Source organism: Aulonocara sp. 'chitande type north' Nkhata Bay, linkage group LG10 (genome assembly GCF_057382095.1).
Source record: "Aulonocara sp. 'chitande type north' Nkhata Bay isolate Kocher_YH1m ecotype deep benthic linkage group LG10, A_spYH_male_GT1.1, whole genome shotgun sequence".
Lineage (NCBI taxonomy): Eukaryota > Metazoa > Chordata > Actinopteri > Cichliformes > Cichlidae > Aulonocara > Aulonocara sp. 'chitande type north' Nkhata Bay.
The window spans coordinates 24509220-24653398 of record NC_141353.1 but is presented as its reverse complement, the minus strand read 5'-3'; the positions used below and the strand labels follow the sequence as shown (position 1 = coordinate 24653398).

At 40.4% G+C, this 144179-nt stretch overlaps 3 protein-coding genes across 5 annotated transcripts in view; 2 read left to right on the top strand and 1 right to left on the bottom strand.

Moving 5' to 3' along the window:
• The window catches only part of jakmip2 (janus kinase and microtubule interacting protein 2), a 25425-nt gene extending 12487 nt beyond the window's left edge, over nucleotides 1–12938 (top strand). Inside the window, exons 3-24 of the mRNA XM_086309238.1 lie at nucleotides 759–1013; nucleotides 1161–1403; nucleotides 2646–2855; nucleotides 3267–3365; nucleotides 3516–3662; nucleotides 3770–3910; nucleotides 5484–5540; nucleotides 5840–5962; nucleotides 6198–6326; nucleotides 6969–7052; nucleotides 7174–7236; nucleotides 7328–7426; nucleotides 8450–8551; nucleotides 8681–8734; nucleotides 8818–8883; nucleotides 8972–9040; nucleotides 9561–9638; nucleotides 9848–9898; nucleotides 10322–10474; nucleotides 10601–10666; nucleotides 10982–11058; nucleotides 12801–12938. Of these exons, the coding sequence (XP_086165364.1) occupies nucleotides 759–1013; nucleotides 1161–1403; nucleotides 2646–2855; nucleotides 3267–3365; nucleotides 3516–3662; nucleotides 3770–3910; nucleotides 5484–5540; nucleotides 5840–5962; nucleotides 6198–6326; nucleotides 6969–7052; nucleotides 7174–7236; nucleotides 7328–7426; nucleotides 8450–8551; nucleotides 8681–8734; nucleotides 8818–8883; nucleotides 8972–9040; nucleotides 9561–9638; nucleotides 9848–9898; nucleotides 10322–10474; nucleotides 10601–10666; nucleotides 10982–11032 (2340 nt within the window). The 3' untranslated portion in view covers nucleotides 11033–11058; nucleotides 12801–12938. The remainder of the gene's footprint in view (nucleotides 1–758; nucleotides 1014–1160; nucleotides 1404–2645; nucleotides 2856–3266; nucleotides 3366–3515; nucleotides 3663–3769; nucleotides 3911–5483; nucleotides 5541–5839; nucleotides 5963–6197; nucleotides 6327–6968; nucleotides 7053–7173; nucleotides 7237–7327; nucleotides 7427–8449; nucleotides 8552–8680; nucleotides 8735–8817; nucleotides 8884–8971; nucleotides 9041–9560; nucleotides 9639–9847; nucleotides 9899–10321; nucleotides 10475–10600; nucleotides 10667–10981; nucleotides 11059–12800) is intronic.
• Nucleotides 12939–20334: 7396 nt separating this feature from the next.
• On the top strand, nucleotides 20335–68537 carry dpysl3 (dihydropyrimidinase like 3). Of its 3 annotated transcripts, none has more exons than XM_086309236.1 (14): nucleotides 20335–20718; nucleotides 48304–48392; nucleotides 49570–49754; nucleotides 51116–51280; nucleotides 51433–51494; nucleotides 52456–52536; nucleotides 54671–54739; nucleotides 55826–55946; nucleotides 56716–56872; nucleotides 57287–57428; nucleotides 58234–58404; nucleotides 61362–61541; nucleotides 63147–63300; nucleotides 66735–68537. In XM_086309236.1, exons 1-14 carry the CDS (start codon nucleotides 20353–20355, stop codon nucleotides 66827–66829), a joined length of 2037 nt encoding a protein of 678 aa, XP_086165362.1. In that variant the 5' UTR covers nucleotides 20335–20352; the 3' UTR covers nucleotides 66830–68537. The 3 variants fall into 3 exon arrangements, with proteins under 3 accessions (XP_086165362.1, XP_086165361.1, XP_086165363.1); XM_086309235.1 differs by having other exon boundaries at nucleotides 63147–63318; XM_086309237.1 differs by lacking the exon at nucleotides 20335–20718 and adding an exon at nucleotides 32909–33128 and having other exon boundaries at nucleotides 63147–63318.
• Nucleotides 68538–74604: 6067 nt separating this feature from the next.
• stk32a (serine/threonine kinase 32A) lies at nucleotides 74605–143805 on the bottom strand. The gene is made up of 13 exons (XM_086309234.1): nucleotides 143483–143805; nucleotides 142018–142525; nucleotides 135632–135687; nucleotides 132309–132460; nucleotides 119303–119476; nucleotides 102283–102320; nucleotides 95756–95845; nucleotides 92883–92986; nucleotides 90429–90545; nucleotides 89247–89372; nucleotides 87760–87888; nucleotides 79898–79962; nucleotides 74605–77210 (listed from the first exon to the last, which is right to left on the bottom strand). Exons 2-13 carry the CDS (start codon nucleotides 142067–142069, stop codon nucleotides 77093–77095), a joined length of 1221 nt encoding a protein of 406 aa, XP_086165360.1. The 5' UTR covers nucleotides 142070–142525; nucleotides 143483–143805; the 3' UTR covers nucleotides 74605–77092.
• Nucleotides 143806–144179: the final 374 nt, after the last annotated feature.

The window sequence follows — 144179 nt, the reverse complement described above, 5'->3', positions numbered from 1 at the left end:
TTGGTTGTGCAAACCAATTGTTCCAGCAGCTGTCTGGGTGGCTGGTCTCAGACGATCTTGGAGGTGAACCTGCTGGATGTGGAGGTCCTGGGCTGGTGTGGTTACACGAGGTCTGCGGTTGTGAGGCCGGTTGGATGTGCTGCCATATTCTCTGAAACGCCTGTGGAGACGGCTTATGGTTGAGAAATGAACATTCAATGCACGGGCGACAGATCTGGTTGACATTCCTGCTGTCAGCATGCCAATTGCACGCTCCCTCATTGCTTGTGGCATCTGTGGCATTTTGCTGTGAGACAAAACTGCACATTCCAGGGTGGCCTTTTGTTGTGGGCAGTCTGAGGTACACCTGTGCACTACTCATGATGTCAGATCAGAATCCTGATGTGGCACACCTGTGAGGTGGGATGGATTATCTCAATATAGCAGATGTGCCCACTACCACACATTTGGACTGATTTGTGACCACTGTTTGGGAGGGATGGTTATATTGTGTATCTGGAATGAATTTTAGGTCTCTACGTCCATCCCATGGGGAATGGGAGCAGTAACAAAGGTGTTGCATTTATATTTTTGTTGAGTGTATATATATATATGGACTATTATCTCTTGGACCACTTTCTGTGTAAATACAGTATTTTTAAAACCTTAATAAAGTTTAAATGTTAAAATGTTCAGAACCATCACTGACAGCTTGAGAAATTTTTATAGTATGTATTTATGAAAAATAACCAAACCCTTCCTTCCGTGTTCCTCTAAAGGTGAGCAAACTAGAGCGAGACAAGGTGCAAGAGGTGAAGCGGGTGCGAGAGCAGGAGCAGCACCGTCATACTGCCATGCTAACAGAGCAGCGGGCAAAGTGGCATGAGGAAAAGCAAAAGGAGCTCCAGGCTCTCAGGGAAAACCTGACACGGCAGCACGAGCAAGAACTGGCCCGCCATGCTAAAATCAAAGACCAGGAAAACCAGAGGCTGAAAGCAGCACTGAATGCCATGCGTGATGGCAGTGGAGAGAAGGTGAGTTTAAAGATGTCCGTTAAACAGATTTTAAGATTTTCATTCCACCCTACACTTACTTGTGTTTCAGAAAAATGTAAAAAGAATAAATAAATAAAACTCTTATCAACCTAGTCAACCTTTTTCTTTCTGCCTTCACTTTTTCAGGTACGCACAGCACTGACTCTTGAAGCCAAGGAGGACGCACGTCGTTTCTTTGACCAGGAGAGAGTTAAACTCCTGCAAGAGATAGCAGAGCTGAAGTCTACTAAAAAGCAGACTGACGAGGCTCTCAGCAACATGATCCAGGCTGACAAGATGAAGGCTGGGGACCTGCGGGTGGAGCACCAGCAGCACCAGGAGCAGATCTCTAAGATCAAATGGGACTGTGAGAAAGACATCCGCAGACTGGTATGAACAGTCACTGCAAATAAACACCATAAAACTAGAAACAGGTTTCACATGTATCTTCAACATATGAATAATGAGCATGTCACAATTTCTGCGTCCATGAATCTGTGACCTTAGGACTCATAAATAACTACACATAAAAAATGTTAGGGAAATCTATTTATGTTTTATGTGTTTGAAAGAAAAAAAACTGATTTTTAAATCACCAAAAATCAGTGTTGGTATACTCTTTAAAATCTTTTATTGTTTGAGCTTTAGTAGACACAACTCTATAATGGATTCACTCTCTCACGAGACTTCGAGAAGTATTCAAAGAATTTTAACAGGAATCATTACTTGAATAGTTTCTCTAGCTAGCCTGTGTCTACAACAGAGTATACAGTAGTCCGCACTTTAGTGCGAGTTGCATAGAGAAGAATGGGGTAGATTTCTATCTATTTAAATGAGCTACATTTGTGTTTAATGCAACCTATGTAAGAACAAAAGAGCAGCAGGGAAAACATTTTCATTTGTAACCTGCATAACGTAGAAACCTGGTGCTGAGAGAGTTTAATTATGGACACATCTAATGCTGCAAATTTCCTTCCAAATTGCTATCAAGGCAGTCTTTGTAATTTATCTGTCAGTCGAAATGCCTAAAATTAGCTTTTATTTAGCCAATAAAAAAAACAACAACAACATGATATTAAAATATCTGCATAAAATCTTTTCACACCTTTAAAACAAGCTTTAAAAATACTGATCAAGCCCTGAAAATAACAAAATAATTGCAAAATAATTTGTGGAATACATCCTTTAAGTGATAGGTTGCACGACAATGCCAGATGTAGCAAACATAATACAAATTAAACGTCATATATTCAATTTTATATTACATTTATGTCATTTTAAAATTTAATCAGAAGGCTCAATAAACACTGCACTTTCAAAAAAATTTCTCATAATTGCTTCATGGTTCAAGCATAACATGGTTAGGGTCAACTATTTATGGGTCTGTTGTTCCTCTCTACTTGTGTAAGTCGGTCTGGTTTCTTTACAGTTGTTTGTTAGTTTTTTAGAAATACATTAAAAGAAAATACAAACAAAAATCATATTAAACTTTCTGTTCTAACATTTAAAACCCTAATTCTGATCATAATGTCATAAAGAGTGATGGGAACAATTCGGATAGCATCGGAAATAAAACGCCTTCCTTTCAGCCATTACTTAATGATTTTTCCATTTCCTTCTCCCACACCACAGGTGGACGAAATCAAAGGTAAGGACCGCACCATTTTCGCTCTGGAAAAAGAACTGGAATCGACATCGGGTTACTTACAGAAGCTGCAGCTTCAGAAGGATGCCCTGGATGAACAGTTATTCCTTGTTAAGGAGGCTGAGTGTGGCCTGGGAAGCCCGAAAAGAGAAATCCCAGGCAGAGCTGGAGATGGTGCGGAGCACTGTGGCAGCCCAGTAAGTAGAGAAACCATCGAGAAGCAGCTCAGGGAATTAAAACAAATAATATTAAACTGCTAATTTAAAAGAAACTGTCTTACTTCTTGAATTCACTTCAATACTTTTGCTGAAGCACTTGAGTGCACTTGGTTTAGATTGTTTTAAAAGTCTAATAGTCAAAATGGAAACCATGTCATGTACACACTCAGGCATTTCTGTAAGTGCCAAACTATAAAAGACTATAAGAGAGGGGCGGTCCGCACATGAATCAGCTCCAAGCTATAATTTAATTTTAATCAGTGCAAAACAAAACCACTACAAGACAGGATGGACTGTTCTGTTTTGCAGTCCATTACATCACGTATTCTTCACACTTCCCTTGTGACTTGATTGGTCAAATGATAAAGGATTGCATTTTGTTTGTTTCAGGACATGAGGAGAAACCAGAGGCGTATGGCTGAACTCAATGCGACTATACGCAAGCTGGAGGACCGCAACTCGCTGCTGGGGGATGAGAGGAATGAACTGGTACAATGAAATTCAAGAAACTTAATTCATTTTTAATGTTTCTGCTTTTCCTTGAAAGTTCCCAGCTGCTGCTTCGTTGTCATCTCTTTTCTTACGGGTCTTCCTTAATCACCATTTAAATTAAATTTATGATTTTTTTCCCCTCACTAGCTGAAACGTGTTCGAGAGTCAGAGAAGCAGTGTAAGCCCCTGCTGGACAAGAACAAGCTGCTGAGTAAGAGGAATGACGATTTGACCCAGACGATCCAGAAGCTGGAGGAGAAGCTGAAGAGCCTGATGAAAGAAAACCTTGAGATGGTCTGCACAAAGTATCAGTAGCCTCATTCTGTATATACGCACGCTGACTTACACTTGAATAGTGTGATCTCAGTGGACACTTCTCTGTGTTTTTTGTGGATCTGCAGAAGGAGAGGATAAACTCTCATCCTCCACTGAAGAAGCTAAAGTCTCTCAATGACCTGGACCAAGCCCATGATGACCAGGAAATAGCCTTTCTCAAGCTTCAAGTCTTGGAGCAGCAAAGCATGATTGATGAACTGACAAGAGTATGTTTCTTATAGTGTTTCAGTAATTTATCAAGTAAGCCATGTTGTTGCCGTGATGCTCTGACATTTTGACACAGTCCTGATACAACACTGAATCTTTCTGCTTAGGTCAGATAGATTCAGATGAAAAGGAAGTAATTTCAGAGGATAATGAGCTATTATGACATCATGGTCAAGATGACCCACAGTAGGGACCTGCTCCAAACAGGACATAGTTTGCTGAAAATTGGTGTAATGCTTGTTAATCTTGTGAAAATGTATTGCCATGACTATCCTTACTAGAAAACTAGAAAATCAAGCACAGTATAGAGCATATCCCAGTTTATATGTTTGGGTTTGATAAATATGACCCATAGCAGGAATTTCAGATGAGTTTTTTGTCTACAATCATCCATTTTGATGGTATTTCAATCACACATATTCTAAAACCACATATGTGTTGTTTACATCTGTAGTACACTACTTTGCAAAAGTCTCGAGCCACCCATCATTTTGTCTTCAGGAATAGTTCTCCAGGCTTTTTGAAGGACACCCCAAATCTCTTATGGATTTGGCTGCCTTTTGTTGCTTCACCTGTTAAAATGATGCCACACTGCTGGAGTAATGTTGAGGTCCGGACTCTGGGGAAGCCAACATTTCTATCTAAATGTGCTTTTACTGCACTGGTAGTGTGTTTGGGATCGTCATCATGCTGAAAATAAAATGAAGCTCTTGCCAGTCTGAGCCTTTCCAGGTGGTATTGTGTGGTAAATAAAAATATGGATGATACTTTTCAAGTTATATAATTCCACCAATTTTTAATCAAAATTGATGGAATTTCTCTTTCCCTTCCTTAAGAAGGAAACAGCTGCTACTCCACTGAGACCGTCTCTGATGAGGCTTGATGGATCAACTGAAGGACTAGCTGGATCTCAGATCCGGTGTCAGGTCTTTGATGGATCTGTTTCTCAAAGGTCATGACTTTCACATATTGTTGCAGGAACCTTTTTAGCCCTGCCACTTCTTCTTTTGTCCTTCACTTGTTCAGCTGCCTAATTTCTTTCAAGGATACACGGTCGGTACACCATGCGAGATATGTTAGGTTTTTTGCTAATAGCTCTTTGAGAATCACCTTGAAACATATCAAACTGTGTTATCGTCATCATTTTTTATTATATCCAACTAAAGAAATGCACCACTGGTTTGTCTATTGAGTTAGGTGCCTTTTTTATGCTTGGATGATTCTTAGGTCAGTGTTACGTGTTTAAACAAACAAACAAAATGTTTCTCTGAAAATAATTAGTACTGGACTGAAATTAAGTTAAAAACCAGTGTGTAAACATTCACAGATATTCAGAAAGCCTGGAGAACTATTGCTCTAGACCACTTTTTGTTTCCTTGGAAACAAATATAAAGAATTGAGGGGTGGCTCATGACTTTTGCACACCTATAGCATTTTTGCTATGGGGTAGCTCTTGTAATTTTGCTGCTTCTATAAATTTGATCATGTAACCTAAAGAAAGAAAATCAAAGAAAGTAACTGTGTCTTTAGTCGTATTGTTAAAGTGTGTTGTTCATCTGTCTGATTTTCCAGGACCGAGAAAAACTCCTAAGAAAGAAACGGCATAAAAGAAGTTCAAGGCCAATAAAGGTAGGATAAATTCAATTTGTTAATGGCTGCTTAATTTAAAGTGTGTGTAGAAAGTGTGCATTAAAAAACAGTATGGAAGTCAGTCCTGTTTGAGCGGATTGTTTCAATAAGAGTGTAAACTGTAGTTAAACAAATGAGTGCAAGGAGAAACTCGACCTGTTAATAATGCAAGAAACAAAACTAAAAATTGACAGTATTTAACACAAAACATGGCTTTTTGTTAAATGTGAAGCACCAAAAGGAAAAAAAAGTGTATTGATTGCTCTATCGTGAAAGATTTTGGTATTTATTTTCTGCAGAGGCATATCGTGGTTGATACTTTCTTTGGGTATGATGAAGAGTCTATGGACTCAGAGACATCCTCAGTGGCTTCATTTCGAATGGACAGAACTCCTGCTACTCCTGAGGAAGACCTGGATGATGTATGAGCTTATATTTATCATATCCAAAAGATAGTCTAGCATTAATCTCAGTAATCTCATTTATATTCACATCAGGGCCTTCAATTGTGTTTTTACTTTTTAAACTTCTGCTATCAACATCAAATTTGTTCAGTCATACCAGCTGGGTAATGTTAGCTCATCAGATGTATCAGTATAATGATGCTGTCTCCTAGAATCATAACCTTTGATCTTTTTCCTGTGTGTATCAATCAAGAGTCTAGCCAACGAGGAGTCAGAGCTACGTTTCCGTCAGCTCACCAGGGAATACCAGGCCTTACAGCGAGCTTACGCCCTGCTGCAGGAACAGAAAGGAGGCCTACTGGATGCTGAAATCGAAGCTAAGGTACATGTATAAAGATTAATTAACTAGTTACTGCTCAGTCTGGAAACCTCTGATCTGGTCTGAAACTGTAAAGTTACAATCCCCCAAAAATTCTAATGTCCCCCCGAGGATTATTTAAGTTGGAGGTACAACACGGTTCATTCAAGGTTACGTCTGTCTGCCTTAGCAGTGAGAAATTCAGTTATTGAGAATTTTATTACCACTAGTCTGAAGTATTCATCTAAACACACGATTTATAAAATCATTTTTTGACATTTATTCTATCGTATGAGGCTGTAAAAGAGTCATTTTGAGCGTGGCCACATCATGTGGATGTCAGACGTACTTTTTAATTAGTTCAGCTGCCGTCATTGATTGGGTAATGTCCCATGCTTGACCAGGACACAAAACATTCTTTTAGACTTTTCAGTCGTTCTCTTTTAATGTCTGCATATAGCGACATTATGTACGTTGTATGTTGGGTTGAAATGCTGCAAAAAACCCTCAAAAAACCAAAACAACATTTGTGAGAGTTTTAGGTGTGGCTTAAACAGATCCCATTATAGAGCCTGAGTGCAGTCAGAAGTGAATGTCAGACAAAAATTAAAATCTTGCAAGATTTGTAAAAAATTCTAATGAATATCTGTTTTGCTCCTGGTTCAGGCTCACGAACAGCTCCAAGCAGAGGTTCTCAGGTATAAAGCCAAGATAGAGGACTTGGAGAAGGAACTAACCCTGAAGGGACAGGTAGGATGCGTAAACACACGTATGAATGAAGGTGTTTGCATGTGTGCATGAAGGGATTGGAAAAAATAACCATATTTGTTTAATAAATATATGAAATGATGTGTACCTTTCCACTAATCAGGACTCCAAATGGGTTGAAGAGAAGCAGCTGTTCCTAAGAAGGAATCAGGAGTTGTTAGAAAAGGTTGGACTCACATTTTTTTCGATAATCAGTGAACAATGAAATAGTGGAAATGAAAACAGACACATTCATTCTGATCCTTTGTGGCACCCAGGTGGAAAAGTTGGAGTCAGACTGTAATCGGCTGCAGCAGGAGCTTCAAGACTCCAAAGATCAAAATGAACTGTTAGAGTTTAGGATACTGGAGCTAGAGGTACGTCACAAAGGGTTTTCTACCAAGTAAGATAAGGGTTGTCTGTGCGCCTAATAATCAGGTGAGCCTAAATAACTTGTGTGTTTTTTACTGAGTTAAAAACGTTTTGCTTTCCCAAGAGCTGAGAAAAAGTGATTTTAGTGTAATTATTACACAAACAACACTCTGGTGATTAAAGCAGCCACATTGGTTTTACATTTCATAGATTTTATTAAAGTGAATTAAACCACAGTGAAATATTTCATGGCAAATCAGGAGAGACTGTAGCCACTTTACAGGGGAAAAGAAGTGGTGTCCGAAATTATCAAATTTTTTCTGAAGGCTGGGGATTATATCGTTTCGTAAAAGTACAAGGTAAACTTTGAGTTGAACACAGTGAGGTTTTAAAAGAACAACACAACACAATCCCTGCTTTAACTCGAGGACTGTGGAGAAGAGCAGAATCGTTGTTTAACAGGGTGCATGCCTCGTGTCTTGGAATGGCTCCAAGAGTCTCTGATTTCCAAGCTCGATAACCAGCTGACAGCAGTTTCTGTGTTCTGGCTTTGCTCTGGTGCAGTGACTGACAGCACCTTACCAAGGCTTTAACTGCCACCTAGTGAACACAGAGGAAAAGTTCTTGCTCGGACGTGCCGTGCACATTCACCTGATTTCACCTCTGGCAACATCAAAGTGATTCAGCCTCGGTTTAAACTAAAAACCTCCAGCGCTGCTGTCAGGTTTGGCATGTCACTAGTCAGATGACAGCGTTTGCAATGAACTTGTGAACCAAGTTAGAAACTTTGTAGCTGAACAAAGACAGTGCTGCGTACTAAAACTCAAGCATGCAAAGAGAAACTGATAGGGACTGATATAATCCATCATTAGAACTCCGGGTACTCGTCCTGTTTTTTTCTCTCCTGATTTAAATATTAATTTTAGGCTCCTATGATAGAGATTATGTTATAATGCTGTTATAATTCATAGGAGGCTTGCAGAAGACTTTTTGCATAATAAAAAGTGGGTTTCTTTTTGCTGTTTTAGGAGCGCGAGAGGAGGTCTCCTCCATTCAACCATTTGAGAATGCATCCTTTCTCTGAGGGAGTCAGTGCACTGCAGATCTACTGTATGAAGGAAGGAGTTAAGGTGCGCAGTGAGACGGGCTGATGCTTTATCATAGTTTATCGTTAAGTAGCTAAAAACAGCAAAGATTAAATATTAAAGGAATTTATATGTATTTACACCCTAATCAGTTTTATTGTCTTCTTTCCACAGGATGTATGCATACCAGATCTCATCAAACTGCTGGATATCCTCGGAGACAACGGGGTAAATTCATACGGAACTTAACATTTCATTTTCCGTCGCTAAAACATTTACATTATTAAGGTTTAAATGTCTTTTTTGTGCAGAACTTAAGGAATGAGGAGCAAGTGGCTATTATTCAGGCTAGCACTGTTTTGTCACTTGCGGAAAAGGTAAGGCTGGAAGCTACATTGTGTTTAAATTAACATCAGATTGTTCTGTTGTTTAATAAATCATATTTTGTTGCTTGTTATTTTCCAGTGGATTCAACAGATTGAGGGGACAGAGGCAGCACTGCACCAGAAGATGATGGACCTGGAGATAGAGATGGTGGGACACAACAAGGGGCAGACTTTGTTTCATGATTATCATTTGTGATATGACTGATTCTTCTGCTTAACCTTCTGCCTTTAAGACATTTAATTAACATTCCTTGGATAAAGTCACATCATACCCAAAGAGTCTCCATAACCAGTATTTGAAGCACCATGTGCCTGCTGCACATTAAGTTCTAGACTTGCACCGTGACACTTTAACAGGGAGGCGTTAAATGTTACTTAGTGGCACTGGGCTCAGTTAAAAAAAAAAAAAAAAAGAATAGATAGGAAAGGAAAAAAGAGAAATAATGACGATGGTTTATTGAATATTCCACGTTGTACCCAGATCCTTCCTGTAAGTTATGACTAGTAAACCGAACAAACAAAAAATCTGTCATTGATGTTGGGTTTTCTTCACAGATCCATATCCTATAGTTTCAAACAGTTAAACCACATGTTAGGAAGTGGTTTAAGTTTATGTTATCACTTCTTTCTCTGCTAAACACTGGTCCTAATATGCTCCATGTGTACAGGAGATGTTTTGCAAACAGAAAGGATATCTGGAAGAGGAGCTGGACTACAGAAAACAGGCCCTGGATCAGGCATACATGGTGGGTGTGTTTTTTGTCTCTTGTACATCTGGGGCTGAGAAAACAGTGCCTCGTTTTATTTGGGGTCTAAATTTCAGTTCCCAAGGTGACACATAATCTTATGATTAGAATCATGACAATATTGTTAGGCGTGTAGCCGTTTGAAGAAAAGTGAATAAGTTCTTACAAACTTAACTAACAACACTTTTCTACATTGCTTCTCTTCACAGCAAATCCAGGAGTTGGAAGCAACCTTATACAACGCCCTGCAGCAAGACAAGGTCTTTGATTTGCCATCATGCATTTATGCATTGCCGTACAGCCATACATTTTTACCAAAAAAAGGCTAAAGAAAACAAAAACAGTTGTAGCTTTGTTGAGTCTCACCCATCTTTTGAAATGTCACCACAGTCATCTGATACAGTGGGTGAGGTTTATCTAATTAAGATAAGAAATGCCAAATTCCTCCCAAATAATTTGGATCATCGAAGCTGTTGGCACAGCTAGTTCTTGGTAAACGAATGACTGGTGTGAGATTATTAACAGAGATAAAGAAACAGAAAAGGCTTCTACAAGCCCTCAAGGATTCTTATGATTTGATAAAGCCTCAGCTGATAAAGAGCAGTAACACTGGAGGTGTAAGGAGTCTTTCAGATCAATCACAATCCAGTATTTGTGCTTCACGCCTGTCTTCTTTTCACCAGGTGATAAAGTACGGCGAGCCTCTGGATGAGCTTCAGAGGGACGAGCTGCGGACGGCGGTGGAGAAGCTGAGGAGGCAGATGCTGAGGAAGAGTCGAGAGTACGACTGCCAGATCCTCCAGGAGAGGATGGAACTTCTGCACCAGGCCCATCAGGTCTGTTGCTGTCTGTAAATGTGGCTGCTGATGATACAGTAGAGCTTTGCGTGGAAGTAGGTTTGTAGGTCACATGCTTTATACTGGTATTGTTATTATTTTTTTCCCCTCTCTAAATAATTGCAGAGAATTCGTGATCTTGAAGATAAGACAGAAATCCAGAGGAGGCAGATTAAAGACCTGGAGGAAAAGGTAGGATGTGTTTGATGGCCTAATGTGAAAACAATTGGATGCAGAAATATCTCATTTCTCATGATCAGCAGCTTGGCTTTACACTCATAAAGGAACGCTAATTGAATTTTGATAGTTTAGAAGAAAAGATAAAAAGGGAATCAGTCTCAAATCATGTGATAGTCATAAATATGATTTCATAATTCACAATGAGCCACGCCCGCTGCACAGTGAACCTCTGTTCCTGTCCCTTCTGTGACTAACATGTCTCAAGTGTTCCTCTAATTCTCTTCTTCTCTTCCTTTGTCCCTCCTTCATCTTTCTTTCTTCCTATAGTTTCTGTTTCTGTTCTTGTTCTTTTCTCTTGCCTTTATCCTTTGGCCTTGAAGTCTTTGGCGTGTCCTGTAGCAGAGGTGAGTCCTGTTGGGCTTTCGGTAGAAAATTCAAATCACTGCCATCCCTCTTTTTGACCTTGGTTAAATATTTTACTGAGGAAAGCCATAAACCTCAAACAGTTTTACAAATTGACCACTGGGTGGCTCTGTGTCTTTCAGAATCAAGAAAAGATTTGACCCTGGTCTGCACACTCTCCCACCTTCCTTCATCTGTCATTACTTTTTCTTTGTACTCTCATCATCTTTCCACCTATGCAGTTTTGTTACAGTTTCGTGATATTTTTTTCCATGTTTTCTGTGTTTCGCTCCATGTTTACATTCTATTTTTACCGTCTTGGTAGCAGATACCATGAGCACCTTTCTATCCATTATATATTTCTTCATTGTCAACTCTTTGGTTATTACCATTGTTTATACCTGCATTGCAGAAACCCTTTGAGGTTTGTGAAATTGTTCTAGATGATTGTTTTTCACCCAGCAATTCGTGTTTTTATAGACTAAAACTAAAGTTACCAAATAATTTATTATGGCTGATGTAAAAACAATATATGGAGAAAAAAATTCATGTTCCCATCTAGCTGAAGATAACAAGTCCAGTGTTCACTAACCTTTTTGCTCTGGTTTGTTCTCTGCTGCTCAGCTGTTTGTGCGTGGAAGGTTAGAAATTTTACAGGTGGTTTACAAGAGGTGTAAAAGCAAGCAAAAGCACTTTGACTGGAAAGAATACTGGGAAGAACACTCAATGGCCGCTTTATTAGGCACACCTCTTCAATCACTCATTAACACAAGTGACTTATCTTAAACCCGATTCTTTGATCCCCATGATAGAACAGAGAAAACCCGACTCAGGAGTGGTCAAAACATTTATAATTCTTTATTCAATCATCTTCTGGAAGAGAGAGCCCTGCACAGCCCAAAACCAGCTGCAGAATCTCTAACATTAGAAGCTAAAAATGTGTCTCATATAGGTGTTATTTTGGTACTTTACACGTCACACATAGTTTAGATACAAACAACTCCTTATATGTTACTAGTTCCAATCCCATGGCAGCAACTTATTGCATTTAGGTTTGTAGACATGTTCAAGACGGCACGCTGACGATCAAATCAAGCATCAGCATGCTGAAAAAAGGTGATTTAAGGGACTTCGAAGCAACAGAAGACCACACTAGATGCCACTATTGTCAGCTAAGAACAGGAAACTGAGGCTACATCTTGCACGTTCTCAGCAAACGTAGACAGTAGAAGATTGCCTGATCTGATGAGACTCGATTTCTGCTGCAACATTTGGATGTCCGGGTCAAAATTTGGCGTAAACAACTTGAAACCATACCATGCTGCGTTATATCAACAGTACAGGCTGCTGCTGTTTGATGTAATGATGAGGGGGATATTTTCTTGACACTCTTTCTGATTTGTAGTACGAACTGAGGATTGTTTCAACACAACAGTCTCCCTAAATATCGCTGCTTACCATATCCATCCTTTTATGACCACAGTGCAGCTCTAGAAACGCATACCTAATAAAGTGGCCAGTGAGTTTAGTCGTAGACTGTAAAGCAAAAACAAATAGTAGTAAAATTCTAATATTCTCATGAGTGACAGCTGAGTACAGAGATTATAATCTTTTGACATAGGGGCTACTCTACTGCTACTGACTGAGCATACCGATATCTAAAGATGATAAAAATGTGCCACATGCTGCACGTTTTGTGTGTTCTAATCTAATCTTTCATGACTTCTCTCTCTCTTTCTCTCAGGTGGTATGTCAGCTTGGGGATCTTGTTTGTGACTGCAGTGTTATTTATTTTCTGGACAAGTGTGAAACGGTGTGTGTAGCAGTGGCTGCTCGTGTCATAACATCAGTGACTGCTGTCGGTATAGCTGGATGTATTGTGTGCTGGTCGGATCACACTTCAGATTTATTATTATTATTATTATTATTATTATTAATATTGTTTTTTAACCGGGTGAGGTTGGTTCTCATCCTGCTGCCCAGGATGATATTTTTAGGACATTAAATATCTCTCCAAGCAGCTGAGAATACAGACTGCAAGGAATGGCAGGCAATTGGGAAAACAGATATAGTGCATTCAGACATGTACACACACACACACACACACACACACACACACACACACACACACACATAAATAGTTTTCAGACACACATGCATTTACAGACATATGCAGTTGCAAACACATGCTTTGACAATTTAAAAACCAAAGCCTGGGATATGTTCTCTCTGCCATGCAGGGTAATAATATATCACTGACCAACATTTAGCCCCAGTGGGAATATAAACAGACAGAGAGCTCATAAACAACAAGGAAAACAAACCACAGGCCGCTCTTCTTTTCCCCCCTCTGTTTTTTTGGCGTTCAAACCTGAAAAGAAGTTCTTGAATGCAACCACCCGGTGAACTGAAGCGAGCCAACTCAGGGCCCACGCAGAGGCCATTTAAACAGTGCTGGTCTCAGGTCAGATTATAACAAGGAACTTTCGGGACCTGGTTTCTTCAACCAACTGCCCTGACATTGCTGTTCAGAGAATGGTGCTTACACACTGCTTGCACTCTCCAGAGGTCACGTCTGCAAAAGGACACAGCTACACTGCAGAAGCTGGTGTGTACAGACACTAATGGGAGATACGGGACACTCAGGTTGACATGTCTTCACTGGACACACATAACAGACTCGAGTGAAGGAAGGTGAAAATAGATTTTGGGAGAAATGCCACACTTGGATCCACTCAGCTCCACTCAGCCTGGATCTGTACAGGAGAACATACGGATTGTCAAACTGCATCTTCATTTTTTCTCAAAAGCCAGCAGACTGTAAAAGCTTTACCCCCTGGTTGTCTTTTTTTCCCCTCCTTTCTGTTTTTCTTTTACAGCTCCTACCACTGACAGCCCAAGAGAAAACATCCCCATTCTGTATTGTAATATATACATTGTTAATATGTACATGTGTCTGAATAATTTCATGTAGTCTCCCCTTTTTTCTGTGAATAGTGGAAACTTTTGTTTATTCTCTGATGCAGCTTGAACAGTTGATGTACTTGGCAGTTTAGAAATGACTTGACAAGGGTGTAAATTGCTCTGTTTTATTGTGGTGATGGCTGCAAAGATGAACATTGTTTCCTTGAAAATTATAAATGAAAAAAATAATTTTAATATGAATGTGGAATAATATAAATATTTGCCACCCCTCTCCTCCCCCCCCCCCCATCCTTTATCACATACCATGTATTGGATTTGTTGTTCTACTGTCTATATCGTGTTGCTCCAGCTGGCCAGCAGGGGGTGCTGCTGTCGACCTGTGCAACTTTCCCAATTTGCCCTTTAAAGAAACATGACCTTTTACCAAACTTGTAAATATTTCAGACTGGTTTCCGATGAGCTCTGGTCACAAAACAACATGTAACAGTCATGTTGTCCGTATTTGTTGGGCAAAATTTCACTCCATACTCTGAATTTTGTAAGGATGAAAGGAAAAAATTATAAAACAACACTACAACATCAGACCTTCCTTTATCCCAAGAAAACTGCAGGTCTCTTCTTTTTCTACTAACCAAAACATCTTTGATACTAATGGCCCTGTTTTGCTAAACTCTGCTGGCCACTTAGGTGTCCACTTCCCCCAAAAGGAAACAGAAGAAAGTGGATGCAACACAACACCTGCTTCACTTCTCTCCCGCTAAGCTGACTCTGCCCAGTCCCTAAAATATTTACTACTAATACTCTGCCTGCTCCCCTTTTTACCCGAGCTACTGTATCTGCCACTGAATCACCTATTGTAAGGCCGAGGGTACCTTCTCATTGGATCTCATTACACATCGGACAGTAACTACAGCCCAGTACATTCACTTTAACTTATCGAGGGGGGCGACTGAAAATATTGTGCAAACTCAACAGCAGTTGCCTTAAATGCACTTTCCCCCCTTTTTCTGCCTGTATTTCCATGTTTAATCTATTTTTTCTTTTTCGGGTCATTTATGTATCTCACAAATATACATTACGAGAATGTAATGTGTGACATTACATGTAATGTGTATTCATTTTTATTTTTATTTTACAGAGATTTTCTTTTCTCCTTCTTCTGTCTGTCTTCCAAGGAGAATATATAATCCCTCCTAATTTCATTTAGATTATTTGATAAACAGAAAAACGTAATGCTGTAAAAAACAAAAAAAGATTAAATAAAAAAATATGGCCTATGACCTTGAAGACTAATTTGTCTTCTTTCTGCAAAACAGTTGCTTTTTTTTAAACTCCTTTTTTAATGACACGTAATCTGCTTTTGTCACGCTCAATTAGTTGTTGTTTTATTATGTATTTCAAATATTTAAGTGTTTAGCAAAAGATGTTTTTTTACATACTATTTCCAAAGTCAGTAATTTCTATATCTCCCCGTATCATCGTGTCAAACATCTTTTTCTCACACTGGTTTTGTTTGTAACAAGATTTCCTTCCCCTTCATAAAAAGAGAGCATAGGCTTTGAGCTGTAGCTGGTGGGTGGCTTACTCACATCTTTGTTCTCCGAGCATGTACCGCTCAAAAACGGACAGAAATCCTTGACAGAAATATCGTGTTTACTGGCGCTTCTCTAAGTTGCTTAATATTAAAGGGTAAAAAGTCTGGTTGAGCATTGCTGAGTCATTTGCTTACTTTAAAGAAGATGACACTGAAGGCTTCAGCTTTCCAGTTTCCTCATTAGTTTACTAAATAGTAGGCTTTTCATACTCTAAGCTTATTCTAAGCTGTATGGTACAAAGAGAAGAGTCAGTCCAGGTTAGGAGTCTGCTTTAAAAAAGAAAAATTGGAGTCATGGCTGTTCTTGACAATCCTGATGAGAACAGAGGTTGAGCCAGGCTTTGTTCTGCCAAAGTACATCTGTCATGAAAGCACTTTTATCTGTCCTCCTTTCACCGCTTACACAGAGGTCACTTTTATATTTAGTGTATCGTCTGACTGAACAACTGTCTCCTATAACTGAATAAAAGAGGGGGAAAACACTACTAAATAAGTTAAATGAAACTCCCCTTTGTGCTTGTATGCCTCTGCTAATCACTCAAATTGCAGTTGAAATCAGATCTGTTCAGGTTCATGTGATTTATGTGGTAAATCATATGAACCTGTTATAGGTGTCCCCAGATGTTAGTGTTACTAACTATGAATCCTACCAACTGTATGGTCACAGTCTGTGGCTACTTTAAAAAAGCTATAAGATATCATAGTCAAATAGTGACATAGTATAACCTATCATCACTGCATCAGTTCATGTGACTAAACTTTTAAAAGTGAAATATTGCCATTAATAGTTATTGCCAAAAGTATGTTTTGTCACAATGTCACTTTTGCCATCAAAGAGATACTGTGTTGAGGAAGTTTGGATGGATGGACGGATAATTATCCTTCTAGCGTAATCCTTGATGACACGTTTGCTGGGTGCAGATGAAAACTGCTTCTTCTGCACAATAAATGCTTTACCAGCACAAACCTTTTTAGCACATTTGACACAAGTCGGAAGAGTGGGTTGTTTAAAAGTCAAACTACAGATAGCACGAACACTTCAGTGTTGTTCATGTGCTAAGAAGCCGGCCTGACTGTTAGGGATACAAGATTGAAAAGTCTGACACATCCATCCTGGGAGGCTCTTTAACCTTATTTCAGCCGCAGCTGGTCAGCAGCCAAACCATTCCAGGCGGATGCAGCTGCCTGGCCTGGTGTCCCCAGCTGCTTAGCAGTCCTGACTTCATAGTCAGGACTGCTAAGGGACAATCGGGGCGATCGTGGCTCAAAGAGTTGGCAGTTCGTCTTGTAATCGGAAGGTTGCCGGTTCGAGCCCCGGCTCGGGCAGTCTCGGCCGTTGTGTCCTTGGGCAAGACACTTCACCTACCACCTACTGGTGTTGACCAGAGGGGCCGATGGCACAATATGGCAGCCTCGCCTCTGTCAGTTTGCCCCAGGGCAGCTGTGGCTACAACTGTAGCTTGCCATCACCAGTGTATGAATGTGAGAGTGAATGAATAGTGGTATTGTTAAGCACTTTGAGGGGTCAAGAAAAGCGCTATATAAAAATGCAATCTGTTGTTGTTATTATTATTATAGTTCATACTTCTGTGAGATTGCCACCTCAAGCTTTTGCTTTCACTTTTTGAAACTATAGATTTAGATTTGCACAATTCAGCAATTTTTGGGTAAATTCACAAGCAAAGTGAAAACAAGAAAAACAGCCGAGATGTGAGCTTCTGCAGTACCCTGGGCTGCCATTCCTTTTTATTTGGCTACATCAGGCCAGTAGGCATTTATATAAGTTGATGTATAATGCTGATGGTTTACTGCTGCTTCTGATTTTAGGCTGCTGTTCTAATAATGCCGTAGGAATGACATTTTGTGGCAGGAAAAAAAAATCCCATGATTTAACAGACGTGCATGGCTGCTACATAACCAAGACAACTTGACAGTGAATATTTGATCTTTTTTAAATCAAACTCAAACCAGAAACCTACCTGTGGTGGAATGTGAGATTTTATGTGTTTTTGTGTACCATTTGAATTGAGCCCTGTCGACTTATCTGTGGAACTGTGGCCCACTTACCTACTTCTTCAAAGGTCTAAGTCGCCGTAAGGCCTCTTGTGCCAAATCCATGAAGACCACTGGGCGTGAATTTGCCAAACTCTGTCCTACCTGCCATGCTTCAATCATGCCCGAATGAGCATGCACTTAACCCACTAGCAGAATAAAGGCCATTGTTGTATGGTGCTGGCTTACCTTCCACGTTTACTATCATGACTGAGTGAGTCTCCTGCTCTGCTCCAGTGATGCAGTCATTACTTTAAAAGCCACATTAATTCAGAATGATGTTAGTTTGTGAACTTATTGACTTAGTGCCAAATATGGGTTTGTGCAGGAAATTCAGAATGTGTGGAAGTAACACAATGTCTTTCATTGGGATCGTGATCACGGGGAATTTTCTTTGACAGTGACAGTAAAGTAAACAACCGACTGAATGTTTTGTTTTTATGGTTTGCAGCTATGACAACATCAGTGACACACTGAAAGCCAGACACTGCGTGCTGACGGCTCTGTTGCCTCCCAGTCAGTCTGCTGATGCCCCACACCACAGGGAACACTTAAAGACAAACACACTCTGCGCTGGCGTCAGAGCGTTGTCCTTGTTCTCTCACATTATGTTTAATTCTCAAAGCGGTCGGTGTCAGCTTATGAATGTGTGGCCGGCCAAAACACAAATTTGTTACAAGGTTGAAACTCCAAGGAACGCTGTTAGTCATTTGTCTCTCTTCCATCAGCATTATTCACCGTCTAAACCGAGTAAGATACTGGAGGAAACACAAGACTTGGAACACACTGTCATAGAGTTACAGAGACAGGGAATTTTAGCAGGCTCTTGGCATCTCTGCAAACCTTGACGCTTTAATCACATTCATGTGAGGGGAAATTTCTTCTGCCTTGTCAAGTTACTGCATTAGATGCCAAAAGAGCCACGGAAACTGCCACAGTGGAACTCAGCAGAGAATAGTGCTACTTGTGTTTAATTTTGCTTCAGTACACTGGAAAAAAAAATACACTCTGCTATCTTTTAAAAGCATCGTGCTTGATCATTATTTTCCTCTTTCTCCTGTGCATTCTATGATCATGCAGTGTGTTAGATATGCTTTTGTATTTGTAGGATTGTGTTTCTTCATGTTTCCATGCAAAAAAAGAAAAGATGGTCATGTCTGCACATCCCTGCAGGCAGACTTTTCCCTGTTGTAAATTATCCAATGTGAAACCTTTTGACTAGTCTGTTATCTGTTTATACAGATAAAATCTTCTCCTGTGGTTTTAATCCACACACAAAAATAGAGGCTGCCTTGGTAACAACTCAAACAAATAAACACACAATTACATTTTCTCATTTTCATTTTTCAGGCTTGGTCACTTGAGTCATTTGAGTTTGATTTTAGTCGGTTTCTTTATCAGGAGCTCCTGGAAATTTCAGATGCTGCCCCAGTGAAGTGGCCCTTTGGCTGAAAACAGCCACGGCTTTAATTCACTGATGACAACCTGTTAGATGAGACCTGAGGACGTGGCTTGTTGGACTTCACTGTAGCCCACAGTGTGACTGACCTTGAAAGTCTTTTTCAGATTTGTGGAGTCTAAGAGCTCTTTTCTTCACCTCTCTCTTTTACACACACACACACACACACACACACACACACACACACACACACACACAGGTTAGGCAGGTCGGTGTTATTTCTAATCCACTTGATGAAAGTTTTCACCAGTCCTTTCACCTCTCTGTGAAGCCAAAGTCACCCCCATGCTGTACCAGGATAAAATAAAATACCAAACTGTCATTATTCTGTCCACTTTTTATTAGAAGGCTGTTTTACTCTGACATATGTTATTCATGAGACTTACACGAGGCACAGTTATCAATATACTACAAAGTCCTAACGGAACCAGTGTCCTAAATTTGACCCCATGGAGATTTGTGGAACATGTAGATATTTGGCCGTTACATAATTACGTTCCTGTTTACTGACTTCGTTGACTCCTGCTTCCCTCGTTCGCCCTCTCGACTCAGCAGACCTGCCGCCTGAAAGCTGCGCGTCTGCCGCGCTGCTGACACGATCTTGTCTCGTTTGTGCTGGCCTAAGTATTCTAAGCACCCTGAGGTGTCGCCGGTGAGGGGGCCAGACAAGCACTTGAAGAAACATCAGCATGATCTCGCTGGGAGTTGTTTAAGCGCGCAAGTGCTGAACGGTGGACGTCTTTCAGGACACCTGTAATACCTGCTAGGCGCACACCTGTGTCCGCTCAAGTTAATCTAAGTATCAGTGCATCAGCTAGAAGGAATTATATTTTGATTATTAGGTTAATTCTTACCTTTACAGACATAATACGTATGTGTGCATAAATATGGCGAGTGTTCTCTTTAACCAAATGTGTCCCGATCTCTTTCGTTCTCTTTTCAGTGTTATACTATAAACTCAGAGAAACAAAGCCTTCCATTAGTCTTAAGCCACAACCATGAGTGTGCTTGATTTCATTGTAAAATTTAAGATGAATCAAATACACATATATTACCTATGCATCAGGAGCCACTGCAGTACCACCTTTGGCTTTAATTCAACTCCTTCCTGCCTGACTGTCTGCTCAACACACACACACACACACACACACACACACACACACACACACACACACACACACACACACACACACACACAAAAAGAGATACACAGCACTTCAGTACTACTTTCCCCGTCTTTCTCGGCCACTTGTGCAGGGCTCCACTATGGCAGAGCGCAGGAGAAACTGGGAGAAATCAGGGGACGACCTGCCGGTTTATCTCGCCCGGCCCGGCACGGCCGACCAGGTGCCCAGGCAGAAACACGGAGGCTTGTTTTGCAGCATTGAGGACGCGTTCGAGAGTAAAACGATAGACTTTGATGCCCTTAGCGTCGGGCAAAGGGGATCCCGCACCCCGCGGAGCACCAAACGGCTAACCGGTCTGGAAGCGAAGAGCCCGGCGAGTGACAGTAAGAGCTCCCCTGCTGTGGAAAGTCCCACAGCAGACAAGCAAGAACGCAAAGGCTCCCCTCAGATGAAGATCGGAACCAGCGGCGGAAAAGCAATATTGCAGCACCTGGAAGATGAGAAGGTAAAGAGACTAACTTTTTTTTTTTTTTTTTTTGCAACAAACTGTTTCAGCATAAATGACAGAGGTGGCTTCCACTGTGTGTCACTGTTTTTCCTACAAGTTCTCTGCAGCTACCCTGAATTTTTTTTTTTTAATTATGCTTAAATGAAAATGATAAAATTGTTTCCATTATAAGAGTCCATATTATAGAACTCGCTGTGTCCTTTAGTTGAGTTTTCAAGTTTGTCACTGAATAATCACAATGACATGCCATGAGAGCAAAAACTGAAATAGGAAGTCAAAAACTGTCCAGTCCTTACAATCTACAAAGAGTATAAGAAGCTGAGTTATCCATAATTCTGTTGACTGAATGTGCCATTATGCCACATCACTATGTAATTAAAGACACTATTTTGTTTGGAGAAATAACCTTGGTGTTGAAGTGCATAGAACAAGCCACAGAACGTAAAACAATCATGAAATAAATGGCATTAGGATTTTATGACTTAGCATTATTTCTTAGTAAAAAATATTCATTTGTAAGATTTTACCAAGAAACAATCAGCTGTGTCTGGGAAACAGCCCACTATCCATCCAACATTCATTAACTTTTGTTTTAACTGAGAAATTGTGCAATACAAACTACTTACCACTGTGTAGCATCCCCTCTACTTTTAACAAAAGTCCATAAATGTATGGGTACTGAGGAGACCAGCTGCTGGACTTTCATGAGAGGAGTGTTATCCCATTTTAGCTGCTCAACAGTCTTATCTCTGTCTTATATTTGCTCCAAATGTTTAAATTGGTCTGGACTGCATGCAGGCCAATTCATTACCTAGACTCCTCGAGTATTAAAGTTATGCCATTTCCATAGCTGTAGGATGCAGTTCAGCATTGTTTAGCTGTAATATACAGGACCTTCCCTGGAAAAGAAACCATCTGTATATACCTTTCAGCACTGATGGTGCCTTTTCAGATGTACCACCTACCAGTTCCACATGCACTGACACATCCATCATACCATCAGAACAGCAGGGTTTTTAATTCAGTGCTGATAACAAGCCTCTTCTGTAGTATGTAGCATCCATGTTTCACAAAAATAATATCCATTTGGCTGGCCACAGAACAGTTTTCCACTTTGCATCAGCCCATTGTATCATCATCCAGAGATGATGATGGTGTTTCTAGAGCATCTTCACATATGGCTTCTTCTTTGCATGACAGAGCTTTAACCTGCATTTGTGGATGGCACAGTGAACTTTTTTCACAGATAGGGATATTCCTCAGCCCGTGCAGTGATTTCCATGTCAGAATCACACCTGCCAAGGCCGAAGATCACAGTGATCCAATATAATTTTTTTTACCTTGTCTCTTGCATACAGAGATTTCTCTGGATCCTTTTACTGTGATTATGATATTAGATGATGTGAAAATCAAAGTCTGTTTGTGTGTTGAGGAGCATTATTCTGAAATCATTTCACAACTCGTAGAGGCAATATTTTTAGAAGATTTGTGAACCTCTGTGAACCTCCCCTGTTTACTTCTGCCCATGTTTACTTTGAAACCTAGTGGAAACCAACAAACAGTTGGTCTGTTCTCCTAATCAGCTTGGTACACCTAGCATACACCACCAAAGTACGGACAGGGCAAATTGAGCCTGGCACTGAGCCGTCAACTGCTCCAAGCCGTCACTGAGAGCTGTTCATAGCTCAACCGACTGTGATGGGTAGGATTGGGTCAATGCCTTTGGCAAGAATGCAGGGATGGGCAAGAGGACCACCCCTTTCCAGTCCGGCAACCACCCACAGCAATCCCTATGGCCCAACAGAGCATGGAGCTCACAGACCCTTCTAGACCTACATGGTGGTTCAAAATGAGGACGCTAAAAGGTGCCAAGGAACTGGGTGGAACTGGGTACCCAGGCCTGCAAACTGTAAGCCGCTGGGCTCCCCTCAAGAACTGGGAAACTAAAGAGGAGTCGGCATCGCTAAGTTCTGAGTGACCAACGCAAACGGGCCTGATCGCTGCCACCATGCCAGCAATCAGGGAGTCAGTGAGTGGGGTGAGCCTACCGCTATAGCCTGGTAGCTGCAGAGGATACCGTGATACCCAGTTGAGGCCGAAACTACTGTAATGCCAAGGACAACAACCTGCAACTCCAGTACATTTATGTGCTGGGACACCCAAAAGCCAGTCCAGTGGCTGTTGACCCCACAGTCCTCGTCGACTGCACAAGGCATCTGTGAAGACTAACTAGACTAACTGTGAAGTAGATCTACCGCTTGGCCCTACTCCATGTTGGACAAGTCTCTCCACAAACAGAGAGCTTGGTGGAGCCCTCAAGAGACTACCAGTGTTGTCTTGTGGGACTGCTGCGAGCAGACCCAGGCTCAGCAGGTGCCGTTGGAGAGGTCTCATGTTTAGGAGCACTAACAGAACCACCTACACCATGGGAGCCATGTGGCCCATCAGGTGGAGATAGCCCCCAGCTAACCTGTGAGTGTAACCTGAATTGGTTTAGGAACACCCTGAAGGCCTGCTCTCGCTCCACAGTGAGGGACATGGAGTCCCTGATGGAGTCCAGGGATATGCCCAGAAATGTTGTGACTATTAAAGGCTGCTGCCTGCTCCTTTTCAGATTCAGGCACAACCCCATAGCCAGAACATGCTACACAGAGCTACATGGCTGCGGTATTGTTCTACTGATGTGGCACAGACCAGCCAGTTGTCTGAATAGTTCAGGACCCTGCGGCCCCTGAGCCTAATAGGAGCCAGGACAGCGTCCATGCACTGCATGAAGGTTTGGGATGCAAGAGAGATGCTGAAGGGGAGGATTCAGAATTCGAACACCTTGTCCTCGAATCTGAACTTCAGGAACCGACCGTGCTTCTGCCAGATAGGAATCTGGAAGTAGGTGTCCTTCAGGTCAGTGGTTGCAAACCAGTCCCTGACATTGATGGCCTACCTCACCTTGGGGACCATCAGCATCTTGCACCACTTGCCTTGGCTGTACATCCTTCAGCTTTCCCCTGCATGTGTGCGCTATGTCTGTGGCTTCAGCTGAGGCCTGAGGTCACCAGGACCCCATGCTGGAAGAGATAGTCTCTCACTCCACTCCACTCACCAAGGTTACAAAGTAACCGTAAGATATGTTTTTTGTGTACTATTCTGAATAAATCGTGAGTGTACGACATTAGCAGATCATTGCATTCTGTTTTTACTTACATTTTACGCATCATATTCAGAACTAGGTTTGTATGATAAAGTAGAAGACAGAGAGAAAAAAAAAGGAGAATGACTGGAAAGCCTCAAAGCTGGAGAAATTACAATTTTTATCATATCATATCACTACAGGCTTGTGCCACTAAAGACATAAGTCCTGTTTTAAAAAAAAAAAACCCACAGAACTGCTTACTATGATGATGATGGGGCGATCATGGCTCAAGAGTTGGGAGTTCGCCTTGTAATCGGGAGGTTTCTGGTTCAAGCCCTGGCTTGGACAGTCTCGGTCGTTGTGTCCTTGGGCAAGACACTTCACCCGTTGCCTACTGGTGGTGGTCAGAGGGCCCGGTGGCGGCAGTGTCCGGCAGCCTCGCCTCTGTCAGTGCGCCCCAGGGCAGCTGTGGCTACAAAGTAGCTTGCCATCACCAGTGTGTGAATGGGTGGATGACTGGATGTGTAAAGCGCTTTGGGGTCCTTAGGGACTAGAAAAGCGCTATATAAATACAGGCCATTTATGATAGTGATGATGATATTGATATTTTACCAAATGTAGGAGTGTTACTGGGAACAACTGTATGGTTTACTAACAGGTGTAACTGCAGAGAAAGCAATTAAGAGCCTTGTTTAGATTAAATATGCTTTATATTCCCAAAATTATATATATATATATATATATATATTATATAAGCAGCTTATATATTATATAAGCAGCTGGATAGCGTAGTGGTTAGACTACACGCCTTTGGAACAGAGGATCGCAAGTTCGATTCCTGCCTGGGGCGTCTGTATCCAGTAAGGGTCCTAAGGCTAGACCCCCTATGCTAAGCGAGCCTACCGCAGACATGAGCGAGACAGATAAATATGAAGGCATGCCGGCTCGGACGTCGCCCGGATCAACAAGGTCCGCGTCAGGTGTTGAGGAACCAGGGCACCCTGACGAAAAGTGGGCTACTGGAACAAGAAGGCATCGGTGGGCAAGAGACGAAAACAGGGCGTTGTTGGAATGCTACTATGCAAGTAACCCCGGCGGAAGGGGCTACATGAATAGGATGAGGGACCTATGGATTCTTCGATACCCAACATCCACAATGAGCTCAGTGTTCCAACATTCGAAAGAAGGGACTGCTCTCACAGCTAGAGATTGACGAGGTACAACACAAATGCTACGGCAAGGAGGAGTCAGGACGCCAGGTCAGGGGGGAGATATCATCACCCCCACCCGAGATTGGGTACATAGCCCCAAGTGCGATAGGAGAAGGATCGTTGAGTGCGAGAGGAACTGACCTGAAAAATAGGATAACGGCCAAGCTTGAAACCTGGATCCCCCGTAGCCGGTTACCAAGATTACGTGAAGTACCCTCAGACGGTCTGCTAGATGATGTTAATGCAGCACTACGGGCAATACCTACAACCACGATTACCGACACTAACAAGCTGATCTACAATACGGCAGCAGTGATCAGTGAGATGCTTGGCTACAAGTTGAACAGCCACAAGGGGCAGTACCCTCCATGGAGAAGGAGGCTAGAGGGCAAGATCAAAGTAGCACGGAGGGAGGTTAGCCAACTAACGGAGTTGCAGAAAGGTGCGACAAATAAGGTGCCTAAGAAATACAGCAAGCTGTCCATACCTGAGGCCTTGGAAACTGCCAAGCAAAGGCTCACAGCCTTGGCCAGCCGCTTGAGGAGGTACACCAGAGAGATAGAAGGCAGGAGAATAAACCAGCTGTTCTCCACAGAACCAGCAAAGGTGTACTCTCAGTGGCAAGGGAACAATAAGAGAACAGCACCACCAAGGCTGGAGACGGAGCAATACTGGAAGAGCATATGGGAGAAGGATGCAACCCATAACGGCAATGCTCAGTGGCTAGAGGATCTGAGGGCTGACCACAGCGACCTCCCTGAACAGGGTCCAGTAACCATCACAGTGGCAGATATCCAAGAAAGGGTCTCCAGTATGAAGAGTTGGACAGCACCAGGGCCCGACATGGTTCACGCCTACTGGCTGAAGAAGCTGACTGCACTCCACGAGCGTCTGGCAGCACAAATGAACCAGCTGCTAGTTAACGAGAGACACCTGGAATGGCTAACTGAAGGCCGGACGGTCCTGATCCCCAAGGACCCCAAGAAGGGACCGGTCCCCTCCAACTACCGACTAATAACCTGCCTCAGTACTACATGGAAGCTCCTGTCAGGCATCATATCGGCTAAGATGAACAGGCACATGGGTCAATACATGAGCGGGACACAGAAAGGAATTGGCAAGAATACCAGAGGCGCAAAACACCAGCTACTGGTAGACAGAACAGTCAGCCGAGACTGCAAGACCAGACTGACCAACCTGTGCACTGCCTGGATTGATTACAAGAAGGCCTATGACTCAATGCCCCACAGCTGGATACTGGAATGCCTAGAATTGTACAAGATCAATGGGACCCTAAGAGCCTTCATCAGGAACTCAATGGGGATGTGGCGTACAACACTAGAGGCCAACTCCAAGCCCATAGCACAAGTCACCATCAAGTGCGGGATCTACCAAGGAGATGCTCTGTCCCCACTGCTGTTCTGCATAGGCCTGAACCCCCTCAGTGAGATCATTAACAAGACTGGCTACGGATACCGACTACAGAACGGAGCAGTTGTCAGCCACCTCCTGTACATGGATGACATCAAGCTGTATGCCAAGAGTGAACGAGACATCGATTCACTGATCCACACTACCAGGCTATACAGCAATGACATTGGAATGTCGTTCGGACTGGAGAAGTGTAGTCGGATGGTAACAAAGAGAGGGAAGGTAGTCAGAACTGAGGGGATTGAACTACCAGAAGGCAACATTGCAGACATAGAGGACAGTTACAAGTACTTGGGGATCCCACAGGCGAATGGGAACCATGAAGAGGCCGCTAGAAAGGCTGCAACCACCAAGTACCTGCAGAGGGTCAGGCAAGTCCTGAGGAGTCAGCTGAATGGTAAGAACAAGATCCGGGCCATCAACACGTACGCCCTGCCCGTGATCAGGTACCCTGCTGGGGTAATAGGCTGGCCAAAGGAGGAGATAGAAGCCACTGACATAAAGACAAGAAAGCTCCTTACCATGCATGGAGGGTTTCACCCCAAATCCAGCACCCTGAGGCTGTACGCTAAGCGGAAGGAAGGGGGCCGGGGACTGGTGAGTGTCAGCACCACAGTCCAGGATGAGACAACAAACATCCAAGAATACATTAGGAAGATGGCCCCAACTGACCGAGTGCTCAGTGAATACCTCAGGCAGCAGAAACCCAAGAAAGAGGAGGGAGACGAGGAACCATCATGGAAGGACAGGCCCCTGCACGGTATGTACCACCGGCAGATAGAGGAGGTGGCTGATATCCAGAAATCCTACCAGTGGCTGGACAAAGCTGGACTGAAAGACAGCACAGAGGCACTAATCATGGCAGCACAAGAACAAGCTCTGAGCACAAGATCCATAGAGGCTGGGGTCTATCACACCAGGCAAGACCCCAGGTGCAGGCTGTGTAAAGATGCCCCAGAGACAATCCAGCACATAACAGCAGGGTGCAAGATGCTAGCAGGCAAGGCATACATGGAACGCCATAACCAAGTGGCCGGCATAGTGTACAGGAACATCTGTGCCGAGTATAACCTGGAAGTCCCGAGGTCAAAATGGGAGATGCCCCCAAGGGTGGTGGAGAATGACCGAGCTAAGATCCTGTGGGACTTCCAGATACAGACGGACAAAATGGTGGTGGCTAACCAACCGGACATAGTGGTGGTAGACAAACAGAAGAAGATGGCCGTAGTGATCGATGTAGCGGTTCCGAATGACAGCAATATCAGGAAGAAGGAACACGAGAAGCTGGAGAAATACCAAGGGCTCAGAGAAGAGCTCCAGAGGATGTGGAGGGTGAAGGTAACGGTGGTCCCCGTGGTAATCGGAGCACTAGGTGCGGTGACTCCCAAGCTAGGCGAGTGGCTCCAGCAGATCCCAGGAACAACATCGGAGATCTCTGTCCAGAAGAGCGCAGTCCTGGGAACAGCTAAGATACTGCGCAGGACCCTCAAGCTCCCAGGCCTCTGGTAGAGGACCCGAGCTTGAAGGATAAACCGCCCGCAGGGGCGTGCTGGGTGTTTTTGTTGTTGTGTATATATATATATATATATATATATATATATATATATATATTATAAAGGTAGTGTGTGCTAGCAATAAGCATCCATATTCTATTGGATCGCCACAAAAGAACCAGTATCTAAATGAATAATGTTTTCTGTGTCTTAGTCTGGTGAAATACTCCTTTAATACTTAACGCTTCTTATATTTATACTTAATAATACTTATACTTATGTTACACTTGAACATCTTTGATACCTTTTCCATTATGCTTAAAGTCCTTACAAATTATTTGGGAAACTCTATACCGTTTAAATATTTGCATTTTAATTTTTGATATTGAGAAAAGGTACGTTTGTGTCTGTTATGTGTGATTAAAAATGACACAAGTCTTTCAGCACCATGGAGAGAGAGACACAAACAAAAGCACCACGGAAAGAATCCAGTGCTAAGTAAAGGTAATAATTACTTTATATTAGTGGTTCACAACCCATTTATCTGAATCAACCCAGTAGACCAGACAACACAACAGCACAGATGGAATTTTCTAAACTCATTTTATATAGTTATACTTTACGCTTAACTACCCAAAAGTGGAAATAAATTTTTCAGCAATTAGTTTATTTTTTTTTATTACTTAACCTCTTAACAAATTAATTCAAGTTATTTTACTAATTTCTGTACTACTTTCAGCTTACCATTGACTCTTAGCTATTACTTCCTACTTATTAGTTTTCTTCACGTAAGCTATTTATTGTCTATTTGAACTCTTTATCTGTGCTACTAAATAAAAAAAATCAGCTGTTGTAATTTAAGCTGGCTCTTTTATTGCTTTTTTTATATTTGTAATTATTCCTTTTTTGTTTAACATTTCTGCTTTGGTCGCACTCAATTAATAAATTTGAATTTTGTCTTTGGCAGATTACTTGAGATAAGCTTTTCACATACTTCATGAACTCCTTGTACCCCTAATTGGAATTTAATTAGAGTTACTCTCTAACTGTGCTATTAGAGAGTACAATTTATTTATTTTTTTTAAAAAGGTTGTTTCTGAAGTGTTTCCATATTCTACATTCAAGGAAAGAAAATGATACTTGTAATGCTACTTTTTTGTAAAAAAAATACATTGGATAAAGTCAATCCATCGGGGCTCTAAATGTATGAGTACTGCTTTTTGCCATAACATAAGTGTGGGACAAGAACTGATGATAATATTTGTATGTGTGACCTAGCAACTATTCTAAAAATTCACTTCATCCACTCTTAATTGACACTGGCTTAGAGCAGTACACTCTAGGCACCAAAAGATGATGATTCATGTCTCGCTCTCTGGCTCTTGTTCAATACACACACACACAATTTTGGCTGAGAGCAGTAGAATCACTGGACTAGACAAAGTGGTGTGATTACCATTTTGCCATTTCATCACCAGAATGTGGTCATTTATTGGCACACAAGAGTACTTCTTTGAAGCACGGACGGAGAAAACAGATTTTAAAAAGACCAGGAAAGAGTTAAGCAGATTACACAATAAGTTAATATAGAGCAAGATGTCATAGATTACAGACAAATGGAATCTAATAAAAGTCATTATGGTGATGTCAACTCTAGAATGAAATTAGTAGCACACCTTGGTAAACATTTTAAAATGATCCCCGCATAGTATGTTTGAGCTGAATTTCAGCTTTAAGGTTTGCTGTTATGTGCTACACAGCATTTAAGAGAATGTGGGGAAGTTCTGGCTGCTAATATTTCCTACAAAGATTGGAAAACAATGGGATTGTCAGTTTACACTTTAAAAACTTTAAAACTACAAAACTCTCTGACACAGATTGCCTTTCTTGATGATGCAAGTCCTTCATCTTCAGATTGGTCACTAATTAAAATATGACTGCCTGCTGTTGTTTCTGCTGCACAGGCAGATCTGCACTCTTATCCAACTTTCATTTAACAGAGACTCAGCAACAAAGCAGTAGACTGACAGACCTTTGTGTGAGTAATGCAAGTAAACTGACTGAAGCTGTGGAGCTGTATCTCTTTGAGTACAGGTTTTCTACATGCTTTTTCCCCCCACCGTTGCAGTTAAATGGTGTTCCCTTTTTTGTTTACACCTCTGTGGTTCTAGTGCTGTTATTCATTCAGTCTCAGACAGTTTGAGACTAAGCTGCTGCACTCTACATTTATCTGCATTTAAATCTTCACATTATCCTTATGATATATTTGATTCCCGCCTTCTGAATCATTCCCGCCTTTAATTGTCTTAAAATACTGTAAAAAAAATAAACATAGATTTCTTCAGCGTGGCAGGTGGCCTTTTTCCCTCATGTGGCCTGATACTGAACTGCAATATTGCTGCTTTCAGGGGACCAGATGATTCAGCAGAAACCAGCAGACAATAGAGTAAGGTTGTGTTTTTGTTTCCCCCCCCTGGTTTGGAAATTGTTAGAGGACACAGGGAAGGCAGGATGTGTTTATCCCTTTGTTATTAACTGGTACATTTAGCGTGCCAGTAAAACTTAACAGCATCTTTGTCTGGCAAACAAATGACGAGTGGAAAAGCTGCCCGTTTGTATTTTTATGACAAATGTTGTTACCCCTCCTTCCTATCTGATTACACCTGGTTCACTTTGATTTGAACTACAGTAAGTCATGATATTATTGACATTGTCATGCAAACTCTCAATATCATTCGTTGTTTTGTGGCTATGGTGAACTGAACTGCTCACTATGTGTTCCTGTGTTGTTCCCTGTTCGCTGTAGTAATACTGAACAATAACAATCATAATTATAGATTTTACTGGTTTTCCTCCTGTCTGGTGGGCTAATTAGTCCTGTGAGCTGCTGCAGTGGAGTGAATAATGGAGACTGGCTAACCAGATGTCCAGAGAGAGAGGAAATGGCCCCAACCCCATCTTCTTCTTTTTTTTTTGTGATGTCCTGCAGGGTGGAAGTCACATTGACACATGTATTCAGAAAGCATAAAACTATACATATACACTGACATGTAGACTTGTCTAAATTAAAACATGCACACACATGCTTCTTTAAGCTGTCACAGAGATACTCTAGGAGCAAATGAAATAAGCACTCTACTAATGTTGCATATAACACTCAGTTTAGTCTTTATAATCAGCAGATAGAAACAGAGGATGTCTGTGCCTCCCTCTGGTTAAGTCTGAAAAATAACTCTAATTATATTGGGTGCAGTAAAGAGATGCTTTTGTATCATAAATATATTCAGTGTTTTGGGAGAATGAATCATAAAAGGGACCAAAAATAAACACTAAGAAGAATGCTGCTTCATATGTCTTCATATCGGTCAAGACTGAGCATTGATAGAGCCTTAAATGTTTAGAGTTAAGCAAAATTTTAGGAGGTTTAATTCTGCGTTCTGCGTAGCCTATTTGCTTTATCCTCCCCCCGCATTTTCAGAATTGTCCCACTACCACAAAACAACTCCAGATCATTTAGTCTTCTTCAATTCGCCAATGTCGTCTATATGAAGAGATCACATAGTGGCTGAGGTGGTCAGCATGATTGTGCTTGTGTGTAAACTGATAATATAATTTTATATGATTGTTGGGTAGTGAACTGGAAGCTTCTCACTCCATTCACTGTGGTGTGAAATGTGCTCCAACAGGCTTGATGACCTGACAGAGACTTTTCTGCATCCCTGATCTGTCTGCACCCTGTCTGTCTGTCAGTGTCAGCCGGTTAATGTGGTCTGCAGAGGTAGCAATCCTGCAAACTTGAGTGTGTAGCGCTGATGCATTCTCCAAGTCCTGGAAATGCTGAGGTAATGCCTTTCTGCCTCACTGCCATGAAAGGACATGCCAGGATGAAGGCCCTGTGTCTGCTTGTAGCAAAAAAAAAAAAAAAAGAAAGATTTAAACCCTTATTTTTGTACAACAATTGGGTAGAACTGTGCTGTAAAACCTTCCTACATTACTCTGTAAAGCAATATTTAAAAAAAAAAGACAAAATGAAGCAAATGAAAGTATGATATATATATATACATATTTTAAGTTGCTAGTGTAATATAGACACACAAATAGGCACACCCTTTGTCACGCACCTGCTTCTACATGCATGTCACTCTCAGGATCTCATTATGGCTGCATTAGAGCTGAGGAGGGGAGTGGCAGAGCGAAGAGGGACCCACTTTAGGTTCAAACAATGGAGACACATGGCTGGGTGGGAACATGCAGAGAGAGAGAGAAAGAGTGTGTGTGTGTGTGCAATGTTACGGGCAAGCTCTGTGACAGCTGCCACACCATTTTGCTCTTCTGTGTCCCGCAAAACAAAACACACAACCTCCTGGTTATGACTGATATAAATCTACAATTTCAAAGGGAATATTTTTTTTTCTTGCCAATAAATCTATTTAGCAGACTGGCAAAATTTTAAACATCCAATATGTATGATTAACACACGGCAGTGAAGTCAGTGGACATGTTTAAAATGAGTAAATCTTTCCATTACATATTGTTTATAATAACGATGGTGATTTCTATCCCATGTTCCTTTGTTTCCTCTTAGTTCTGCCAATTTTCCCCTAATCAATCAGACCTCAGTGACTTCAGCCGTAAACACACAGGCGCAGACTACACCACAAACTAGTGCGCCTCAAAACCAGCTGCTTCAAGGACTTTGCTATTTCTCTCGGATAGGTCAGTGATGACAGATATTGGATACGCAGCACACTTTATGTAAAAAAACAAAAAACAAAAAAACAACGTGTGACAGCAGTGTAACGCAAAGAAGAGGATGCCTGCTGGAGGCTGTTCACCAGCTTCTCCACTGCGCCCTCCGGTGGAAAGATTGTGACATCACGCTTTCCAAACTGAACATACTGAGGGAGGGGCCGTGTGCCTGGACCACAGACGCTCCTATAGCACTCTGCGAGCCACTCCACATCGCACTGACAAGAGGGGCGACTATTCCTTGAAGCTCCCATCCAGGCGAGGGCCGCTGCAGCATCCATAAACGGAGGAATATCGCTTTTAAAAGCTCGGTATTTTTAAAAAAAGAAAAGAAAAGGTGGAATCGAACAGAAGATGTCTTATCAAGGAAAAAAGAACATCCCAAAGATCACAGTGAGTAAAGAGTTATTTCTCCTTCACTGGCTGCAGGAACTTTGATGGCTGCTGCTTCAAATCACTGCAGAAGGTTTCAGCGTTTTTTTTGCGCCGCTGCGATGGATCTTTGTCACATACACCGATGCAAGCTCAGAGCAACATGAAAATGCTCTTTCTATTGTCAGAGCCGACTGCAGGAAGCCGCTGGAACAATGCGCGCAATGATATGGCATGTCTGGCTACCATAGTGACAGTCAGGCAGGGAGATAAGGCGTTTTCTTAAAGGTGTCCTGCATCCTCTTTGTTGAAGCGATCCATGCCGTTGTGCAGAACGGATACCGGCTCGCCCATTAAAAAAAATCACCGTGCATAACGGAGACTTTATGGTGATTTAAAATATGTAACTCATTCTTATATATTTAGAATAATGCAGTTAATTAGATTTATTCCCCTACACTCCACCTAGATTTACAGCGTAAAGATATTAGAAGAACGTGTCCAACCCTTGTGGGGCTTTTTAAGGCCCAGCCGGTCTTGTTCATGGGAGGATTTTGAACAGTAATGTTGATCTCATTTTTCGAATACCCTTCTTGCCATTTTGGTGCACAGTGATTTCATGACATACATAAAAGTATCAATGCACATTCTGGTCACAATGCCCTGGACGCTTGCAAATGACTGAAAAAGGAGGGGGGAGGGGGTCCTAAAAATAATGGTCACTTATTATACATGAACTCATTGTTTCGCCTGAAGCCCTTAATTGTTTTATTGCAGGGAAAAAAGCCCTCTCTGTGATTTCATAGGGGGGCCTCGGAAATCATAGACAGGGTTTGTCTTTCAGGCTGGTGCAGCAGCAGAGAGTGAGAGGGACAGGGGGAGAAGAGAGGTGGGGTAAATACACGCCCATCTGTGATAAGCTGGCCTTGTGAAGGGGTGCTTGTATTTCTGCATCACCACAAGGAGAAAGATTCAGGGTCGGCTCAGAGCATTCAGGGTGGAGCGGGGTGGGGGGTTGAATTCAGGGCAGACTGGTGTTACACAGCCAGCCAGCTGGGTGTTGGTGTGTGTTACAACTGCAGAGGAACCTCTCCCTCTCCTTTTTTTTCTTTCTGTGTGTGAGCATCTGAAACGCCTGTTTTCCAGCACTCATTGTTGAAGCTCAGGCTGCAGTTCGGGGTGTGTTGCTCAGATGTGGGAGACTTTGCTTTTTTCTTATCTCCTCAGCTAATTGTACACAATTACATTATTACTGTAAAATTAGGAGATGTCGATAATATATGAAAATCTATGAAAATAGTGAAGGCATGTTTAACAGTCACTAGAAGTGCTGCCAATTTGAATGACAATAACCGCTAAGGTAAAGGATGTTTTGTAGGTTTGGGGGTTTTAAAAATACAAAGGGAATGCTAATTGTGTCAAAAATACACACACATGCAGCAATAAAGTAACAGAAAGCATTTAGCAGATCACCAGCCAAAGTAACATGAGTAAGCTATGCTGGTTGATTGCCTCAAGATATATCATATTTGGTTACTGAGCTTGCTTTTTTGTGGATTTAGAAGAGCTCCAGCTGTAAGCGGCACATTAACACAGACTGACAGAAAGTACCACAATACAAGTTTTTCATGGACGTCCTAAAGCTGCTTCATGCAGTTTCAGTTGAAGGGGAGTAATTTATGATGTAAGCAACCACACTTTTCACTGTTTTATGAATTTAATTATAGTTTGATCTCAACATATGGGTGACTATTCCAACAATATTTAAGTGCTTTTGAAAAGTGATTTGAAACAATGTCTGGGTCAACCACTGAGTGGATTGCTCCCAAATCTGTTTGCGTCCAGTTGACAAGGTAGGGTGTACTACGTTCTTTCCTACATCCAAGTTATAACCATAGCCTCTAAGGATGTAGGGGAAAAACAGTTTGGCATATTGGAATATTTTGTGTGGCGATATTGTATAAAAATATTGATAATATTGATATTAATAAATTAATAAATAACAAATACTTGAAAATATATTAGACTAACAACAAGCGATGACCCTGGGCCAAGAGGGCTCGTCTTCTGCACCGTCATCCCGAGACAAGGTTAGTCGAGCAAACTTACCATAAATTGGCTGAAACGACCCTGGACACACTTAGCTTGACAGAGTATAAAATTTCCACTTGATCTTATTCAATTGCAGACTGATATCAGATTCATGGCAGACTGATTCCATCTTATGGCAACATTTATTGAAGCTTTTAGTGACAGTGTTGCCTGATAGTGTCATTTTGGAGCAAAAAAAACCCTCCCCCCAAAAACGACGTCGATAACTTTATGTTATTGGATAAAACCGATATTGACAAATTTTTATTTTGAGGACATCATTTGCAGTTGAAAAAAGGTGATAAATTGCAGTAGATGTTATTGCAATACTATTGCAATACTGAGCTTATCACCAAATGTCAAAAACTGCAATAATATTGTATCGTGAGTGAAATATTGTGATAGTATCATATCGTCGGGGGTCTGGTGAGTCCCACCTCCAATAACTTTATGAGAAATGTATTTTATGTTCAACAATGTATGGACTAACAACACATGTTGTTGTTTGATTTGGAGTTTATGGTAGTAGTAGTTCCCCTCCAACCATTTGATCAGCTTCTTAGAAATGCAAACACACAATACTTGCATTATTGGTTTATTCAAACGCAGACAAGCCAGGAGAATTGAAAGTGTCACGTTGTTTCAGTAAAGCAGACTAAAGCAAGAACCTCTTGTTACAAGTAATGGATGTTTTTCAAATAAATAACAGAAGCACTGTTGTCTTTGTCTTTTCTGTATCTAAACCATAAACATGTATATAAAAGATGGCCATAGCCTTCTTGTCTGAGAGCTAAAGCCAGTATAGAGGAACTTGAATTCTTTGTTATAGCCAGCAAGGGACGAACTCTTGAGTTACAAAATGAGGTCATACTGTATAGAAGTTTATGAGGAAATGAGCCCATTGCTCACATGAGCCACTGGCCTTTCCTAATGAGTTTATGTTCTTAAACTAGTTTCAAGTCTTATTAAAATCGCATCATGTTAATAGACATTAAGTGGCTCCGCAGTGTAGTGGTTTACATATTTCCCAACAAGTGAAAGAGTCCACTTCAAATCCTTTTGGGGTTGCATCTGGTTTAAAAATCTACCAAATCAACCATGCAGACCTATCTGCTTTGTGACTCCTTGTGAGTAAGAGAGCAGCTGAAACTAAATTTCTTTGATGATAAAGCAGGTTATGCATCAAGGCATGGCTACCTTGTAATTGACAAATTGCTACTGTATGACCAGTCAGTTTCCATCTGGTTTCAAAAAAACAAGATGGCCACAGCCGAAATGTTCAGGCTGCAGCTTCAACACAGAACTTCCCCAACAAAAGGAGCCATGACCGTGGAGTACATCCACGTTTTATACAGAGTGTACGATCGAAATGCAGTTATGGCCCCAAACAACAGGAAACAACAGGCTTTGCTAATTACATGGAAGATCTACTATATACACAAGCAATAAAAAATGGAAATATAATGAATAGCAATTTATTATGCTTGGCGTAGTTAGCTTTTGGTTAGTTGGTTGGTTAATTAGTAATGGGGGCTACACAGACACCAGAGAACTACTTTTGTGCATATCATATCACTATGTTTAGATTTAAAAGGTGATTCTGCCCCATTGCTGCCCCAGAGGTTGGCATCTGTTGCATTAAAATAACCTTTTTTTTCACTGTAAGCCAGGAGTGTCCAACTCCAGGCCTCAAGGGCCGGTGTCCTGCAGGTTTTAGATATCACCCTGGGTCAACACACCTGAATCAGATGATTAGGTTGTTTGTCCAGTTACAGGCCTTTAACTCTGTAACTGGACAAACAACTCTTCATAGAGTTTTGATGCCATGGAATCATTGCGTTTGTAAGCTGTTTTCACATCTGTACTTCAACAGAGGTCCATTTGATGTTGTCGATGCTGGAGTATGCTGGTGTGTGAATATTGTATTGTCTGGTACATTCTTTAGTGGTGAGTGGATGTAGTGTGTGCTGCCTCTTAACCTGATTCCCTAGAAACTGTCTGAAGTTCGTGTGTGAAAGCCGCTATTAATTCTTACACAGGAGGACCTTAAACGCTCTACCTATTTCTAAGCCTCCTTCCTGACACCGACTCCTTATTTCCAAGCCTGTCCATTCTATTACAGCATTTTCATTTCGTTTGGGTTTTAGATCTGCCCTGTCACTTTTCTAGGTGTGGTCCCTTTTATTCCTTATACCCAGTCACAGCAGCCACAGTGTTGTTCCAGGCGGTTACATGTCATCCGTAATCCCCTCCAGCTGGAGTGAGCATCTGTGGGTGAAACCCGTTCACCCTGTCGACGCTCCACAAATCAGCTCCCTGCCACACCAGACTGTACCGTCACCATGCAGACTGCAGCAAAGTGGGCTTCAGTGCAAACAAAATACCCCACGGCCACCCAGACATTGCCGCGCAACTCACCATGGAAACAAACATACAGTTGTGATGGCAGGAAAATACAGCCCTTCTTCGGTTTGTCATTGCGGGGATGTGTTTTGACACACATGCGCACAAACAGGCATTTCTCAAACTTCTTGACTGAGAGAGTTAAAAATTCAACCTGTCTGACCCAATCAGATCCAGATTGCTGCACGGTTACACTACTCCAGCCTATCACAAGATCAACATTCCAGACCTTAACTGGCAGGGGCCCCTGCGATTAATTTAGATGGATAAGTCTCATTGTTTTCACTTTTCCAGAATGTGAAAAAAAATCCTGCACACTTTTTGCTGAACAGTAAATATTTTTGACTGCTAGGCAACAGGGCTGCAGCAGAGGCACTGGTGCAGATTCAAGATGACTTCCCTCTTCCACTGGTCCCCGCCTGCCTCCCCATGCCCCCCTCCTTACAGACACGAGGATCTCTGCCACAGCTAATGGAGGTCTCCTCTAATGTCCTCCTCCTCCTCACCCCCTTTGACCTATTTTGTCGCACTCGAGTTTTCCAGGACCGTTCCCTTTCATTAAGCACCATGAAGGAGATATTAGTACTTTGCATCCCACTTTATGAGCGCTTCTCCCTCCAGTCCGGTGAAAGTGGAAAAAACGTGTGTGTCGATGTCAGCATAGTAGTAAGAACAACATCCTGCCGTCTATTTTTTATTACTGCCGGCTTGTGTAACAGAAAATGACAGCTTCCCGTGCAGTAATAGGCGTTTTATTTTTGGCACTTTGTTCTTTGTTAAGAGCTGAATGACAAGTTTGTTTGGATTTCTTTCCATCTGAACTTCACAGTGTTTTGCTTCCAGAAATATAACAGATCAGCACTTGTAAGAAGTTGTATCTGTAGCAGACAAAAGATCTCACTACTGACTGTATCAAAAGAAAAAAAGCAGGTGGAAGGAACACATTTCCTTATAATTCAGATTTCTAGCATAATTTCATCAGCTTAGTTTAAAGAAAGGCATTAACAGCCTCTACATTTGTTTGAGCTGAGAATACTACTTGTGAGAGCGACTTTAGATAGTTGCAATGTTTGCATGATTCTTGTGTTAACGCTAATCCACCAGCTGGCCTAAATTAGTGATTAAGACAGCAGTTTAATCAGTGCCAAAGCTTTGAGAATAGGTCATGCGCACTTCATAGAGTGGGCATAAGTTTCTGGTAAAAATTGTGCTTAGATTGTCACCCGCAGGGAAACACAGTGTATTAATTATAAATTTTATCATATCCAGAAAATCTTCCAATAAAACTATATGTATAAAATATTATTTCTTCATTTCAAGCTGTTTCAATGTAGGGCTGCCACGATTTGTCGACTAGTCACGATTACGTCGACTATCAAAATCGTCGACGACTGATTTAATAGTCGACGTGTCGTTTGAAGCTTTGTAAGATCGCAAAAGACGCAGGAATAATAGCAGGATTTAAGAGTGTAATAACGGACTGAAACAGAAGATGGCAGCACAGCATGTACAAGGATGCCAGCTGCCGTTAAACCCCGAAGAAGAAGAAGCAGCTGTGTCCCAGAATTCATAGCGCGGCCCAGCTTAGTTTCCAACAATGGCGGTAGCTAGTTAGTTTTAATATTACTCTTATTATTCTTTCTGGGTCACAAAATAAACGTTTAACATATTTTCAGGCGAGAATGTAGCTGTGTAAACCTCAAATATCGGCTCAGTTTATCAGGACACCACATATTTTCAAAAGCGCTCCGACGTTTTCGGAGACGTCTGTTACCCACTAGCTCGATAGCTAGCCGGGGGCTAGGTCACTAGCGCCGTGAGAACACCGGACTCCCGGCAAATTGTTTTCAAACCCACCGCCGTCTTTCGCGACTCAGGTTAAATATATATGAGTCACTTAGATAAATTAAAAATGTTGTTGTTTGGCTTTTTTTTTATTTATTTTTTTTTAGTATTTTATTTGTTCCTGAGTAAATCGGTTTGGCTGAGATTAAAGTTATAGCTTTTACACAGCTGAATAAACGTCAAGCAGACAGCTGATCATCAGAAGCGTGAGATGCTGGAGAATATACTCCGGTGTCCTGTTATATTTTAGATAGCAAGGAGTTTATTAAACTTTACCGAAACAATCTGCAAATTTCATTAAAATTGAATAAACTATCATCTTGTCTTTATTTTTAGTTAGCACCTAAATGGGAGAAGGACGCAACCCATAACGGCAATGCTCAGTGGCTAGTGGATCTGAGGGCAGACCACAGCGACCTCCCTGAACAGGGTCCAGTAACCATCACAGTGGCAGATATCCAAGAAAGGGTCTCCAGTATGAAGAGTTGGACAGCACCAGGGCCCGACATGGTTCACGCCTACTGGCTAAAGAAGCTGACTGCACTCCACGAGCGTCTGGCAGCACAAATGAACCAGCTGCTAGTTAACGAGAGACACCCGGAATGGCTAACCGAAGGTCGGACGGTCCTGATCCCCAAGGACCCCAAGAAGGGACCGGTCCCCTCCAACTACCGACCAATAACCTGCCTCAGTACTACATGGAAGCTCCTGTCAGGCATCATATCGGCTAAGATGAACAGGCACATGGGTCAATACATGAGTGGGACACAGAAAGGAATTGGCAAGAATACCAGAGGCGCAAAACACCAGCTACTGGTAGACAGAACAGTCAGCCGAGACTGCAAGACCAGACTGACCAACCTGTGCACTGCCTGGATTGATTACAAGAAGGCCTATGACTCAATGCCCCACAGCTGGATACTGGAATGCCTAGAATTGTACAAGATCAATGGGACCCTAAGAGCCTTCATCAGGAACTCAATGGGGATGTGGCGTACAACACTAGAGGCCAACTCCAAGCCCATAGCACAAGTCAACATCAAGTGCGGGATCTACCAAGGAGATGCTCTGTCCCCACTGCTGTTCTGCATAGGCCTGAACCCCCTCAGTGAGATCATTAACAAGACTGGCTACGGATACCGACTACGGAACGGAGCAGTTGTCAGCCACCTCCTGTACATGGATGACATCAAGCTGTATGCCAAGAGTGAACAAGACATCGATTCACTGATCCACACTACCAGGCTATACAGCAATGACATTGGAATGTCGTTCGGACTGGAGAAGTGTAGTCGGATGGTAACAAAGAGAGGGAAGGTAGTCAGAACTGAGGGGATTGAACTACCAGAAGGCAACATTGCAGACATAGAGGACAGTTACAAGTACCTGGGGATCCCGCAGGCAAATGGGAACCATGAAGAGGCCGCTAGAAAGGCTGCAACCACCAAGTACCTGCAGAGGGTCAGGCAAGTCCTGAGGAGTCAGCTGAATGGTAAGAACAAGATCCGGGCCATCAACACCTACGCCCTGCCCGTGATCAGGTACCCTGCTGGGGTAATAGGCTGGCCAAAGGAGGAGATAGAAGCCACTGACATAAAGACAAGAAAGCTCCTTACCATGCATGGAGGGTTTCACCCCAAGTCCAGCACCCTGAGGCTGTACGCTAAGCGGAAGGAAGGGGGCCGGGGACTGGTGAGTGTCAGCACCACAGTCCAGGATGAGACAACGAACATCCAAGAATACATTGGGAAGATGGCCCCAACTGACCGAGTGCTCAGTGAATACCTCAGGCAGCAGAAACCCAAGAAAGAGGAGGGAGACGAGGAACCATCATGGAAGGACAGGCCCCTGCACGGTATGTACCACCGGCAGATAGAGGAGGTGGCTGATATCCAGAAATCCTACCAGTGGCTGGACAAAGCTGGACTGAAAGACAGCACAGAGGCACTAATCATGGCAGCACAAGAACAAGCTCTGAGTACAAGATCCATAGAGGCTGGGGTCTATCACACCAGGGAAGACCCCAGGTGCAGGCTGTGTAAAGATGCCCCAGAGACAATCCAGCACATAACAGCAGGGTGCAAGATGCTAGCAGGCAAGGCATACATGGAACGCCATAACCAAGTGGCCGGCATAGTGTACAGGAACATCTGTGCCGAGTATAACCTGGAAGTCCTGAGGTCAAAATGGGAGATGCCCCCAAGGGTGGTGGAGAATGACCGAGCTAAGATCCTGTGGGACTTCCAGATACAGACGGACAAAATGGTGGTGGCTAACCAACCGGACATAGTGGTGGTAGACAAACAGAAGAAGACGGCCGTAGTGATCGATGTAGCGGTTCCGAATGACAGCAATATCAGGAAGAAGGAACACGAGAAGCTGGAGAAATACCAAGGGCTCAGAGAAGAGCTCGAGAGGATGTGGAGGGTGAAGGTAACGGTGGTCCCCGTGGTAATCGGAGCACTAGGTGCGGTGACTCCCAAGCTAGGCGAGTGGCTCCAGCAGATCCCGGGAATAACATCGGAGATCTCTGTCCAGAAGAGCGCAGTCCTGGGAACAGCTAAGATACTGCGCAGGACCCTCAAGCTCCCAGGCCTCTGGTAGAGGACCCGAGCTTGAAGGATAAACCGCCCGTAGGGGCGTGCTGGGTGTTTTTATATATATATATATATATATATATATATATATATATATATATATATATATATATATATAAAACAATGCAAGTACAGTGCAGTATATACTTATACTGGTGTACTGACTTTCATAAATAGTAACTGTAAAAAAAAACTGGAAGGAAAACAACTGGTACACTTTGAGTACTGAATCGGCTGCATGGAGTAGTCCTTGCAAATGTGTAATTTCTAATAGTGGCTACTATTTACTGCCAACCCAGGGAGACCTTTCCATTTCAAAGAGTCTGTGCTGCAATAGTTATGCGATTGACAAATGTGGACATAGTTAGTGACCCTGGGAAGAGCAAGTCAAGATCAAGATCAACATCGTTCATGTCTCTTGTGCATATTCTGAAGAGCCAAATCCCACAACCCCCCCCCCAAAAAAAATCCTCCAAAAAAACCAGAATAGCATTTATCACCCTTCTAAGGTAAAATAAACATTTTCTTCTTATGTCATTAGATTTTTAGAAGTCTAAGGAGCTTGGAAAGAAAAGCGTCTGGACTTCTTTAAGTGGCTTGAAGACGTGGTTTTGTCTCAGTATGACCATTGACTCAGTCAGGAAACAGCTTAGTGACTAAATTATTTATTTTAGCACTGATATGGATAAAATGCTCTGTTTCCCAGTTTTCTGTAAACTCCAGTATGGTACATATTGAGAAATTAAGTTTATGCAAACAAAAAATATATTTTTATTATGACATTTTTATTTTCATAATAAAAGAAATGACAATGAAACTTTACAAAAGAGGAATGAAGTACAAATAATTAACTAAAAAATAGTTTCTATAGCTGGCATATTTTGCCTTACCAGATAAAAGAAGGTTTAACAGATTTATATAACAAAACAAATACCAATTACTTACATTTTCCATTATGTTTATAACTTCAGCAGACAACAGGGCCCTTTTCTCTTTTTCACACACCTTAGTTTTCCTCGTAATTGCTCTCAACCTTTGTCTGCTCATACTGAAGCTCTTTCCGAAGCTGTTTGCTTCTACCTGGCTCTGAGCTTTAGCTAGCTTCAGTGTTAGCCATTTTGCCTTTGTTAGCTTCTTTAAAAATATCCGTGTAGGCATTTTAAGTGTCTTATTATGCTTGTTCTCAGAAACATTTACTTGTACTGAATAGCTTCCTAATGATAGCCTACGTTGGCATGTGGCTGTAAATGATGTGTAGATGACTGTTTGCTTCCAACCCTGTGCGTGCGTTGCGCATGTATGAAAGGGACCAGCTCATAATTGGACACATGGGAGGCTAACCCACCAGTAACCAGTCTGGGTCAAGAATGTTGTCAACCTGGAAATTCTGGTCCCTCACCAGTCGAATGATCCCGTAAGAGAAGAAGTTAATTCAAAACAGTAGCCAGACATTGTATTTTCGAAACTTAAATCAATGGCTATTATAGAAAATCCACAATGACTAGTCTACAGCACCTTTCTTCAGCTATGTGTGAGCACAGGCAACTTTGCTCAACAAAGTTAGAGAAAAAAGTAAAATTATGAGGTCTTCTTTGTCTTAGGACCTCATTAAGCTGTCTTTACTCTCCTTTTTGCATCAAGACTGTCAAAGCATGTTATTAGCCGTGCACTGAATCCACCATCTTAAGCCCGCTGTGGTTATGCAGTCCAATCTTAGACTCAGGACTCGTGAATACCACATTAGCCACTGAATGATATTTAATAGTTCTTGTCGAAGCTGCAGCAAAAAGTAACAGCTGTGGCATGAGTTCATTATGTGGACAGTACTGTCTCGTTAAAGATGTAACAAATGTTTTGGTTTATTCCCGTAACCACAGGATAGCACAGAGGGTTGGAATCCACCAGTGTCACTATTACAAAACCACATTTGTCTTGTGGTATAGACAGACTAACAGACAAAAGTTGGACTAAGAATTTCAGAAATGAGGTGATGAGCTATCTCCCTTCACTCACTACTTACAATTTTCTTTCTTGTATGTTGTTTTGATAATCATGAATGTGATGTAGAAAACACATTTTGAAATATTCCATATCTATTCTTTAACAATCTCACCCGCCATGATGTCACATGACATATATTTGTTATAATAATATGAGCAACATTGCTGTTTGTGGTCAGATGAAATGGTTACTGTCACAGTTTGTGGCTGTTTGTCACAGAATTGATGTAAAAGCCACAGTAAATGTTGAGTCTGAGTTTCTGTTAATGAAGTGTGATGAAGAAATGTCAGTGGAAAACGCGTTGTTTTTATTATGTGTCTTTAAAAAGGCTTGACAGTTTGGCCACGCATTCTGCATCTAGTTCATGGTTTGTATTATTATTGAAACAATTTTTTGGGCATGCTTTTTGCTTTTTAAAAATATCTGTCTTGTTAGATATTGCACCGATGACATGAGCTGCTGGCATGAAGCGTTTCAGCATCTTAGTTTCCGCTGAGTGTAAAAAGAATCTAATGTGAAATGCAGTCCTGAGCAATTCAGCAATGGCCAGTTACTGGGTTGTAACGGAAATGGAAAGCTATTGATTGTTAAGTGATTGCGGTCTCCTGCATGTTGTCATCAGCCAGTGGCCAGAAATTGAAAAGGGTAAAATGAGTGTGTGTGTTTGTGTGCGTGCCAGAGAGAGAGGACGGGGGAGGGGGTGTAAGCACTTCAGTAAGTCACCCATGCATGATGGCACACCCATCGCTGCAGTATTATAAATCAGGTAAAACCTCTTCTTGTCTGATGCTGCTGATGTAAGCAGGTCTCTATCTGACTATTAATTCAATAATATTTATATTAGTGATTCTTATTCATGTTAATGAAACAGCAGTGACTCTTAACCATATGTTCCGAGTGATTAAAAAAGAAAAACAAAAAAACTTCCAATTTTAGAGATCCGAGGTAGTCCAGTAGCTTTTGAATCCTTGAGGGATTTTCTTTGAGTCTGGCATGGGACTCAAGGATGAACTGATTAGAACTGAGTGGGCGAATGTCAAAGCTACTGAGACCACAAAATAATTTTTTTAATCTACAAAAATCAGAGGTCAACTTCATTGATACATCACAACATTTTACAAAAACGAATGTCTCATATTTAACACCATAAGTCATGACCAGGAGACAAGATCAGATTTCAGATTTTGCAGAATCAGATTTGGTGGCATTAATTTTTTGTGGGCAGCTGCAACTAATGTATTTTTCCTTTGACTCATTACAAGCTGCTTTTCACCACCATTTAAACTGACAGCTGTAGAGCCGCAACAATTGATCATTAACTTGGTTAACATCAAATTCATCAGGAGCTGTCATTATAACAATAACTGAAAAATCTTTTCTGGGTTATGGTCATCTTAGGTTGTTGATCTGTCAAAGAATGTCAAAAAACGATGAGGAAAATACCATTTAGTCACATGCAAAGGCTGATTTTGTTACAATAGTTTTACAACATTGGGCATCTTTTGTACCTTTTTTTGATTAACTGACAAATTTATCGTCTGTTTCCTTTACTGGAATGCTATGAAAGTTGTCTGTGTGCACTCCCTATTCACATTCAGTAATGTTGTCATGTTAAATTATTATGACAGAGCACTCTTTGGAAGGCGTTCTCTCTAAGCTAATGAAGGCATTGAGCTTTGCAGCATGATCTATGCTAGTGTGGTGTTCCAGGAGTTGATGACTGTGTGTTGTAATGTGTTGCTTCAGGGTGTGGTTGCTTGGGAAGACTCTGGGTTCTGGTTCGCACTAGTCCATCACTACCACCACCACCACCTAATATGTGCAATCACTACCACACAACTCATGAATAGCCACATTGTGTGTCTTTTAGCTCAGCAGATATTCGAGCTATGTACACGATAATACTTTTATTTTTCCTGTTGTTATGTTCAAAGGAATTGCTGCAGTTTATTATAATGATGAAACTCTGGGTCCACGGCCAGGGGCTGTAAATTGTTGCACACATCTGCTGATGGGAAAATATGGTGTGTTCCTCTTAGCAGACCAAGGAAAGACCAAGTCTTGCCGTTTTAGAGACTGGGTATATAAATAAGGCTATATTTTTTGGTTTTCAGTGTAATGTCGATGCTTTTTTAAAAGAACTAATTCGATTACTAATCCATTTTAGTAAAAAATTAATAAATATAAAAAATAAAATAACTAATTATCTCGTGAAGGTTACACGGAAGTTAAATACTGCAGGTCGCAACAAATTTTTCAGTATTGATTATTTTATTTGTCATCTATTCGAAAAAATGTCACAAGTCTCACATCACAAGCTCCAACACCTGAGGATGACATGTGCAGAAGCCTTGTTTTGTCCTAAAAACAGTTCTAAACAGAAAAGAATTAAACCTATATCCTGATAATTAAAGCAGTTTTTTAAAATTTGTGAAGCAGATAAGTGCAAATATTTGTTGATTGTGCCTGAAATTCACTGGGTAATTTAACTCAGACATACTTTAAGAAACTGACCATTTATAGCAGCAATGAGGAAGCGGACAGGAGAATGGATTCTCCCAAATAAATATACCTTTGAACCCTATTGTTAAATCATAAGTGTAGAGCTCCACATATAAGGAGAAGATTGGGGTGGTGGAATGAAGTGAAGGGAAAAAAGCTTTGTCATGAAGTCATTGTGATAAGGTTATCCAAGGCTAAATTTCCTAAGGCATTAATATGTTCAATTACTTACATCATATTTGTTTTATTGAGCAAGTCCTGTATGAAGAAGATATCTTGCCCTTGCTCACAAAATGAGCAAGGGCACGTCTGTAAACCCTTAACCCTGTTGTACAGTCAATTGTACATTCAACCAGTCAGCAAAGCCAGCATATCAGCGAAACCAGGCGCACCCTGTCTCTCCTCTCTTGCTTCTCTCCCTCTCGTCAACCTGTTGCCATGGCAATGGCCTGCTAGAGTCGGCCCATGGTGCAGCAGCAAATTGTTCTTGTCTGACTGTGTGGCGTCATGACAACACCCAAATCAGGCCACAAAACATCAAAAGGTGTTGGCAAAAGGCTCCTCAGACTTAGTGTTGCTTTTTTAGTTTTACTTTGGAACATGTTCGTTAACACTGTAGGGATTATATAATATTTGCATTATTTTGTAACACAGATCAGAAATTGTCTGCTTTATGAAATGATTGAGTGATCAGTTGGTGATCGCATTCGGTCTATTGGATAAAATGATTACGCTGAGAAAAAAAACATTGACGGTTAAAATTATTGCGTAACAGAATCTGGATAAATGTGGTTACGATGTTAATCCATGACCTTAAAAGCGGCTTGAGCTTCAACGACATCAGCCTCCCAGATGACATCCCTGTCTGGAGAAATTTTCATTTTAAAAGAAGGGAAAGGTCTGCAAATTATGGTGATTTACTGGACCCCCTTTCAAGTAAAGGAGCAAAAGACTGAAGGATGCTGTTTAACCTCCTGACACCAGAGCTGCTGTTTGGGGAGCCTTTTTACTTTTTTCTAGCTATGTGTGAATTCTTTTTACATACTTTGTTACATGCATGTCCCCTTGTGAGAACATGCTCACAAGGGGACATTAGGTTTATTTTACAGCACAACACAATTAGAATGAAGTGTGTGATGCAAACAAAGCCAGGATGTAATGTCCCCATGTGTGGATGCAGGAGGTTATAATACTCTGTACACAGAGCTCTTCACATATATATGGGTCCATAGTCAGTTTATGTATCAGTGCAACCAGTATTTTGTCACAGATCTGACATGATCCAGATATTGAATGTCATGTAATCATCTGCCATCTGAAAAGTGGGTAATGAGTTGACACTAGTTGATGTTCATCAAATAAATGAAGACATTTCCTCCCAAATCTTGCTTGTTTTTCTGGGCACGCAGACTTACTGGGTGGTCCATATAGTTATGCTATGTGAGATGTGTTTGCTTGTGACACGGCCACCACATGTACCCCTCTCTAGCAGCCATGAATGAAACATTGTTCATATCCTGTGGGTGGAAAGAAATAAGGAGATAATCTCACTACAGACAAACAGAGTACAGTTCTAATTCTTGTACAGTAATATTGTGACTTAGGCAAGTAAATTTCCAGTAGAGGATGATTTACTATGTCTAAACAAATTTTCTTGGCACAACGTTGCATAGAATCATAATTGTTATCGTATTTCATCCCCTCCAACCCCACCCTCCCTCCTTTTCCCTCCACTCTGCCCATCTCTTTCTCTACAGAGCGACAGGCTTCTGATCAAAGGCGGAAGGATTGTTAATGATGATCAGTCCTTCCATGCCGATATCTACATGGAGGATGGCCTCATTAAGTAAGTATTCCACTGTCCTCTTTTCTGCTCTGCTCACACCTCTTCCCATTTGGTTTCGTCCCTCCACTTATAGTTCACCTCATCAACTATTTTCTATCTGGGCTATGTGGTATCTTACTTGTCCCCTTTATATTTAAATCCTTCTCTCCCCTGAAGGTGCATAGTGCTGCTGTAGAAATTCAAATATTTTACTTTTCTAAAACTCTGAAACACAGATAATTCTAAAGTTCTTGAAGAAATTCAAAATCAAAGGGCTTCTTTTGAAATAATTATCTATACCAGGGTAAAACAGTATTAAAAAATGTGAAAAGAGCACCTTGGGCCTTAAAGATTATCTTCAAGAGTTTAATCATGATTAGATTGTTAGTTTTTGAATGCTATTTGATCCTAAGACAGTAGTGGTTAAAAACTGGTTGCTCCACTTGCAATGATAGTTTTAAAGTTTAAGTGAAGAGCAGATATTACAGTCTAAGTGAACACCAGCTACATAATGAATAGCAGTCTTATAAACACTTCCTCCAAAACACTGATGAGGAAATCTGAAACAATTTAAGAATTACAACATGAATGCAGACTGAATGAATGAAGCTAACAATCTGAACTTGTTGCGGTAACAGTTAAACTGATAACAGCTGTTCTTGACCGGGCTGGGGTAGGACAGTGGAACTGTCTCACTCGCTTTCCCCGTTGTTCTGTTGCCACTTGAATTCCCAGTTGTCCCTGTTGCCCCTAAGTGAGGCAGCTCAGAGAGAGGAGCCCACAGAAAGACTGGTGTTGCATGATAAACACCCACATGCCGGCAGCACTATTGGACTGTTGGCAAACTCACAGAGACTCTGGCTTCTGCCTGCCTGTCTAACTTGTGTCTTCTATAAAAATACTTTTTAGCAGAAGCGAAATGTTAATGTGTTGGGATGGTGACATTGTCCCGCTTCAGGCTAGGTTGACTTTGTTTCAGTTAGTTTTTTTTCTGCTTTAGATTTATACGCATTAAACGTTTTTTTGCCTTTTACTATGTTGTCTTCCTTTCTGGAATAATTTGGTTCCCTGAATTTGAATAATTGGCATCTCAGCTTTGATAAATAATCAAAAAGGGGAAGTAATACTTATATTATGTTTGTGTACATTTATGGACAGGTTTTAATATAGTTACGATAACATCATCTTCACTTGACAGGCAGATTGGTGACAATCTGATTGTGCCTGGTGGTGTGAAAACCATTGAGGCCAACGGGAAGATGGTGATCCCTGGTGGTATCGACATCCACACCCACTTCCAGATGCCGTACCGTGGAACCACAACTGTGGATGACTTTGCCCAGGGATCAAAGGCCGCTCTTGCTGGTGGGACAACCATGATCGGTAAGAGCTGCAGGAAAGGTCACCCACGCAGTGAAGCTGATAATAGTAAAGCTTTTTCAGAAAAAAAGCTAAAAAGAAAATGCAGTGAGGGGAGGGATGGCTGAACGCCAGACAGAGGAAAAGAGAAAGGGAGGCATGGGAAAAGGTTTTGGTCCCACTACGAAAGAGGACCATACAAAAGACTGAGCGTAGGGGGCGATGACTGGTGGGGGTTATAGAGTGAAACACTACTCCCAAAGAAATAGGGCATCAGTGTCGTACTCCCATGTCTGGTTTGACTACAGCCTTTTCTTTTGTGGATTTGTGAACTTCATGTAGGTTAGGGATGAGATGCTGTCACAGTTGGTAGATGCTGCAGTTTCATTAAAACTTCTTTTGGGCTGACTGCTCCTCTGCTGCCTGTTGGCCCTGTTTTCAAACAGACAAAGCCACTAACAGGCGTGCTACTGTAGTAAGCTCTATTCATGAGCTCCATTCATAGAGGGATTATATTCCAAGTGGAAATGTGTACTCTGCTGTCTGCTTGTGTGTTTTTTATTTTTTTATATCGTACATGTCTGTCTTAACTAGCAAATGAGGTTGTGTTGAGAGATGGTGAACAAAAAAAGTGTGGACACTGAGCGTTTGCCATTGTTTTGTGTGTGTGTGTGTCTGTGTGTATGTATGCGACTGCTGTTTTCAGCTATATCCTATTAACATAAGCAGATTGGGTTTTCTTTAATAAGATAAAGAAGGCAGTCAGGTGGCAAGGCAGCAGGAGGCCTTATTTTATTAGAGCTGAGTTAGATGTAGCAGGATATTTTGTGCACTGTGATCCTGTTGTGTCCACAAACAGAAACACAAACTCGTACTGTGTGCTTTTCAATCTGCACAGAAAACCATGCAAATATACACATTATGTATGTGATTATATGTGCTTGTGCTTATGCAAGCAGCATCCATGCAAAGCATTCATGATGCATTTAAGAACTTGCATCGAAATGTGCACCATTCCTATTAATAAAAAATGTGATCGTGGCTACACAGAAAATATAAAAGTAGGTAAAGTCGCTCAATTTTTGTGCAAGGACACCTGTACCCAGATAGAGATGTACAAAATGCAATGTGACATCTGACAAGGTTATTTCCCACTGGCTGAGCACTGCAGGAATTCAGACAGACAGCTGATTATGCAAGATAAACAATTCAGGGAGAAAGTAAAAGCACCAGCAGACAGATCCTGACGCTGCCCTCTCTTTGTCTCCTTACGTGTGACTATGCCCACCCCACTTGTGTCAACTCTTTGCCACTTCATCTGTCATTTCGCTTTTTGCATTCATCTTCTTTCTGTCTGATAATACTTGTCTTCCTTTATTCTTCAGTGGACCATGTGATGTCAGAACCTGGTACCAGTCTGATAGAGGCCCATGACCAGTGGAGGCAGTGGGCTGATGAGAAAGCCTGCTGCGACTACTCTCTCCATGTGGACATCACCCACTGGAATGACAGCGTAAAGCAGGAGGTGGATAATCTCATCAAGGAAAAGGGTGGGTCTTGATGGCGTGCTATAAGAGCTTCGTGGGTGAGGGGGGGTGGAGTGCTTTGGGAGATTTTGTTTAAAAGTAGTTAAAGAAATTAAACTTTACATAAAACGTTTCACATTTTATCTTTCTCTCATGTTGACTTACTGTTTTTGCAGGAGTGAACTCATTCCAGGTGTACATGGCGTACAAGGACTACTACCAGATGAGCAACAGTGAGGTAGAGCGCCTTAAATGTAGCACACACTTTAAAGACCAGGTTTTGCTGTTTTAATATCTGTGTTAAAACTCTTTTTGTTCTCAGCAGTCATCTTTCCCCGCATGTTTGATGTGCAGGGATGGGAGAAAAATCAACAGTTTTGAAAAATGCCAGGCTCAGTGCAAAATTTGCTTTGGTGTTGCTATCTTTCCAACTCGGCTCAGCGACGAGATGGTGCCTTTGAAGAGACACAGCTGCAACTTTTTAATTCTGAAAGCTATTTTAAGTTACCGAAGGCCTAATATTAGTTTTGCACTGAATTGTTGAGGACTGTTGCTTTTGTCCTCAATTCATCATACATTAGAAAAGGGCTCACTTCATGGCCTTTATTATTATTTCACCGTGTCACAAACTCCCAGTTGCAGTCAATGTAAAATGAGTCATTGCCAACTTCCTGTAACTTCACAATCAACATGCAAAAAAGAAATGGCCGTGACTTGGCTCCAATGGTGACAAAGTGTCTAAAAAAGGACTACGTAATTATTGTTCACAGCCTTTGATTTATGCGTACTGCGATTTTATAAGGACTCAAAAAACAGTGGAAAGCCAGAGGGTGTGAGGCAGGACTCTGTTTCTCATACAGCCGTACCTAATTTGGTTGGTCAAAGGAGCACATGTTTCAACTGAAATAGTCCAGCCTGAAAAACTGATGTCATGCAGCTCGCTAAGGAACTGTGGCACAGCAACATAACAACAACTGCAGTTCATCCACATGACTCTCACCATTTCTGGAGACCACACACAATAATTGCAGCGTGTCGGAGTAGACATCATGTAAATTGTGGGCTTCTTTTAAATTGTGGCTTATGGGTGACCTCTGAGTTAAAAAGGAGTGCCCTTTCTTTGAGTAAACAGCGAGGCAGGATTTGAAATATAAAAGAAGTGCCACTGTAATTTCAATCTTTCTATCTTTCTCATCCAGCTCTATGAGGTCTTTACCTTCTTGGCAGAGCGGGGAGGCATCGCTCAGGTCCACGCTGAAAATGGCGAGATCATCGCTGAGGTAACAATGGAAACGAGTGCACTAACAGACACCTTTCTTCTCCATTGCTTCCTCACTGCCTCATTTTTCTTTTTTTCTGAACTTTTGTGCCCGGTCCAACTCTGTGATATGTTTTTGTTTAGTATGATTTATTTCAGTTTAGTTCACTTCAGTTCACTTTTCTAGTCTTATCACAGTGCATCTCCACTACTTAGAGACTAAACGCACTGTCACTGATGAGAGGGAGACTGTTTCCTGTAGGACTGTAATGTGTGGGTGTAGTTTATACAGGGCTGTGCCGTTTTGTGGACAAATGAAAGTGAATCAACCGTAATAGGTGATGGATCGAGAGGGCTGGTATTAGTCAGAGCTCCAGACCATGCCTGGATTCTGTCACTGTGTGTGTATGCGGGTGCGTGTTGGATCTGATTCATCGCAATTCCCAGCTCTCCTATCCAGTTTGCAACTTTAACTTGGAAGTCTGATTTCCATCTGTAAGACCAACATGTCTGAACACTTGATTATGTCATGTACTGTACTTTAGACCACCTAAGATAGAGGTGTCTTGTTTAGATTTGCTGCCAGAGCCGCCCCTGATTATGTTCAAGCTTTTATTACTCAAAGTTCTAGATGCACCCAAGGGGTGGGTCACATCTTTGCTTTTGCAGATGATGTGGTTCTACTGGCTTCAACCTTAAGCATACACTGGAGATGTTTGTGGCCAAGTGCAAAGCTGCAGGGGGAGAAGTAGCAACTCTGAACCTGAGGATATGCTTTACAACCTGATTCACTAGTCCAGGTTGGGGCAGGGTCTTCTTCATATTTGGCAATGAGTTGTGAACAATGGCCAAAAGAATATTAATATAATATTGCTGTTACAAGTGGCAGAAATTAGCTTTCTCCCATGGGTGTCTGGACACATCCTTAGAAGAGTTCAGTCTTTCTTCTTACTCTGCATTAAAAAATCTCTGTTAAGGTGGATTAGGTATCTGACTAGTGTCCCTCCTAGGTGAGTGTTTTGGTCTTTTGGCTGGACCCCACCCACTTCTCAGCTAGCTTGGGAAGCTCTCTGTTATAACAACAGCCATGGAAAAGCATAGAAACAAATGCCAAAGGACAGCTTCTCATCTTCAAATGGCCAATAAATGCCGGTTTGAGATAAACTCCCCTCTCAAAGCTCATGTACTGAAAGTTCAGTTACTTTTTTCCTGAAAGGGTTTGCAACTTCCATAATTCCCATATCCTATAACTTTTTCCTGACTCTATGTTTCCTTGGAGCGAGATCAGCAATGCTAGATTTCTAAACTTTTCCAAACATATTTAGCCATAGGGCCATTTATTGTAACAACTTCATGAGCATCTCCTGAAGGCAGCATAAGTATTAGAAATGCACCTTGAAAAACTTAGGTTGTAACTGCTTTTGCTTGCCCAATGTAGGCAGCCAGGCAGCCTCTTCTGTGTGAGTTTGGGGAAGGGGAACAGTCTCAGCGCAGCAATGTTGATCAGAGCCACAAATTTGTTTCGTGTAGTAACACAGCTGGGATTCCTCTCATTTGTAGACATGTCTAGATTTTCCGTGTCTGTCATCAACAGGTCCTGCTCCTTGCAACAAAGTTTTTCTCCTCAGATAGCTGAGGGGAGCACTGACCACAGGAATGCCACTAGTTTCTTCAGTTACAGTACAAGTTGTCTTGCCTTTGGCTGATATAGTCTCAGTCTTTAATTTTAGCTGCCTGACCAATCGTAGGCTTCTAAGACAGAGTATTACTGATTTTCCACTGGTATGAGATGCTCGCTTAAAGCCTTATTTGCAGAAGCATGTCACCGTAATACATTTTCAACTCACAGACAGTCGCTCTAAATGACACTATGCAAGGAAAGGTACAAACTAATGCCTAAGAAAACTAACCTGAAAGCAGAGTTTTTGCTTTTAGGTGATGTTCTGAAAGTGAAATTTTCCTTGCTCTGAGCCGTGCACAGACCCACATGTTAAAACTGCTGTTCGTGTACTTAACACACGCAGAACTAATCAGAAACGGTTTATCATTCTGAAGTTTGTAGACTGATGAAGACCTCCCAGAAAGTTCTACATACTGTACATTATGTCTATAAACTGAGCAGCTAACAGTTGACTTTTTGCATGTGTGTTGAACAGGAGCAGGCCCGGATGCTGCAGATGGGTATCACTGGACCAGAGGGGCATGTGCTGAGCAGGCCAGAAGAGGTCTAACATTCACACATCATACACTATATTAAATATTAGCTACTATGCATCATTTGCATGTGCAAGCATTTTGAAAGGGACTGTCCTAAAAAAGTATTCAAATAAATTAGCCATGTTATAATTTATCATTTTTTTGTGCAAACAGTACAAACATGGTTGTACATGTAAAGAATCACATTCTGCACAGTGACATTTTTGGACTGGTCCTCAGACACACACGTTGTTCCTGTTACACACATGTGGTTTCAGATACATTTGAGACACTGGGTGAAAAAAAAGTATCTTGTTCCATCCAGTTTTTGCTGTGAATGTTTCTTCAGCAAACAACAAAAATCAAAGCCACACTTTCAGCTCAACGACTTGTCTGGGATTTTCCATTCTGTGCTGCTGCAGAGGGTTCCTGTCCCACCAGTATCATAATGTCAAGTAGCTGAGTGGAGTCTTAAGAATCTAGAAATTGGTAACATGATTTTCTTAAGCAGGCAAAGTCAGACAAGTATTTCTCTATTAGTGTACACTATCTTATTCAGTACTAATCCAGTGGTCATTGAAGCCAGACTGAACCTCTGGACTCAAAGAAAACAGTGTTTCCATCATATGGAGGCAGTGACGTTTCTACTTGAAACCTTTGTAGAATTTTGTATTTAAAGTCATTTTTAGTTCTCGTTAGCCAGCATTTACAAATATGGAGATGAAGATTTCAGACACAATAAAACACCAGGTGCTTTTCGTTGTGGACATGTGTCTAAAATGTGTCCAATATGTTTGCTTTTAAAGCCTCCCACCTTAGAAAATCTGCAAGTACTGGGTGTTAGTCTGACCTCACTTAAGTTTCTTTTAAACATTTGTTTGCTGATCGCATTAAATTTAACTACTCAAACACAATATAACTGAAACAATCCTTGACTTTCCCAGTTTTAAAATTATAAGCTTCTCCTTGTCGTTCGGGTTCAAAACAAATTATTCAAATGATACAGCTCCAAAAATGTATAATTTGCTGTGGTCGTGATATTTGAAGTTTGTTTGACAAAATCTTAATGGGAAAAACATTCCCGAGTCAACCGCATTGTGCTCTTTCGTCTGTAGCTGGAGGCAGAGGCGGTATTTCGTGCCATCACCATCGCCAGCCAAACCAACTGTCCGCTCTACGTGACACGGGTCATGAGCAAGAGTGCTGCTGACATCATCTCACAGGCCCGGAAAAAAGGTAAAAAGCAGAATTTGTCCTGGGCCTTTATATGTTTTTTTTTCTTTTTCTGTGTTTTCCAAGACTAGAAATGTGCACGCTGAGTTGTCTCTGTTTGGTATAATGAAAAAAATATCCCACTCTTAGAGTAACATTCAGCTTTGTTGTTCAGGTCTTTTCTGTGGTTGAGCTGTCACACACACTTTTCCTTAGAGGATAGAACAGATGTGAACCAAGAGCCTGCCTGGCGTAGATGGATTGTGAAATTAACAATTTTTGAGAATGTAATGAAAACAAGAAGAGAAGAACAATATGTGTTTGAATGTCTTTGGTGGAAAGCCAAATGAGGTTTTAACACACCAGATTGCTGACCTCAGATAGCCTTCTCTGCACTCAGGTGAATCCATTAGGAGCATTTATGAGCTTGACACATTTGTTTGGCTCCATTCCCGAGCTGTTATATGAAAACCAGGAAATAATAATGTATGTTAGTGCAAGGGACTATGAAGAAGCATAAGAGCACACGTGTTAGTGACAGGACTCAAACCGTGCATGAAAGAGAACAACCTCAGCTGCAACTGAGCAAGTGGAATTTGTGCATTGCCAATGCTGGCATGGTTCCCCTGCTGGAAACTTTCACATGAATTGCCAAAGCTTTTAGCGAGACTAAACTGCTGACAAAATAAAAATAAAGGTGCACTAACGCAATTGATGATTATGCAAATGGATACCCTCACACTTGGCACTTTGTTGACGTCTAACAAAGTTTTGACTGATTTTCTTTTCCCAGGAAATGTTGTGTTTGGGGAGCCAATCACAGCCAGTCTGGGCACTGATGGGACACATTACTGGAGCAAGAATTGGGCCAAAGCAGCTTCTTTTGTAACATCACCTCCTCTTAGCCCCGATCCTACCACTCCAGACTATCTGAACACACTCCTGTCCAGGTACACATCCCCTTTGCAACTTCATTTTGCATGTGCAGAAACGTTGTTGTTTGTAAGTGCCATGAACACCACTGTGTTGTAAAATTATAGCTATTAAAGTTTAGATTTTAGATTTAGATACATCCAAAGTTTGTGTTTCTTATGAAGAATCAGCAATTGTTGTGCAAGAAATGGACTTCATCTGGTAAGTGAGTTACTGCTTCATGTGGAAACAGGAAACATTAGTAATGGTTTACACTGGAAGGACAAACTCTGGCACGCTGCATACTTCTTTACTTTCAGTCCCCCTTCTGTTTTGTTTTGCTTCTCCTGCTGAAGTAGAAGCATATTTACTTATGTTTACAGAACTTTAATGCTGTACACAGACTTTACTGTCCTGGTGTAATACCTTCAGTATGCCTCTTCTCCTCCCAGTGGAGACCTGAGTGTGACTGGCAGCGCTCACTGCACCTTCAGCGTGGCCCAGAAGGCCATTGGCAAGGATGACTTCACCCAGATCCCAGAAGGTGTCAATGGAGTGGAGGAGAGGATGGCTCTCATTTGGGACAAAGCTGTGGTGAGGACAATCACATACTGATAGAGGCGCATGGTGACGTTTATTTTTAATTTTTATCTTGATTCATTTTATTTTTACGATTTTCCCAGAGGAACATCAGCAACTTTATGTCCCTTAGCTTTGTTTTAGCAGTCACCTGTTGTGTTTCACTCAGCAGCTCCACTATGTCACTCTCTGTGCCTCTTTTACATGTCCATCCATGTCTGTTTTTCCCCTTTAAACAGCACTCTAGCCTTATTTTTTTCTCTATATCACTGTGTCCGTATAATTAACATGCAGCCTTGTTTAGCTTTGCCGTAAAGTGCATTGCTGGCTCTGAAATTTGGGTAGGCTTTTAAACATAAAACTCAATACATTTCCTCAGCACAAGTACTTAGAATCCTGGCTCACACCAAACTTGGACCGACTGTCAGTAGGCCTATTTTTAAAAGGTTGACAAAGGTTAGCTGTTTTCCCTGCTTCCACTCATCTTCTAAGAAATCCCCCATTAATGACAGCTTCATAGTTTAATGCTAAAATATTGAACCTTCACTTACACATAGTATCTTATGTTGAGAGATTTAAATGTAAGAAAAATGCATCATCTGAAACTGTTTTTATGGATATTTTCTCAAAGTTTAAAAACGTCCTCCATGCATTTACATTAATACTACAAATACACCATTCAGCTAATTGAATAATGTGTCTTCAGTAGTAGGACTACATGCTGTAGGGTGTGCTCCATAATGCTAATATATGGATAATGGATACAGTCTCAACATTTCCAGTAATATTTGCTCGTGCATTGTGCTTGTTTTGCTCTCAGACTACAGGTAAGATGGATGAGAACATGTTTGTGGGCGTCACCAGCACTAACGCAGCCAAGATCCTGAACCTGTACCCTCGTAAGGGTCGGATTGCTGTGGGCTCTGATGCCGATCTGGTCATCTGGGACACAGACGCCATTCGCACCATCACTGCCAAGACACACAACTCAGTATGTACTCAGACCAAAGTATCAGTTAAATTTAATTCGCAGGTCCTGGCTCTTTTTTTTTTTTTTTTTTACTTTTTTTGCTTCCCTTTCTACTTGTTTTACATTTATGCTGTAAAACCATAGGCACTGTAATGCTTCACAAGTTCTCACAAAAACCTTATTTGATTTAGTTGGTTAAATATAACAGCTGTGTTACAAAAAACCCCCCCAAAACATCTGGTATTTTTTAAAATAAGAAAAAAAGAAAAATTGTGCTTTAAAGGGTGAGATGTATTTTTGGGCGGGGGGACAGACAAGTAGAATGTACGATCGGAGGTAAGTGTCTGCATCTGTGTGCAAGAGGCAAAGAAAAAGAGAGACTGAGGAAGAGAGAGGGAGAAAGGGAGACTGGGAGTAAGTTAGGGAGGGGAAAAAAAAGCACATTTTTGAGCAGCTTCCAGAGAGGTCTGAGTACCTCGGAACGGAAATGAATTCTCAGTGGATCTTCACTAATTCCACTCCACACTGGGCTCACCACAAGACCAGGTCTCAATGCTGAGACTCAATACATTCAAAACTCCTTAATAATGATGAAGCAGTTATTTATTAAAAAAAAAAAAAGATTTATGCCGTGCTTATTCAACAAAATCAGACAAACAGCAAACAAACAATGATGCAAATGCTGCCAAAATGTCTAGTTCAGCAGAACTGAAGTTAATCCACAGAGAATGTATGTGCTGTATAATCAAGAGGTATTTCCTTCCTCTATATCACTTTCACTTGCACAGATCCTCCAAAATACATGAATAATTGGAAAAGTGGGTTTAAAGAATGGCTCTCATTGTATGAGATTCTGTTACTGTAAACACTAATATTTCAGCTGGTTTCATAAAACCTTGGAGATTTTGGACATCTGTATACACTGCTTGTTGGCGAGCTGCACGTCTCATAAGTAGAAAGCAACTTTGGTTGAAATGTATTTTTGATTTCATGGGAAACATCTCACACAATATGCAGCCTGGACCAGAGGTGATAGTGCACACCATTTCCTCCTGCTTCCCAATGCACTGACTTATGTATAATATTATAGGTTAGCACTTGGGTTTTTTTTTTCACATTAAAGAAATGTTTTGTCACATTTTCCTAAGAGAGCGGGTGGAAACGAGTGTAAAAAGGTCAGCAGAATGTAAATGAATAACCCTTTTAAACTGCACTTAAGGCCATTCGAAATCTGAGCGTCTTTGTGTGTAGTTATGAGTTCAGAGTTCGATACTGAAAGTGAAATTACATTAGAAATGTGAAACTGCATCCTGTTGTACACTCTTACAGTTTAAGCCGAGGGCCTCGCACACATTGTGCTCCGCACATACACACTATGTGTACAGTACGCACGGTATATATGAGTAATGAGGTTTCTGCCATTACACAGATGTTAAAGATTCCTCTCGGGCCGCTCAGCAGCAGAGGAAGTGTCCGCACAGGAAATTACGGCTTCAGCAGCCTAGGACAAATCCTGCTTTTGCATAAACACTGTCCACGAGCAGGGAGAGTATGCATTAGCTGAAAAGCTAGTAATATCTAAATTGATCGCAGGAATGATGAATTGAAACGTGTAGATTTCAGTTTGTCTTGCTTAAAGGCTCGATGACATTTGTTTTTGTTGGAAGACGAGACTATGGCGCTGTCTCCAGATGGAGGAACAAGACGTGAAACAGAGAGAAGTGGACTAATAATATGCCTTCTCTAAATGTGGAGTACATCCACCGAGGATCCATGGGTTCTTGCATAATGATGTCACCCCTTTCCTTTCCTCCTAGTCGTCCTTCCAGCTGTAAAACCACAGAGAGAAGCAGATGACCAGAATCACAGCAGCTCCCACTTCAAATAAATCTCTCTTAAGGAGAACCATTGCAGGCAAAACAATTGTTTTTTCGTGCCCTGATCAATTTTTAAATGTGGGGCCTGTTTTTCTTCAGCGACATGCTTTCTTTCAGACTACAGAGAAAAAAAGTTTCCAAAACACACGTTCAAGTGCTTATTCAAAGACAACTAGTCTACTGGACATTAATATACATAAGCACACATTTCATTAGATTGTCTAAATGTAAGCTAAGTAGTCTACATTGTATCCTATTGTCTTCAAGTGTCTTGCCTTAATGGGCAGCAAAATCAAACGGGAGCTGACCTGCTTACCAGCGTACTGTGTTGGGGAATGCTTTCCCTGAACTGTGTTATATCTCAGTGTGTTATCAGTAAACCCACATCTGGTTTTGATTGCTTGTTGTTGTCAACATAAAATACATAGATGTGCATAAGGGTATTTGGATACATAGAGAAGAACAGGCAGCATTACTGTTGGACACTGAGAGCCCGCTCAGATTAGTCATGACATCATGTTTGGCATGCAGCGAGTCTTAGTTATGTCCTGTTCTGGCCTGAATTTGGATGGCAGTAGAAAACAGGGCCGTGTGCAGAGGAAATAAGCAACAATGGAATGAGGGGAGGGGACCATCAGAGATTACACATACATACAAAAAAAAAGGAAGTTGGCACAAGGAAAAATGGAGGAGGATGAACAGCACAACATGGTTAAAAAATGCAAAGGATTACAGAAATCAAGCAAGAGAAGGCAAGGGAGTGAAAACATTAAGAAGTGGACAACTGGAAAGAGCATTAGAAAGAAAAGTGAAAGAGCATACGGAGCCAGAAGAAGGGAAGGGCGGTGATACTACAAAGTACTATGAAGGCATCTGAGCCCAGCTGGATGAGGGCAGCTGTTTGTACATGCCAAACAGACAAGTGTAAAGAACTAGGTGATGAATGATAACGAATTCGAGAAAGAGAGTTAAGTTTTAACCTCTTCTCCTCAGTCATTGAAGAGTACATTTAGCATATAACTAATAGGAAACTTTATCTAATAAACACTAGTTTCTTTGCTGCTGCAACAATCTTTGACAATATCATATGTGTGCTTTTAGGCTGCTGAATACAATATCTTTGAGGGCATGGAGCTGCGTGGCGCCCCACTAGTGGTGATTTGCCAGGGTAAGATCGTTTTGGAAGATGGAAACCTTCACGCCACCTCCGGAGTGGGCCGCTTCATTCCCTGCTCTCCCTTCCCTGACTTTGCCTATAAGCGTATTAAAGCCAGGAAGCAGGTAAGTGCAGTTATTCTTCTTTTAAAGCCTACATTTTACATGTGGTAATATAGTTAGTGTATAAAACTTGAACTGAACAACATGAACTCCGTTACAGCACTGTTAGATTGCCAGAATAACAATAACATAACTAGAAAACCATAGAATACAAAGGAAATGGGGAAAACAACTCAGTGAAGGACTTTAAGGCCTTCTAGGATGTACCTAAAGAAAAGGAGAGTCTAGGGTGAAATGGAAGTAAGGATGGCGGGGAGAAAAGAGGGCAGCCATGGAGGAGGCAATGAAGTGGGATGTGGGGGAGATATAATAACTCTGACATCACCCTCTAAGGTTCAGCCACAGGGCACTGACTGACTTAAGGTCCATACACTGAGGGTGGTCATGGCTTTGTCATCTCGGATTAATAAAGATACATTGACTTTGGATTTGGATAACACTTTTAGAGAGACCTACCGCACACGCTAAGAGGATTACTCATACTATTAAACTTGAATTTTAACTTTAGACTCTCGATTTTAAAAGACATTTAGGAAGGTGGCTTTGATTACAGCAAGAGCCACTGAGTAGCTGAGGTTGGAGAGAACTTGATGCTTTCTTGATACATAGGGAGTTTGTTTTTATGCTAAGCTATACATGCTTGATGCTTCATACTCAGCATACAGACATGGGAGTGGTATCAGTTGGCAGTAAGGTGTAAAACATATTGTCCATATTTATTTCCTGAATAGGTGGGAAATCAAGGAGAACTTGTGAAAATATCCGAATAGAAAAATATATACATGTAGAAACTTAGAGAACCCAAACTAAAGGTAAATTAAATGTTAATGTGCAGTCAGGGCCAAACCCAGAAAGCTACTGTAGTCAAGTAGCACTATTTCATTAGACACCCACCCTAAAGTATTACTCATCTGTTCAAAGTGTGAGAAATGGGCCCATTTAACCATGTGATGTATAGCAGCTTATACTTAAAGCAGCCCCTGCTTACTGCTCTCTTGCCATCTTTCTTACGGCCCGAGAAATCTCATAGCCCAACAGTTTCTTAATTCACAGCTGGCTGCTGATGAAAAAATGGAGCTGTAGTAACAGTGTGCTGTTTGTCTTGGTAGCAGTTACTGTTATGCTTTTCTTCATTCACAGATGTCTCTTTTTAAGTGTTGACCGAGCTTCCAAGATTCCACTGAGTCACGCCACTGACAGACATACAGACAATGGCTTTTCACAGTCAGCTAATAGTTTCAACTTGATTTGAAAGCTTATGAATACATAACTGTATTTTGGTGACTCTTCTGTTCTATAACCTCGAGAAGGGCTTGATTGTGTGTGTTCGTGTTTCAGTTTGCGTGTTTCTGTGTATGTTTGTGTGGATTTGTAAATCTGGAGCTGACTCTTGGCAGGAAAAGATGCATATATAATTTAGACACACAAACAGTTATACAGACAGCCATGTAATGCTAAACATGTGTGAAGCTAGTTGCGTTTAACCTTTTGTTGCACAGCAAAATGCCATAATGTTTCTCCTAGTACCTGCATGTTGGTTCTGTTTCTACATGCTGCCATACTTTATGTTTCTTTTCACCATCTCTGCTCTTTCTGTTTGTCCTGTAGTTGGCTGTTCTGAGGGCAGTGCCCAGGGGAATGTACGATGGGCCAGTTTCTGAATTCTCCATGTCCCGTGGCGGTACCCCCTCGGCCTCGGCCCGTACTTCCCCAACCAAACAGCCTGTCAGAAACCTGCACCAGTCTGGATTTAGTCTAGCAGGTAACCCTGCACCATGCGGTGAGACCACTTTTTTAATAGAACAACAATCCCTGTGTTACCCAGTCATTTCTTCCACGTATCTGTCCACATACTGTACGTACAAACATTAGAGGAGCATCCATGGTCATCAGCTAAACCACCCTCATCCTCTTCTATTTTAACTCAGTTACTAATTCATTATATGAAGTCAGATAACAGTCGTGTGATTCTCATCATGTCTTTGCGTTTTGTCAATGATTTATTAAAAGTCCTTGGCTGACTGGAGAGTAACCCAATAATGTCTTATTATCTCGTTTCATGCATTGCAATTTGCACAGTATGGCATGCATTTGCTTGCAGTACATAATGCTCCAAAAAGAGCTGTTTGTTTGTGCATTTCATTAAAAACTTTATATTTATATTATATATATATTACTTTATTGAGCCCCGTGGGGAAATTGCTCTCTGCATTTAACCCATTCACTTAGTGAAGCAGTGAATGGCATTAAGGCAGTTGCTTGAATTCTTTTGAGTCTGATTGAAGACTCTATTAAATTAAATTTCTAACACAGTCAGTAAAAGTTTTCACTTTAATGTTGTTTGATGTAAAGTAAACATGACCCTGGATTAAGCACGCCTTTAATGTTAAAAGCGTTTAAAATATGTGCAAAAGTCTTGATCCACTTTATATAACTTTATATTTTGCTCCCAAGAAGCAAGACAGTTTCGTCATTTTTATTTCAAAGGTCTTTCATAGTTTTCACTCATTTCCAGTCTAGTTCTCGTACCTGACTATTTTCAGAGGAATGTTTATATTAAACCACTTAACGCTGACCTATGACTCATTCAAGCATAAATAAGTCACCTAACTCGAGGGATGAACCTGTGTTGTGTTTGCACATAGCAGATAACTTAACAAACAGACATTTTTAAATTGTATCTTTCAGCAATTTCTTTATACGAATCTATGGATATTGGCAAAGATAACACATGTTGACATTAACATCAACTACAGTAATACAGCCTCTCTAATAGAATTCAAGCCCTCTTAATATTTTAGCAACATGAACTGTTGTAGGCTTTGCAAAGCCAGAATATGTGTTAAGATTTGTGTCTGTTTTTTATATTCTTAATTTAGTTTTTTAGTTTTGCTCCGGGTCCTTTACCTCCTGTAATTCCTCTCTGTCGTTCTCTCTCTCATCCTCTTTTCTGTCTCTCTTAAAATGTGTCCGTTAAATAAAGGCAAAAAGCCAACAAATACATTTAACAAGGTAGCATAAAAGAAAATACTTTGAAAAGATTTTTAGAAAGCTGCAGGAAATGAAGTTTTCACCACATTTGAACCTACGTTTCAAGCTTTAAAAAGTACAGCATTTGCAGTCATCTGGACCTGATTTGTTAAGATACTATAATGTGAGAGCTCACAATAACATTCACGTTTGACATCTGTTAAATTTTGCTGGGCTGCTGAGTGACAGTATGATTGTGCCCATTTGTCAGGGCAGCACTAGATTAGCTTCAAGTAAACAAATGTGAGAAATGCACTTTGTCAAGCTACCAAGCAGTGACGCTTCATACGCGTGTTAAAATCCCAAGCCACTCAGTGTTTGCGCTGTTTTACAATCAAACAGAGCGACCGTAGCTGATTCTGTCCTCCCTGACTGACTAAACGTGTCCATGTGTAGCATTACATCAGTGAGAGCAACTCTGGTTAACCTGGAGAGACCACAGCTGGGTTCACTGTAGTCTTTGGAAGTCGTTACAAATATATGGATCATTTTTAAAAGCTGATAACTCATTTGGATAAACAACTGTACTTAATGAAGTTTGGCATTTACTGTATTAAGCAACCTGTCTTTGCAAGTGTTTGAACTCAGAGATGAAAAAAGACAATGACCTCCACTGGAAAGAATTTCTAAATTTGAGTACATGATTTAAGAGGGGAGTAAGACTGCTCCTACTTTCCCAGGCTTTGAAATATTAACATTAAGTAAGTTTGCTGTATAATTGTATGTGCCTTCGTGTGCATGCTCTCTCACTGAGTCTGATCTGTTATAGTTTTCCTTGTTAGTTGCCTGCAGAGTACATTTGCTTGTCTGGAAGAAGTTGGGAAGGATTGTTTGCTTAGACACAGTGTATCATAGTCTGACATCATTCCACTTTCCATTTATACACGCACTGATCATTAGTTAGACCAGGCAACCTGACTTATCATTTGGAAACACCATTCTTTATGTCAGACTTAAGCATCTTTTGTTAATGTGTCACAGTCCTCGTACAGCAGTAGGTCTACTCACATTTGCATCCCCCTGTCACTTCAGTGATACATACCATATGTCATAGATAATGATGTGTTTCAAGAAGCCCTCTAGTGTTGGGAAAGTAATAACGTGAGTGCATCATGGCAATTATTTGTGTGCCGTGATGACATGAAAGCTGTCCTGTCTGACAGGATTGACAAATGCTGCTACTGGTTTCCAGTGGAGGGCAAAAGGGAGTAAATCCCACCATCAGTTCTCTGATTTATTTAATCTGTCACATGTTTTCACATTACTGTAGTCCCAACATACAAGACTATCTCGGTGGTTTTGTTATGTTACTTTCATCTCAACAAAACGACACAGCATAACCTAATTTGTACAAGGGCAGAGGCGCTCCGACTGCTTTGTATATCTGATCGAGTTACACTCATTTGATATGGTTTAACATTGTTAGAGCTTAAATTCAACCCAGTCACCCTAAGAAATTAATTTAGTTCCATAAAGCCTAACCAATCAGATATGAAGGGGCAAAATATTAGATGATTATATATCTTTGTAACACTTTATGCTAGGGGCTTACTTTTTTTACACCGGAGAACTGATTTGGGGTTCAAATGAGGGGTCTGGTGAGATTTTAATCCTGTTGTGGGATATTTTATTTTTTATTTTAATACAGTAATCATATAACTTTTATACATTCCTGAGACATCACCAATAGCGTAGTATTTCATAGGATTATGACGTTGAGATTAAACAAACATATAATAGGCCAAATGCTCTAGATCTTACATGGTAAAAGAACATTTTACTCATGACTGTATGATAAATATTTACCCTATTACCTATTTTCACAGCTTTAAGAAAAATTGGGGTTTTAAAGTAAACAGTAGACTACACAAAGACATATGTAATTGACACTTTACCATTAATTTCATGAACATGCACTTGAGATTATCAGTGCATAACTAAATGTGTAAATGTATGTTCCTCCCATATCTAAATTGCTTGCCAGTGTTTTCCATGCAAGCACAAGTAATTTATAGGAATTTGATTGGATTTAATTAGAAATCTGTGTTCATTTCTCAGAGAAACCCTGCAGATGTCTTCTTTTTGTACTCTTTGACTCTGCTTTCTGCCCCCACCCCCCAGCCGATATCTTTGGTCTCTTTATCTTGTCCATCTCTCTCTTTGCAGGTCCTCCCACCCCTGATGACATCCCCATCAGGCCTGCTGGAAGGCGCATCGTAGTGCCCCCTGGTGGTCGTTCCAACATCACATCTCTCAGTTAAACAGCAGGACACGCAGAAAGAAAATGACAACAGCCAGAGTGCAGGATTGAAGAGGGGAGGGGGGAGGAGATGCAGAGGACCACGATTATTTCAAAGTTACAAAAACAAACAAAAGAAAAAAGCAAAACACTGAATCCTCATGCCTTACCTGTCACAATGCTACTATGCTCATATGAGAAAAGTATCCCTTTTCCTCTGGAATGTGAACCAGCGTCAAGTATATAGATGGTTGTGTTTTGGGATTTTTTTTTTTTTTTTTACTGAAAGTGTGAAATTTCCACCAAATTCACATGACTGATCTAAGTCTCATTACTCATCTATGTGGAATAGTTATCTGGTACTTTGGCAATGTGAAAACATCAGGAAAACTCAGTATAATCACACAAAAACAAAACAAAAAAACAAACCCTGTTCGCAAAGGAAAACGGATACCACATGTCTCAGAATGACGCTATCGTTCGTTCATCCTGTTCGGCTTTCAATGTCACCCCTTTTCAGTAGCCTGCTTGCTCCATAGTCAGCAAAACATAACACTAGATTCCACGGTAGCCATGTATTATCTTGCAGTATGTTTGGTTAGCTCTAGGTGGCATTGTACATATGGTAGATGTGATGTAGCTTTGTGGATGATGTTGTTGCAGCTTGTTTGGGTTTCCTGGACCAAGTTAAAGGTAGTTATCGAATCTGAGGGCAGGAGTGCTGTCGGGCATGGAGCTGCATGGGCCACATTAATATGGGTGACGTGATCCATGATACTGCTGCACTCCTCCTCTTTGCTTTTTGGTGACTACCATCCCCATGATGTACTGTACTGATTATTGATGTTTAAAAAAAAAAAGGAATATGGACAAATCTGTTTGGGAAAGATTATGTGAAAACAAAAGAATAGAAAGAAGAATTATTAGAAACATTTTTTTTCCAGATTTTTTTCTTAATCCCAAAAAAACGTTTATATGAGTTTTTTGTTTCCTGCATTCCATCGTCACTAGAAAAAAAGAGCTTTGCGAGAAACCGTCCTTTGCATTTGCTTCTAACTTACTGGCTGTTTCTGCAATCCTGAATCATCTGGAAAAGGATAAAGGGAGGGGAAAAAAGATTATGAAAGGATGATCACACGAATTAAAAATAAATGTAACTGTCCCTTGTAACTACGACTTTAACTGAAGAGCTTTGCAACTGAGGGCAACAAAAAAGACTGATGCAATGAATTGATGAAGTATAACAAACCTGCTTTATGATAACACTTTAGCTCTGGCTTTATTTTTTTCATTCAAGACTAGGACAAGGGGAAGCCCGTCATTCCCTCTGTCATCACAGCATAGCCCTCTAATGCAGCACATTTAACATCAGCACGAATATAACTGAGCCCAGTTCAGTTTACCTAAATACTCTGGATGTGATTGTGTTGGGGGGCGTTTGTGTTTTTTTCATGTCTTTGCTGTTTCTTGATAAGGCAGAGGATTGCAGTGCAGTAAGGTAAGCTTTGTATTCTGTTGTTGGCCCATTGTGGGGGGAGAGGGGAAGACGATTGTGTTTTTTTTAATCTGGCAGGTGGTTTGTTGTATTTATGTTACTTTGACAACCTTTGTTACTGTTTTTATGTTGTTTCTTTTTTACTGTTGTATCGAAACCCAGAGATGGCAGGTCAAAAATACAGTGTGCTTTGGACGTATGATTTGTTTCCAGAATAAACATGAGTTGCAACTTATTGGCTGACTTGTTTTATTTTATAATATTAATTATTTAACATCAAGATGTATGGAAATATTTAATAGACTAGTTTGAGTGTGTAAAGCAGGGAAGGCTTCAAGGCAGTTTTTTTACAACCCTGTTTCCAAAAAAGTTGGCATTTTGCATAAAATGTAAATTTAAAAACAAACAAACAATCGTTTGAAGCAAATATATAATTGAAAATATTACAACAAATGCTCTAGCAGCAAATGAAAGTTGTACGCTACACTATAAAAATGATCTACTTTGATTAACTTTGCTTCTTTCACTTCACATCTGTTTTGCATCCATAATTACTTTTTAATTCTGGATGTTGTTTGGACAAATGTTCTGGCACCATCATGGTATATGCACTTCGCGTGTTAGGTCATTCTTATGTATTTTGTGAAAAGTTGCCATGACTCACTTCCCAATAAATAGTGATTAGAGCCCTGCAGCACTATACCTCTGCATAAACATCTTTATGTGGCCACAGTTTCTGCTTTATTGGCCTGCATATCTCCGGGGATGATCGAAGAACTTCTGACATCTCTACACGTGCAAGATCTACAGTGCTGTGCTGAAGTAAGTTAGTAGTAGATTAAGATAACCTGAGTAAATACAAAACTTATTTTGAAATCTGATTTTGTTTATTAAGCAAAAAGAGCCTCATCTGCCTCTGTTAGGCTCAGTGTTCATGATTTAGCAAGAATGGTCAGCACTCTAATAATACAGAAGCACTTCCAGGAAGGTTCATGGTTTAAAACATTTATTCTAAGAGCAAAGTTTATTAGTGCCAGATGCCTGTTATCCAGGTTTCTCAGTCAAAGTGTCAGAACTGTGTCTGCTTTTGTCTTAACTATTTGCATGTGTCATGTATTTGCTCATTATGGAAAACTCAGCCTCCTGCAGCTACTGGTATGGAAACATAGCTGTGGCACAGTTTGTGCAGGATTTCAGTATTTCTCTATCCTGAAATCCTAAAAGGTTTTCCACTGCCTTGGAAATGTGAAGCAGCTTATTATGCATTAAACACCTTATTACTGTCAACAATAGAATTAGCATAATCATTGCAGTAAAACTTCAGCAAACATACTGTCAGCGCTGCAGCGAGGAAGGGACTGTAAGAATGACAGTGTGCAGGTCCAGCAGTACAGAAAGGTGTACCACTCACACCTCGAGTGAAATTTAATCATAGTTAAGTCTCAGGATGCCAGGCAATGTTGGCATTTTGTTTAAACAAAGGTTAAGAAAATAACATAATAAAATTACATGTGCTTCCACGACAGAGAAAAAAGAATGAAATCTGACTACTTTGGCTGGACAAAGTGTCCATAGTCTCTCATAGGTCTTTCATAGCGGGGGCTACATACACATGCCCTCAGTTTTATGGTCCAGCAGTAAAACTTCTGCGAGGTCCCTCTTGGATTGTTAGGTAGTGAGTAAATGTCTCATGACATCACTGTGATGCTGGGGAAAAGCAGACGGAGCAATGAGTCTGCAACCGCAATCTAAACAGAAGTGTGCGTGGTGGCTGTAAGTGCACACTGTGATTTGATTTCACATCATTATCAGAATACTCTCCAGAAATTTGTCAAGCATCTTCAGACATGCACAAAAACTGCAAAAACACTTGATGTAAACAAACAACGCTGTAACAGGACGAGTTATGAATATCTCTCCTTCCCTTAACATTTACATTTAACTTACGGAGTTCAGATTGTTTCAGATGAGCCTGTGAGACTCATCCAGTCCTTTCATTTCCCACTTGGTGAAGTAGTGCTGATGCCAGTCATGCAGTAGTAATAAAATAAGGGGTTTGACTGTGTAGTATTATTATTTCCTGTACTTTAAGTGTTATTGGAAATGTATTAATAGTTGAGAGCGTTAATGCGCTCTTATTTGCCTTGGAAAATTATAGATTATAAGTAATAAATCACCTTTATTATCAAACACAGTGGACGTTTTCTCATTTTTGCACACGCACTAACAAACTGGCAGCGATTCCCTTACCTTCTTGATAAGCAGAGAGATCATCAAGCTGAGGTTTGCTGATTATATCTGTTTGATGCCCAGCAGATTGGGGAAGTATTTATCAGCTGAGAGTCCCATCCCCACCAACTCAGATCAGCCATTTATGTGGAAAGTGCTGCCTCAGCTCTGGTTTCTATGGAGGAGAGATTGGACTGTGCCTTCGAGATAACCTAGGGAAGGGCTGGTCTCAGGTCTCAGGTCTGTATTTGTAGATGCATGTGGGTGAGAGAAGGGACAGGAAATGCTTTGAGTTTGTTTGATACTGACTGCATTAAAGGAATTCCCTGAGACACTTATCCACTGCCAATTTAGCCTAGTGTCGCACTGACAGTAAACAATGGCCACTGAAGCAGGTTTTTCAATATACATTAGCTTGGTTTTGATTTCTCCACATGTGATACCAAAAATGTTTTCAACTTTCTCCTTTTTGCACATTAACCATAGGTTTCCAATCCAAGACTCACTCACTTTCTAAGATGGCGCCGGTGAGGTCGGCTGCCGTCACGACTGCTCCGACCACTTTTTCTTTGTCTTTGTTTTTTAAGTTAGTTTTCAGCGTTTCTAAATCGGCAAAATCATCACCATTGGGTACATTAGGTATGACAGTGACACTCTTGTTTCTATTGGTATACAATGTACTCACAATTCGAAGTTTTTAACTCCGGATCCGAGCTGGCCGAGTGAGATCTCGAGGGAGAACAAAGGGAAGCGGCGGCGGCCTAGAGGGAAGCGAGCCGGCGTCAGGAACAGGCTGAGAGCTCGTGCACACCGCACACCTCTGCCTAGCATCCTGCTCGCCAACGTCCAGTCACTGGAGAACAAGCTTGACGACCTCAGGGCCAGGATAAAGTTCCAGAGAGACATTCGGGACTGCAATCTCCTCTGCTTCACCGAGACATGGCTGAACCCAGCGGTGCCGGACCACGCCATCCAGCCGGCCGAGTTCTTCTCGGTTCACCGCATGGACAGGACACGGGACTCGGGGAAGTCAAGGGGAGGCGGCGTGTGTTTAATGGTGAACAACAACTGGTGCAACAGTGCGAACGTTGTTCCTCTCACACGCTCCTGCACACCAAATCTGGAACTACTGTCCATCATGTGTCGTCCTTTTTATCTACCTCGGGAATTTACATCGGTCATTGTAAGTGCCGTTTATATTCCACCACAAGCGGACACGGTCACCGCCTTATGCGAGCTGCATGAGGCACTCACACAGCACCAGACACAACACCGGGACGCTGCGCTTATTGTGACGGGGGACTTTAATAGCGCCAACCTCAAACGCGCAGCGCCGAACTTTTATCAACACATCACCTGCCCCACCAGGGGTGAAAGGACACTGGACCACTGCTACACTACGGTCAAGGACGGCTACAAGGCACAATCCCGCCCCCCGTTTGGCAAATCTGATCACGCCGCCATCTTCCTCATGCCAAAATACAAACAAAGGCTGAAACAGGAAGTTCCGGTTCAGAGGAAGGTCGCGCGCTGGACGGATCAATCGGTGGCCGCGTTACAGGACGCACTCGATGACGCAGACTGGGGCATGTTCAGAAACAGCTCCGACGATGACGTCAACGTGTTTACGGAAGCGGTTGTGGGATTCATCGGGAAACTAGCGGATGATACCGTGGAGACAAAGACTATCACAACGTTTCCCAACCAGAAGCCGTGGGTGGATAAAACCATCCGCGACGCTCTGAGATCCCGCACCGCTGCCTACAACACGGGACTCATGACGGGGGACATGGACCCGTACAAAGCCGCGTCATATAACGTGCGGAGGGCGGTGAAAGAGGCGAAGCAGCGCTACGGGAGGAAACTAGAGTCACAACTCCAACAGAGTGACTCTAGGAGCCTGTGGCGGGGACTAAGGACAATAACGGACTATAAAGCACCAACAACCGGTATGACGAACGTGGCCGTGACTCTGGCAGACGAGCTGAACACTTTCTATGCTCGCTTCGAGGCTGCAGCTAAGGTCTCCAACAATGCTAGTGTTAGCGGCGCTAACGGCTGCAGACAGGAAGATACTGCCAGCACCGGAAACGTGCTCGTCATCTCCGAGCATGAAGTAAGGAGAGCCTTCAAGAGAGTGAACACCAGGAAAGCAGCAGGACCAGACGGCATCCCAGGTCGTATCCTAAGAGACTGCGCATACCAGCTAGCTCCTGTGTTCACTGAGATATTCAACATCTCTTTATCTCAGTCGGTGATCCCCACATGCTTCAAAGAGTCCATCATTGTTCCTGTCCCGAAGAAACCCCACCCTGCTTCTCTCAATGACTATCGCCCTGTAGCCCTCACCTCAGTAGTGATGAAGTGCTTTGAACGCCTGGTCAGAGACTTCATCATTTCTTCACTACCAGACACACTGGACCCACTACAGTTCGCTTACCGTCCAAATCGTTCCACAGACGATGCCATCTCTCATCTCCTCCACACATCACTCACTCACTTGGACACTAGAAGGGGGAATTATGTTAAAATGCTCTTCATAGACTACAGCTCTGCATTTAACACCATAATTCCCTCCACACTCACCACCAAGCTGGAGCATCTGGGACTCAGCTCATCTATGTGTCAGTGGATCTCCAACTTCCTAACTGGCAGACCACAGGCAGTAAGGATGGGCGGACATGTCTCAGCCTCCACCACTCTCAGCACTGGAGCCCCCCAGGGGTGTGTTCTGAGCCCCCTGCTGTACTCTTTGTACACATATGACTGTGTGGCCACTACCAGCTCCACCACCATCATCAAGTTTGCTGACGACACCGTCGTGGTGGGCCTGATCTCTGATAACAACGAGACGGCCTACCTGAAGGAGATTAGGAATCTGGAGAACTGGTGCCAGAGGAACAACCTCCTTCTAAACGTCAGTAAGACAAAGGAGCTGATAGTGGACTTCAGCACTAAGCAGGAGAGGAACTACCAGACCCCCGTCATCAACGAGTGCCCAGTGGAGAGAGTGGACAGCTTCAAATACCTCGGAGTTCACATCACGCAGGACCTGTCATGGTCCTGTCACATCAACACCGTGGTGAAAAAGGCCCGACAGCGTCTCTACCACCTCAGACGCTTGAGAGACTTCCAACTGCCCTCCAAGGTGCTCAGGAACTTTTACTCGTGCACCATAGAGAGCATCCTGGCGGGAAACATCTTAACCTGGTTCGGGAACAGCACCATGCAGGACAGACGAGCTCTACAGAGGGTTGTGCGGTCAGCTGAGCGCACCATCCGCTCCGAGCTCCCTGACCTGCACTCAATCTACAGCAGGCGGTGCTGGACCAAGGCCAGGAAGATCGTGAAGGACCTCAGCCATCCCAACAACAGACTGTTCTCTCTGTTGAGGTCAGGAAAGCGATTCCGCTCCCTGAAGACCAACACAGAGAGAATGAGGAGGAGCTTCTTCCCGCAGGCGATACGGTCTCTCAATCACACCACCACACAGTACTGACCCACACATACAGTTCTTACACACACACTGGACTTTCTGGACTTTGGTTTTGCACAACACTGGTCACTATATTCTTCATTTCCGGTTAATACTTGTACAGCTGCTGTTATTGTGTATATATTTATTTATATTTAGATTTCTTCATACATTCTTATATAGTTCTATATTGTGTATTGTGTATTTTGTTGTACAGTTATTTTATTTTCAACTTTAATTTATATATTTATCTTTATCTTATTCTTCCCAGTTAAATTTACCCTTCATTCTAATTTGTGTTGTACAGTTATTTCATTTTTAACCTTAATTTATATTCTATTCCTTCCTAGTTAAATTTACCCTTTTTAATTTTTCATATTTATTTCCTATCTTATTCATAGCCTTTTCCTTTTTTGTTTTCTTTAGGTCACGAGCAGTTGTCCAAGCATTTCACTACATATCGTACTGTGTATGACTGTGTACGTGACAAATAAAATTTGAATTTGAATTTGTACCTGTAGTCAGTTACCACTAGGGGGCAGCATTATCTTTAGACTGGAGCAGAGTAATCTCCGAATCAAACTTCTTTTCTTTTTTTTAATGGAATAAAGCACAAGGACAGTCAGGTTGGTTCAGAAAAAGAAAGTTATTATTTAAGGCACACCTTAACAGTTTGCAACTCCAACACATTTAATTACAATAAACACACAGTGACAACTGAAGGACAACAAAACCGTAAGAGGGGTGAGATTCACATGTGTGGAACAAGTGTATTCTCAGAATAAATTCTTCTTCTTTTTCTTCTAACACATATGTTTTGTTGAGAAATTATATTACCTGGGTCAAGTACCATTTGCCATTGAGTTTTGTTTTGGGGTTGTTGTTTTTCTTTTGGTTTCTGAAGGTGGCAAATGTGCCACATTGAGGCAATAATTCCAACATTTTGATACCCGTATAAGATCAAATTGAAATACTGTTTGCTTGACGTGTATCCAGGATTATTCCATCTACTGAACTATCCCACCTTATAATATACAGACACCTTTTACAGAAACCCACCTTTGAATTTCTAAAATCACATCTATGACAACAACAACAACGACACCACAAAAGTAATTTGAAAAACATTGCACCTGTCTTCAGTAGAAAAGTGCCAAGAGTCATTCAATTAGAGATTAAATTACATTTTAAATGTAATTACAAGAGATCATAGACTTGAAAGGATTGAGTGATACTGCAGCTAGACAAGCTCAAGGTCAATAGAGTGGCACAGTGGGATTAGTATAAATCACATTGACTTACAGATTGTGAAAAGAGCTCAGGTTTTTAAAACATGCACATATAGCTATGGGAACCAGCTGTGTGCCATATCTATGGTCTAAGGCACCCCTCTGCAAACCTCAGAGGCAGGTGTGGTTTTCGGATATAATATTGAACAAGTCTATGGCAAATCTTACTGAACGAAAGAAGGGTGTTTTCACGCCTTGTATTCATTTGGATGCTGCCAAATTTTATATCAGTGTTGTAGCAGCTGCACAAATGTGTTGATGCAGCGACAGATTGCAAATGGATTCAGTTTTTTATGGGAGCAATTAAGAGCGATTACAAATTTGCAGACTTATCTGGTGGCACATATGCATTTGGTTGTATCCAACACAAAACAGGAAGAACATAAGTAAAAAATACAAAAACAGACATGAGTGCAGACAATAACTGAAAAATGAATGCAGTCTAGGGAGTCAGCTTAATTATCATCTAGAAAACCACCCTAAGGAGATAAATATTCACTCACAGCATAAGATCTTTATTTTTTTTTTGTTTCTCTGTGCATAAATGCTACACTTTATGAAGAAGCATGTGCAAAGCGAGGTTCAGTGCAGAACATATAACATCTACCCTCTAGCTTTTTTCTATGTTTTCATCGCAGTGAACCTTTTTGTGGAGACCCAGTTTGTCATTTGCAGATTGAAGCAAAGGTTAGTCCAAAATGTCAGCGTTTTGATGAAGATTTCCATCAGGACACACTGATTAAAGTCAGCATGAAACGTAAAAGCTCCATATAAACATCCAAGGTTGAGAGAAAAAGCTAGTTTGGTAGCTGCATTTTAAATACACATCATGACTCATAAGCAAGTCAAGGAAACATATGGGATGCTTTGCTTATATCTGCTGTTGATTGGAACTGGGACTTCAAACCAAATGCTAAAATCCTATCATCTTTGTTAACTGGCAAAGCTATGCAACATGACCACTACCAACATGTACCTGCTGCTCTGATAAAATGAGCCATTCGTGCTCAGTTCTACAATTTAGCTACATAGAATTTTTTCTTAGAGGAACTAGTGTTTGCTGTGTTAAATCAAATATCTTGTTTTATGTTTCAAAGTTGTTCAGTTTTAATGTTTTGCACTCCTATTGTCATGCTCATGTCCCGATATTAAATAGAGCACACTGTACAATGGCGTCATCCTCAGTGTTCTTCAACACCTGCTGCCCATCTGCTATGTTGTCGGTCTAATTCCGTCTTGTTGTCATTTTTTATGTAGCACTGGTGAACCATGTTACACTTACATAACCACCACGGACTAAAAAGTCTCCCATCCAAGCAGCAGCAGCACATATAGCTTTTGGCCATGGTTGACCAGCTGATCAGATGTGGCTTTGTCAGGCAGGGAAATGACTACCATTTCACCTCAGCAACTGCTCGGAGTAGAGGCTGAGCAGATATTAGAGCACCAGATGGATGTAAGGGAACATTATATGAGTGACACTCTGCTGAGAGCCATTCTTCTTGGTGACAGGAAAAATGCCTCGCTCGGGCATGGCTGCTGCTCCAGGAGTCCATTTCACTCCTGCAGTCCTAGAGTTCTTCGTAATTAATTTTTTGTGAGTGAACAGAGATGCACAAGTGCATACTGTGGCGCATTTGTGTTGTGGATAACAAAGTGGTGCAGGAACACTGAAGGCCAGTTTCGAGTGCCTGTGCTCATAGAATAATATGTGTCTGGGTGCAAATTGCAGATAGATATAAGCCGTGGGCAGGTGCAAGTGATGAGGGAGTAAGCAGGGATCTCGCATCATGAGATCTATCCTGATAAGTAGGCAGCTGGCTCGATATTGTTGTTCTGTCCATCTTCTATTGCCTTGTTCTTCTCACTTGTGGACAATTCAGAGGACTCGGTGTCCGCCACTGCTTTTCTTGACCTGTTGATGAAAGATTTATTTGAGTAGATATAAAGTCAGCCGGTGTCTGTTGCTATATTCTGCAAGAATACTGTAAAAGTTAACAATAACACATCTTTTCATCTTCCATGCAATGACTTAGTAACTAATTGCACTGAAATTGGATCATTTTAGCTTGACATTCAACCTGTAATTGCTAGCCTGGCATTTTATGATTTTTTTTTAAATGGATACTTAAGAGGGAAACATGTATCAGCTGGTGGTACAGATATTATTCCCTGTGATGACAAAAACATGTAGCTGGTCCTATTTTACAGTAATTGTTCTTTTAAAGCTAAACCTACTGACCTTTTCTCCTACCTTATCAACCAAAATTTTAGCTATTTGTTACCTTAAAATTTGGTCTCCTTGTACACTAGTCTAAAAATTTATGTTTTTACAGGAGCATCAATTTTTAGATTAGCGTCCATAGGAATTAAGAGGGTAGGTAGCAAGCAGACGCTGCTAATCAAATGCACTTGATTAGCTAATCACCAACAAGTGTGAACACCTCTGTAAAAGCAGAGCTTTTAGCAGTTTGGTAGTCACAAAATGTAACACAATGACCTTAAAGAAGGAGCTGTTGCTACCCACCAACCTAGGAACCGTTATAAGCCATTTCCACCCAATTTGAAGTCAAGTGAGAAAGGTTATTCACAAGTAAAGAACATTGAAGATTCTCGCCAATCTCAGGCATGGACGTCCCAGCAATTTCACTATAAGATCAGACCACAATACTCAGAAAAATTCCCAAAAAGCCAATAGCTACATGAGAGACTCTACAAGCCTTGGTTAGCATGAAAAGAACAAGAACAAGGTTTGTTCAGAAGTGTTCCCAGTAGGAATCTTATTCTCTCTAAAAACAACACAGCAATTCGATTTAGGTTTGCAAAGCTGCATCGAACAAACAATAATAATGGATTGCATTTATATAGCGCTTTACAATTCCACTATTCATTCACACACTGGTGGAGGCAAGCTACAGTTGTAGCCACAGCTGCCCTGGGACCGACTGACAGAAGCGAGGATGCCATATCGCACCATCAGCCCCAATGGCCATCATCAGTAGGCGGTAGGTGAAGTGTCTTGCCCAAGGACACAACGACCAAAACAGCTGGGGATCGAACCAGCAACTTTCCAGTTACAAGATGAGCTTTCCAACCCGCTGAACAATGGTCGCCCACCCAGACCAAATGGCAAACATATTATGCCAAAAGTCAAGCATGGTGTTGGAGGGATGATGATTTGGATCTGTTTTTCAGCCATTCATTGAATCCACCATGAATGCCACTCTATACATAAACAGTAGAGTCTATATGTAGACATTTTAGAATATAATATGAGGACATATGTCTGATTAAAACTCCAAACTGGGTCATGTGATAGGACAATGATCACAAGAACAGCAGCAAATCTACAAAAGAATGGCTGAAAAGAAAAAAAGTAAGGTGGCACAATGGGCCAAAGTCAAGACCTCGATCCACTTGATAAGTTGTGTCAAGAAATCAAGAGAACTGTGCATAAAAGAATGCCTGCAAACTTTAATGACCTGAAGCAACATTGTAAAGAAGAGTGAGCTTTTCATCTCTAGTTTCTACTCTGAGCCGTGGAGTCGGTTATTCCAGCTGCCTGCTGAGCTTGCACACCTGACTCTCCTCACTCTGTGGCATCTATGAGTTGACTTTTATAGACAACTTCAACTTGTTTTAGGAGCACAGAAAGCTTTACTGGAGGGATGATCTACACCCTAATAGAACCCGTTCACAGGACTGTATACATCATTAAGCATACATTATACTGCCAAAAAGTCCATAAGTAATCTAAGTCATACCTTAAATCCTGTAAAATAACAATGGCACTTTGAAATAATACTAAAATATATTTTCTAAATTAAGCTTTTAGGTTTTTTTCTATTGTTGTCTTTTTCCAGCTTTCCAACTGTTTAATTTGTTATTTGTATGTTGATAATACTACATATCATTTAATTTCATATAATGAATATAGAAGTTCATGAAATAAAGTATAAATATTTACACTTTCAGGTTAAGCTAGCTGAAGACTAAATTACCATTTTATTTTACAGCAAATTGAGTCAAACTAATTTCCTCAAAGCAACAATTTCATAGCCTCTAATATCTGTTTTTATGCCTTTTCTGTGTACTATTGGCTTGGCTTGGGATAATAAGGTTTGATAAATGATTTAGATAGACTGAAATAATCATGAAATTATTTTATGTTCTTGTAGAATATGCCACTGCGTGAGTCAACATTGCACCTGCCTGAACATTTCCTTATGCAAATTATGGTGGTGAATCATATCTCTTATTACTTCCAGAAACTTCTGATATACAGGATATATTCAGTACTGGGCAGCCTTTACCAGTTGTTAATTTTTTTAATACCTTCCTTTATGCTTCCACCAAGCAGCAAGGATTATTCTATTATTCCTGGTTACAGCTAGAATATTTATTAAACCGCATATCCAGCAAACCAAACAATCATTATTATTATTGTTATTATTATTATTAATGATGGTGAAAAGGCATAGTATTTACAGTGTTACCTTCATTTTGAGTCATTGTTTCTCATTTTTCATTTACTGAAAGCTACAGTGCTATTTATTCCATGAGAAGGCAGTATTAGCTGGTGAAGAAAGAATAGGCTCTTACTTTTCTCTGTTGAAGACAATGAAGTCTCTCTGGACATTATCCAAACGCTGCTGCAGCTGCCCATTCTGGGGGAGAGACAAATGTAAAAAAAAATCAGCTGTGACTCACTACTGGCAGTTGTGAAGAAGCAACAATAAAATCACATCCAGCCATTAATCATGGTTATTCTTCTTGTCTTGGTGACTTGGATTTGTAATATGTGCTGGTGCACAGTACAGCGCAAATTGTTTGAATTGTCCAAAAAGTGCCAGTTGAAAAAATTCACCCAACTTATAAGACTGCATGTCTGAACCTGCTTAATGCAGGCCTACTCGGGACATATTTGGCCCACTTAATGATGTTAGACTACTCTAATGCCAAGACAAGGAGACAGGTGCTTTCTCACTTTCCCTAGGAGGCAATGAGGAGAGATCACAGAAATACATCATCATTATCACACTGTATTCATTGTGTGTGGGCACTAAAGAGAGACTAGGAGATACAACACAAGAGAGAAAAATAGAGAAAAACTGAATATGTAATAACCCTAAATTAAGTGTAATAAAGCTGCCCCTGCTTCAAACCTTTATTGAATTTCCTAAACTGTTTAATTTTTAGGGTGTCTTAAAGAATCATACTCAAAGTTGCACATGCATGTATGGGCATGTGGTGCTTCCCCCTCAAGCTCAGTTAGATTGGCCCTCTACACTTCGAAATGGCTTACTTCCTGCCAAAGCTGTCACTCACACAGCCTAGCAGAGAGGTTCTGTACAGGTGCTGTCACAGTAGGGGGGGAGCAACTGGCATCCGAAAGCCATCAACTAATTTAGGGCAGGAAGACAGACTGGAGAGTAGAGAGAGGAGAGGCAAAGCTGGAGGAAAGGAGGAGCAGAAAAAGTTGGGAGTGGATTTTGTGATTTTGCAAGCATGCCTGAGAGAGAGAAGGATAAAACAGCCCTATGATTAGTATACATCTTGACTGCAAGCGAGCCTCTGAGTTTTAGTGAAGGGACACTTTCAGTGCAGTATCAGAAAAGAAAAACGGCAGATTTGCATGAACCCAAAAGATACTGACACAACCACCCAGACAGAGACTGTCAGAACAGGGTGTGCTTTTGTGTGAGCGATACAGACAAAAAAAGGACAAAGAAACAAACAGGCAGACACTCAGAGTGGGGGGACGCAGTGTTACACATTATTTGTCAGGCATGAGTTATAGATCTGATACATAACAGACATGATGAGGCATGAAGAAAGATATTGTTTTCTTTCTAACAGTGTCATAATGATGCTTCACATCTAAGATCTAAAGGCATGACAGGACCCATGAAAAAAAGAAAGAAAAACCTTTGTCCAACATTGTCTGTACTGATATAACCCATGATAGGACATATAGTTTCCGTTCAAGTTGCAGAGGGAGCTTGAACAAAAAACACACTGCTGTAAAGTCATGGAGCTCCTCCTTAGGGTACCGCCGGTCAGACTTGACTGAATACATTTTTTGTGAGCTTATTTTTTTTTATGTCAAAATATATTTCCAGGGCCTGATTCACACTTTTGACTTTTGTGGTACCTCCTGGTCTTTTCCATGTGATCTCCTGTTGTAAAGCTGTGAAGAACATTTATTATTAATTTATTTATAAAATCCAAATTTGACTTAATACATCCACGTTACGCCAATCCACAGGGTGCTGATAATCAGTATTGACCTGTTCAAGAACAGTGACAGCAATAAGAAGTTAAACAACTATAGACATCTATGATGAACCCAGAAGGAACTGTTATGATTGGACAATTTGACATTTACACACTGTTGATCGTCATGTTTCGCTTTTTTCTTTAGCAGCTTCTAAGTATAGGACATCCTCCACTTGTCTAGCCTTGTCTCTGTGCCACATGTTTTCTGTTTTGGGGCCTTTACTTTTTTTGATATATTAGATACCTTTTGTTTTACTTCATATGTTTCATATGTTTCATATGTTGTTTGTTTAATTTAAGACAAAAAAAAATTAAATGAATGAGAGGTAAAACTTGAGGGGGTAGGGACAAATAAGTAAATACTTCAGCCTACTCCTTTTCAAACAAATAATGGAATGATATTTTGTAATGATTGTGAAGGCACATGTTTGAAATGTTTGAAATAAAAATGAACTGAACTGAACTGAACTCTGAGCACTTTTAAGCATAGTTCTTATCATTTCTATGCAGACAACATTCAGCTATATATCTCTTTTAAGCCCCAAGACGTTTCTAAGCTACAGACTTTGCAGAGGTACTCAGACTCTACTAAAATTTGTAGGAACAGTCCTTGCTTGTGCCCCTTACAGATTTGTACCTAAGCTCTCGTTTGCCTTTGCAGCATTAGCTACATCTTCTATCAGAAATGTTTCGGTAACTTTTGTTTCAGCTTCTATTTTGGATGCTCACAGCTTGAATCCTGTCCTAGATCTTGCTTTCATCACTTAAAAAATATTGACAAATTGAGTTCCAGTGTGTCAGGCTCTGCACTGGAAATTGTTATTCATGCATTTATTCAATCACGAGGGTTAGAACATCTAACCCTCGATTCAAAAATCGAGGGGTTAGATGTAAATTGATTCATTCCTCTGTAACTGTACAATATGGGCAGATGTATAAATTGATGGAGACAAGGAATAAGAGGTCACAAAGGAAAGGATTCTGCCAGAAGAAGGCTCTGGCCTTGCTTTAACCGTTGACATTTCACTACTTCTTCTCTCCTCTTTGTCTCTTCCTTCCTTTCTTTATTTAATGCTTTTAAAAAGACAGTTCAGAAGCTAATTGCTCCAAATGGTAGATTAAACTTTCCATTTAATGAGACAAACCAACAGGGAGTGCTCTGTTGGATGAAAGCCTAACAGGAACATTTCTCAAGGTCCATGGCTAAGGCTGAGGCTGATGTTTGTTGTGACTGGTAATGAGCAATAGTATTAAAATATGTAGATTGCCTGACACATAAATGGCATATCGAATCACAGCCATTTGAGAAGATTGATATGCTGTAATTTGGGAACTGTATGTGACATAATAGTGAAGTTAGTGGTGAATAATGAAATATGGATCGAAGGAATGCTTTAACCATAATTTAAACAGTAAAAATCTTCAGCTCAGATTCAACTGCTGAGTGTAGAAATATCTGCTGTACAAGTAGTACTTCTTAAATTGCATGTGTTTGACTTCTCCTGATGATATTCCCTCAGACCTAAACCAAAGCCAAGTTCTGACTCTGCATTTTTAATCAGTGGCACACACAGAGTTGCTTCCTCAGATGCACATGCAGCTCTCTCTCTATTCCAATGATCCATCAATTTATCTGACATCAGTGCTAATTAACTGGTTTTACACTACTTCTATGAAGCTTTTGTTTACTCAGAACAACCAGACATTCTATTTTTTAAGCTATAATTAAAAGAGAGAGGAAATATTTGAAAGAGATCATTGAAAAAAAATCTGTTCTTCACTTTTTCTTACTTAAAGAAAAAAACTTCATTCAACCACATATAGATTTTGTCACTGTACTATACTTTGTTTCTGTACCCAAAGAACAAAAATTGTTTTCTATCCTGTGAAAACCTTAATGTCAGCCTGAAGACAGCCTTTCCCATCTCTCTGTTTCTCTCCATGGGACTCCGTGATACTGAAACATGGCGCTGATTGCACCTTTTAGTGCCTTATTTCCAACTCACTGCCAATGCCCCACCCAAAAACTGCTGTTTATTTTGAAATTTGCATTGAAAATAATGGATGTACTTTTACTATATTTACAGTTTTAGCAGTAACTTTTTAATCAAGCATTCACTCTCTTTTTAGCCTTATTATTGGTCACTACCAACTACCTGCTATTTACATATTTGATGGCATTTTCATCAAGCTATATCTCATTTTCATTAACTGCTGTTTTGCTGTGTGTGGTAGGTTTTAGCCACTTTTTGAAAATGGATGTAAACAAAAATTATCAACGAGTGGTGAGACTGAACCAAAACCAAAAACATGGCGCAAATGACTTAAGTCGAAAATTCCTCTGAAAATGGTCGGATACAAGGACCGGACTGAAAATGAGTGAAAAAGCATCAATGTCCAAAGAAAAGAACTTTGAAAGAGCTTCAGAAAGCCTGGAGCACTGCTTCTCAAGACCAATTTAAAAAAAATTGGTCTATTCTTCCAAGGTTTGGTTCCTTGGAAGAATAGATTTGAACAAAATCATAAAATAAAGTAAAACAAGATACAGAGTGAGATTGGAATCAGACATACACAAACTCATAATGGTGTAAATGAATGTTTTAAGTCTGAAAGGGAGTAGGTAGAGATCTTAAACAAAAATCTACAAACTAAATGCCTACATTCTCATTAGCTACAGATACATGCACAGAACAATAATAAAGAACAATAGTAGTATCCAGATGAGCAGAATGAGAAGCCCATTTTCCATTAGTACCTAATTAGTACTAATTAGGACTCAGTATGGTTAGCCACGGTTTTCAGAGTTTCCATTAGTTGATAGTATCTGGTACCAGGTACTAAAATGGTACCTGCTCCGCTGGGGTTCCAAGCGATCCGAGCAGGTACTAAAATGTGACGTCATCAGACTTCATGCCACCTATTGGCTGGTCAGTGGTGTCACTCGGTGAGTCACGAGAGCATGTCGTTCACGAAAATAAAAACTGCCAATTTTGAAACCCAGCAACAAGGGAAATTGATACCAAAAATCAAAGCCATGGTCCCTGAGTCTGACGAAAAGCCACAGACCAAGCATCAGGTCGACCGAGCAGCAGGACGAACGACCACACACATTAGGTGGTACTCGATCGTAATGGAAAATCAGTCGATCCGAGGTGCGTCATGGTGAGTCGATCCGAGTAGAAACTGATGGAAAAGGGGCTATAATAGTTTTGTTTTTATAGAGTTGTATGAATGTACAGTATTTCATTTTAAGTGTTCATTTTAACGACTTATTCAACATTAACCCAGTAATCTTCATATAGTCATTTCTCAATATAAAGTTAATCATCATAACCACTGCAGTAAAAACTCTACAACAAGCAAAAATGTTGCACCCAATACAATCACTAGACTATTATGGTAAACGTCAACTTATTGTCACCAGATCAGGCAATTCAAACATACTAGAAACCTCCTGTGATTGCAATATGCTGAGAATCAGATAGAAGATGATTTCACCCATTTCATATTTTAAAACTTTCATGGCATTGTGAAAATAACGTCACCAATGTCACCTATAATAAAACCTAGCCTAGCAAACATAAAATTACAACTTGATGCACACATAGTAACAGCAGCCTGGAGAAACAATGAGAACATACTGAGTAGCAAAAACAGCTCCAGCCCTGAACACATTATACAAATTAATTCTACATGTCAAGTTTCCACTTTATCTCACGCATGCAATAAACTTGAATGGCACCTATGATTAGGCGAGGTGTGTGTGTGTGTGTGTCTGCAAGTTTCAGTGTGACAATTAATTTTGTTCTCACAGCAGTCCAATTTTCTGCTGTATATTATCAGTGGTTTAACGGAGCTAATTCCATGCTACATTATGAGAGCAATGAAAGGAAGAGGGAGGCAAAAAGATAAAAGTTCAACCAGAAAAATTGATGAGGAACGGGACACTTTCTGTACAAGAAAATGTTATAGTGACATATAGATATCTTTGTGCTGGGATACAGCGGAAAGGAGAGAAAAGCAAAGGTTGGAAAGGAGAAGAGGAGAGGAGGAACATAAAAAAAAAGAATACAGACGGCTTTAAGGTAATGAGTAAGAGGCTGGAACAGGCATTAGGGTAGTTTTCTTCATGCAATATTGATCTGCTGTGCTTCAGACCCTCTCTCTTACACACACATACACACATATATCAAACACTCACAATCTTTTTTTGTCTGTCTCTTATAAGCATCCATCACAAGTGGCCCCAGTAGCCCTGCGTAAATGGATATGGTAAAGCACTGCACAAACACAAACTGATATTTATAGCCAGTAAAGTGAGTATTCAGCCTGACAGCTAGCACACACTGCAAAATATGATTCCAGAAAAGGATGTTTGGCCACATCATATTGAATAGGCTCCAAACATCAAAAACTGCATGCAAATAGAATCCCTGAATAGATATAAGATGGGAAAACTTGAAATGGGTCTACATGGGAAATAGCAGGAAGACCTGTGCTTTCTGTACACAACATTTATAAAAGAAAAAATCTGTTTGGTATTTGAAAAGCAATTTAAAAGGGAAGACAAATACCCCACTGTTCAGTGACATTATGGCACAAACGTCACAGTGGGCTAAAGTAATGCTTTCCAATCTTTCTCGTGTAATGTGCTCACATAAATGATCACTTCAATCATTCATTCCTTACTTACTATCTAATAAAGTAGGCAGAGTGGGATATTAGCTATTTGCCGATCTTTCTGTATCAGCATTTTTAGCAGCCAATAACTTAAAATAAATAAAGGAAAGGAAAGATGTGAGAAAGATGTGGTTGATTCTGCTCGGATCAATCAGCTGATCTGAGCAGAATCGTGCAGAGTTAACAACTAACTACACATAGAAATATCCATTTCTATGAAAGAGTTATTTATTCCATTGCACTCAGTTACCAAACAACAGTTTATCTATTGTTTTTAGCTAACAATTTTAATTTTACCTGGTTGTTGTAACAGCTAATACATAATCCATACTGTTGGCTAACACCTCAACTGCTAGCCATTCATTTTGGTAAACACATCCCAGATTTTTAATCCCCACATTTGGCTACTAATTTCAAGTACTTATCTATTATGTTTAATTTATTTATTTAATCACCCTATCATCTTATTTTTTCTACATATACGTCCACATCTGCTACTAATCCACACCATTTAGTTAGCTTCTTTACTTCCTTAAAATTGGCTCCAATATCAGTCCTTTAAAACTAAAATGCAGTTTCTGTTTTTACGGCTAATTGTTCCGTGTAACCCAAAGATACCTTTGTTGGGAGTCACTAGCGCTCTAACGTAGCCATCTTACATTTCATTTTGCCTAAATACTACTAGAATGACTCAAAAGTTGCTTCCGTTTAGCCTTCGCTTAGACAGAAGAAACATTTCTTTGAAAGTCTGCTATTATTATTTCTTTAGAACAGGTGACATACTCTCTGACAAAATGGATCAAGTGTTTAGAAATGTTGTTTGGCCACACAGTGAGATATTACTGATATATACACTTAGACAAGCCTCCACAAGCAGCTGTCAGCTTTCATAAAACATGGTGCACTTTGAGCCAGCTCAGACTTCTTATTGCAAACTGGCAAAGAGTGTGCTCTAGAGTCTAGACCACACAGATTGCTTCACTTCTATTAAAAAAAAGAATTCCATAAATTGTTCCTCTGTGCCAAAGGGTCAGAGTCGAGGCAAACTTTGCAACTTTGGCATTGGCTGTATGCGTGCATGCAACAGGTTAGATCGTGGGCCTTTTTTTGAAGTGTGTGTGCCAACTGTAGGTGTGACGTATCTGATATTTTTCTGTTGTGTGGTAAAGTATAAACATATCCAACACACATTCCTGTACAATTTATATGCATCTTATTCTAGTTTGATCTTTCTGAGTTCATACTGTCGTCATGAAAAAATTGTGTGGGTATGTTCTCCCATATCTCACTTGACCTTTTCCTTCCAGTCTTTTTCTTCATTCCTCATTAATGAAAATAATGAGAGAAAAATATTCTAAACCAAAAACATTAAGTGAAATGTTAGTTTCCTAAGATAAACACAGTTGTAAAAAATGCATTATCGATCATCAATATCAAACATATGTTAACTACCCTAACATAACAGAATGTAAATATGATCTAAATGTATAAATTTATGGCCTTACCTGCGGAGAGCCATCAGAGCCATGCTCCTTGGTTTTTCTAGCAAGTCTTTTCTTCTTCTTGTGAAGTGGTTTGGACTCCAGGATCATTTCCTCTAGCTCAAATGTGGGGTCACAGTTTAGCCTTCGCCTCTACAGTGACATATTCATATAAAGAAAGACATATAATCAAAGGCATAGACGTGGCTATTTTGGTGTCAAAAAACAAGACAAAAAACAAATGGCAATGCAGGTTTCCGTGTTGTATTAGAAACGTGATGAGGAAAATTTAGAATTTTGCATCAATAAATGTTTTGTACCACTAAATATCTGACAATGAAATGTTCAACAGCGCTTCAGAACACAGTAATATGTGATAAAAAACAAACTGAAGCAAGGTAAGACGCTGAGTGCTATAAAGTTAGGAAACAAAACATAAGGGCTGAGTTTTCCCTCAGTGTTCAAACATTAATAGTGTGGAAGGGATTAAAGACTGTGCATGTGCCTATAATTAAACAGAAAGACACTGTCAATTCCCCATCGATCCTCTGTGCCTTTCCTCTGCTGTGGTAGCCTGACCGCTGGGGATACCAGCTGCTCTGCTCTGCTATAGACTGAAACTAGATAAAGTCATTTAGTTAACTGTTTACTTCCAACAGTCATTAATCTCTATTTATTCCATTCTGGAGCAAAGCATTAACAGTTACTGTCACCTTTTAGGAGACTTTTAAAGTTATTTGATCATCACATTATTGTACAGGTTTTCTTTTCTTTCTAAAAGCTCTTCTGTGAGCCTGTCAAATTTACTTTGGACTTGCAGATTCTCATTTACACCCTTCAATCACCAGCTGTAACTTTTGTAACGCTTGGAAGAACCTGACATTACAGAAGATACTACATGAGCTTGTCAGCCAAGCAGCTTGACTCCCTGTCTAATGACATTATTAGCTTTATCCACTTTGCCACAATGACTCATTGACTATATAGCTGCTGGTAGATACACATTTTAGCTTCTTTAGCTGCTTTCAGTTGTGTCTAAGACTCTTTCTGTTGTTCTGCATCTGCACACTCTGCCTGGATATCTACAATAAGTAGTTGGGCCAACTTAAACAGCAGGGGGCAGTGTTTACAGACAGGGTACAAAAGATTAACTGAACAGTGGCTTCATCTTTATTTTTCACTACCCGCTTTAGGGTAAATATCTGAAATACTGGTATGGAAATAAGTATGGGAAAAATATGGCAGAAAAACCTTTGGTATTTATAATCTAATACGTTAAAAAACAAACTTGTGTCATGATACTCTAAATAAGCTTTAAGGTCATTTAAGACTTCTGTGGATGGATTATTTAAAGTGTGGTATATGTTTGTTTAGGTGCTCCTTACCTTGATTTACAGCAATGTTGTATTTGTGTCATTTAAATGTAATACAGCAGAAAAATAAACATTCAGATGTGAGCATTTTGCTGCGCACTACACTGCCACAGTGCTGAGTTTATGTCTGATACTCACATTTGGAATAAAACCTGGAGGGACCTGCTTGCTGAGCACAGCATCCCAGTTGACGTCTGACATGTAGTCCAGATCCTGTAGCTCTGCTAGACAGGAAATGCGTTTCTGGACATCTATGCACAGCAACTGAAAGCGACAAAAGGATTAAAGTAAGAACAACTGTCCACGGGGAGGCATGGCTGAAAAGTTAGGAGGAGAGTCTCACTGAGACATGAGCACATGTTTGCCTTTAAGGATGTGTCTGAGAATGAGGATACAGGGACAAAGGGGGTTGGAAGTACTGGAGAAGGGACATGCGGAGGGAGCTTGAGGAAGAGGGCGGAAACAAAAGGAGGAGGAAAAAAATGAAACTCATATAGAAAGCTAATGGTGATGGGATAACGCAGTGGTTTGTGAAGGATAAAAGATGAAGGACAAATTTGTGGGCCTGAAATTCTTCCCTGGCATTTTCACATTCTTTACATCTCTTTCATCTCTCTCTATACTCTCCTGCTCACTCCCTCATACACATATACACATGCAACTGGAATGCCAATGAGGAGTCTGAGCACGAAGCAATGCAACAGTTTGACTGCAGTGGATCGCTGCCAAGATAAAAGCCAAACCCTACAACAGCCGTGCATCTTTTAAGCATTACAACAAGACGAAGACACGTTTGACAGCTGAATGACATACTGAATAACACGTAGACTATTCTAATTTTAGGCTGGTATTTAGTGTTTATTCACACATACTGAAGTATAAGCTTCCCTGTGTCTGTTTTTCTGTGTCTCTCTACATTTTCAGCTTTAGCATTTGTTCTGGAATAGTACCTTATTGATTTATGTATGCAAGTAACCGCTAACAGTTAACAGTCATTCACCTACATCACTAATTTAAATGTTTGAATACTGATTCTACTCCATTATAATTCTAAAGTTGTGCTGCATTCAAGTGAGGCTGTAGCAATGAAAGTGACCTCCTAATTAAGATTCTGTAGCCTCAGTGTGCTGGTGTCAGATATGGATAATGGTCTTCCCAGAGGAGACAAAGATTTCCCACACTGGAGAAAAATTCAAAATAGCGTATGTCATACAAAATAGCAAAGACACCCACTGACAATAAGAGTACCAGGAAAAACAAAGGCATGAACAATATAATTTGTTTATGTTGCTGTTTATTATGCACTTGCTGCTTATTTACCTTTCTGAGAAGAGACTTCATCTCCAAAGACCAGGCTGCTGGGTAACTAGGATGGACCTTGTGAAATGTTTGCAGGATCTCATTGGCTGGTGTACTAGATTTCATCACATATGGCCTCTGAAATAAGGAAAGTAGAGAAAAAGACAGGTGAGGGGATATGGTGTTACTGACATGACAACCTGAGACTGTCACTGGGAAATCAATTGCTAAAGCTCCAGTCACAGAGGCCTCGAGACCAGCAACCACCGTCACGGGGGAAAAATGTGTATTGCCAAACTGATTGGCAAAAACCTCCTTGTGATTACTTTGGTCCCTAGCTGATTGCTGTGATCACCTGTACTTTTACAAACTGGAACCGGAGGCCATGTGCTTTCAAAGAAAAATCTGCATTTTTTTTATTAAATGCACTGGCTGCAGTGCTAAGGTTTGTGTGTCAGTCTTCAAAATTTACTACTGCTCAGCTACTAGTTAGCAAAAAATTGAGGCTGGAGAAATACAGGCTAAGTAACTGTGACCTATTTAGCACTCTCAGCATTCAACCAATGGTCAAACCCAGGGGGAAAGTTAAGATTGAATTCAATTATTACAATATTATGAGTAATATATTATAATTAAAAAGTGGCAGGAGTTTAAGAGAGAGAATGGAAGTTGAAAAGATACCTGAAAGTACATAACAGGCAAATAATTTTGTCACATCCAACAGACCAGTTTTCAACACCCAGAAACTGACTTTTGCTTTATGGATGATGTTCGAGCGCGTCAGTCAAATGAAAAACGTGTTAAAACCCAGAGGAGACAGAGGGAAGAGGTGAAAATATATTGTCTTGGTAAAGGTGATGTGCAGAGAGAGGAATAAAAGAAAGTAGGGGAGATAACTAAAGGAACTACCCAAAGACTAGAGAAGTGAAGCTATGTCATTTCTAGGTATTAATAATATGCTGAATAAGTGATGGTTGTAAAAGCAGAGGACACAGCTTTGTGGGATGATGAAGGCAGAAAGAATATGTCACTTTTTGAGGTCAGATAAAGGACAAAAAATTCAGAGAAGGTAATGGAAGGGTTAGAAAGAAGATATTACAGCCGAGTGAAGACGCAGCTCTAAGGTCAGAAAGAGGACAGAATGCTTTTTTTTATATAAAGGGGAGTGGAAAGTGATTGTTCTGGAAATATTGTGAGAACAGATTTTCCTCATGCAGAAATAATCTTACAGAAGACTCAAATATAAAGTATAAAATATAGATCCACTTATCACGGACACACTTCATATCGAGAAGAAGCGATAGAAGCACACAAGCTACAGTTGCCTGGTGGAGGCAACTGTAGCTTGCCTCCACCAGTGTGTGAATGTGAGAGTGAATGAATAGTGGTATTGTAAAGCGCTTTGGGTGCCTTGAAAAGCGCTATATAAATCCAATCCATTATTATTATTATTATATGTTGCAGCTGGTATGAAGGAAGGAAGGCAGTTTATCCTTCCAAAGGGTGTTTTCCTATACCCCCTCCTGTTCCAGTGCTCCAGATAAGAGAACAGAGTGAGTTTCTACACTGTCAAGAAGCACCTGGACTGTCCTTGAAGCCTCTACAGAGACAAACTGATGACACCAAACAGAAGACGGTCAGGTCATAGTGTTCTAAAAAAGACTCCATCATACCTGACCCTTTCAGGCCTCCTGGGAATAGTGAGACCTTACTAAAAAGAGGTGTCAAGTCCCAAAAAATCCATAACATTGACGAGATCTAATAACTTTGAACAGTTAAAGATACATAGATGTGTGAGAAGAGAAAATTTCAGTAAAAGTTCATGACAGTTTCCCATAAGTTTCAAAGACTTAGAATCCTTGTCATTGCAGAGGGAGGTTACTGTAGTTTATGTAATTCTCCTAAAATATGAGAAGAAATTATGCAGCTGCAGTTGGATTTGAGTCCGCAACAAACACACTGCTCTAATAATACTACTGGAGTAGGAGGACCGAGGAAAAAGATCATGTCCTGTGTTTGCTTCCATGACATCAGAACTAAACTCTCCAGGTGGGAAGTGCACAAGATAAATAAATATCATTTTGAAAATCAATTCCAATTATATGGCTCTCTGAATAACTCCGATTCGATTTTCTCACTCTTCTGCAGCGATTGGTCTCGCACCACGACTAAACGATTAAACATCTATCCCAGTAAGGTCAGCTTAAACATAAGATTCAATTATAACTTCATCTTCCTTTTGTTTTGTAGAGGCTGTCTAAACACCTACTAACAGGATTTTTCTAGCACTCAGCGTCCTATGCATTATTGAATGCAGCTAAGTGTGTCAGACCGCACAGAAGTAATCTGTGATGTATCTATGAAGCGCCTTGAGGCAACTTTTGTTGTGATTTGGCGCTATATAAATAAAATTGAATTGAATTGAATTGAATTGAATGTAGACATTGTGGTGTACTCCGTATGTGTCTAAATTACCTGTCCTCTTAGTAGCTCATAGGCCGTAATCCCCAGTGACCACCAGTCAACAGAGAAGGAGTAGCCAGGGTGGGACCCCTCAAAGGACTGAAAGAGCTCAGGCGCTGATGGACAAAAAAATATTGTACAACATAAATAATGCATTATAACACTTTATGACATCTTGTGTTATTAATGTTTTTTCATTCCCTTCTCTCGGGCTGTTTGGATGGGTTTATTTTAACTGTAGGATTCCTCCAGACATGAAATAGGGGGAGGCCAGGGATATTGTAGCATTTTTTTTCATCTGTACTTGAATTGTTTGATAAATAAACTTAGCACAAAAAAGATTTGGTTGATCATTTTCATTGCTGTGACAATGCTTATTGGCAATAAATCTTCTACCATTGGAAAGCCTGTTTATTTCCCCTTTTTTAGGGGTGGGGAACTCCAAGCCTCAAGGGCCGGTGTCCTGCAGGTTTTAGATATTACCCTGGGTCAATACAGCTGAATCAAATGATTAGCTCATTACCAGGCCTCTGGAGAACTTCAAGACATGTTGAGGAGGTCATTTAGCCATTTAAATCAGCTGCGTTAGATCAAGGAAATGTCTAAAACCTGCAGGACACTGGCCCTTGAGGCCTGGAATTGCCCACCCCTGCCTTAAATAATGCATTTTGTGGGTTGACCAGCAGAGTTACCACCATGAAAACCTTTTGTCCCAAATCGTTTCTGCCAATGTCAAACAGCCTATTCTGCTATGGGCTCTTGTTTTGAGCTTCTCGTTCCCCAGCTGTTTGAGGTGTCGGATCAGTGCCTGATTCACGTGATGAGTCGAGACTCTGACGTTGGATCGTAGGGTCAATGTGTTTGGAAGACACAGAGCACCTTTTGTTCCAAGACTATTCATTTTAATGCAAGAAGTCAGAGTGCTACAACAGCCTACTTGGTGGGTAAAATGGTAACAATAAAAAACAAGTCATTTTAACCTACTCAAACAGAAGTGACTTTGAAAGTAATCAGTTTATTGTAGTAGCATCTAATAATTAAGAAAATGTAATGTAAATCTTTTTTAGCCTATATACTTAAGAACATATATACTGGGAAAGGTATTTCACTCTTGCTAGGCTAACAATTCTTTGCATGGTAGCACTTTTGTACTCGATCTCAAACAGTGGTCAAGTGAGGTAACGTAAGTGTCATCATCTTAACTGTTATCATTTTGTTGTACCTGTATCTTTTTCAACACTTCCTTTTTTCTTTCTTTCTTTCTTTACTTTTTCTTTAATAATAATAATGAGTTCAGTAAATTATATACTTGGATGTATTTATTTGTTACTTTTTTTTTTTTTTTACACAATTACCAATCTTTAGGTCAATATTCTCTTGCAGATAAAATAATGATTCCTGGTCTTTTTTCTCAGAGGGTTCAGGTTAGGTAACTTAATTAAAGACTAATTTAAAACAGGCGTAGCATCTGTATCAACATACCCACAGGCGTAACATCTGTACATGTCATTTAAGTTGTCTAGTACACGGTGCCTTGGTTGCTTGTGCACAAAAGAGATTAAGTCATTTTCTGTTGAGTATTTTTTTTAGGGTTCAGTGATGGAAAGCATCAATTTCATTCTTTTTCCCAGGGGTAAAATAAATATTTTGACATGCTCTTTGAACTATATTATATCAGATTATCTCTGTAATGAATAACAGATTAAGAAAAACATCCAATTAAACAAATAAAACTGCTTTTTTTATTCTTCTGTGGAAGCGAATCATCTAGTCATCTGTGATTTTAAATAGTCAGTAGAAAAGCCTTCTGTGGCTAATCTCTTACCGTTTCGTCTGCGGATCTTTATCTATATTACACGCAGGACTGTGAGGAACTATACTCAGAAACATGCAGGCTCTCACACAAATCCCCCACCTCTCCTTTAGGTTTGCTCTGCCTTCTTGCTGAAATGGAAAAAGTGTAGCTTATCTACTAAAGGTTCTTAGAGAAGGGGAGGAAGGGTTCTTTTTTTCCCCAGAGCAGCCATGAATTATCTATTATACTGTAGAGAATTCACCTGGAGTCTGGTCGCACATTGTTCCAAGGTCATTTTCTAACCTGAATGCACAATTTTTAAGGGAAAAAGAAAACAAAAAAGCTCACAATTCACATGTCCCCTTTAAGCATGCACGCAAACACATCCAAATGCATGGTCATCATTCATACTGGCCTCAAATCCTATTCAACCTATCTGATCTCTTTGGAGCTGAATCCACATAAGTCTTATTTAAGACTCACGATAAGGACAAAACTGAAGATGTGCTGGAAACAAGTGAAAGCAAGTCCTTTATTTAATTTTATTATATGATTCTTACAGTATGCAATAAAGACTCAATAATGCACTACATATATATTTACATATATATTAACTACAAATATTTTTGGGGTTTTTTTTGGTCCCATCAAAAAATACAAATGTAGCTTTAACATCCAAAGTTCACCTTAAAATAAAGTTTTATTTATTGGATGTAGTTTTTATTAATAATTTATTAAAGTGACAGATGTAAATTCACTCAGTCAAGCTCTGTGAACTATCCATCTTTCATCTCTTTTTCATGTGTATTTAAATATTTTATGAAAGTATAATTTAAATATTTTTGAAACTAAAGAGTTTTTGTTCTTTTTAAAACTACCGCCTCAATCTCAGAGCCGACCCTGCAACAGCATTTGCACAATTCTTTTTCTAACTGAAAATTGAAGCAGCCTTTGGAACATCCAGCGGTGGAAGTCCACTTCACCGAAAGCTGAGGAAGATTTATTGTGTTGATTTCTTAAGATTAAAGGGCAGAGTTTCAAACCGTTTCAATTCCAGTAGCCTTTTCTTGTCAAAATGTCATTTTCTTACCCATGTATGGTTTGGTTCCAGCAATGGATGTTGCTTTGAGGTCGTCTTTTACAATGGCTGCGATGTTGAAGTCTGTTAGATGGACGTGCCCTAAAGAACAGAGAGATTTTGTTACCTCAAATGTCTCATTCTTGACAACTGACCTGTGTCATATTGCATTGCAATATAACACATACTGCAGGGTTTGCCATGCACACAGATACTGATATAGTGTGTTATAAAACCAAGAAGTTTAACATGTATTTTTCTATTAATTCCCATTTCTTTTGCTGCTTTTTTGCAGTCTGAAGTATTTTCAGGTACTGGTGTGTGACTTTTCTAAAGCACATGGACGAATATTTGGTTTTCTGTTATTATCAAAGGAGCTCTGTTAATGAAGTTGGATCACTGTGACAGCTGTGTAGCAGAGCTTAAACAGCAGTTGACACTCAAATGATGCTTGAGTACGAGTAAGGCTTTATTGTTTTTCTTTGTGTTTCCGCCTATTTTCCTGTGAGTATCATGGTGGTTAGCACCGTCACCTCCCAGAAAGAAGGTTCCTGATTTGAAGCTTGAGGACGGATGTGGCCGTTCTGTATGTCTGCATGTTTGTAAGTCTGCATGTTAGGGCAAGTGGTGTCCCTAATTTGGCTGTGGGTATGAATGTGAGTATTTGTGGTTGTATGTGTCTCTCTGTTAAACCTGTGGTGGACAGGCAAACTGTCCATGGTATACCACACCTCTCACCCTAGCACAGCTTGGAAAAGTCCAAGACCCCTGTATACCTAAAATAGATCAGCAGTTAGAAATTATCTCTCTATGTTTTCATCTGTTTTTGCTTTACAGGAGACAGATTTAGACAGGAAATTTAGACCGCAGGAGTGAGAAGAAAAAGACAGCTGTCCTCAAAATGCTGCATATTATAAGTGATGAAATGTGGAGAATGAATTCAGCTCAGTCTCATAGCCTGAGGAAAGAATTAGCAGAAACTTCTCGATCAACAGGGACGATGGTGGCAGCAGGGTGAACAGGCTGTGGATGACATTGTTTTGGCACTATGCAGACACCTCACTGATATTACTGTGTTAATAGCATTAATCAAAAGATGCAGAGCCTTCTAGCTTTGAGCTATGCACGAGTTTGGGGATTTAGATCCTTCTCCTGCAGAAGTTTACAATAACTTGGCGAAGGACTTTCGCTTTCTACGTTTCCTGTCTTAACTACAGTCTTTTCTGAGCTTTGTTTACAACAATGGAGAAGTGCGATGACAATGACAAGTTCTCTGTGATATAGAAAAACCCAGGAACCTCAAAGAGCTCAGCTTACCCCACTTCACATACACTACATTGCCAAGTATTCACTCGTCTGCCATCACATGCATTTGAACTTGATTGACATCTTGTTCTCAATCCATAGGGTTTAATATCAGTCATAAACTGATGATGGTGAGAAGGCCTGGCCTGCAGTCTCCACTCTGATTCATCCCAAAGGCGTTCTATCAGACTGAGATGAGGACTCTGTGCAGTCTAGTCATGTTCTCCCACACCAAACTTGCTTATCCATGTTTTTATGAACCTTGCTTTGTGCACTGGTGCACAGCCATGTTGGAACAGGAAGGGACCATCCCCAAACTGGGGTGAGCCCAACTCCTAAAAAACAACCCTACACCATAATCACCCCTCCACCAAACTTTACACTTGGCACCCTGCAGTCAAACAATTACCATTCCCCTGGCAGTTGCCAAACCCAGACTCGTCCATTAGGCTTCCAGAAGGAAAAGCATGATTTGTCACTCCAGAAAACACGTCTCCACTGCTTACACTTACACTGCTGCGTTAGACTTTTTTGCATTGCGCTTGATGTTGTAAGGCTTGGATGCAGGTGCTCAGACATGGAAACCAATTCCATGATGAGTGAGTGAGTTAATTTGAAAGCTGTATGAAGTTCGGAGGTCTTTAGTGATTGACTCTGCAGAAAGCTGGTGACCTGTGTGTCCCTCAGCATCCGCTGACTTTCTCCATGATTTTATGTGGCCTAACACTTCGTGGCTGAGTTGCTGTTGCTCTCACTCCCTTTGCTATAATACCGCTAACCGCTGACTGTGGAATATTTAGCAGCAAGGAAATTTCACGACTGGACTTGTTGCACAGGTGGCATCATGTCACGGTACCATGCTACAATTCACTGAGCTCCTGAGAGCGACCCATTCTTTCACAAATATTTGTAGAAGCCGTCTGCATGCCTCAGTAGTTGATCTTATACACCCGTGGCCATGAAAGTGGTTGGAACTGCTGAATTTAATGATTGGGATGAATAAGTGAATACACTTGGCAATGTAGTATACATTGATTTAACAGTGGAGTGTGTATTTGTATTTGTATGAGTACCTTTTTTTTCTCAAATCACCAATCAACTCCCTATTGTTGATCTTGTTAAGCGGCAGGATTTTAATGAATTGCTTTGAATACCTCATAAGAGGTGCGTCACAACAGTTGGGCATCCATGGAATACTTGCCAGTTACAGTGGATGGATTTAATAAAGTAGCGGCTCTTGACTCGTGGGGTGCATTATGAGTTAAGCTTAAGTGGATCCCTGGGTGATTCTTTTTATTTTAAAGTACCATTCCCACTGTCCCTGCTTGTGAGTGTTTAAGTGGCCACTGAACAATGGTTCAGCAGGAGGCCTGGTGGCTTAGTTATCTAATGTGTTTTATGGGATTACCACGACAACTGTCAAGCTTTGCTTAGGCCATATCCTGCTGCTGCATAGCTCTTCTATTTTTAGTATGGCTTTCATTACCAATACCTCACAACATGCACCCAAATCAATTTCTTGGATCCATTTTTGTAGCCACAGTTATATGTATTAACACTTACTGCAGGGCCATACAGCATAAAGTCTGAATTTTTCCCAAAAAGTGACATCATCCAGCAAATTGTGCACTACATGTGAGATGTAAGCAACCAGAGATTTCTTCATTAATACACTTTTAACCAATGACTCTTTTCAGTTGCAATGCCCATCTGAGGACTGAAAGAAAACGACCCCTACAGTTTATTCTTAAGTGTTATTTAAACAGCATAACACAGTGCATCTCTCTTTTTTCCTAATAAAACTGTCTAGAGCCTCAACTAAATCAGCACTGGTGCCTCGTTTCAGTCTTTTTTATATTAATATTATTACACTGAAAGCATTTGAGCCAAAAAGGATTTTGTTCTGCATCAGAAATATTTGGAATTAATGTGTTAATATTCATAATCTTTTTGATCTGTGAGCTGTTGTTGAGGTAATGCCAAAACAAAGACCATGGATTGAAGTCTGCTGAAATAAGCTTTTCTCAGTCAGTATCTCGCTAGTGTAATAATCTTTGTTTGTGACATTGGTGTCGGGTTGTCTCACCGCAGTGTGTGTAAACTCTGCAATCAGGTGCCACCTTTTCCACCTTTCAAATCCCCGTGTGCCGAAACGCTGTTGTGCAATCTGATTTATGCCACATAATACCACAATGAACAAGAAGCACTTGAGCTGTCAAATCATAATGGTGAAATAATGAAAAAATAAAGCATATCTAATTGTTTTAATGAAGACATGCTTTGCCTTCACTCAACACATGTAGAGACTGTTAAAGTAACCTCAAGCATACTAATCATTAATGTTCCTCATTAAGGTAAAAGCCAGTATTCCAGAACACCAATTTCAATTTCAAGTGATAGTTTTTCATGCTGTGAAAATTGCTAGTTGACACACACATGGAAGTCATTACTATTTTAGCTTGCAGGTGTGTGTTAGCTTGAAAGCTCCCTGCTTTCTCTAAAACAGAACGATCGCATGCTACCTTTTATGAGTCAGATGTGAGCTGACGTGCCATACGTATGCAGATGCAATTATCAGTGTTTGTTAAGTCGTGGAGAAGAGACCCGTGGTTTCAATCACAATATTCTTTTAATGTGCTGTGTGTTCGTTTTCGTAGGAAAGGTGCATATAATCTCACAGAGGATAAAATAGACCTGGCCCTCCTGGAGCTTCACTCAGCATCCTAAGCGCTATGCTGTTTAACAAAGCAACGTCACATGTGCACGAGTAAATTGTTTTTCTCTATATGAAGCAGCTCCCAGAGGGATACAGGAGCACAGGTCAATTCCAGCTTTCAAAATGCAGAAGCAAACAGCTTGCTACCCCCCTCTGACACCTCATGCTGTTTTAGACTTCAGTGAAGAGGTAAACTAAAGGTCTATGCAGGGGAAAAAAACAAGAGTGTGGGCAGAATGCATGACGAGGAGAGAAGTGCTTAGTGAGTTTTAAAGGACACACACACATACAGGCAGGAACCACAAGTGAACGTCTGTTGTCCTGTGGAAATTAGGCAGGAGCTGTCAATGCTGCCTCCCCCCCCTCCCTCAAATGCTCTTTCTCTCTGCTTTTCGCTTTTATCTCTGTTCTTTCCTTATGCATCTCTGTCTGTCTGTTGCATTTTTTCTCCTTTGATAAATCTTTTCAGAAATGTGTGTTCATCACTTTCCTCCTTTGTGTCGTATCCTCGCCTCACGCTCTTTCTCTGTCTTTCTTTGTCTGCCTGTTGTGACAGCAGGGCTGCCATCCCACATATCCCTTTGGCTCTCTTGAGCAGCTGCCCCATGCCCTCTGATATCTAAGGAGTTTAGGGGTGTGCGTCTGTGCATGTGTGCACTACACTGCAGTATATGAACAAAACGGACACTTTGATGTGAGGCGGCTTTTTAAAACAAAGGAAATAATTCTCCAGTCTAGTTAGTGAATTAGTTATGCACTGATTTAAATATCAGCAGTGCACTGCTAGACAGCCTTTGCTATAATAACCAACAAAAACACCTTAAAAGTCGTGTCCCTGTTAAGTTAGATTTAAAACCTACTGCAGAGCAATTGATGCATTTGCATCAATTGTAACACGGTGAAACAGAGAAAACAGGAATATGACAAACAAACTAGCATGACCTTAAAAGACAAGTGCAAATAAATATGATATAATAATAAAAATATAATTAATGCATAAATAAGATCGTTTTTTGTTAATAATGCCATGTTTTTACTTGTGTACGAGTGGTACCTGTAGCCCGTTCAGGTTGCACAGATAGTCCAAATCTTTCAAAATTGCACACCCATCACATTCTTCACAAGAAGGTTTGTTGTGTCTCTAAGGACAGTTTAAAAAGTGGTGAAGATATAAAGATGGGTGCTTTCAAACATAGAGAGCTGGACAGGGCCACAAAAGGCCATCGTGTGATCGTGGCTCGAGAGTTGGCAGTTTGTCTTGTAATTGGAAGGTTGCCGGTTCGAGTCTTGGCTCCGACAGTCTCGGTCATTGTGTTCTTGGGCAAGACACTTCACCCGTTGCCTGCTGGTGGTAGTCAGAGGGCCCGGTGGCGCCAATGTCCGGCAGCCTCGCCTCCGTCAGTGTGCCCCAGGGCGGCTGTGGTAGCTTGCCATCACCTGTGTGTGAATGGGTTGATGACTGAATGTGTAAAGTGCTTTGGGGTCCTTAGGGACTAGTAAAGCGCTATACAAATACAGGCCATTTACCATCAACCCAGCAGCAGGATCAGAATCTGCTTTTTTGTACGAGGAACAGGAGGAGCACTACCAGAGCCCAACAAACTGGCCTCCAGCAGGTTAATTATCTGACCAAGATGAAAAAATCCACTAAGGTGGCACCAGAGCCCGATATCCTTTAGTAGGACCTGTTCTCACAATCCACAACTATGCAACCCATTTGTCAAGAATATACCTCACAAAAACATCCACGATGCTGCATTTGAAATGTTGTCTCCGGACTCTTTCGCAGCTATCTACTTATGCTTCTAGATTAAATCCCTGAACTTTAAGCGACTGTGTGTCATAGTGTCATGACTGAGTCTTCCCTCGTATAACAAAATTTGGAATTCAAGCCTATTTTTGCCGTGCTTACATAAGAACAATTCCCATTCTTTTCTTCACAGTGAAGAATACAGAATAATAAAACATCGTCTACTTACTGAATCGAGAGCTGACACTAAAACCCGTTATGAAACTCTATCGATAATTCCATCCTTCTGACACACACACAAGAATTCTAAGTTTCTCTTTTCGCACATGGAGAAGACATGATGAATATAACCTTGTTTTCCACTCCCCGTTACATCGCTCCATTTTATTTCATCCCATGGTTCAGAGAGAAAGAAAAAAAGCTTCGCTTAAATGTCACACAGCTTCAGCCAACTCAAACTGACAGTTTGGACAAAACATAAGATTTCACTTGTGCAGGCCTTCTCTGGTAAGAGGCCTTTTCCCGCTTTGTGCTGCTTTGTGTTGCAAGACCTATCTAGTCAGTAAATGTGAAAGCTGTCTCTGTGCATTGCAGCTACTTTGATCTGTGCAATTGTGCAACCCAGAGGTTAGAGGTTGGGTGAAATTCTTAGTTAGATGCAGTTGAAGTGTTGAATTTTTAACGGTGAGTCTTTTTGATGGAAATTTCATTCACTGACACTGAAATTAATTAATTAATAAAAAAATATAAAGAAACAGGGCATCTTACCATGTTCATCTAGTAGTATGTTGTCAGGTTTGATGTCTCTGAAAAGGGACACAGAGAATACAGTAAAATTAATCTTCGGATATCACAAATCGGAATCAGATTTGTGTTTGTAAATCACAAAGTGATTGTGCAGATATGCAGCACAATTTGTAGAAGAAGCATGATTGGGATTTGCAAACCCCAAAATAAACAAAATGATTTAAAAAAAAAACAGTGTTTCTTAAATAAACAGTGGATCAAAGTACTGATTACTTGTTGAACAGACACCTTAGAAAATGACTATGATGCTCGAGATCCAATCAGGAGAATGAAAGCTTACAAGTTTCAAATGCATCAAAATCACAATTATAAGAACGCTTTCACATTCACATTAAACATTTTATCCAACTAAGGCTATAACTTTGAAGCTGTTGTCATTTTAGTGCAATCAGGGGAATTGTGTGATAACGTCTTCTTTAAAGTAGTAATCTGTGAAATCTGAAACGTTGGTGTGTTGCGTCATCCACTGTGATAAGCGCACAAGGCTCTGGTGTGCATAGCAATTCCCGCAGTTCACCTGTGAATAAAACAGCGTGGGTGGTACTCTGATGTCTTATTTGCTGCTGGTGACGTTTGAGTTTCTGTAGGTGGCACTGTCATCTCTGCCAAGGAGCTGAGATTACTCATATTAATTACTTAATTCTTCTCTTCTTTATCCTAAAAAGGCCTTATATCTGCTTAAAAAAGGAGGTGAATGTACAGCTGACTGGCATGCAGTTCTTTTGAATCATTTCACTTAAGCAAAAAACAATATTTAATAAGGAAACTTTAAAATGGTGATCTCTTACATTCGCTGTGTGATGAACACAAATGAATCTTAACCATTTATGAGAGAACGGGGGCGTCAGGTTAAACTGTGGGAGCAGAAACCTGAAACCTGAGAAGAGTGGCAGGTGTGGGCCGAGACCCTTTCAAAAGTCACAGCTTCTCCGCACCATGTCCTTGTTTTTCTCCTATTTTCTACCACGTTTTTTTTTTTTTTTTTTTTTTTTTTGGGGGGGGGGGGGGGGGGGCGACATTTTTATATGTTTTTTAACCCAACGTGCACTTACTAGGCACTTTATAGCTGATTAGTACTGGACTATGGAGTTGCTGCAAATTTGCCATCCATGAGGCAAACCTCCCATCCAAGATGGCATACTGAACTGAGATCTGATCACGAGACTCCTCACCGTTTTTCCAATCACCTATTGTCCAATTCTGGTGATCCTATGTGAACTGTGGCCTCAGAATTATTTTCTTAGTTGACAGGAGTGACGCTCAGTGTGCTCTTGTCCAACTGCTACAAGGTTTGACCTGTGTGCTCACAGATTCTTCATACCTTGGTTTAACAAGTGGCTATTTGAGCCTTCCTGTTAGCTTGAAGCAGTCTAGCCAATCTCCTCTGACTTCTGGAATCAACAAGGCATTTTCAGTCAGAGAACTGTGGCTCGCTGGATATTTTCTCTTTTTCAGATATTCTCTGTACACACTATAGAAGGTTGTGTGGGAAAACACCAACCTGTCTAATACAAACAAACATGCCGTGTTCAAAGTCACTTAAATCACCTTTCTTCCCGATTCTGAAGCCCGCTTTGAACCTCAGCAGGTCGTCTTAAACATTTCTATATGCCCAGATAAACTTAATTGCTGCCAAGCGATGAGACATTTGTGTTAATAAGCAGCTTAACAAGTGTAATCAACAGTGGCTGGTGGATGTTTATCATCAAGAAGCACCACAGTAACACCTCACTGTCCTGCTGAAGCAATGTATGTTTGTGGAATTAGATCTAAATTGTAATTTAAATATAAATAGCCCTATTCTACTCTTATGAGGTATTCAAAGCATTTAAAAGATTATTTAATGAGCAAAAAATAAAATAAAGCACATAAAAAGAAAGAAAGAATCTGCTTCCAGTGAAAGTTTCAATTTCGTTACATTTTATTTATCTTATTATTTTATTTTTTAACTGGAAAAAAATATTCATTTATCACACAGATTATTTTTGCTAGGAGATTTTGTTCCTATTTTTAGTTTTATGTTTTTAATATAGTGTGTTCTTTTCTCCTCTTCATTGAAAACAAGAGGACTCAGTACCGGTAACGTGTACTAAAAAAAAAAAGAATCCATAGAACTACAGGAAGTTAACTGTCAGGGTGAAAATTAATTTGAACAGAGAAACACTGACTGCTGATTCCCAAACTGTTATAGTGACAAAAGCATCTGCAACAATACCAAGATCCCTGATGACAATCAGCAACTTCAAAGAACAGTTCAGTGTCCAATGATTTTGTCACGGCTGGGGGAGGGAGCCGTGTGGTGTGGAGGAAAAGGAGGACCCAAAATGCAGCAAACTGATGATACGAATGACGTTTTATTTACAGGGTGGTAGTGGCAAAAACAGGCAATGAAGCACGAGTAATTACAAACGGAAACCTAAACTGGGAGAAACTAAAGAGCAAACCTGAAATCTTACAAAACGGAGAGCGGAGCAGAGAGACGCAGACCAAGGACCAGGATACCAAGAAACACAGACGAGCCGACAACGAACACAGACCGACACCCACTATATATACACACACACACAAGGTAATCGGGTAATCGCACACAGGAGGGAAGAACAGCTGATCTGAATACACATGATGACTGGAGGACACAAGCTGAACACAATGACAACAGACACAGACTTTCAGAACAAAACAGGAAATCTAGAACCCGAACCGGACACAAGGGGGGAGGACACAGAATAACTAGAACAGAGGGAAATAATCACAAAACACAAAACGCTGGGTCAACGACCCAGGACCATGACAGATTTCCCTCCTGGCCATTTTTAAAGTTCAAAGCATCGTTATTCTCCAGTTTTCCTTGTTTTCATTTATCTGTATTTGACACCGTCATCTGTCTTTTCCATACCATGACTCTGTCTGCTCCACTGGGACTACTCCTAATATCCTATGTGCTTACACACTTCTTTGCATTTCACCTTTTCACCTTGGTGCCTTCTAGCAAACACACTGAAACCTAAAACTCTTCAGGCACACACAAAAGCACAAACTTAAAAGTGGCGCACAGTGTCATATTCTGCTAATTACCATCCTCCCTGTGTGAGACTGATGTGCCGGTGTGGCTGCAGACTGGATTCAAAGACTGGAAGGGTACATTGTGTTCTCAACTTCACTCTGTTCTCTTGTCTCTGGAACATATCACCACTGCTCTAAAATGCTTTGAACTGGAGCAATGATATTCAATATTCAGAGCCCTCCTCAAATGTTCCACTGTTGCTTGATGATCTAGCAGCATTCGTTCTGACATCAACTTTACTGAATGAAGACATCTAAGAGGAGCATATTGTGTTTGCATTAAATCGGATCATGATAACACAATCAATTGACCTGAGTGTTTTTCATGTAAAAATGTGATCTGTAATCAGGCTATGGGTTTATTTCATAATGTGAGACAGAAACAGTATAGTAGTAGTCCATGCTAAATGAAGTTTTATCAGTGTTTGAATAATACCTTACACATATTGGGTTGCGCATCCTCACTTTTAGTGGGTGTCTCATAGGGATGGGTATTGATAAGATTTTCACGATTCCGATTCCATTTTCGATTCTGTTTAACGATTCGATTCTTTATCTATTCTCTTATCGATTCTTTTAAAAAAAGGAGAACACTAAGGTCGATTAGCTTAGAACTTTGTTTTATATCTTCTCTTTGAACAAGATAGAAATTTAGGAGTAACATGGCCTTACAAACCCAACAGTGAGATCTTAAGAGATCCACAGCCTACAGCTCTTCAATGGGGTGTCACCGGGTCCCCAGGAAAAAAAATTGTAAATGTAAAATAATAAAATAAATATTCTTCTGTAGCAATAACAAAGCATAACATAAATTATTCTGTAGCAATTACACAAGAATATCCAGTAATGTCCCTGCCTACAATTAAACACATTCACTTACCTAAAATTGGGGGCATCTGCTGTGGCAAATGGGTCAAGCCTTTTACCACAAACTTAGTCACTGCTCGGTGACATTCGTCTATCCTGGCCTGAAAGGAGACGCTACCGGTAGACTGCAGCGAGAACTGCCAGCATCTGAGCCAGACTGGCAGGTTTTGTAATAAGGCAGATCGCGCTAACATAATATGCACTGTTAGTTGATGATTTACCTGCCGCATTAACGGGAGAGGACGTGCAAACGTTACCGCTGCTGCTGCGTTGAGATTCACGAGTCCGGAGTGGAATTAAAAACATGACATTCATTTAAGGTCATCACGTGTTTTGTGAACAAATGCTTTTGCATATTCGTAGTGTTTCCTCCCTTAAATTAAGTATCTACTATGCAAGTATTGCAAGTTGCCCTGTTGTCATCCGTTCTCGTAAACTTTTGAGCGTTTGAGCCGCTTACGCGCCGTGTTTCCTGCCAGGTAAATGACGCTCCGCAACGTGGTGACGTCATTCGGGGCAACTGGAATCGATAAGGGAATCGTTTGCAAAAATGGCAAACGATTCCAAGGAATTGAAACAGTGGGAATCGGTTCTCAACAAGAACCGGTTTTCGATACCCATCCCTAGTGTCTCATCTAATTATGTCTTTTGCATATAGGAGCACAGCAGGACTTAGCATATCAAAGGCCACACTGACCTGGGCTCTCTGTGTGGCTTTGTGTGCATTTGTGTCTGTGTGTGTTGAACACTCTTGGAGACAAGGAGAACCTGTAGCATTAGACTTGGCTCTCTGGCAGATCGAGTGGCACAGGCCCAGGCGGGGGTAAGAAAGGTCGACCGTGTAACCCTTAATTAGCTGACATTTGCCTCAAAGGCTGGCACTGAGGGGGAGAGGAGGGGCATGTGTCGCCGCTAAAAAAGCACACTGCAAGTGAGAACAAGGGAGCATCTTTTACTGCTAAAGTCCAAGCTGTCATTGTGATGCCACAGGAAGCAGCAGGGGCCGACACACCTGGTTTAAGAGATAAAGCAAAGCGGCAAGTCTCATTAGGAGTTGGTGCATGGTAAAAGCCGAGCTGCTGAGATAGAGGTGATGACCATGATGACCACGAATGACTTTGTCTTTTGGCAGTCGACATAAATGAGCAAGCAAACAGCAAGTTTTGACTTGAAAATATTCCCATTGTATTTTCAAAAACTCACATGATCCATAGAATCCACCCATCCATCCAGCTACAGTTGCAATTACAGGGATTTCTGCTGATTACTTAAAACTCTTCAACTCACCTTCAAGTCACAGTTTTAGACAAGCTAAAGGGAACTAAGCTAATAACATAACATATTCTTGTTTAAAATATAACAAAAGAATGAATTGTCCCACACACTGGTTGGGCTGAACCCTTTATAAAAGTGCTTTTGCAAAAGAAGTGCCAATATTTTTATAAACCTAGGGATTAAAAAAACCCATTGACCAATTCTAATGTGCATTCAGTTGAAAGACCCATGAATTAAATGCTAGTTTTCTTTCACAGCAGCTGACATAAATTCAATCACACATAATCAAAAGGAGGTCAGACGGCTCTGCACTAATGTTGTCTAGGGGAAAAAGCAGTGTTAGTATTCACAGTTTTTTTTTTCCTTGACTCAGCACTAAATCAGAGAATGTTTACTCTGCCGTTTACCTTGTTTTTATGACCACATAATCACAGTTGGAGTAGTGGAAGCCCATTGAGTATTCTTGGGATTTTGAAAAATAATTCCCATTATTTTGTTTCCAGTGATCTGGATGTGAGGTATCTGGTCACTATGGCCTAAAATCCAATTTCATTGCAGAGGACATGAGGCATCTCACCCGGTCATTTCAGCTAGCTGTTTGTCAGGTGTGCATTAGCCAGGATAACTGCAATGCAGCACCTATTAGTGCTAAAAAACACATGTGTCTGTTTTAGCCTTAGCCACACCAGGACTGTGTGACGACTGGACTGCTTGGTTAAGTTACACCTTAATCCACAGCAAAAGGGATGAAAGAGCTATAGTTGTTTCCTTTCCTTTCTATAATGGAAATTGCAGGGGGGGAAAAAACTAATATATTTCGTTCTTGCACTGACAACCACTAAACTGTGAGATAAAAACTTGTAATCATCAGCCATTGTTTGTCACTGCTGGAGTACTGCAGAATTGTTGCTTATATGAACAAGATGTTTTTTAAATAAATTCTCTCAGCCAAAGTAAAAAGTAAAGCATGTATCATGACAGTTTACATATAGTTTGACAGCTGTGACGCTCTGCACAGAGATATTAAGTTTATATCTAAAGTCCTGTATACAAATTTAAATATAGGGGATAAAAGTGCTAAATTTGAAGAAATAGTTTGAGGTCTAATAGCCACACTAAAAGAGTGTTTAAGTCATAAAAGCTAAAAAAAAAATGAGGCATGCAATTAAAGAGCTAGAGTATTAAATCTGGAGAAACAGCAGGAACAGTGGCGATTTAAGAAAACACAGAATGCATAGATCATTGATATTCTGTATGGATAAACAGAGAAAATGAAGCAAAGGACGAATGAGAGTGTGGTATGAATAAGAAATAGGAAGAAATATAGGAAGCTAGGGGAAAATGAAGTAAGAAAGGAACAAAGAGCAAATTAAACAAGTAGGATTAAAGGGATAAAGTGTGAAACAGAAAAAGTGACCAAAATTTTGGGCTCCTTTGAGTGAGGAATTTGATGAAGGGCCAGGGAAAGCTGATCCCCTTAGCTTTTCTCTCAGTTGACTGACCCTACAAGCTATTAGCAGGATCTAATGGCCTCATTACAGCATGCTATGAGAGGCATAGGAGTAACTGAGCCCTGTACCCGGTCATACGACACCACGCTGATACTCGACCAGGCCAACACACCTGAGAACAGAGGCTTGTGCGCACACTCACACCCACACACAGGTCAGACCATTAAAAAAGCACATGTAATAATACACATGCCGAAACCAACAAGACAGAAGCACACCTGCTTACATGTGAACTGTGAAGCAGTAAGGGCTCCTGGGGGGATTTTAGGGGAAGAAAGCCAGACTTGTTCTGACATGTTGCGGTAAAAGTGGCAAACAATCTGCCACATGCGATGACAAAAACACTAAGCAGTCGGTCTAAAATTAGCCCACACGCACATCCTGTGACTATGACTTCATTGTTGTATTTATTGTATTGTTAATTTGCAGGAAGATCTAAAGAATGAAGCCAAATCAAACATTTAAAGCCACATAGCAAATACATTATTACAATTTAACTTGACCATTATCTTCTTGATTATTTAACAGTCGGTTAGTCCATTTAACGTGAAATAATGAAAATCACTATTTTAAGGGGCAAAACCTTAAAATCACTACACACCCAGCCCTGGCATCATGACTTTTCCTTTTAGTTTTTTGTTAAACTTTGAACAAAATGCAAAATTTGTTGCTATGAAACCTTTAAATCTTGCTGTTTTCCACGTTAAAAAGAAAGCGATTCATAGCTTCTACAGTGAAATTGGCGGTACTAGTTTTCTGCTGGCAGTTTAATAACAGGCTCTTTCATGGCTCGGCCGCTTTAGTAGCTTCTCCCCTCTGGAATAAAAGCGGGGAGCTGTATGAGCTCGTGCCGCTCCCCCTCTGTCACAAAGGAGAGTGGAGGAGCTCTGGAAGCCCCAGAAAGCCCTCAGCTCAGCTACATCCCACACTCTCCCAACAAGCAATACACACATGAACACAGATATGCACAGTTTGTGTGCAGAAATATGCACGCGACCACAGATTCACACAGTGTCAGAATCCCTCAGTTCTCAGCACCCACGCCCACCAGCAACTGAAGAGCGAGTCAGACAGCCGCTGCCTTTGAACGTGAATTGAAAGCCCAACTTGATCCACAGAGACTAACTGCTCCAATCCAACAAACTGCTGCATCTCTCATCCACCCTTTCGTCTTCATGTTAACGGCAAGCAGCTCTGACAAGTGCGAGAAAGAGACAGGTGTGCGTGTGTGTGTGTGTCTGTGCTCTAGTTTATCCACATGTGTAAACAATATTTGGCGTGCACCAACAGTTGAGAAGAGAGACGTTCATTCTTTATTCAACAATAACTGCCGACTGTTACCCGGTTAACAAAGTTGGCCATGACGAGTTCCCGGACTCTGGGAGAGCGGCGAGCAGACACGAGAAGCAGCCAGTCAGCGCTAAAAACTCACATCACAATTACTGGTGATGAATAATTCACAGAGTCAGAAACATTCAGAGATTGTTGCAAAAGAAAAATAATGTCATCTTTTTCTCTCTCTCTGCCCTTTTTCTTTGTCTTTCATCACCTTCTTCTTGTCTCTCAGTCTGCCTCAGATTTCCTGAATGTGCTGCTTTCTCCTTCCTCCTTCTATTTTTTTTTTAATTCTACAGAACACTTGTGAATTAAATACACAAACAGCCAATTAGTGATCTTTTTGGAACAGACTTGCTTGTAAACAGTCTATCGTGTTCACAGCACAAACCTCCTCCCATCCTTTAATCTGTTACTGTGAGCTGAGGCTGAGCTGAAGGAGATTTTCGAAAAAGATAACGCTCAATTCACCGTTTTTTTTTTTTTTGTTGTTATTGTTTTTGGGTTGTTGTTTTTTTTTTTTGGTGGAAATCAGGAAAGCTAGTACCAGCTGGCACTTTAATCTCCATTTATGAAATATGAGCATATAATTTCCCTCTCCCTCTCTTCCCTCCCTCCTGTTTTTTTTTCTTTTTCTTCATCTGCTGGGAAATAAAACATTAACACGCTCCATGAATAAAGGATACTTCACTTGAAGACCTGACAAATGCTCCCCATCTCAAACAGCTGATGGAGAGTAAGAGTAATGACTTTGTCTGCAACCATGCATACAATTTACTATGTTTTATCCTTTTTTTAGAGCACAAGAAGACCCACTTCCTTTCACCTTCACTTAAGCAGATAGGTGAATTAAGATCATATTCCCTTTCGGCAGCTTAGCAAAAGGTCTCTTGAGGAGAAGAGGGCGGAAAGAGCAAATAAATTATTTGAAGCACAGCTATGTTTGTGCCACTCCCTCTGAGAAAGAAAGAGACCATCCACAAGAAGAAACAAAGAACGAGGATGTACAAGAGTAGAGCATGGATAAGAAATACAGTAGGAAGTTGGAAGAGGAAATGGCACAAGAGGTGAAAAAAGGCAGCAATAATGAAAGAGATTATGAGGGAAAGGTAGAGTGTACTGCATGTGTGTATACATGTGAGAGAGAGGCTCAAAGAGGAGATGAGGGGAAGAGATCAGAGCTTGCAAAGGCAGAGCCTCTTTAGCTGAAATAGGGTTGCTGCTGCAACAGCTGGGTCTCAGTATGCTTCAGTTCATTTAATAAGAAATAGTAATGTCAATAAATAGACTGGTTAGTTTCCACACAGAGGCAACAGCAAACAATGGGATCTGTCAGTTTTTTCAGCATCTTTTGACTCTTTTGACTTAGTTTTTAGGTCCAGAAGATGTTTCATGTCACTTGGTCTGATAGTTACTTATGCTTATGCTCATACTGAGGCTGTTTCTGAGGCTGCTGGCTGGTGGCTGACTCTAAGTTCTGGATAGTTTTAGCCACTTAACCTTTGTTGGCTTCTTTCAAATGTTTGTGTTCAGCTGAATGAAAGCAATTTAAGTATTTGATTAAGTTTGTTCTTACAATCTCGTTTGTGGTGTTCATCTTAACTCAGAGGGAAGAGCTTTCACGCTAACAACATAGCATGTGGCTACAAGTGTGTGTGTTTGTGTCTACTTAACGGCAGTACTGTGTGGATGTTGTGCATGCATGAAAGCGATCAGCTAGCAACTGGTTATACATGAGGCTAACCAGCGGGTCAGGGCCAAGAATGCTTAAAAATCTGCCAATATCAATTCCTGTCTGGTTGATCATTGCATCTCTAGTTTAGTTTGAAGCTTTTTAAAATACTTTTTGGACAAGAACAAAGGTCTATCCCACAGGAAACAATACAACATAATAACAATGTAAGACCAATTTAATATTTGTCAAGGCCTTTTAATAAGAAATTGTTTATATTAAAGCAATTAGACTTTGTATTACTGGTTACTTTGTATTATTAGTCTTAGAGCACTGTATTGTTAACTTTAAAGTTATCTATATGAATGACAGAAATCATCTGTATATTAATGGTCCTTACAGCTTTACCAGGCATATCCATGAAAGCATCAGATGGAGCCAAGGTACATACCTGTATGAATTTTTCCATACATGCATTGCAGGATGTAATGTACGTGCAGATTTCTTGTTGTAATGTCAGCATTGATTATATTTAAGTATAGCCACACTTTTGAAAATTTAGTTGTTTCCACCATTTTCACTAAGCACAATCCTCCAGCGTGCTGCACAGCAAGTGAGAGATGCTCCTTCCCCTTGCACAGATTGTCTGAAAGAAAGGTGCTCCTCCCGGATTAGAAGGAGCAAAAATGTTTCATGTCATAAAATGTTAATCTTATTGCAAGTTAAAAAGTGACTTGGTCAAACGAAATGTACCAATATTGTAGTTTGGATCTTTCTCCAAAACAATTAGAATCCCCCCAGCACTCTAGTGCACTGTAGCTATCATGAGGACACAATGGGCAACTGAAGTGGCTGATGAAAAAAAATGTGGTGGTGACCAACTGACTACAGCCCAAAAATCACTCAAATATACCCCTTTAACTGAGTCCATGAACCTCTGCTGCCATCCTGGCCAATTGGCATAGCAGCAAACGCATGCTGGCCTGAATACAAACCCTCCTGTTCATCCTTTAATAAACCACGCATTGTCAAAGCCACTGTCCAGCACCTCGTTGCCATTGTGGTGAGCAGCAAACTCAAAATGCAGCTAGCTGGTACCCTGGTGGGGTTCTGGCTCAAGCTTAGCTAATAAATCATCACATTCTATATCAGTCTGGCTGCCATTAGGCAATCTGATCAAAAGCTCCACGCCTATCTGATGATGCAAGTATATGCAATTTAGACTTTTGCCTTGAAATGAGGAGATGTGATTAGGTGTGACAGACAGAGTTTTGTAGTAAGCTTAATAGAAAAGTGAACAGTGTCCTTGTGAAGCTTCAACATTCGGATGCTGTAAGATGATGGAAATGGAAAAGAGAACATCAACTACAGTTGCTTAAGATGAATGTACTGCACTACCAGTCTCACTCAGTCAGAGTTCGTCACATTGCTATCTCTCAGTACATTAAAAAAGCAGTGCAGATAGCAAATGAAGACAACTTTAATAAAAGAATCCATAATTGCATGCACTGCAGCAGCAATCAGTGCTATAGCATATTATTAAAGTTCTACCATATAAGTGCTTGTTTTCATGCACTGCTTGTAATTTTCAGCAACTTTGGCACAGCTGTGGCTCCACGCTGTAGTGGTTAACACACAAAAAGTCCCCCAGTTGAGACTGAGATGAGACACAAACCCAGCTTCAAGGGGTCACAAGCTAGTGTAAGCCTAGTGCCGATCCCAAATCTCTGTCAAATCAAACATGTGGTTCTACCTCATGTGGGGACCCTTTCAAAATAAAGGAGCATCTGAAGAACCTTTGAACTTAATGCCTCATTTGAATGTCAAGTAACTATTTACTAAACTTGCATGTAGCTCGGGTTTAACTTACTGAGTTGAGTAGGTGACCCATAGTGTTAAAGCAGAGGCCTGGTTTGAATCTGGCCTGCATGCTTTCCCTTGTGGGCTTTCCTGTCTTCTCTCCACTATCCTAACACAATAAAGGCTAAAACCCCAATAAATGCACTTTAAAAACTTAACTCAGGGGAGTCCTAAAAGGCATTTTTAAAAAAGCCAAACGATTAATCCTTTAACGACTTTAATGGGCAGTCTGTTTCCTGACTGCAACATATTGACTCGTTAAGAGCACAGACTGGTTGACAACATGTAAGTTTTTCCATTATGAGGATTCCAAGAAACACTGAAATGCACCCGAGGATGCACAGATAATTGTTGTTGACGTCAAAGAGGATGGGATGAGGTAAACAACCACAGAACACACACACACACACGGACAAACAAATACACACACGTCCCCCACCGCATTCTTGCCATTTATCTTTCCACTTGTTTGGAAGGATTTGTCAAGTCTCTGAAGATGTCATATAATTGAGACTCAGTCTAATGTAAATAATTCAGACTTCCCACAGAGATTTATGTTAAACAGTAAGCAATGCAGAATTAGGTTTACAAGATATAGGAGAACCAGAAAATGAGAAATATTAATGGCCCATAAAGCCTATAGACTAGTAAATCCCATTATTTAGTTTTTTAATTAAAATGCAAAAAGTATGGCATAAAAATTTAAATTGAATAAGGTTTTGCTTTAAATAATTTTTTGGACATATTTCAAAAATATTTTTGCTTGCTTGTTTTTATGACAGGTGACTTAATAAACACGTTAAGCACTATGTATATACTATATATGTGCTTTTGAACTAGTCATAGTATGGATACACACATATTCCAACAAGCCTAGGTGTGTAGAGAGTTTTTGTTGTTTAACTGCAAAAATACCCTTAACTGCTTTATGTGATACTGAACTAAAAACAAAATAAAGGAGTAAAAGGTAGAAGTAAAAGGTATCAGGTAGTTGGGTACAGTTCCCACTTCAGTTTAATGTCTAAAGGATGTGATGTAGTAGTGCAAGATCTGACCATCTAGAATGTAGAATTGGTATATCTGACAAATGAAATTTAAAGCACTCATACTTGAATAAGCTGTGTCATCTTCATTTTATTGTACAAATCTGTTTTATGGCTCCATGTTTAAAAACCTGTTCAACACCTGTACCTCTGTACTGTAATAGCATATGCAATACCAAACTTACAAAGTCTATTTTAAGGTAATATTATTTTCCATTAAACATATTTCCACTTTGTGTTTCATGCTCAGAGGTTGCTCTATTGTCCCTTGATGACACTGAACTAATTTCCCTCCTTACAGGATGAGCTGAAAGACTGTTGCTAAGATTGAATGTTCCCATGGGACCGTTCATGTTTCCATATAGCAGCAAACTATACCGTGCAAGGACTCATTATTGAAAATTACATAGATATGTCTGCTGATGTTGCCATTGTTGTCTCGTTATTATGGTACCCAGAATATAACTGGGACATAACTGCATAAAAGACATTTACCCTGATCTCAAACCACACCAAAACCTACATACACTATGCAAAAGCCTCGAGCCACCTCCCATTATCTAGTTATCAATATAATGTCATTATTCAGCTTCTAAGGAATCAGACTTTCTTGTAATTTCTTGTAATTCTTGATCAATAGTTCTCTAGTTATGAAGGTCTTTCAAAGCGAGGGGATTTTTTTTTGTTGCTTGTTAAGCCACTTAACACTGACCTATGAATCATTCAAGCATAAAAAAAGGTCCAAACTCAATGGATGAACCAGTGTTGTGTTTACACATAGCGGACATCTTAGCAAATAATTCATTTTAAATGGTATCTTCATTTCTAGTAGCCTGATGTAAAAAAAAAAAAAACCCATATAATTTCTTCTCATTTCTTTAGTTGAGTTTGAAAAATGCCCAAGATAACATCGTTTTACAGGGATCACATTGTATTTTTGTAACAAAGTGATCCCCGAGGAGCTAGCATCATAAACAGTGTGTGCGGTTTGTCCTCAAAAAATGTAAGAAAACAAGTGGAAGGCAAATTGCCAGGCCTATTTATGGTAGATCTTAAGAAAAAAGCAGTAAAATATCACAGCAGAGATCTGACACGGGACCTGAGAGATGCATTGGCTCTTTATCCATGTACGGTTCATCAAAGGTTCATCAGAAACGCTGTCAGTGGAAGGGCGGCTGTCAAGAAGCCATTCTTGAGGAAGGGAAAGAGGAAGTAAAGACTGAGGTATGCCAAATTGCACAGGAACTGGACTGAAGATCATATGGAGTCATGAATCCAAATTAGAAAATTTTCGTTCACTAGTGATTATTATTAGTGTAATAATAACAGAGGAGGTCAGGAGAGAAATCTAACAGCGAGTGGAACAGTAAAACGGTGTTGGCTCTGTCTTTCAGCATGTAGTGTTGGAGATCTTTTCAAAATGGATGGAATTATGAATACATAAAAGTACTGTCAGATTTTCATCCACCATGCATTACAATCTGGAAAGCATCTGACTGGCTGCGGATTCAAAAAACAAACATAAATATGTTAGGTTTATATTGTTGGATTGTCATTTATGCTTAGAAATATATTCTCATATATGCTTAGATTTTTATAATTGATTGCATAAAGATAGAGGTCTGATCCTTAGCAGTCTGCAAAGACTCTGTGTGCCTCCCAGAGCACTCTGGCATACAGACATATCTTAAGGTCATGAGAGAGGTCGTACCTTCTCTTACTGATTTATGGTATAGGAGGACACCTACTCTGTATCTATTTAAGTATAAGAGCCCTTTGTTTAGGTGGACCGCTGGACTCCTACCACCAGCTTTGGGGAGTCTTCACAGGGTCACATCTTGACCACACACACACACACATCTATACATACACACAGACAAGGTACTCTTTGTTTACAGCAGTGTTACGAGGGAACAGACGAGAGTGACTGGGGTTCGAGCGGAAGGAACGGCGCTCGTCACAGTTCTCTCCCTCGTGCACGAGATCAAACAAAGAGCTCTGCTTGGTGTCCAGTGCTTTTTGCTGTTGTAGTAGAATTGTGTCGTTCCAGCAACATTATAACAACATACAATATATTTGCTCATACGAGCTGCAACACAAACTCAAACTAGACACAATCCGAGAAATTTTAATGTTCTACCAACTAATAACTTAAATAATATATGTAATAGTAAAGGGGTTTGTGTATGTATGTGTGTGTGTGTGTGTGTGCACGGGTATTAACATCTTCCTGGGGACCAAAAATTGGTAGTTTACTATACTTGTGGGGACAAACAGCCCTCATGGGGACCCCACGAGTTTGAAGGCATTTTTGAGACTCAAAATGTGGTTTTAGTGTCAGGGTTACAATTAGGTTATGGTTAGGTTTAGGGTAAGGATCAGGGTTAGGCATTCATTTTTGATGGTTAGGGTTAGGGTAAGCGGCCAGGGAAAGCATTATGTCAATGAGATGTCCCCACAACGATATAAATACACACGTGTGTGTAGAAGCATCAGTACCGTATGCTGATATCCAGCCATCATATGGAAGAAGCTAATGCCATGCGTATTTTACCTCTGGCATGATCAAACTTGTAAATGACATAATTAACATGTGATCGTGTTGCATGTGATTAATGTCATTATCATCACTGCTCCCCTAATTATCATCAAAATCATTAAAGACCAACGGAAAGAGAATCTGTATGTCTCGTATTTATACCCATATAGACAGGTGCATACACACACAAACGTCCACTGAAACGCATTCGCTCGGCGAACCCAAGTCAGCGCGTTCACGTCTGAGTGAAGAAATTATATATTCAATTTCCATACAGATGAGCCGAGAGTTACTTTCAGCTCCTCTTCCTATTTGAAGCTAATGAATGCAGATTGAAAAGATGTTGATTCCATCTAAACAAACGCCCCCAACACCTGCGCATCAACTGGCAAGTCTGTCCTCTCCAGGACTGAAATAGAAAACATAATTTAAATATTCATACCCTCAATGGGCTGAATGAATAAGCAAATTATTAATCCGTCCCACTTATTTCTCCTCCTCTCTTTCCTGTGGAGGTTTAAGAGCGTGGACAAGAGCAAGTAGCCTGCTTAACGTTAAATGGTGTAATTTGTTATCTGGGGGTGTTGATAAATTAGTGTTCTCTGTTACAGTGATGTTTCCTATTAGTCATGATCTGAGAAGGTCTTTTTCCTATGTTTGTGTCTTTGCTCAGACATCAGAGTGGAGGAGTAATTTTAAAGACCAATATACACAGAAAGCATTTTATCAACTGTTTTTGCTGTCAGTCAGTAGTGTCTGGATTTCATCAAGTGTGCCCATCGACACGCAATCTAAAACCTGTCGTGCCCTCTAAAATCAATGAATGAAAAATGGTAAAAGATGATTTATTCTGCTGAGCCATCATCAAAACCGTTTTTATATGGGAAATTTTTCCATCAATCTGGTGTAGACAGTGGGTCTGGCTGCCTTCCTTAAGGTCCGCTTTGGAAGACAGCTTGTTCTCAGGACAGAAACACTAAACAGAGGCCTGAGTCAGTGGGAATTAACTCAGGTAATGTGGATTCCCAGTAAGTGGTGTTCTGAATACAGACATTACATTGCTTCAGTGAACATCATTATTAATAGCTAATTTTCATGGACTGCTAATTCATAAAATGTACAAAAACTATCCTGTAAAGCATAAACCGGGTAAATGAAGAGAGTTCTTTGTATGATACAGGGTTGCTGTATTGTTGTCTGTTACTATGTCACGAGTAAGGCAGTTTTTTTTTTAACATTTTGCACACTCAATGTACTTAATGTATTTTGGCAGCAAACGTTAGCCAATAATGGAACATCTCATGCACTTTGAGTTATTCAGCAACTTAAAATAATAACATTTGGCAGTAGGCACACTTTTATTGGCTCTCTGAGTTGTGGTTTTGCCATAACAGCAGATATTTCTGCCTGAAAAGCACTTGACTTGCATTTTGAAAATTAAGTAAGGCATCAACACAGCAACATACAGTAGATGGAACTGGCGCATTTGATAATGGCCGTAGTCTCTGGCAGAGGGTAAACTGTTGTGTCAGGGATGACCTTAATGTCAAGACATCTTGACCTTGCCCTGTGGTGGAGCAGTATTAGAAAACTATGTGGATGAAAACAGCCAAGGAGAAAAGAGGAGTACGCAATGCCCAAGCTCTGGTGAAAAATGAGGCAGGAAGCATAAGGAGGACGCGTGCTGAAGACTATTTCCGTCCTGTTATTTTTAAAGAGACAGAGGGCAACAAACCCTTAACTGTATCATTAAAGGTAATTACAAAAAACTATATATTGAGTTATAAAAATGTCAGTTTATAGAAACACCTCTTACCTGTGTATGATGCGCTTGGTGCGGAGATATCCCAGAGCCAGAGCCAATTCACAGATGTAGAGTTTGACAGTGCTCTCTGAGAAGTGCACATTCTGCTGGAGGTGGTAGCGCAGGTCTCCGCCCAGAAGCAGATCCACCACCATAAACATGTCCTCCTCATCTTGGAAGGAATACCTATAAAGAAAGATAAGTCACAAAGAAGAGTGACATGGTAACAAAGAGTCAGGGAAATGGCAAAGAAAACTGGAGAAAGAAATAAAAACTGAGGAGACATGTAAGAGGAGGAGGGAAAAGAACTAGGGAATCAAGGGGTGATAAACCCATCAGCAAAAAAATAAGATAACAAGCGCAAATTGAACTCATGCCAGGTTTGTGCACCTCAGGCAAATCAACCTTTTTAAGATAGTGTGTAACACCTTAGTATAAAAAGTTTGACAAGAACAAAGAGTTCAGCAAAACCTTTCGGGGTTTTAACAACATGATCTCTATTAAAAACAACCTCGGAAGCCTTGCATACTCTCAGAGGACAGGTGCTCCTCTAAGTCCAGGCCTAAAGAAAAACACTCATCACAGTCTTTCACATTGCAGAAAATGCTGTCTACGTGACGCCTGTGGCAAAGTTCATTAACCTTCTGTCAGGGTTGGGGGTTTTTGTTCTCTCCCTTCCTCTCTCTTGCCTTTTCCCCTTTTCACTGCTCTCAGGTGATGTTTGGGATGGTTCCCTGATCAGTTCCCTAATCTTACTGTAAACTGAATGCTTTGGTCTAGGTCGTTATGACACTTTTAAGGCTCAGAGAAATGAGAAAATCCCACAGAAGTGGCTACACAGGAGGCATGTGAGACAGCTAAAACAACACTCTTGGTTGAGCACTTTTGTACAGCTTAAAGAAGAATTCCAGGTGTTTCCCCCATCCATGTGGCTCCATGGGTACAGGTATGTTTAGGAAAATGTTATGTTGCACAAATGTTACATGAATGGGGTTTATTGGATTGACTGAAAAGCCATAACTGTCAGGGTCCTGGGTCTCCTGACCCAGCGTTTTAGTTCATTGTGATTTTTGTATTATTGTACTTGGTGTGAGTTTCTATGGTTTCTAGTTTCGATCCCTTGCCCTTCATGTTTCTCTGTGTCCCCTCTGTTCTGTGTAAGTCTGTGTCTGCATGTTTGAGTTCCCCTCTGTGTCTCTCGGTTCTTAGAGTCCTCTGCCTTATGGTTTATGTCTCTGTGTTTCTTAGTTGCTGTCTCCACTGTGTCAAGTTCGCATCTCTGTGTGATCCTTCCTGTTTTACTTTGTAGGTCCGTGTCTTATGTGAATGTGTCCTGCTTTGCTTGTCTCGTCAGTTCTAATTTCCCCCAGCTGTGCCCTCCTTCTGTGTCTCATTCTCCTCGTTACTTCCCAGTGTATTTAGTCCCTGTGTTTCTCTGAGTCAGTGTTGCGTCGTACCCTCAACAAGCTGTGTGTGTTTTGCCTCTGTGTTACCAGTGTTTTGTTTCCAGCTCTAGCTCCAGTTCAGTATTTCTGCTTCAGTGTTTTGTCCACCAGCGTTTTTGTTTGTCCTTTGGTGAGTTTAGTTTAGTAAGAGGTTTTCCCAGCAATAAAGCTGCGCTTTAAGTTGAACTTCTGTGTCTGAGTCCTGCATTTTGGATCCACCACTCCTGCTTGCCTGCCTGCCACACAGCCAACCATGACAATAACAATGGGAAAATCCAGGCTGAAATGCAAAATTCTCCTCTAAGATGACAGTTTACAGAAAATAGACATTGGACAATGTCTACTTTTACAACCTTATTTGTTTGGGTCATAATTATGAATCATAATAACCTGTCAGTCAGTCTTAATAACTATCATTCCATCCATCCATCTTCTTCCGTTTATAAAGACCAAAGTGCTGCACAAAGCCTTCAAATTACATATAAATACACCTGAGATATACTTAAGTACATCATCACTCGATTTAAAAATATAATGTGAGCCACTATCATCCTTACACTTGTATGGCAAGGATAAAAAATGTGCCTTTTTAGTTGTCTCCACATGACATTGTATCATGAATAGCTTGCTAACTATTCTTGTTTCCTCTTAAATGGGCTCAATTTTGCATAGTTTTTACAGTTTTTACAGTACACGGTAGTTAATATTTGCCTATATATAGTCCTGTATTGGTGTTAATCTGTGAAGAATGCGCTGAGTGTGACTGCGGTCATCAGTCTGCTCATCCCTGAAGCTCCAGCATGCACAGCCAGCCTGTCTCAGCGAGAAGTCCGCTGCGTTGCACTTTGAGTAGCTGTTGCACAAATAATTGATTTTACATGCTGAGCTTCTCACCGGGGATGCACTTTTTGTTCACTCCATTTAAACAATGACTTAATTAGTTTCTCACCCACGACGAATTTATGCAAAAATTGTATAAAAAAAATCGCAGATGCCTGCTTTTTTTTCCAAAGCTCGCCTAGGGTTTTGTTCTGCATACAGTTGGCAACACAGTGTCCTACATTTCCACGTTCATATCTTGCATAAAATATCAGATCTGCTGCTACACTCGATTGAAATGTGGATTTAATCGGATGCAAACAGCCTACAGCTGAAATTGTTGCATCTTTGAAAAGAGTATTTCTGTTATTGCCGGCAGAAAAGGATCATCTTGGCTAAAAGTCAAAGTGTAATGACCAAGGATGTCTTTTTTTGGCTGTATTGGTGAACACCCTGAAGGTGAAGCTTTTCTAAACTGGATGGATGGAGATTGATTAAGCTGACTCCAAACTGTCTACTACGGCTCAGATAATGCTGAGACCACTCAACATCTGATTGCCGCAGCCTCCGAGTTTGGAAATACTATCTGTGGCATGGACATCCTGGAGATGCATATATTTATATGCAACAATAAATATTTATCCTAAAGATAATCCTATTTCTGACTCTCTTTAGGATATCCTATTTACCCAAAAGTCAACTACATTGAATCAGGCAAAATATGTTATTTTTGCACCAACGAGGTGATTCCAAAAGAGATCTATGCCAAAAACCTGTCATATCTCAGTATGGTGTGCAAGATATCCTTAAAAATGTGTCAAGCCAAAACAAATCTACAGCAGATTAACAGAATCTGGAAGTCATGTCCTTATGAATAAGAAAATAAAAGCCTCATCAGAAAGTCTCAGTGTGTGTAGATGTAGGAAAGGCTGACACACATCATATTACAGAAGAATTTTAGTGAAAATCAGTGCAACAGTTCTTATGGAGTGAAAAACCCATATTTGAAATTGGCAAGAGGTACAACAGCAAGTGTTTAAAGCCATCTGTAAAACACAGTGGATGCTCTGTCATAGTTTTAAGACTGATGGAACTACGAAGGCAGAAACGCATCAGATTTTAATCCAACAATAATGTCATCTGGAAAGTATCTCTTTGTTAACAGCTTCATTTTTCAGCATAACAACGATGTCAAACAAATTGCCAATGTAGTAAAAGCATAGCTGGATGGAAAAACACACAATGGAACGCAATCAGTCATGGATTGGTCTCCCTAGAGCCTGGACTTCAATAATGTGGGGGGTCATCTCGGCACAGAATAGAACAAAAGGCACCCAAACGTCAAAGAAGTACTTTGAAAGTCCTTCAAAAACTCTAAAGAACGATGTCTTAAAGAAATTACAGAGAAGCTTGTCTAACAGAGTTCAGGTTGCGATGAAGAATAAAACTGGTCATAATGAATAATGACGCATTGTACAAAAGCTGTGCTGGGACAATGAGAATAAAAATGTATTCAGAAAAGAGGACCTTTAACAGGAGTCTACCAAGATTTTATTCTGGAAAAGAAAAGTTTCAGCAGATATAACTAGAGTGACAGAGTGGTTTGGCATGTATGCTTGTGTGTGTGCATAAAGATGAAAGAAAGGAAGAGTGAGTTGGAAAACGATATGACGCTTAAGTCTGGCACAGAAGGAAGAGACACACATCAAACCCGCATCATATTAACACCACACTCTCTGCATTGCTTGACTTTGATGCAGGATTTGTAGTTTTTTCGGATGACACAACTCCAACTGTGTTCAGGGAGAGTAAAAATGTTCTAGCTAATTATATTGCTCTAGTTCTGTTTACAAAGATATGTGAAGAACTAATGAACCACACATTTGGATATGCCAGTCTAGGTGCTATCCTGTTACTGCGTACTTCAATTACAGAAGAATTATAGAAAAATAAACTGTAAGGAGTTAAATAGCAGGAACAAGTATGCAAATTTTTAAATGCGATGCTGAAAATGTGTGAAATACTGATGACTGAAAATCTGAAAATCTTGCCAAAGACTCCAAACCAAGATAGGAAAAATAGGCCTTTTTTTGTTTAAAGTGTGCGCCAGATAACTTTTAGTGATTGTCGGATGGACTCTATTTTTACTCCATCTACTAATCGTTTGATTGACTGTCTTTGCTTCTCATTTGCTCTCTTGCGGTCTCCTGTTTCTCTCATCCCTTCTCTCTTATTCTACCTTAGTGTTTTTCTCTTTCTGTCACACACACATGGAGTGTAAATACCTCTAACTGAGCCAATTTAAGGAGGTAAAGAATACAACAGGACTCTGTCACAAGTATTTAGGAGACACAAACGGGACATTAATTGCTCATTTTTCTTGGCCACAAAACAAGAAAAGGAGTTACTTGTTTAATATGTATACAAAGAGATGATTTCTTCTAATGTGCTGAGTTCAGCAACTTTTTTTAAGACAGGGGAATTGATCTTTACATCTGAATTAAATGTGCTTCTTGCTAATTTATTCATTACTACTAACTATTTAATAATTATTTATTTTATGTCATGTATACTAGAGATATCATGAGCCAATCTTATGGATTTCTGTTTGTGTCGATTTAGGTATATTTTAATAGGCTAAAATACAAATATGAGAAAAAAGGGTCACAAATATTGGACATTCCTATTCTTTGCATTTAATTCATTATACATCCAAATAGTTCATTAATTACCAATTACATGCCAGATACCATATGCATTTAGGCATGCAGATATGGTCAAGATCACCTGCAAAAGTTCAAAGCAAACATGCGAATGGGGAAGAAAGGTGACTTAAGCAACTTTGAATGTGGCATGGCTGCTGGTGCCAGATGGGCCAGTCTGAGTATTTCAGAAATTGCTGATCTACTGGAATTTTCATGAAAAACCATCTGTGGGTTTTACAGAGAATGGTCCAAAAAAGAGAAAATATCCAATGAGCATAGATCTCTGGATGAGATTGCAGTGAGGTGATAGGAAGGCAACAATAACTCAAATAACTACTCGTCAAAGGAAAACTGGACAACTGAAAATTAGATTGTTGCATATTCTGGTCATTCTTAGTTTCTGCTTCAACATTTGAACAGCAGTGTCAGAATTTGGCATAAAAACAAAATGAGAGCATTGATCCATGCTGCCTTGTATCTTGTATTCAGGATGTTGGCATTGGGGTTATGGTGTGGGGGATAAATGCTTAGCCCCCTTACTACCAACTGAGCATCATTTAAACACCACAGCCTACCTGAATATTGTTGGTGAACATGTGCCTCCATTTATGACCACAGTGTGCTAATCTTCTGTTGCGTCTAGCAGTACAATGCACCATGTTTCAAAGCTCAAATCATCTCAAACTGGATATTGAACATTACAATGAGTTCACTGTACTCATACGGCATCAGTCACCAGATCTCAACCCAGCAGAGAACCTTTGGGATGTGGTAGAGCAGGAGATTTGCATCATGGATGTGCAGCTAAAAATCTGCAGCAATGTTACCGGCACCTTCCAGAATCGAGGCCATGAAGAATTAAAGCAGGTAACAGAAGGACTAAGGTGTATCTAATAAAGCAGTGTGTGAGCATAATTTTTTTTTAAATGTTTCAAAATCAAACTGTGGATGGCGCTCTCACTTTACCTGCATTACAGGATTTAAATGTTCCTGTCATTTGTTAAAGGAAAAAAGAAATACAAGAGTTTTTTGAGGGATGGGTTCAGTTGGTTGGTAGATTATCAATGGTCAGTATAACGATGTATTGTAATAACACATACGTTAATATGAAAGTTCAATGTATTACTTGTTCAACTACTTGATGAGTTCACAACTTTGTGTTGGCTTCAGGGCAGCGAGGCCATCAAGTTAATCGATATCACTCTAGAGCCGTCCGTGAAACCAGTTTAATCGAGTAGAAAACCAACTCTCACGCTTGGCTGAGGTTTCCATGTTTTCCTGTCCCACTAGGATTTCCGTCAAAGAGACAAGGTGGTAAAAACTGAAAGGGCTTAGCCATAAATGGGGGGTGGGGATGGGGGGGTGGGGTGGAAATGGAGGAGTGACTGACTTGCCAAAGACTTCCACATAAAAGAGACAAACCATCGTACACTCACACAGACCTATCTGTTTTTATGGTTGTGGTTTTTGCGCTGCGATTAGAGTGCATTAAGTATTTTGTTTTTTAATGATAGTTGATAATAATCAACATTGATCTGGAGACGACTGACTTAGTATTAATACAGCTCTATAATTCAGCTATTTCAGCACTCTCTTCAAAAAAGAAAGAAAGAAACGGTGCTTGTGAATGTGCTCTCCCTCTCAGTCGCTCTCTGACCATGGGGAGCTGGTACTTGGAAGGCAGTTGAATATGAATGAAGTCTTTAGTGACCTGCTGCCACTGCTGTCAAAATGAATTAGAAATGGCACTGATTATGTTGTTTGCCACAGGTAGAGTCTGGGTCACAGAAGCTACCTGAGTCACCACTGACGCTGTCTCATATTAAAACTGTGCATTGCGCTGATCACTGTATGTAAACGAAAACAACCCTAGCAACTTAGAGAACCCCCCTTTCTAAATAACCTTGTTTTTAAAAGTGGTAGTCCAATCACAGCTGTAGTTGTTTGCTTTTTCTTTTCTGAACACATTTTTTGTTGTATCCTAGATTAATAGCAGCTAGACAGATAAAGTTTCACAAAACTTGTTAATAATGGATGACATAAACAACATAATGGCATGAAGATGAAAAGCTGTACAAGAATGAAATGGAAAATAATCAGCCAGTAATGGGAGTCCCGTCTCCATTTGCCGTTGCACCTGCAGAAAGAACAGACATCCACAAGCAAATAACGCTGTTGATGCTTCAACCACAGTTGTGGGCTGACAGAAGCCAAGAGTCATCAGGCTGCAGATTAGCACCTGTGCATTACGTTGAAACTGTGAAAAACTTTTCATTCGCTTTCCTGGCATCGAGCCTGGTGTCTCTGTGGCGCGCTAGCTCTCTCTGTTTCCTCAGCTTGTCTTTTAACCGCTCCCACCTCCATAATATTCTTTCTTTCTGTACCTAGCTCTACTGTGCCACACATGCATTTCAATGTGACCCTTTGGTGGCTTTCAGGCAGCCGGTCCGATGGGAGAGCATCCGCCATGGAGCTTTTAGAAGCAAAGACACCCCGGGCCATTTTAGTAATGGAAGAAACCACAGGGGCTCACAACCTAATGGTAACGTGTCCTTACAAAAAGACTCCCTTTTCCCTCTGTCAAAGGTAACAGTTATGACATGTAAGGCTACACAGTTAATGAAATAATACTGAATATGCTGCAGTTTCCAAAGGCCTTATATTTTCATCACAATATAAAGCGCCCTGAGATGACTTTGTGTTGAATCAGAGCCATATAAATAAAACTGAATTGAATTTCTATACGGTATTGAATGAAACTCTCATCTAGTACATACTTAAATAATAAAAGGAAAATAATATAGCCACTGCCTCACTTGTATTTCTAACACTAAATTTAATATTGAAGCACTTACGACAGACTTTTGGTCTTTGCAGTAATCCATCTTCCATACACCTTTTGTGAAGTTAATGAACTAAAACTCCCTCTAAACTGCTGAGTGATTTTTGCTCATTAACATTTATCTATTGAATGCCCGCAGCATAACAACCACACCAGTGAATCTCAGTGATAAAATGCCTAATCAGGACTTTGTTGTTCACCACAGAGTAATGCAATTATAGTGATCAGACATAAATACTATACAGATGCACACACGCCTAATCTGACCACCACACCTTGTTTGAAATGGGCAGAGAGAGTCAACCGCTCAGACTGAGACATGCCGGATCGATGCCGACAGCCCTCCGACCTTCCTCCCACCCAATCTTCCAACACCTCCCTGTGACTGACAGCTTCCATCAGTCTGCGTCTAAAAAAAGAAGTGCATTGCTAAATTCTTGCCCTCAAATATATAAACTATTACACTTAAACAAGCAATAAGAAATACTACTTCAATAATTTAGCAAATGATAAAAATATTAATCAACTAACTTTTTTTGCATTTTTTTATCAGCAGGTTTTCCTACTTGTGTGCTTGAGTCTTCAGGGAATCAGCAACCGTGTTTGATTATCATATTTTCTGATTCAGGTCACCTTGACTGAAGACCAATTGACGTGCTGACATGTTGCCTTCAAGCATTCAGCGATGGCTGCAGTGTTAAAAGTAAATTGAGGATTTCACACACAAATTTCGCAGATACACAAGGATACTGTTTGTACCTGACGTTCGAGAAGGCCTCGTTACAGTAATCGTGATATTCGAGTCTGGAGCTGGGCTTTTCTTTGGTTGTGCCAATCTTCTAAAATGCATCCTGTTTCTAAGCAGACTGTAGTTCTGCAGAATACAATGTGTCTGGTTTGCGGAACCTTTTATATAAGGATTCTTAGATGAATAGTCCTCTTTTTTGCCTTTTTCTGTGTGTGTGTGGGAGGACATCGTGGCTTCTGAGAACAAAGATGCACATGAATGAGAAATGATGAATGATGCCTTTTTCTGCATAGAAATCTAGTGCATTAGTAAGATTACATAATGCAAAAGAGGGACTCCCTAAAGCAAATGAAGCTTTTACTTCACAATGTCTCAGACTTTTGCTAATGTGCTTCTTTCTTTCTGCCTTTGACTGTTATACAACTATTTTTTTTATAATTGGCATGTTATATCATGAAGGTATTGGTTCCAGAATTTAGCAATGTCAATTAGAGGTCAAACTTTATATCAAGGTATTAAATTTGTAATAACATTTTATTGATGCAGGCAACTTACAGGTGTAAGTGTAAGTAAATGAAGAGCATTTTCCTTTCTTCTTTCCCATGAGCTTCTGTCACTGATGACACAGTTCGTAATTGAAATGAGGTGCCAGCAGGAGAAACAACAACATTATCTCCAGTGACACAGCCTAAGGCCTAGCCTGTTTCCCTGGAAATTTTAAGGAATTGTAACATCACCGACAAACACTTCAATATCTAAAGTACAGTAGCCTAACCTTGTAACTCTTCAGGAGTCTGCACGATATTGTCATTTAATAAAACTGAAAAATATTATCTATGCCTGGGATGTTACATTTTAGTTTGAGCTTTTTAACCAGCTGCCTGAAGCCTTGTTTTTCCACCACGTAACCACAGCAGTATTTTCCACCTACTGTTTGCCCTTTCTGTCATATGGAGTATAACTAGTGCTAGTATCTCCTCCTTCGTAGGCTGACTGTACTCATTAGTGTGTGTTCTTGCCTCAAGTGGTGAAACAAGTTTGTTGTTTGCACCTGTAGCTGGAACAATTTTCTTGCATATTTTGCAGCATAATGTGGTTTGCTGGAGGTTATTGAAGTAGCTCCCTTCTTAGCAACTAAACTGCCATCAGAGGCCGCTCTGGCTCTCAGACATGCCTGGGCTGGTCTCATTGTTGTGCGAATTAGCATTGCTATAGCAATGATACAGCGATATGACGTTTTTATAAAATTTGTAAAAAATGATACCAGTATTATTGCGGGGATATTGGATCAGCCCTAGATGTCATTATGGAGACTTCTGAAGTACTAAAGTAAGCCCACAACAGTCAAAATTACTGCATGACTGACTTTCTCTGCTTGAGGCTAGTGTTGCTCACAAACAAAACGAGTGCGCAACCAGTGCTCAACATTTCCAATACACTAAGCAACAAACAAGCTGTTTGAAAAAAGTTCTTCCTCTGTGTTATACCCTCGTCAACAAACAAATCGAATGCTAAATCCACAGTTAAACAGGCAGCAAGCCTAAAAGCTGAAACTTGCAGCCTCTCTGTGTTCCTCGCAGCATGACTGTACAGTATCCCTTCCCTTTTAGTCAAAGGATTGTAATGCCAACGAGTGGTTGACACCACAATGTATGACTTTCATGCCCAACTGGCTGCTTTACTGTTTGTGGTGCGATCAAAACCAATACTTTTTACATTTTAAATGCATAACATGGCATAAATAGCTTTGTTTTCACTCCTGTCTCTCAAATGCATTGCTGTTTGGCTGCCCAGTTTCCAGACATTCTGAGGCAATGCCCAGTCGCAAGTGCAGTGGCAGCAAGAGGAGCAAAAAGGAAGTATAGCAGGTGGTGAGGGAGTGAAATAGGAGAGGTGAGAGAAGACACGTAAGAGGTGACTGAAAAGAGGAAGAGGAGAGGACAGCCAGGAGGCAGCTTTCTGCATCTAACTGGCTCAGTGCAGTTCATACGCTTGCAGGTAATCTCTCCCTCTCTCTGACCTTGAGCACTTACCTCAGGACAATCATAACTTATGCCAACTCAACATGAAAGAGAGAGAGAGAGAGGGAGGGAGAGAGGGAGAGAAAGAGAGTGGGCATAGCGCTGACCCAAGCACATCTCTAGAGGATATCACCCCCACCCTGAGGGGCTTACACTGCCAACAGCATTAACTTCCTTTTTTTTTTTTCATCCAACACAGCATGCAATCAAGCAAGAAAGCAAGCACTGGTATTGTTTGTCTGATGAGTCCGTACACTGCACAGACTGCACTGCACTCTGCCTGTGTCTTCTTTTCTTTTTCTGTTTTCATGTGTCCATCTATCCTCTCCTCCTCTCCTTTTTTGAAAAAATGTGCTTAAATGACTTGTTATTCATTCTCACCAAAGTAGGTTTTATTTCCATCATATAGGTAATTAAAAATTAAGCATTAATTTTGTCAAACTAGCAATCAATTATATAAAAGTGACACAATGGATAAAGAGTAGAAAACAAAATACCTGATACCTCACAAGTGTTCAGAAGGACATACCTTAAAATCAAAAAAATATGTAAGAGGAAATGATAATAATAATAATCATCACTATCATTGTAACAGAACTGAACAAACAACTATCTTTCAATCTTTAAAAAACAGACTGTGTGTGTTGTTGCTGTTTTTCTTCGTCTTTGGAAAGACATCTTTCTGCCTCTCAGCTTGACATTAGACCAGGGTGGCTTCCTTTCAAACGTTGCAGTGTGGGAGTGCTTATCAAGAATTAATGACGCCTTTCAGAAGAAAACTTAACAAGCTATACTTATCAGGCATCTTCAGTACGATTCTTGGTGCTCAATATTATGACGAATGGCTGGTTAAAGGTACCTGATGAGTCATCCTAGATTAGCATTCCCAGTTTGAATGAGCTTGTACAGTTGTCGAGTAAAAGATTTCCTCAAACCGAGATGCGGTGAGGCAAGTGGGAAGCTGCCAAGAGAGGAGATACATTTGCTGTTCTTCAGTGGTCAACAGCTTTCTGGATGAATCTGCAGGCTCACTCCAAGACTGTGTAAAAAGGGTTTGTTTTTGTTGTTTTGTTTAATTGATCACACTCTTTCATTGGGTCTGCGCATTTACTGATTTGATAGGATCCAGTCACCATATAAAATAAATAAGTGAGAAAGAATGCATTACTAAACCAACGACGGGGCATTTATAGCTGATGGCAATAACCAGTGTGAAACACAAGCCTTTGAGATCAGCTGCTGAAATGGAAAGCATTCATAATTTCACAGCAGCCTTTTGTGTACATATTTAATGAATTCAGCAGTATTCTGCTAAAGTCACTTAGTGCTAAATTCAATACACTCTGAGCCAGAATTTAAAAAAAAACAAAACACATTTCTGTCAGAGTCCCCAAAATCTCTGACAGAAATGACCCTGGGAAGATTCATTCATGCATTCATGAATCTATCAGACACACATACAGAATGAAAGAAAGACCCAACCAAACATCTAAATACAGTTGTTTACAGAAGTTTATATCCACTAATCATGGGCATGAATGTCATGGTAATTTGGGGTTTTTAATGATGCCTTTGAAATGTTCTTCTACCAGGGTGGAATGATTGTACAGCATGCATCTTTACCGACTTTAAGCAGGACGAATTGGATGCACGAGTTTGAAATCATTTTTCTTATCCACATTGGATCAAAAGTATGTATACAGGCTCAAAATATATACACGCACCTCCACTCTTATTTGGTTAGATCACCTTTAGAATGTTGCATCCTGACTAGATGTTTTGGTAGCCTTCAACAAGTGTCTGGCAGAACTCTGCCTGGATATTTGACCACTATTCTTTCAGCATTTAAACTGCTCAGGTTCCTGGCATGGACTCAGCTTTAAGTATAATTCCCAAATTTTCAACAGGGTTCAGGTCGGAGCTTTGGAAAAAGTCTGTAAGCTTAATATAAGAATGCTTTATCCACTTGTGTATTTGAGATCATTGTCCTGTTGAAACACCCATCTGCGCTCAGTCTTGGAATCGGCACTCATTTGGAAAAAGCTCCAGTTAAAATACCTTCCCAACTTGATTAACTATAAAATATAGATAAATCTTCACTGAGTTCCTTGGACATTGTCATTGTTCTGTGCATTGGTCAATCCAATGAGTGCTGTCAAGCAAATCCTTTTTATGCTAGCAAAGAGCAACTACCAGTTGTAATCGGCCCTGACAAGTTAAAAGACACTGCAGAACCTTAAGCATCACGTAATAAAAGTAAAGTGTATCGATGTGACTTAGAGAAAATCCAAAATGAATTTAAACTTGTGCGCCCAATTCTTATTGTTCAAAGTCATTAAGGATGTATGCTGATGCATGCTTATTACAATGACATTGCCCATAATGAGTGCATGCAAACTTCTGACCACAACTGCACTTATTACAGCATGATGACTTACCAAAAGTTGACCAGGAAAGGATGTTCAAGGTTCTGCATGATCTGGAGTTCTTTGAGGACGTTCCTCACTTCGTTCCGCTCCACGCATTTTAACTTGTTCATGTACTTCATGGCATACATCTTCTTGGTATCTTTCTTCTGCACAATGCAGACCTTAAGTGACAAGATCACATGTGACAACATGGCGTAAGGTAAATTCCTGTTGATTATTAATTCATTATTTGTGATATGAATCAAAAAACAGCATTCTGTTTTTAAAAATACTCAGACTAACAAATTTACAGTATGACTTATGTTTCCATCATTCATCCATACTTATCTAAAAACTTTTTTTCCACCAACAAAGGAAGAGGTGGACCATTTGAAACACTTCTGCAATAACCAGAAACACAGTCTACCAAAAAAGGTTGGATGGAAAGTTGGGGAGGAAAAGATTTGTCTTTAAGCCAGTGATCAAGAATTTAATCCCCTCTTAAGATGTTTAACTTTTCACACCAGCATATTTAGCATTTTAGAGATGGGAAACATCAGGTTAGCACTCATTAGAATTGCTAGTGTGTGTCAGTGGGGAATGCAGTCAGTTTTCTCAAATAAATAGCATTAATTATATGATCCAGCAAAAAGAAACAGCGGAATATAACAACCCATTACGATGTGAAAAGCTGCTGTTGTGTATCAAATGCATACAGACGGTATATGACGACTCAAACAGGGAAACACATGCATTTTTATTAACATGTAGAGTTGTAATAACACTACACTTTTTTGTTGTCATGTTTGTCTGAGCTACAAGCGTCAATAAGCCAGTGATTGCTGCTAAGAGAGTGATCTGCGGACCAGCTGGCACAGTTAATCAGCCAAACCCTGATCACATCACTCCTCCCATTGAACAGCTTGCCATCTACTGTGATTAGACTGCTTATCTGTCACTGGACACAGTGTCGATATTGTGCGGGTCTCTGTTGTGTGTGAAGGTTATTGCATGTGCATGGGAGTGCCTGCATCTCTATATGTGCTTACATGTACTGTAGGTGCTGATGTGAATTACTATGCAGCACTTGGCTTAACATGGTGCTGCTGTTAAAACTTTTACCACGTCTCGGGGTGTGGTTTTATTTACGACAACATGCTGTGCTCTGTGCAGAACTCAAACAAGTGGTTGATTTGCTGAAAGAAAAATGGGGACCATACTGAGAATTCATTATTAGTTTTATTATCAGTTTGTAAGCAAAACATCAAATTTTCCTCATTTCAGCCTCTACATTGTGCAGATTCTATCAGATAATCTGACGGTAAACTGGATGGACTATTGGTCAAAAAACATCCATCTACTTTGGCTTTAGGGAATTAAAATGGCCATTAATTTCACAGTGAATAATGTAGAAAATTAGCAAATTAATAAGCCATGACATTAATCAGTGGCTGCAGCTCTAGGATTACATGGAACTTAGGAACAACCTGAGAGGTTTGCCTGCATGCTGTCACAACAAACACAGACTTAGTTTTATATGTAATAACTATTTTTTTTTTTTCATTTTGTGACTGATTTTTTACATTTCAATAATCCAACCATAAAATTGATAGTTTTATAGTTCCATTATATATTTGTTGTTGCAGTTTTCTCTCAAATTATTGGCTGGGCGACATCTTACAGTTTTTTCTGATTGCTTAAGCACATTTTTTGTAACTATTGGCTAATTTTGCAAAACTCTTCACACAAATAAGAAAACCTGTCACCCAATAATCAAAACATTGTAGTTCTCTTGCAAAAGCAAACACAGCTAGATTAACTCTTCACACCTTCGTAAAAATGGTGTTTCCGTATCAAACAGTACACACAAGCCATCATCTACTAAGCACACAATGCGCCAACTGCACATTGATGGTATGAATACAAAACACATCTGGCTTTTGCTTTCTCTGTGCACAAGGTAGGCTATGTCAGTTTGAGCTCATACTTCTGTCATAGATCCATAAGCATGGAGGGATCCAAACTTCAAGTACTGGTGTTTATTCAAACACATCAAAACAAACACAAGTGTTTATTTCCAAGTATAGGATTATTTGCAATCGCCATAATGACTATATGGGTTACTTGGTCTGCAGTGAACATGCTTCCTCTGCCCCCAGCATCTGGTCATCTAGCAATTCTGTAAAGTAACAATTTCAGTATTTTTACATCAATGGTATTGGTGTGTTTCTCATTGGCATATGGCAGTGCTACAAATCTTTGTGCGAAGTGACTGTACTAACCGATTCTCATTTCAAGATGTCCTTATGGTACTTGCTACAGTGTAGCGGCTCGAGTTAGGCTGGACCCGTTGGCCAGCTACCCTCAGGGTCATTCCACGGTTGATTACATGGTCCACTATTGTAGCTCTGATGTCATCAGCAATTCTATTTCTTACTCTTCCTACCCTTCCTCTCCCCCCTCCTCATCTTCCTCTCCCCCCTCCTCATCTTCCTCTCCCCCCTCCTCGTCTTCCTCTTGCTCCTCCTTGTCCTTGTCATCCTCTTCATCCTACTTCTTCACCTCCACGTCCTCTTCCTCGGCTTCCTCTACTTCTCACTCTTTCTGCTCCCTCCATTGTACTCCGCACACACAGCTTACCTGTATTATAGTGCTTAGGCTGATTGCAAAGTGAACTAATTATCTAAAAAAGTTTTCACATGTGAAAGTGTGCCAGACAGTTGGCAAATTAGTGTTAATGATAGCCATACATGTGTATACTTTTGCTAGGAGTGTGTTGGAAATTTGGTAATTGAGTGTTGTGCAGTGAATTGTGCCTACAGTTTTGCAAAGTGTGTGTTACAAAATTGCAAACTGAGTGCAAAGCAGTTTTTGTGCTTTTAGTTTTGCAAACTCAGTGAGTGGTTTTGCTATAAGTCTGAATAGTTTTAGAGATTGTGCTACAGGAATCACAGTTAGGGTTTAAGCATTCAGAAAAAACTGTAAGCAACACCAGTCTTCTGGAAGTGTGCATTGTCAAGTTGAGTCAAGTCAAGTCAAGTGGCTTTATTGTCATTTCAACCATGTGCAGTGGTACAGTGCACAGTGAAGCGAGACGCTCCTCCAAGACCATGGCAGTACATATAACAGACAATCAACACAGGACAACATAAAGTGCAAGTGTGCAAAAATTGCTAGAAAACAAAACAAAGACAGATAGTGCAACTCCAGAACAAGGTGTGTGTGTGTGTGTGTGTGTGTGTGTGTGTGTGTGTGTGTGTGTGTGTGTGTGTGTGTGTGTGTGTGTGTTTTACTGTTGTTTCCAGCTAATCTGGGTTTATATTCCATCTAATTTCTTATGAAAAGAAACTTACCTTTCCGAAGCTCCCTTTTCCTATTGCCCTTAAGATCTGGAAATGGTCGAAATTAACTGTTGGCATAAACAAGGAGAAAAAAAACAGTTTCTTAGAATCAACACAAAACTAAAACAGAAATTAAGACCTAAAATATTATGTATGTAACTGTAACAAGATGGTGTTATAGATTTGTGACAGGGGATTTCTTTAAATCACCCCAGTAATTCTTCAGCTAAGACACCTGAGTTAGACACCTGTGTTGTTTTTACTCATTCACTATCAAAGTGAGTCCGTGGCATGACATTGTATCCTCGGTTACAGAGCTGTGTTCATGAAAGTCATTGGATCACAACCTGTAAGGTTTATACCCTAAATTTACAGTATTGACAATTACCAAAATAACTTTTTTTATTTTTCTGTAAAGGTTAAGCCACAAGTATGCGAACACTCTTAAATTAAAATGTTATTTTTAATACTAAAATATATTTGTAGTTATCCAGAATTTTCCAAATTTGTTGTTTTATAAAAAAAAATTCAAAGCTTGTTTTTGGCAGATTTCTAAAGCATTTCTGTTTTGTTGTTTTCATGATAGGTGGGCTAGTAAACATGATAAGAACTGTGCTTGAGAAAGCTTCATGAATTTGCTCCTGGAGGACTAAAAGTGAACTACTTGCAAATAACTTAGGGGCAGATACAAACCTTTAGGAAGTGAAATTACAAGTGTGCATCCTTTAAAACTAGGTCACTGATGTATTATAAATGCAAAAACCTGCATGTGTCACACCAGTTACAGTAGGTTCACTGTGAGGTTTGCTTTAAGCTCATTTTAGAACAATGCACCAGTCATGCTGAAACAGATGGAGGTCTCCCGGGCAACCAGAAGTCGCAGTTTTCTAATGTGACAGAGAAATGAAATAACCTTCAGCCACAAAGATGTCTGATATGATGTCTGTTCCTAAACACCCATTTCAGACAACCTAAGCATTTCAGTAGCTCTGCTTCTTTGCTGCCAGCTTTTGCGTCCTTCCCTCGCTCCCTGTGTCTCACCCACACACAAAGACAGACGCAACCTGAACCGCAGCTTAACTCCATATCTCAGTATCCATTTATCAGCAACATTTATCGCCAATTGGAACCGGATGGGGATGTTTGTTTCTTGCTGTCATGACAACCAGGACAGAAGGTTTTCCCTCTCCGCTGTTTCCCCGAGGATGGAACAGCTGCTGCCCACTCTTTCCACTCATCTGTCTGTGCGTGAGCGTGGTCACACACTCACACACAGACAGAGGGAAGAGGCACGCGCACGTGAATTATCGGCTGCATTCACAATCATTATCAAAAACACGAAAAGTACGGGTTTAGGGGAGTGGTTTTGGAATGGTTAAAAAGCTATGTAGGGAATAGGCAACAATATGTACAAATAAATGAATATAAATCTAATTTGATGGATATAGCTTGTGGAGTACCTCAAGGTTCAGTACTGGGTCCAAAAATGTTTATTATGTACTTAAATGATATCTGCAGAGTATCGGAGATTTTAAAGTTTGTAATATTTGCAGATGACACAAATATACTATGTGCAGGTGGGGAATTGCCACAGGTTTTGGAAATGATCACACAGGAATTAACGATATTAAAGAAGTGGTTTGATATAAATAAATTATCATTGAATCTCGATAAAACCAAATTTATGTTGTTTGGAAACCAAAAGAAAAACATCGAAGTAGAAATATGTGTTGACAATGTATATTTAGAAAGAGTAAATGAAATAAAATTTCTTGGGGTGATCATTGACCACAAGCTCTGTTGGAAGCCACACATTACTTATGTTCGGGGGAAATTGGCACGGGGCATTGCCGTCCTGGGAAAAGCAAAGCATATGTTGGATCAGAAAGCACTGCACATTTTATACTGTGCTTTACTACTGCCATATATGAGCTACTGTGTAGAGGTCTGGGGAAACACATACAAAAGTAACACACAAACAATAACTATAATACAGAAAAGGGCCATTAGATTAATAAATAATGTAGGGTACAGGGACCATACAAATGCACTCTTTGTCAAAATGCAAGCTATTAAATTCCAAGACTTGGTGAAGCTTAAAACAGCGCAAATAATGTATAAAGTCAGAAATAAATTGCTTCCCAAAGAAATCTGTAAATTGTTCATAGAAAGAGAAGGTGGGTATAACTTAAGAGGGAAATGGAATTTAAAAATACAAAGTGCTAGAACAACTTTAAGAACTATGTCAATCTCAATTGCAGGAGTTAAATTATGGAACAGTCTAACAGAAGAAATAAAAGACAGTCAAAACATAAAACAGTTTAAAGTAAAATATAAAAACCTAATTTTAAATAAGTATAAGAATGAAGAAAACGGGGTTAACCCAGGACGGTAATGTTGCTGGTAATGGTGTTGCGGTTCTTTTTTGGTTGTTTTTTTGTTTTGTTTTGGTTTGTTGTTTTTCCATAACTTGTGTATCTGCAAATATACACATTCTGTATTTTTCATATGAAAGAAACTATACTGTGGTGGGGCTTGCTAATTTCTTGTTTTTGATTTATGTATGTTATGTTTTGTTTTACTTCATATGTTTATATGTTTCATATGTTGTTTGTTTAATTTAAGACAAAAAAAAATTAAATGAATGAGAGGTAAAACTTGAGGGGGTAGGGACAAATAAGTAAATACTTCAGCCTACTCCTTTTCAAACAAATAATGGAATGATATTTTGTAATGATTGTGAAGGCACATGTTTGAAATGTTTGAAATAAAAATGAACTGAACTGAACTGAACTGAACGCTTGCTTTTTGACATATAGCGCTGACCTAAAACATTACCTGCCTCTTTTGCAGCAGTGTACCGTGCGTACACGCACTCACTCAGCCTGCAGTCACTAGATGTATTGGATGTGACAGTTAATGTTATGCTCTGTTAGTCACGTATATCTGGCACATCCTCGTCTCACACTATCGGCACTGGAGTGTTTACACAACCTATTCCATATGAGGTCTGCTTTGTGATGCACATGCATGCTTGTAGCAGCCAATATACTGATGCACTTGCATGAACTCATCATATAGAGCCACACTTTTAGTAAACATAGTCATTTTTTTCTGCTGAGCTTATGCTTTTTGTTTATTTTTTTATTTATTTTTTTATAAAGACAGCTGTGATTGTGGTTGGAAGCAGACAGACTACAGAGAGAGCAAGAGATTGAGCGATAGAGACAAAGGCAGACACAGAAAGAGAGGCTGTGAGAGCAAGGTGGAGACTCATAATTTACTAGCAGTGCTTTGAATGGTTTAATGTGATGGACACATGAGTAACAGAGCATGTAATGATTCAAGTCTGCATATGAGTGGAATTGGCAAATTGACAGCGTTTCCATGACTTAAACTAGCTGAGGAAGTCATGTGACTGACTCTGGCACTCATCTGCTAGTCAATTTGAATCTGACTGACATGTGCTTATCAGTTTGGATTGAAATAATCACGCTTGGTCAGTTTGAGCCTCGCACAGTCTCTCACACTCTCAGCATGACTGGTACGTACTCTTTCTTACTCGGTCCGAGTGTGCCCAGGCTGGGAACATTTCAAATATCATCCTTTTCTAGAACAGTTGCTCTGACAACTGAAACAGAATCAGCTGGTCAGTCTGCTCTAATCTCACTAAAGTACGGGAAGGTGTAAACAGGACTCATCAATATACTATTGCACAAGGTAGCACGTGCACGTGTCATAAGGGACACATGAAGCACACCCATCATTCCCCAGGGGAGATAAACGTGTCTTGACAGAGTTCACCTTCATGCACACACCTCTGTGTAAATCACCTAATATGGGTTGAGTGTAAGCTAGAAAATATGCACTGACGCCAGCCCAGAAAACAGATTATTCCACAGATAAATTGATTACAGGGTCGGATTTATCAATGAGCAACAAATACATTTAAAAAATGTTTGTGTTTAGTTTATGTCTATTTTTTTCTACGTTTTCTTACTATTGCTTTAAATGCATTTGCGGTTGAGTGTGGAAAAAGAAAGGGGATGCACATGAAAATGGCACAAACTGAAATATATCTATATTTGCATAGCTGCGTATTTAGCTTAAGCGCGCAATCTCACATTCATTTGTGTCAGTTACTAATCTCCATAAATCTCTGCATGTGAGTATAAATAACCTGTAGATAAGTAGAAGGTTTCTGGTTTCCGTTTGCAGTCTGGGCTGCACTGACCAATCATGTTTGACCAGGCTTCAGCTGCATGAACTGAGAGCAAACAACAGATTGCATCTATTTAAGTGCACTTTTGAAACGATCGGCTGTTATCTAGCAACTATTTAGTTTTTTAATAGGTTTTTAAATGTAAATTAGCTGCATGTGCAAACAGTGGCAACAGACACAACAGGAAGCCTTGGGCCTGATATTTGTTGGCAGTGTTAGAAGCTCCAAACTACTGTTAGCTCCCTTATGGCTAACAACAGAATAAACGAGAAATCATTTATCTCTTTATATACAGGTGTAATGTATAGAGAATCAACACATTATTTTTTTATCTGACACACAATGATAGTCTAAGATTTTGAAATATGACCATTTATAAATGTTGACTTTACAAACAAACTGGTTTGCGACTGGTATCACCTCACAGTGACCTTTGACGCTTCTGAAGCATGAAGCGATACTTCAATTTGCATCTTTATTGCTACTCAAAGCAGCGAGCACATTATTAACATGCGGACCACCAACAATTGTCAAAAGAAAAGATTAGAAGTGGAGATTCTTGGCAGGTTAGGAGGTTGAATCATTTTGGAAGTCGTGCTTGCCCTACCTTTAAGCCATGCAAAAAAAAAACCCAAAAAAACCCAACTTGTACCATTGTATGTGGAGCAGTCTCTCACTTTTCTGTCTCTCCAATAATCTTTCCTCGCCTTCTTTAGTATCCCCCTTGTTCCCCTAATTACACTGGGTTTCAGGTATCTTAGGTAATCTAGACAGTATAGAGCAATGAGGGGATACAAAAGTAAAGTAAGGGACACCTATCTCTTCCTGTCGCTCACGGGACTTTCATCAGTGACGGGATGACTTTTTTTCGAGGATGCAGGGCTATTAAAAAAAATCAAAACAATGTTTCTCAACAATGTGTTTTATATTCACCCTCTCTCAGTGAAATCAATTCAATTCAATTCAATTTTATTTATATAGCGCCAAATCACAACAAAAGTCGCCTCAAGGCGCTTCATAACCCACGCTTTATTTGTGAGAAAGAGAAGTGTCAAAGAAGGTACACTATGGCATTAACTCGAGAGTTCAGAGGAGCTCCGATATGAATGACATTTCCAGAATAGCACACGAGATGACTAAGCATCAGGGTTAACCATGAATAATTACTTGATCTTTGATAAAGGTTGCCTCGATTGAAAAAGAGAAAACAACAGATTTCATTAGAGAGTGTGGGCCAGAGTGAAAAATCGGACTCTGGTTGGTCGCATAATAGCTATGTTTCTAAAATTCTAATGATAATTAGGAGAGTAGAGTAGCATCCTGCCCTGGCTTAAACCTTTGGCTAAATGCAGCCTTAGTCTGCAACTTTATAAAAAGACACAAATATATCACATCACCTGATATACTGGATATAGAGAAGAAGGTAAGAAAACCTGGAAAAACCACTCCACTTCTGACTAAATTACTGACTCATGTAACACAGACTTTTTTGAAGGCCTTGGGGTTCCGCCAGAGTGGAATTAATTTCCGAGACTGACTCAGATCAATAACATCACAGACTATTATCTACTCAGGACACAAAGAAAAAGAAAATTTATTCAAACCAGGAGCTTCCGAGTTAAAGTACTAGTCCTATCAAAGGCTCCCTTGACTGCAATCAGCCTGAAAAAGAAAAACAATTCCTAACCATGCAAGACTTGGGTGATCAATAATGATAGATGTAAAGAATAAAGAATTAAAGAAAAAAACAGATGAGTTTTGATGAATGTCTTTGGCATTCAGTAAACAGCTTTTGTTTTTCTCTCCTGTACGCCTAACTATAAGAATATTTGCAAAAAATATATACACTGTTGTGGTCATATTAAAGCTAAACAGTTGTATATCAAGAGGTATTCCTCTTTTTCCTTACTGATGAGGAGTGGCTGCAGACCTAATCAGCATGTTACACTTCTATGCATTAACTGTAAGTGCTCTTAATCTTGGAAAGAGGATGGAAACATCTTTGCACATCAAAAAAAGCTGAAGAAAAGACGGGTTAAGCCAATCACTCAGTGGTGGTGAATCCTGCTCCCATCCTTTGCTGTCTTTGGTTTCGTTTAGATGTTAATCTCAAAGTAAAGACACTAAAAGTAGAAAAGAAGTGAAACAAGAACTATTTTAAAGGTTTAATACTCACCCTCATCTGTGTCTTCTGTGACTGGAGCCTTGCTGGACTGGCCAAGCCCCATGGTTGCTTCTCTTGTGGATTTTTCCTGTTGTGCTCAACTCAACTCAGCACCAAACAGCTCTCCCTCTGAGACTCACTCATAGCCTGGTCAACAACTGGCCCCAAACACACACACATACACACAGACAGCCTCACGTGCTCGATTGCGTTTTGCTGACTTGAATAGGTCCCGTCTTCCTCTTAACTGCCCACCTCGACACAACCACACATCACTGGATCCATACACGCGCCCACAGAGAGTGAAGGACTTGGGGAAAACACTAAAGGCACTGAAGTGCTGACACGCACACATAAACACACAGACACACACACACAGGCAGCACAACTACAGCGTACGTTCCCTGTCTGTCTTCGCTGCTGTTCAGGCGACTGCAGGCAGACGGGCAGCTCGTCCAAGCCAGGAGGCGGGTGGGTGATGTGCCTCTGCCTCTGACCCTCTGATGACTGAGAGTCTAACCTGTGCAGGAAGGCAGGCAAACATGACACCGCCATCGGAGTGAGAGAAGGCAGGACAGAGAGGAAGAGGGGGAAGAGGCAGCAGACTTTAAAGATACCAATAAACAAACTTTAATAGCAGCAGTACATAAACAACTCACTGAGGCTTGATTAGGAAATTTACTTAGTTAGTGAAAGAGGTAAAAAAAAATAACTGCTATTTGCATTTCTTACATATCCAGATCTCTTTTCCACTTCCTACCCCTTCATTCCTTCCTCCTTTACTTTTCCCATCATTTATCAATAATTGAATTTATATATTTTAATCATAAGCACATCCCACAGAACAGTGCAAGTGTGATGAATGGTAAGGTTTTTTCCATTAAGAGCAAAAAAGCTGCAGGCTTGATTTAGGGTGGTGTTATGTACTGTGAATGGAAGCCATTCAGATGCCTTTTTAGGACAGGAGATTTCAAAAGTTTCTCTATTTTTTTTTTCCAGAAAGAAAAGAAAAGAAAAATTCAGTTTTTACAGAACAGTTATGCACAATGCAATTATGAGTTGCAAAGAAGTGACTTGAAGTGATTAAATGGCATGATAATTTCCTAACACATCGTATCATATTTCAGTGGTTTTCCATTAAATCCTTTAATGTCACGCTTTAGTGCCTGTCAGTATCTTCAGGAAGAACGAGGGTCTAAAATGTGATATGTAGGTAAACTGCCTGCATGCAGTCCTTTGGGGAAGCCCGTTAATGAATGTCATCCTGAGACTGCGTGATAAGGTCACCACCGCGAAGGTGAATGTCCCTCTTGGGTAAATATGAAATATTCAAAAAAGTAGTGCGGGAAGCCGCAGTGCTGAGCACCCCGCAGAGGACATTGTGCCGGGAGCCCTTATCTGATCAAATAGGAAAGCATGCGCTGAATATAAAGTATCCCCACGCTTCCATGCAGGACAGCCGTGGGCACCTACCTACCTTAGTTGAGCATAGGACCATTTCTAGTCCGCTTTGCTGCAGAGAGGTGAAGAGCAACAGTGCTGCTCAAAGCATCACTTGTAGTCCCGTGTTCGGACGACGACGCACCGGGACATCTGCCACGGGAAACAAATGGTACCACACGGGAAGACGTGACTTGCGGGATGTGCCGACAATGCGAAATCCTGCGCTGTGCTTCTGGAGGACAACAGGACAGACGACAGAGCCGACGAAACACAGATATTTTGGCGGCGGGGGGGGGGGGTTGCTGCTACTGGGCTGCTTACACTGATGAGCGGCTGACCTCCTGTTCAAGAGCTGGCCACCCGCGTGCGCCTTGGGAGAGGCACGTTTCGTGGGCTGCTGTAGTGGGGGCTGAGGTTTCCCTCGGTTTTTTTCCACGAATCCTTAGTCATTAATACTTCTCTAGTGAAATTCCACATTGAGAAAAATCAGATTTCCCATTCAGTCCCCCCCCCCCCCCCCCCCCCCTCAGCTATTAAAAATCACCCAATGCTGATCTTCTCTTACTGTATAGACCATCACTTTGAAATTGCCTCATATTGCTCATTTCCCTATAGTTGCCACCATGGAGTCAGTGTTCATACTGTGTTGACAAGAAGTTGTAACCACTTCTTGGCACCAGAACTGTTTCCACCAGGTGCCCCAGGTGAAAGTCTCTTTATAGTCCAGCTGA

Coding starts and splice junctions, on each gene's coding strand:
- stk32a (XM_086309234.1), bottom strand. CDS start 142,069: ATGGGGCTTGGCCAGTCCAGCAAGGCTCCAGTCACAGAAGACACAGAT. Junction 102,321..119,302: donor ACCAAGCGCATCATACACAG/GTAAGAGGTGTT, acceptor GTCCCTTTTCAG/AGACATCAAACCTGACAACA. Junction 90,546..92,882: donor ATGAGCTACTAAGAGGACAG/GTAATTTAGACA, acceptor TCCTTATTTCAG/AGGCCATATGTGATGAAATC.
- dpysl3 (XM_086309235.1), top strand. CDS start 20,353: ATGGCAGAGCGCAGGAGAAACTGGGAGAAATCAGGGGACGACCTGCCG. Junction 48,393..49,569: donor ATGGAGGATGGCCTCATTAA/GTAAGTATTCCA, acceptor TTCACTTGACAG/GCAGATTGGTGACAATCTGA. Junction 57,429..58,233: donor TCATTTGGGACAAAGCTGTG/GTGAGGACAATC, acceptor TTTTGCTCTCAG/ACTACAGGTAAGATGGATGA.